This window comes from Camarhynchus parvulus, chromosome 14, assembly GCF_901933205.1.
Source record: "Camarhynchus parvulus chromosome 14, STF_HiC, whole genome shotgun sequence".
In the NCBI taxonomy this organism is placed as follows: Eukaryota; Metazoa; Chordata; class Aves; order Passeriformes; family Thraupidae; genus Camarhynchus; species Camarhynchus parvulus.
In genome coordinates, this window is record NC_044584.1 from 14,701,392 (window position 1) to 14,842,959 (window position 141,568).

General features: G+C 44.8%; 6 protein-coding genes across 9 annotated transcripts; 3 read left to right on the top strand and 3 right to left on the bottom strand.

The window, feature by feature from the left end:
- Nucleotides 1-8,619: 8,619 nt before the first annotated feature.
- On the top strand, nucleotides 8,620-46,100 carry CARHSP1 (calcium regulated heat stable protein 1). Of its 2 annotated transcripts, none has more exons than XM_030957954.1 (4): nucleotides 8,620-8,747; nucleotides 26,182-26,377; nucleotides 30,025-30,147; nucleotides 43,618-46,099. In XM_030957954.1, the coding sequence occupies exons 2-4, from the start codon at nucleotides 26,202-26,204 to the stop codon at nucleotides 43,778-43,780; spliced, it is 462 nt and encodes a 153-aa protein (XP_030813814.1). In that variant the 5' UTR covers nucleotides 8,620-8,747; nucleotides 26,182-26,201; the 3' UTR covers nucleotides 43,781-46,099. The 2 variants fall into 2 exon arrangements, with proteins under 2 accessions (XP_030813814.1, XP_030813815.1); XM_030957955.1 differs by lacking the exon at nucleotides 8,620-8,747 and adding an exon at nucleotides 8,778-8,901 and having other exon boundaries at nucleotides 43,618-46,100.
- Nucleotides 45,807-52,580, bottom strand: PMM2 (phosphomannomutase 2). The gene is made up of 8 exons (XM_030957953.1): nucleotides 52,492-52,580; nucleotides 52,185-52,296; nucleotides 51,129-51,205; nucleotides 50,460-50,551; nucleotides 49,704-49,803; nucleotides 49,166-49,241; nucleotides 47,955-48,070; nucleotides 45,807-46,930 (listed from the first exon to the last, which is right to left on the bottom strand). Exons 1-8 carry the CDS (start codon nucleotides 52,555-52,557, stop codon nucleotides 46,826-46,828), a joined length of 744 nt encoding a protein of 247 aa, XP_030813813.1. The 5' UTR covers nucleotides 52,558-52,580; the 3' UTR covers nucleotides 45,807-46,825.
- A 29-nt stretch (nucleotides 52,581-52,609) lies between these two features.
- On the top strand, nucleotides 52,610-54,861 carry TMEM186 (transmembrane protein 186). The gene is made up of 2 exons (XM_030957958.1): nucleotides 52,610-52,645; nucleotides 53,250-54,861. Exons 1-2 carry the CDS (start codon nucleotides 52,637-52,639, stop codon nucleotides 53,985-53,987), a joined length of 747 nt encoding a protein of 248 aa, XP_030813818.1. The 5' UTR covers nucleotides 52,610-52,636; the 3' UTR covers nucleotides 53,988-54,861.
- A 367-nt stretch (nucleotides 54,862-55,228) lies between these two features.
- On the bottom strand, nucleotides 55,229-96,666 carry ABAT (4-aminobutyrate aminotransferase). Of its 2 annotated transcripts, none has more exons than XM_030957957.1 (16): nucleotides 96,567-96,666; nucleotides 82,142-82,270; nucleotides 73,493-73,590; nucleotides 72,617-72,646; nucleotides 71,929-72,046; nucleotides 67,975-68,024; nucleotides 65,163-65,243; nucleotides 64,957-65,049; nucleotides 64,525-64,587; nucleotides 63,954-64,017; nucleotides 63,187-63,335; nucleotides 61,985-62,122; nucleotides 60,640-60,807; nucleotides 59,789-59,935; nucleotides 58,673-58,784; nucleotides 55,229-57,401 (listed from the first exon to the last, which is right to left on the bottom strand). In XM_030957957.1, exons 2-16 carry the CDS (start codon nucleotides 82,209-82,211, stop codon nucleotides 57,280-57,282), a joined length of 1,503 nt encoding a protein of 500 aa, XP_030813817.1. In that variant the 5' UTR covers nucleotides 82,212-82,270; nucleotides 96,567-96,666; the 3' UTR covers nucleotides 55,229-57,279. The 2 variants fall into 2 exon arrangements, with proteins under 2 accessions (XP_030813817.1, XP_030813816.1); XM_030957956.1 differs by lacking the exon at nucleotides 96,567-96,666 and adding an exon at nucleotides 89,733-90,362.
- A 12,230-nt stretch (nucleotides 96,667-108,896) lies between these two features.
- Nucleotides 108,897-118,024, bottom strand: METTL22 (methyltransferase like 22). The gene is made up of 10 exons (XM_030958192.1): nucleotides 117,813-118,024; nucleotides 115,068-115,418; nucleotides 114,648-114,688; nucleotides 114,418-114,562; nucleotides 113,902-113,973; nucleotides 113,753-113,806; nucleotides 113,141-113,221; nucleotides 112,405-112,507; nucleotides 111,463-111,631; nucleotides 108,897-109,785 (listed from the first exon to the last, which is right to left on the bottom strand). Exons 1-10 carry the CDS (start codon nucleotides 117,940-117,942, stop codon nucleotides 109,750-109,752), a joined length of 1,182 nt encoding a protein of 393 aa, XP_030814052.1. The 5' UTR covers nucleotides 117,943-118,024; the 3' UTR covers nucleotides 108,897-109,749.
- Nucleotides 118,025-125,310: 7,286 nt separating this feature from the next.
- Nucleotides 125,311-138,660, top strand: TMEM114 (transmembrane protein 114). Of its 2 annotated transcripts, XM_030958403.1 has the most exons (4): nucleotides 125,311-125,494; nucleotides 126,905-126,985; nucleotides 135,616-135,753; nucleotides 138,303-138,660. In XM_030958403.1, the coding sequence occupies exons 1-4, from the start codon at nucleotides 125,311-125,313 to the stop codon at nucleotides 138,533-138,535; spliced, it is 636 nt and encodes a 211-aa protein (XP_030814263.1). In that variant the 3' UTR covers nucleotides 138,536-138,660. The 2 variants fall into 2 exon arrangements, with proteins under 2 accessions (XP_030814263.1, XP_030814264.1); XM_030958404.1 differs by lacking the exon at nucleotides 135,616-135,753.
- The last annotated feature ends 2,908 nt before the right edge of the window (nucleotides 138,661-141,568 follow it).

The window sequence follows — 141,568 nt, forward strand, 5'->3', positions numbered from 1 at the left end:
TTTCTCCATGCTATGAGAACAGCCCTCAGTTGAAAGGAAGGAAAGGCTAAAACTAAAAGATGTTGTGAGCCCTCCTGGTTTCATCCTCCTTTTGCCTCTGTCCTTTCCCCACACTGAGGGCAGGAGGAGGGAGAACCCCACAAGACACCAAAGGCCCAATCTGCCTCCACAAGAGAAACCTGAACTGTGGAAGAAGGAATTTTCTTAAACACCTCTCTCCCAAAACAGGCAGAGGCAGGAAGCAGTGAAGGGGATGGCAAAAGACTGGGAGCAAGGTAGCTGACAATTTCCTGTTTGCTTTATCTGAAACAAAAGGGCTGGGAAGCATTTCCTCTTGTGATGGGAGCAGGGTCAGTGTGGGAAATGTGTGTGTGTAACATCTCCAGAGCCATGGGCAGCCCAGGCTGAGGATAACTCACCACCCTCTGTGCTGCAGAAGGTTCTGGAGGCTGCACAAACAAGGTCACAGGGACACAGAGGGATGGAGTGAGCACTGAGGGGTTTCCTGCACGAGCTGCAGTGCCCTTGTTCCAGATCCTTCCCCCAGAAGGGCTGCAGGGAGCCTCAATACTCATCCATCTAATGGACATGGTGCTGCCTGGAGATTTTAAATCTTATTTACTTGTTGACTTAATGCATTTACTCCCTCACTCCATCAAATTTGTACAGAGGATTTGACCTATCCTTGACTCCCTCCACACGCATACATTTTTATCTTTTTCTGGTATTTGAACTCCTGATGAAGATTCGAAATTAGATGAACAATTTCTATTCATTTTCTTAATTGTCAGTTTCTTTGTCAGGGTTTGGTCTTGCATTGCACACAGACTTGCAGAAAGTACATTGAACTCCTTGCATCAAGGGTTGTTTATGTTTGCCTGTACCTCACGTGAATGTTTCTGTCAATATAAAATACAGAGTGATACATCTCTACCCACTCTGTGCAGTTTCTGTGCATTCAGCTAGATGTTGATTTACAGCATTAAATGGTAGGTTGTTTTTTGGACCCCCTTTATATGTTTGGAGGGATTTCCTCTGAGGTGTAATGCAGCAGCAGTTTAAATGGAGAAGGGGGCAGCTCTGCAAGAGAATGAGTGAAAATATTCCCATATATTTTCCACCCCAATACACTAATGACTATTTTCTTACCACTCATCTGATATAGAGAAGTACTCTCTGAGAATGTTACAATCATATTTAAACATGTTTACCTTTATCAGCTCATCCTATCCATCAGTTTGTAAGATGCCATCAGTTGTGGCTGTCCTGGACTTCACCCAAAGGATTGTACAATTGTCATTATTGTGCAGCCCTTTGAAATAAAGCACAGCTACATTTTCTCCTAATCTCTATGCAAGTTGTGCAGTAGAGAAATATGAAGTCCCATAAAAAGAACCTGTGAATATTGTGGAAAGCATAAACAAACTTCTTTCTTAAGGACAAGCTGCAGGTAAAAAAACAACAGCCCTGGTGTTTATTGGGTGGCTTTAACCAGCCAGATCAATCCTGCTGCTCTGTAAGGAGAGGTTTTTATCCTTGCATACATCATTCCCCTTCTCCTGCCAACCAGAATTCTCACTAAATCTCTTTCAAACCAATTTTGATTTCTGTTATTTAGATATGAGTATCCATAATCTAAGCATCAAATGCAGGGTGTAAGACCCTGGGCCCAAAGGAAGGTTGTGCTAATGAACTCTCACAGCTCAGCTTCTGTGCATGGGGCTGTAAGAGAAGCCCCAGGGCAGGGGGCACTTTTCAGTTTGCTTGATTTGCTTCAGTTAGAGCAAAATAATTTCCTAGGAATCATTCTCTGCAATGCAATATGTCATAAACCTCAGCACTTCACTGAAGTTGTGGAGGGAGTGGGTTTTAGTCTGTTCTTCTGTCTGAGTTGATCTGAGTCTACATCTGGAATGTGAATCTCTTGGGGATCTGCGTGGTCTTCAGTCCTGAAGCTCTCAGTTGGTGCAGTTCTTTTTGCAAAGAATAGTCCAAGGTTCATTAATCCAGTGGTGAAGGGATTACAGGATCACCTACTGATGAGAGGAATCTTCTGGATGAAAAGAGTCCAGAACCCAAGCCCCCCTGAGATGATTTGTACATTTGGACCAACAGAGATCAGCTGAGAGACTCGAGCAGTCTACCCTTCCCTAGGAACTGCCCTTGCTGGAGGTTCCCACATTCATTGGGATGGGTCAGGACACTAAAAATGGGGAAAGCACCAATCCCCCTCCGGTTATTGTTCTGTAGAAAGGAATGGGGTAAATATTTTGGCTCTGGAAGGGAAGGAGGGTTGGGAACCCCAATCAGAGGAGGAGAAGCATATGGCTGAAAGTTCTTCAGTTCTTTTCAAAAGATGACTTCAGGCACCCTTTTCTGACTATTTGTCAGTTTTATTTCCTATATTCCATCAGCCCCATGTGTGCTCCATGGGATTCTAGAACAAATGATGTGCCCCACTGCCTGGCTGAACCCAGGCCATGTCTGTGCTCATGTGCACCCTCTGCACAGTTCCTCTGCATGTGAGGGCCTTACATCTGCCCACCACCTTCCAAGACAGAATTTTCCTTATTTCAACATTGTAAAAATTTCCACTTCATTTCATTCTAAGTAAAAAATGCCACCAACATGAAGGATATTCTGAAAAGGCTTTGTCAAAACCAATTTATCTCAAGGCAATCTGCCCTTTTATGGCTTCAGTGTGCCTCTAATGGAACAGGGCAGAGAGCTCTTCCTCCCCATCTCTTTTCCTGGCAAGTGTAGCCATTGGCTGCTTGGTGTGAGAAGCCTCTACAGATCTCCAGCACAGCCTGATTGCACTTTCTGAGACTCTACAGACTCGTATCTAAAAAAAGAATTGATTAGGACAATGAATGCTAAGACTGATCATTAAATATTTAAACCTGGTAGGCTTTCAAGAGGGCAGGCTTGCCAGCCTGTGAAAACACCCTTGTTTTGCCAGATCTAAGTAGCTGTTGTCAGTTTTCAGAAGGCTTGAGGTAATGTGTGCATGAGATTTAATATCCAGAGTCTTTTAAGGGAAAAAGAAGACAGAGACTGTGCCTTTAATTGTGTCTTGTAGATTGAAACAAGTAACCATACATTAAAAAATGTAGCTGGGAGAATGCATTTCTCCTTCCGTGGTGTGGGAGTGAAAATGCGGATGGGATCATTGCCCAAAATTAAACAAACACAAATATTCTAACCCATATATCACATTGATCACTAACACAGGAAATAGCATCTTGTTACATGGACTGTGACTGTGGGTTCTGCTCCAAACTTCTGGAAACAGAAACCACAGAATCTTCTGGATGCTGGGACATTGGAGCCTGGTACTGCTCTCTCCCTATCATATTATTTTCCATCTCTGTTTTCATTCACTTGAGAGTTCTAGCACCATGGGAATTTTTATCTAAGCCTTTTCTCAGGAAAAAAAATCCAGTTATTGATAGTTTTTTCTTGCTGTGTAAGTGCATTGCATTTTCAAGTGTTTTGGAAGAATATATTTGTCTAGTCCATTCCTATTGCTAATAAGAGTCAGCCTTTCACCAAAAGGGAGCAAAAGATATTTGTATCAGTTTAATCACAGCTATGACAGAATGTCTATTGATAATGAACAGAGCTCTTTGCAGGATACAGAGTTTAAGTACAGATGTGACCTCTGCGTGCAATTTGGGACGTAAACAGAATAGACAGACTAGGAAAAGAGGAGAACAGTGCATAATCTGAGGACGGACAGGTAGTGAGGGAAGAAGAAATGTGGAAATTGCCCTAGGTAAGTCTCCCCAGGCAGTTCCCATCTCTCAAGGCAGGTCACAACAACAACCCAACCCACAAGTGTGGGAGAGGATTGTTTGTAGGCTCTTTTTCACTACAAAGATTTTCCTGTATGTTCCTTTGGAGAAAGCATAGTTTTTTTCTTTTCTTTTCTTTTCTTTTCTTTTCTTTTCTTTTCTTTTCTTTTCTTTTCTTTTCTTTTCTTTTCTTTTCTTTTCTTTTCTTTTCTTTTCTTTTCTTTTCTTTTCTTTTCTTTTCTTTTCTTTTCTTTTCTTTTCTTTTCTTTTCTTTTCTTTTCTTTTCTTTTCTTTTCTTTTCTTTTCTTGGCATATCATCCTTACAAATTATGTGATCATTATCATCATTCTTCATCACTGTGAATTATGAATATGATCATCCAGTGTGTGGTGAAACAAACGTATTTAAATGACTGCAGATAACACAACATGATATATATGTGCAATTTTGTCAGAGTGGCTCAGCAGTCTGACTTGCTGCCATCTTTGGATCATGACAACTGTCAGAACTAGTTAAATATGAGTCAGTTTGATCTTTGCTTCAGTTCAAATTTGGAAATTTGTGTGAAGGCCAGAGCAATGTGTTTGTTGAGGAGCTGCTTTTATATTTTGCACTCCAAAAAGCAGCTGCCTGATTCAGTGCTGTGCACAGTGAGCACACTCAGAAGGTTCACCCCTCCTCAGTGCTTGTGGTTGCTTTGTGCCTTGCACTGCACTTGTGGATTAACCCCTTGGTAGCACTCTGTACTGGAAAGGAAACTGCAGCTGTGCTGCTGCATCTCTCTCCAAATGTTAATGCCTTTGCCCATCAGCTCCTGCCTGACCCTCAGCATGCAAAATGCAAATCCCAGGGTCTCAGTGAAGAATGGAATGGAAGCTGCTTGGCATCTGGTGCTGAGTTCCTGGCAAACAGGTCTGAGGGTGGCGCAGTGCTGAGCTGGCCAGGGCTGGCTGGAAGCACAGGAGAAGCTTTCAGGAGGGGCAGAGGCTGAGGGATGTCAGTCTGCACAGGGCAAGCAGGGTGGCCACCGAGGCAGCTGGTGATAACCGCTGAGACTGAGGGTAGAAGATGGCAGCTGAAGAGGAGGGGACAGGGGACAGTATTTTACTTGTATCCGGCAGTCAGTATTAACAAAATAAAAAGCATATGACAGAAACAGTTCTTCTTTAAGGCTGTATTTTTCTACTAGAATGGGTTTGGGTTATTTTAAGGAAGCCTTTTGCATGAGAAGTAAAACCACCAAAAAGGCAAGACGTGATCTTAAAACATCCCAATTTCCCTGCAGCTCACCTTGCTGAAAACCTCAGATTTTCTGTGCTTCTACTTCAGCACAATCCATAGGTGTTATTTTTCCTGAAGTAAAAAACTTATCCTTTTGACTGTGAAGACAAACGATCTGAAAAATCAGATTTGAGAGCTGAATATTAGGTGACTGTACCAGGACCAACAGAGAGACAGCCTGACTGACCTTAAAATCTCTGGTAGCTGTGTAGCCTCTGACTGATTTGAAGCATCAAAAGATTCCTCTCCTCATGATAAACATAATTCTTCTTTAGAAGGAGGGGAACCTGAAAAAAAAAAGATAGCAAAGAGAAAAAATTATCTGCAACGACTGGGTGGGTTGTGCCACCTGCCAACCTGCTCACTGATGACTTCTGCACTTGTTTCCTGATAAAGAACCTGGAACTGTTTTAGTGTAAGAAAAAGAAAAAGGAACATAAGAAGATATTCCTGCTCAAGGCAAGCTTGTGCCAGCTGTCAGTGTTTCACCAGCCAAATGAAATAACCAGCTGGCCAGATTAGGAATTAAGCAATACCTGTTTGATAGGGTTTTGCTACACCTTCCAGGATGACAAAATGGGAGGTGATTACAACCTGGAGCTGACCTACTCCTTGTCCATGACATTGAGTCCCAGGCTTGGCTGTGGGGCTCAGGAACTAATTTCTCACCCTATTATTAGGAGTGCTCTGGATTTGATAACTAAGTGTGGGGGCTAAATCCTCCCCTGAGGGAAAGGTGGAAAGATGTTTGTTAAATTCTTTTTGAGAAGGTTGTGTTAGTGCTACTCTCAGTACACTGTGTTATTGATGACTATATGGCAATTTGGTTCTTTGTTTTTATTATTTCACATCTCTGTAAACTATTTGCAAGGTTATTTGTTACCTTTTGTTAACGTGAATTGAATTTTAACCCTAACCACAGAGGATGATTTGTTTCTTTGTGAGCATTTTTTTCCCTGGGTCTTGCTGCTATGATTTATCTGAGAACAGCAAAGACATCCTCAGTTCCTACGCTTTGCAAACTGAACAGAGCTCATCTGAAGCATGATTCAGAATTACAGATGATTAAGATAGTGAGAGCACACAATAACTTGTCAGATGCCTGGTAATAAAGAATGGATCTGGTAAAATAGAATGAGTGTATCCCATTATGTAGTAAACAGCCTTAAGTGAAAGGCAGATCCCACTCCTGGGGCTGGCACAATGTGGGTTCCAGCCAGCACTGGGACTGGACATGAGAGCATGAGGTGCAATAGAGCAATCTGGAGTAAAGCATACTTAATATGCCACATATTCAAGGAGTTAAGGGTACTTTTCCTCCTATTATTCTCTATTACAATCTTATTGCTCTAATCTTTAAGAGCCTGTTCCTAATTTCCAGGCATAGTTCATTCATGTCCAGCCTACACTCTCTGTGCTTGTGCCAACCACAGCTCTTAGATTAAATAGTTCTGAAGCCCAACTGGAAATTAGGATTGCCTCTGTAATGTCTGGAGCAATCCTAGGCCAATTCATGCCTTTTCAATAGAGGTGGGCAATATTTGCCCTGTGTTGACAAGCAGCACCCATCTAATTATTTAAGAGTTGTTCAAGCCTCCTCATCCTTGCAGCAGCACAGGGACATGTATCACCCACCATTACTAATGAATCACATTACCTGATACATCTTCCCCCTACACACTAATTTCTTTGACTCAAATTGTGTAAGTAATTGCACTTTGAATGCTTTAAATGAATGAAAAGGGGTATAATGATGCTATGCTATCAAGAAATCCTTCTGTTTTTTTTTTTTCTTTTTTCCCTGTCAGGACTGCTGAGGGAAGTGCTCAGTCCCTGCAACAGCCCAGAGCTGTGTCTGAGTGAGCAGGGGATCATCCAGCAGGAAAGAGAGAAGCAGGTGAGTCCTGCAGCTCTGGACCTCCCCCTGCCCTCCTCCCAGCTGTGAGGTGCTCCTTGCTGGCCCAGCCCAGCAGCACTGGCTCTAGGGAACATTCCCAGCCCTGCCTGCATCCTGGGAAGGAGCTGCCCTGCTGCCGGCCCCCCCACACCAGGGACAGGAGGAGCAAGGTAGGCACGAGGGCTGGAAATCATTAACTGATGGTCAGTAATTGTGCTGAGAGAAAGCAGAAGGGCAGGGAGACAAGTTGGAGTTTGGGGCAAGCTGGAACCCCTCCTGTCTCCAGCAGTTGTTGAAAAAAGAGGCAGGCAAATTCCCATTTCCTAGCTGTGGTAGCTGGGGGTGCACTGCACTCACACCCACAGGAGGGTCGCTCAAATCCCTCGCTGTTGTTGGAAACCAGCCTGAGGCTGTGGGCATCCATTGCCATGGAACTCCCATGGGCTCTGTTTCTCTGTCTGGGAAGCAGAGGGAGAGAGGGAAGCAAGGGGGATGACTCAGGAGTGCTGAACCTTCGAGGAAAGCACAGCTGTAGTCCCAGATTGTGTGGCTGGGGGACTGCTCTGAACAGTGCTTGCTCATGCAGTGCATTCATTCTCCTCCACCTTGGAAAAAGCTGTTTTGGCACACAAAACAAGGGATAAAAGATTGCCAGGGATAAATATTTAATTGTAGCTTTAATTAATATTTTAAGCAAAAGGAGTCATCGGTCCTGTAACTGTACCTTAGAAAGAGGTGAGATCTTGTGTGGAACAGCAAGGGATGGAGAGGTAAAGTACTTTGGAAGACAACCATGTGGTTGACATAGGAAGCTGGTTGCTGCATATTGTGAGGCCTTTTCTAGATGCCCTGTCTCAGGTCAAACACTCTCTGTTATGGGTCTTCTGTTTATTTTTCCTCATTAAAAAACATGGCCTGCTAAGGTTTGCGTGCGGTAGTTTTATCACAAATTGCTTTGTGCTGTTTCTAGTGTGATTATGACCAGCTAAGAGTGTATACTTCTGTCTCCTGAGTCTCATCTTTGTAATGATACGAGGGCATGCTTTGTCTGGTATCTACAAGTGGAAAAGAACTAGAATGGATTCATTTTCTAAGCTCTCTTTGTAAAACCATCTTTTAAAATACCATGGGTTATTATCAGCTGGGGAAATAATGCACAAATGAAAGCATTGCTGAAACTGGATGCTGGATGAAGACAGCACACTTTGTCCCAAGGTCTCAGGGATTTTTGTGCTCCCATTAAAGTCTGTGACCATTAACTGGGAGACTGCTGTCACTGCTGCCCTGGGCTGTGCCATCAGCTGTCCTGCTGCAGGCCCTGTGTGACAGCTCTGCTCGTGCAGGAGATGCCAAGCACACCCAAATGATGACAGCACAGAGCACACCGTGTGCTGCCTCGGCACAGCGCACAGCACAGCCGCGTTCCTCGTCCCCACCGCACCACTCGGGAAGATTCACCAGGATTATCCATCTGGAACTCCGCTGATTCCATTCAGCCCTCTGCCCGTGCCATCCTTTCCTTCACACCGATTCCACTCGGCTGCTGTGTTTTACTGTCGTGCCGGCGTTCTGTGCCCGCAGCATCCCGGACAAGTTGCGGCGCTGTTGGCCGGGCCAGGTGTCCCCGGGCGGAGCGGGCGGAGCGGGGCGGAGCGGGGCTGGCCCGGCCCGGCCCTCCGCTCCCGGCACAGCGACCGGGCCAGCCCGACACAGCCCGGGCAGCGGGGCCGCCGCCAGCCCGTCCTGCCCAGCCCGGTCCGACCCGGCCCAGGTGAGCGGGGTCTGTCCCGGGGACAAGGACGGAGCATCCCTCGGGGGCTTGGGTGGCCGGGCCGGGGGGAGCGGGCTCGGGGAGCGCCCAGGAGGTGCCGGTGCCGCCTTCTTCTCCGCCGGGGCCGTGGATTGATTTCGCCTCAGAGATCAGGGCCAGTTTCCTTTGTTTTGGTTTGTTTGTTTGTTGCGTTTTTTAACACTTTCGTCTTCTTGTTGCGCTTTGGACCGGGGGGTGTGACATTGTTACTCGGAGGATGGCTCGTTTTAGAGACGACGAGCGAGACAAAGAGCGCTAAACCAGCGTTTGGAGCCTGGGGAGAGAAAGGAGCCAGCGCTGGCTGCTCAGAGGGGCACTGCAGAACTCGGAGCCTCGCTAAAGACTCTGTTGCTGTAGCGTGAACTGCCCGCTCTTACAGTCAGCACTTCTGCTCAGGAGAACGGGGAAAGCAAAAAAATCGGGAAGCAACCCTTTAATCGTGCTCCCTTGGCATGTTGGATGTGTGTGCGTGTCACTTCTTGCTCTTGCAGAGAAGCCTCCGAGGCTGATTTTTGGATCTGTGCCTCTGAATTTGGCTTCCAAGGAGGGGATTTGGAGCTCTTTTCTGATGCTGTTTTTGCTGGCCCTGTCGAGCTACGTCTGAGAAATGTTTGCAAGATCTTTTGTCGTGCTAGATTTGATTTCTTAGAGAGTCTCAGAAAACTTTCAGGCTGCTTTAATGTGACTCTCCTAGTCATAATTTTTGCAAGGTTGAAAGCGTTTTTTTTTTGACTGCTGTTCTTAACCTTTACTTTCTGACTATTATCTTATGTTTGGCAAACATAATTTCTTTCCTTCTGTTGATTATTAATAATGGACGATAGCAAGGCCTATTATGTAGCTGCAGAAGGCTTGGGCTTTCACAAATACATCTTAGTATCTCATTAAATCTAAAGAGGTTTAACTAACATACAGCAAAAAAGTTAAAAAAAGCCCCAACTCATATGAAGGCTTTGGGTGTTTACAGGAAAAAAAAGTTGTGTGTGCCAAAGAAACTGTAGGAAAGATGAGCCTGTTCTCTGACAATGGGTTTATTTTCACTTTCACGTGGGGGTGTAAAGGAGGGAAAACACATTTTTTCCAGGTGGCCCTTTGCAGGGGCAGAGCTGAGGCAGGAGCTTGTCCCACAGCCCCGTGTGTGCAGTGACACCCACATGTGAGGTGACCCAGGCTGTGGTGGTGCTGCTGCCCTGTCCCCCCTGTCCTGGGCACCTGCTGCTGGCTGCAGCCACCCTGCACTGCCCTGAGCTTCTGCCTCTGCTGTGCCCAGGGTTGTAGATATTTTGACCAGCACCATCCTCTCCTTTACTTAGTGCATGTAAGAACAGAAATGCTTACCTGAAACTAATTTGAAATTAACCAGATAAGGCCAGGTGATGCTGCCTTCTGTCTCTTACCACTGTGGTTTTCTGGGTAGTGCTGTCCTTAGGTTGAATCCAGGTTTTATATTCAGCTGTAGAATGAAACCCACCATGAACATGAAGGTATCTATTTCAGTAGATACAACAAACTGCCAGGCCCTGTTCATGCACCACACCAGATGTGGTTCCTGGGAGGAAATGTGATGTGTGGGGCTCTTTCCAGGTGATAGGACCAGCAGGCTGTGCCAAGGTTGTTCTTGGAGTCAAGCCTGACAGTGACAGAAGTAAATAAATCCTTCCTCTGCTTCCATTTCACCCTGAGTGGGCTGTGGGGTGCAGAAGGAGTTAGGGTCTCTTTTATTGTGGCTGAGGTGTCTTCAGGGTGAAAGCTGAAGTTGTTTATTGCATTTTTTGGTCTATTTTTGTCTCAAGTTTCTGTAAGGAACAGTTTTTGAATCACTGGGCATGGAGTAGAGTTGGCAGGGATTGATAGTAACTGCTTGAAACTTGGGAAAAGACTGATGGGGATCAGCATTAGCAAAATTTATTGGTATTGTAACTGTTCAAGTCTAGGTTGATAAATATTCTGGATGTTGGTGGTGGGAGTTGCTGGTTAATCTGCCCCTCATCTGGAAGGCAGAGACAAAGGAGAATTCAGCTTGCAGAGTGTAAACCCCATCAACATCAAGGGGAAGAATGAGTGGGGATCACATCCCATCCCTGGGGTGGCAGCTGCCATCTCCTGGGGCCAGTAGGCTGGGAACAGCATTGTGCACGGCACAGAGGTGGCAGTCTTTGAAGAGGAAAACAAAAAGGGAATGAATATTTGTTTTTCTTTCTGCACAACAGTTTTAAAAACTCAAATCCTGCTTTTTGCAACAGGTTGATGTGGAAAACCAAACAAAAACCTCAGCTGAAGTCCTGTAAAGAAAGGAGAGATGCAGAGAGGTGATTTGGGTTTGCATGATGCATCAGTCCCCAGCACTATCCAGATAAAATGAAAAACAGAAAGCGTTCATCTGACTAACTGCATTGCCTTTTCTCTCAGAGCAGGGCAGAGGCAATTGTTCTGCTTCCTCCTCTCGCTGTGTCTTTTCCTCGTTTCTGAGGCAACTCCCATGCGGGATCAGTGATCTTTATTTCCTCCCTCCAGCAGTGATTGCAGCTCCCGGGGCTGCCGGGGCTCCTGAGCGCGGCTGGAGCGGCCTCAGCTGGGCAGGGGGCTCCAGGGTCTGTCTGAGCCACCCTCAGCTGGGCAGGGGGCTCCAGGGCCTGTCCGAGCCACCCTCAGCTGGGCAGGGGGCTCCAGGGCCTGTCTGAGCCACCCTCAGCTGGGCAGGGGACTCAGGGCCTATCTGAGCCGCCCTCAGCAGGCCAGGGGGCTCCAGGGTCTGTCTGAGCCACCCTCAGCTGGGCAGGGGCTCCAGGGCCTGTCCGAGCCACCCTCAGCTGGGCAGGGGGCTCCAGGGCCTGTCTGAGCCACCCTCAGCAGCTCCCAGTGTCTCTCCGAGCCACCCTCAGCAGCCCCCAGGGTCTCTCTGAGCCACCCTCAGTAGCTCCCAGGGCCTGTCTGAGTCACCCTCAGCAGCTCCCAGGGTCTCTCCGAGACACCCTCAGTAGGCCAGGGGGCTCCAGGGTCTGTCTGAACCACCCTCAGCTGGGCAGGGGGCTCCCAGGGTCTATCTGAGCTGCCCTCAGCAGCTCCCAGGGTCTGTCCAAGCCGCCCTCAGCAGGCCAGGGGGCTCCAGGGTCTGTCTGAGCCACCCTCAGCAGCTCCCAGGGTCTGTCTGTGTGCTGCTCTCCTTGTCAGCCATGTGTGGCTGTGGCTGGCCTGCTGGAGCCCATGTTGGCCTGCAGAGCCCAGCGAGCGGGCGAGCTCTCCCCACAGCCTTCCCTTCCCGAGAATAAACAGATGCCTCCTGGCTTTTGTAAATAAGCAGAGCAGGATCACTTTCTGCCTAGATCTGTGTTTCCCCCCCTCCGCTAGTGGCTGAGAAAAAGACTAAGGTACAGAAGATGCAGAGATGGGATCCCCTCTGACAGGAGGTGACGCCTCGGAGCATCATCCCCGCCTCGGTGGCAGCCGGGAGAGGAACCAAACTGACGCTTTCTTTGTCTCTGCATTGTGCGGGAAGACACTTGGCTTTCGTTTCTGTCATTTTTGGGGCATGTGGAGCGCACTAAAGTGGTGTGTTTGCCCCCCTGAGGGAAGCTGTGCAATCCCATGTGAGTCAGATCCATCTGCCCAGGCTTGGCTGGAGTGCCCCGGGGTAGGTGGGGTGTGGGTGCTGCCCGGGAGCCTGAGCTGGCTCTAATGGACAGGCTTCAGCAGCTTGCAAACCCCTCCTGCCTCGCTGAATCAGCTTCATCCCCGTGGTTCCTCCGGTGCTACAATCCTACTGATGGATTCCAGGGCTTTGCTGGTTCTTTATTTGCCACTGGTTTGCACAGCAGCTTTTTTCCTTTGGGTCGATTTAAAATACAGATAGATAAATATATATATATAACAAAGTAGCCTATCCAATCTTTAAAAAATAACGATTGTCTTGGGTGTAATGCCACTCGCGTTGAGGTTCTTGCATTATTAATGCAATTTGGAAACTGAATAGACGTCTAAAGAAAATGAACATTAAATTTTTGACCCATGGTGCGAGTGTTAGGCTCTGCTCACCTTGAGTTGTGTATTTCTGCAGGGAGGAGCTGGTGATAGGGTCAAGGTCTCAACAGATGTTTAAATAAGGCTGTTTCAAGGACAGCAATTAAGAATTTGGCCTTTGGGTGCTTGCCCAGCTGTCTGGGCAATAATTGCTGGCCTGTGTACTTCTTGCCCAGCACTGGGATCTGGGAAGGTAAACCTGGACTTGAGCTGCAGCCTCCCAGTGATCAGACAGCAGAGGGGTGAAGGCACAAGGAGAACAAAACAACCTGCAGTTAAATCCCTGGAGGGTTGTGAACTGCAAGTGAGGGCTCTATTACCTCTCTCTGGAAAAAGCAAGCAGGCCTGTGTGCACCACGTGTTCCTTACCCCAATGGCTCCATGCCTGATCTGATCACAGAGCGCTTTGTGCGGGACCAAGGAAAACAGAGAACCTTGACCTGGTATTTCCTCTGGAATATTAAACCTTGCTGGTCCTGTGCCATGTCTCATGAGCAGCACATGACTGGGAAGTGACAGAGCACTAAGAGTTAAGGCTGGTCCCGAGGAGGGAACCAAAGTGTGTGCTGGTGTTATCCAGGTGGGAGCTTGTGTGCCAAAGTGCTGGGACTGCCTGGGAGCTGAAGCCAGGCTGGATGGGCACTGATGGGGCTGCAGCCAGGAGGTTCCAGAGGAGCATGGCCAGTGTGGGGAGAGCTCCCACAGCACGCTGGCAGAGCCTCTAGCAAAGGGTCTGTCCTGCTCAGCCACTTGTCACATCAACCATGGTCTACTTGTCCCATGGTGGAGGACAGGCTGCAGCTGCAATTGCAGATCTTGGTGACTAACAGCAAAACCAAAACATGAAATTGCTGAGAATTGGAGTGGGAACCTGTGCTTCCAAAGGACTGTTTATCAGTTGGCTGTTTGCAGGAGATTTGCAGCCCATTCAGCATCTGATGTTCGCCATGGCTTCCCAGAGCTGGTTTTGGGCAGGGTGGGAGGCATGGTGACTTCTCTGCCATGGGCTGTTCCTCCAGGCACAACTCTGTTTTCCAGGAGTGCTGCTTTTCCCAAGGTTTCAAATTCTTTGCCATTTGCTATTTAAGAAAATGACCAGACAAAGACTAGACTGTGTCCAGGAAATAAACATTTAATCTTGCCTGTCCAGTGGGGGAGGAATTTTCTTTTTATGTCAGTCCTGGTTTAATGTTTGGTTTGTTTACGTCGCACAGCCAGTCACGCTGATGGAGGCCCTCTGGCAAAATGGACTATATTGTTTTATGAGCTCCTGCCTTCTCAGTGCTTCTTGTCTGCTGCCTTTCCCTTCATGATATGACTTCAGAAGGCTGGTCAAAGGCATTTGCTTGTTTTCAGTTACATCAGTTATTTGATAAAAGTAAGTCTTGGTCGTGATTTCAACTTGTCAATTTCTTAAAAGGGTAAATGAAACTGCCAGAAAGCAACGTCAAAGAATTTCCTGTTTACAAAATTTACGCCTGTTGCTGGAGTGTAAATACACATTAAATCCATGATTTGGAGCTTCTCACCCTGCTCATCAAGGCACTGCCTTTCTGTGCAGTGGCAGGTCCAGAACAGGAGTTCTGCTGATCTCAGCTAAGAAAGGCAAAATTTACTCAACTGTGAAGATTGTGACTTTATATTCTCCAATATTTGAAGAAAATCTAGCAATGAGAATTATGAAACATGTGATGGCCTTTTCATGGAGCCTCTTTGTGATGGAGTAGTGTGTTCTTCATTTTACAGGTAGGGGAGACAGTAAATAGAGTGAATATCGATTTTCTGCTATACAGAAAGTGTGTTTGAATCTTACAGAGGTCTCAGTTTCCGAATAAACATGTTCTCTTTTTTTTTTCCTATGCAGAAAGGTGGTTTTTCCCTATCCTGGGAACTGTGTCAGTCCCAGAAATTATTCTCACCAATGTTTAGGACATCAGGAGTAGAAGGAGTATTTAATATACTTAAATATTTGTGCAGTTCCACTGTTTTCTGATAATTATTTTTTTACATTGATTTTTTCTTCCTGTACCAGCCTTAGACAAACATGGTCTCTGTCCCTGGGGGTGTGTGATCCACTGCAGTATCTTTTACCCATGGCAGCAGGGATTTCAGGACAGGAACTCACTGCTGGAACCCACTCCAGGCTGAATCTGGCAGAGCTGCTGCCCAGGCACTGCCAGCAGCATCTCAGCATCATGATGTCACCATGCTGCTGCCTGCACTGCCCATTTTTCACAAGCTCACCTTCCCTTCCATCCCTCAAGCTCTTCAGGTAGACAAACCTCACCTGAAAAACATCCCAGAGGAATAAAATTAGAGACAAAGGTAGTGCAGAGCTGTCTCAGCACTTAGCACAGCCCCATGGGGACAAAGTGGTTTTGCTGGACACTCACTAGACTGGTACAGCTGGGGTCTGGGATTTTAATCAAATTTGTTCTTGAACATTGCAGTGTGGCTGCATTGCCTGTTCCCTGGCATGGATCCTGAGGAGGAGCCCTCTCTGGTACCCCATGATGTGGAGCTGTGCAGTCTGGGCTCTCCTGGCCAGCAGGACCAGGGTGAACCCACGAGATGTGCATGCACTACCATGACATGGCTTGTTCTGGACCTGGGGCTTGTTCCTGAGGCAGGCAGACCCTGAGGATCCTTAGCTGTGTAACACTGGGTTTCACACAAAGCATCGCTCTAAGATAAAAATATGTAAGATAAAAATAACAAAGGCACTGTTAAATATATCCCTGTCTTTGTTTCTTTACTGATCTCACATCTCTCTTGGTAGTGGCTCTGGCCCAGTTTTGTAAGGTCATGTAGCTATTAGCATGCGGCTAAACAGGTAAATTGAATCAAAACAATCCTTCATAAAGGCATTCACTGCTGCTCCTGTGTGCAGTGTTTGCTCTGCTTGTGTGTCCCATTCCCCCTGTGATTGAAGTAGATGCAGTTTTTTGGGGTAGTGATTGCTCTAACAGAAAACTTTAGTACAATTTTCTATTAAACATGTGCTTCTATGTGGAGGTTTAGTTTTATACTTGAAGAATGTACATGCCTCAAGATTTGCTTGGTTTTTTTCAACTATAACACTTGATTTTTACCTTGCCTGAAAAGCTTGAGTTGCCCCTTTGTGATATTTGCTGGGTCCCCAGGATGAAGGAGGAATTGATGAATCTGACTCCATGTTCTTAGAAGGCTAGTTTATTATTTTATGATATTATACTAAAGAATGCTATATTAAAACTATACTGAAGAGTAGAGAAAGGATACAGACAGAAGGTTTAACAAGAATGATAATAAAAAAACTCATGACTGATTCCTCAGAGTCTGACAAACCTGATGGTGATTGGTCATTAAGTAAAAACAATTCACATGAAACCAATCAAACATGCACCTGTTGGTAAACAATCTCCAGCCACATTCCAAAGCAGCAAAACAGGGAGAAGCAAATGAGATAATATTGTTTTTTCTCTGAGGCATCTCATCTTCCCAGGAGAAGAAATTGTGGCGAAGGGATTTTTCAGAAGATGTGACAGTGACACTCCTTCTCTTGCTGTGGTCTGTGTTGGCTTTTAAGCACTAGCACAGCAGCCACAAACAACACAAAAACAGTGTCTGTGGTTCTGGACAGCTCTGTCCTACCCAGCACAGCACTGGAACTCACAGAGCAGTGAATAGTTTTGTTATGTGTAAGTAGGCACGAAATGCAGCCCCGCACACGTGCCCGTGCTGGCTCTGCGGTTTTGCAGCCACTGCAGCACAGTGTGACTCCTTCTGCCATTGCTGAGAGCACAGGCTGGATGTGCTGAGCCAGAAAGACTGGTTTGTGCACACAGGATAATCAGGGAGGCCAATCACACTCCCCACAGGCCCATTTCCCCATGTGTTGCCTGCTGGCTGGACTAGGGGTACTATAAGCATTTTTGAGACTTAAAAAGAATTTTTTCCCTACAACTCTAAAGTGCATCATCAGTGGCGTTTTCCAAGCTGCCATATGAGAGGATGTGATGGAGGGTGTGTAGCAGCCAGAGGATTTGGGGTGTTTATTGGGGTGGCTGGTGTCCCTGGAGCAGCTCTGGAGGCTGTGAGCTGTGGGGTGTGCTCTGGATGCATCACAGGTCTGACTGCACGTGTAGGGGCTGACTGTCAGCGCAGCAGATCACACAGAGCTCTGTGAACCAGCAGCTGGCAGTGGGGATAGGTGTGCTGCCAGGACTGAGCAGCTCTGTGAGCTAAAATGCAGCATTTTCTGTTCAGCCAAGGGGTTTGGTTTTCTATGTTAGCTTACATATTCTCTGTTCCACATGTCGTTTGGTTATGTAAGAAAACCCAGACCTGTGCAATGTGTATATTTATGTAATTCTTATCCTATAGACTTCAGTTAAACATATTAAGGCAGTTTCAGCTGAGAGTTAAGAGGTAACCATTAGTTTTACACTGTTGATGCAGCACTTGCCTCCTGCTGGAGCATGAGGACACTGAGAGGGGTCTCGGGGTCACAAGCACAAACTTGTGTACAGCATGGTGAGATATACTGGAAATTGTGTTGAGGGATGTAATGGAGGGAAGAAAAAACAGAAATGCTGTTGTTAAGTGGGCCTGTGATCTTTAAACATCCATCTATCTATCTATCTATCTGTCCGTCCGTCCATCTGTCCGTCCATCCATCTGTCCATCCATCTATCTATAAATTTTTCCATTAAACTTTAGGTCTGTCATCCCATCAGACGCAGAGCATTTTCTGTTTCTTAAAGTATTTCAGTCAATTTTGTATCTTTTGGCCATTACTTGATATTGATGTAGGTTCATCATTCTGTCTCCATCACAAATTTTTTGTTTAATTGATTTCTGAGTGATCTTTTTGAAACAGACCCAAGTTGTTAGCCTGGGATGCTTAAAAATATGCATAGAAATTGTCAGGCAGTGAGACTGGGATGTGGTCTGTGCATTGGGAGAACCAGAAATTAGAGCCTGGCCTGTCCAAAAGGGCATCTGGGGTCTCTGGGTGCCTCACAGAGCTGGTGTGAGGATCAAGCTGGTTTTGAGTGGTTTCTGACTCTGTACCCTGCCAACAGCATCTTGCTGCAATGCTGGCAGATGAAATACTCTCAGAGGATTTATTTTTTTCCTTGCCAATACACGTATGCCTCATAAATTTCCATGGTTATAGATCTCTGTAATGTGAACTGTTTTCCCCTATTGGAAATGTTGATTAGGGAGGAAACACAGTGAACTAATTGTTCTGAGTAACACTTGAGCCACATAAATATTTCAGGGGATTTCAGTAGCCTTAAAAGGCTCAAAGTTGCACATGAACAAACTTAACCACAATTGTGCCTGAAGTTTTGTGATGTCAGAGGAGGCTGAAAAGGGGAGAACTTTTCAAAAGTGCGTAGGGATTTACATATGTATAACTTCTTTGTAATAGTATGACACTGCATAACCCATTTGCCTTGTAGATGAGCTTTAAGATGCTTAAACACAAGACACATGAGAGATTTTCATGTTCTGGTATAAATATTTTCTGCCAATGTGGAATAAATCCTGGAATAAATTCACAGAGGATGCTCCAGCGTGGAAGCAATGGCGGAGGGAAATCTTCAGACTTGCAAAAACACTGAAGGCAGAGCTGGGTTCCAAAGCTGGAGAGCAACCACTGGAAGGGACAGAAAGTTCCCTTTTCAGCCATATATTGTGTTTTGTCTGGGAAACACATCAGCTCACTGTGACTGAGCATGGTAACAAGTTTAGGATGAGATATATGAAGTGTTGCCTCTGCCATCCCAGAGCCGAGTTCCCAGCCCTGGCTAATGGAGGAGTGATGAAGGCAGCAGGAACTTGGAGTGACCAGCACAATGGTTCTGTGCTGGGGACAATAAAACATTGAATAGATAATATCAGCTTTCTGGCCCAAACCAGGCAACTGGTTGACAAAGCTAAATCTTCAGAAATATTTAATACTAGTGGGGTTTATTGTCTAAGAAAGAGTCATGGCAGCCATTCAAGTGACAAAGTGGGGAGTGTTTTGTTTTAAAAAGGCACAAGGTTTTTCATTTGTGCTTGGAAACTTAAAGGGGAGTGGGGCAGGATCACCAGAAACAGCTTGTAACTATTCTTGCTCTCTATCCTCTTTATGTCACTTCTGCTAGAAAATTTAAAGTTTGGTTTATGAATAAGTCCATACAACCTTTCTTGTGTGCTCCTCTAAGCTAATGCTTTTCCCCATTTGTTTCTTTACATATTACTTTTCCCTTCCCTCTCCTTTTCTAGTTTGCTGTTGCTTTTGGTCTCACTGTCCTTTCTTAATTTCCCTGTAAAAAGGGCCTCTCCTCACAGTCCACTAAAAGGAGTGGAGGCCCTTTATCATAGACAGTTAAGCTGTGGGATTCCTTGCCACAGGATACTGCAGAGGTTAAAAGATTATATGAGCTCAGGAAGGACCTGAAAAATCTCCTAGGAGTTTATTAAATACCACTAGGCAACCTTTAGTTTGCCTTTTCTTTAAATGAGAATGCAGGAAAGGTGTTGAGAGTAAGCACCACCGTGCATTCACCTTGTATTTAACTCTGACCTGGGCAGCCTCACCTGGCTACCAGTGTTGGATCAAGTAAAGTCATCCTGATGTTCCCCGGCTTTACTGCAAGGGTCCTTTGGGATCTGCCTTCACACTTCCCTGTACCCTTATCACAGCTCTGTGGAGACTGGGGACACCAACACTGGTTCCTGGGGGTGAGCTCTTGTGTCCTTGGCTTCAGGGAAGGAGCACCTGGGCTGGAGCTGGGCTTTGGGAGTTGGTGTCTGTGCTTCTGCTCTGGGTTCTGGCACTGGGAGTGGCTGGCAGTGGCTTTGGGAGCAGCTGGGCACTGCTGTGACAGGGTGTCCCAGCCAGCAGTGGCTTTGGGAGCAGCTGGGCAGTGCAGTGACATGGTGTCCCAGCCAGCAGTGGCTTTGGGAGCAGCTGGGCACTGCTGTGACAGGGTGTCCCAGCCAGCAGTGGCTTTGGGAGCAGCTGGGCACTGCTGTGACAAGGTGTCCCAGCCAGCAGTGGCTTTGGGAGCAGCTGGGCAGTGCTGTGACAGGGTGTCCCTGCTGCCACAGGAACAGCCAGGGCTGGAGCCTGGCAGCTCACCCAGCAGGCAGCTGGCAGACCAAAAGCCAGGCAGGATGCTGGGCATCTCTCCCCAGGCTGGGGCTGGCTCAGTGCCCCTGGCTGTGCTGTGGGCACAGGGATGGGTGTGCCAGCCCATCCCACAGGGCACTGCCACCTGCCTGGTTGGTGACAGCCTGTGGTATCCTGCTCAGGTGAGAATCCCCCTTTTCCTGCTGTCATTTAAATACTTCATTACATTAGCCAATACTACAGGTGCATAGCAAATTAAGTCACTGGGCAACACTTGCACCTAATTGCCGCCATCATCATCTTCAACTACCATCTTCATCTTTGCCTGGAGAGCTCCCAGAGGAGGATGGAACCTGTCACTGCTTGTCCAGGCTCACCATGAGCTGGGGAAAGCTTACCACCTCCTGCAATCTGTTCTTTAAACAAAAGGAGCTAGAAAATGAGTTTTTATAAGCAAACTGAGGGCTTGGGGTTCTCCTGTGAGAGAGTGTGAGGGAAGGAGTGCTGTCTTTGGGACAGCTCCGTGCCATGTCCTGAGGAACTTGCCTTACCACTGTTCTGCTCCCACTGAAGTACCTTTTTACAAGGGGCAGGATGGACGCTGGTCCTTCCCATGTGATTGTGCACCCTCTGTCCCCACGGCAGCTGACAGTGCATCTGTTCCAGCCTCCTGTGCTCACTGACCAGTGGAGAACCCTGGCTAGCTCTGCTCAGCTTGGAGCAACAAGTTTGTGCATTATCAATACTGGATTTCCAGTGAGAGAGGACCCTGATTTTTTGTATTTTTGATAAAATGAGCCACAGGATATCACCATATATCCTTCAGTATAATACTAAACCAGTTGAAACGTGTACTTAATCGGACTAACCACTCAGTTCCTTCACCTAAACTTTTTTAGAGCTTTCATGAACAGCAGAAAACATGGGACTGCAGGAAGTCTTCATCTCTGTCAATGGGATGTGTAGGCTGCTGATGACTGAGTTCCTCCCCATTCCTCTTTGTGATCACTGCTGTGCAGGGTGGGTTTGTGCTGCCTGAGCAGCATTTCCTTCAGACACAGACACTACTCACTGCACGAGCAGAAGGGCACCCCCAGCATCTGGAGATGTGTTCAGTGTTCAGTGCTGAGATTGCTTGGAAATAGCTGCTACTGTTTGTAAACTAAACCCTGGTTTAATCCAAATTAATTTGTACACCCAAACAAGCTATAGGAATTTTCCTTGTTGTATTTTGCTTACCTTATAATTAGACTTTTACTGGACATGTCCTGGTCTCCATTAAGTGACAAATCACTCCAATGTGTGGGCACTCTGCAGCCTCCAAGCGCATCATGCTTAACCATAATCCTCTGTGACATGTCACATGCATGTTGCAACTCCTCTGAGTTTCAGTGCTAATTGAAATACCAGTATTAATTGTGGAAAGTTAGTCATGCAGGCTGAGCTGGAAGGGGAAGCTCTTGGAAGCTGTTTCGTAACTGTTTGTGTTTTGTAAGTACTTCACCCTGAGGTGCAGGGGCAGTGCTGGGATCCTTGTGTGCACGGGGTCCCAGTGCCACAAAGTGCTCTGGAAGGAGCCCCAGGGAGGAGCAGTGCTGTGGCTGGTGCTCAGGCACCTCAGAGAGGGACGTGGGAGCTGCTCTAGGACTGGGGACACCCTCAGTCCCTCACCTTTATCAGGACATGGAGCAGGGAGTCCTGGTGCCTTCAATCTCTCAGAGATGGGAGCAAGGGGCTGTGGATTTTCTTGCTGAGAAGAGGTTTTCTGGGTGTTAGCAGAAGAGCAGGTGGAGCTGAGGGGTTTATCCTTGGAGAAGGAAAGAAACGCAGCTGCACAGAATAAATGTGGAAACCAGGATGTTTAAAAGTGAAAATTTAAAAAAACATAAGCAGAGTTTCTGGTGTTGTTTCTAAATCCAGGAAAAGCCCAGAAAACAATTAGATTTTCAGATGTCTTTTAGACATATTTTTCAGATTCCTTTTAGAGACTGGAATGAAAGAGATCTTGCAGAACCTGCATCTGAAAGCAGCTGTTCTTGGGGAGCCTTGTTCTGTCTTTGAGAAAAACCCTCATTTTCCAGGCAAACGTAGCCAGTGCTGTCCTGTTCTTGGACCATTGTGGTACCATCTGAAAGCAGCTCCCCCAGGCAGGCCATTTCCAGACTAAGGAGGCCAGAAAGAGCATTTTGTGCATGCTGGAGCACTGAAGGATGCAGAGCAATGTTCCCTGGGGATGTTCACTGGAGGTGTTGCAGTCTGTGATGTGAAAAAGAAACCATTCGTAGATGGAGAGATTTCATGGAGCCTGCCACCCTGCCATATCCATTTGGACTATTTCCAGGCATTTACATGAATTAAAAGTGAGACAAGATTTCTGTGGTAGTGTTCTGCTGGTCAGAATGGATAACTTCCCCAAATCTGCTATTTTTAGGATATTCCTAGAGGTATGAGGCAGACTTTAAGAGAAATAGGATTTATAGATATATAGAGAAATTATGGTGACATTTATATACCCCCAATCTTATTACTTCAATCGCTTTTAAAAGTTATTTTTCATGGAGAATTTCAGAAATTTCTCCTGCATGTATTGTGCTCTTTGTAGCTCACTTGTTACAGGAGCTTTGTAGGTCGCTTGCTGCAGATGACATTTTGGGGTCTCTTTCTGTACACATTGGCCAATTTTTCTAAAAAAGGAATGTTAAAAAAATATTTTTGCTTTGAAATGTTAAATTAGTCTACTTTTGCCATGATGCTACTGTAATTAATTTTATTTATATTCCAGTTCGGTGCATTCCTAAACATAAATATTTAAAAAAAATCACATTGGAGAAAGATAAATGATGCATGTTGAAATATGGGGCGATTTCAGGGTAATGTGGCACGTGGCTGGAGTTTCCTAAAGAGCCTGAAAACATCACCACCCTACGTCATGTTGCATTCACTCTGTAAATCCCTGCAGGCACATGTTTTGCTGGCTCAAGCAGAAGAGAGCTGCTGGCTGTGCTGTCCCTGCTCCCTGGCCTGGCTGGGATCTCACTGCTGGCCTTTCTGCAGTGCTGCCACAGGGGGATGGGTGCTCCTGGCAGCTTGGGGTGCCTGCACTGCTGTTGGGCTTTGTGGGGTGATGTCCTTGCCACGGCCAAGGGGAGGGTGCTGACTGGGCTGGAGGAAAACCAGGGGGTTTCCCTGGTTTCCACCTGATGGATGTGGGTTAGGAGATGTAGGGGGCTTCTGAGAGCTGCAGGAAAGTTTGTTCAGCTAGTCACAGAGTCAAAAAGAGAGGGAGGAATTTGTGGGTGCTGAGGAAGGGCTGCCATCCAACTTCCAGGGGTGATCCTTGATTTACAGGGTGTCAGTTCAGAACCCAGGATAACATCTGGAAAACATCTCTGCAGACTGCTGGTAACTGCCTTAGGAAGGCAAAGCATTTGTGAGGAGGCGGCTGGGAGGGCTGGGGTGTGGGTTTTGTTTTGTTTTGAGTTTTTGCTGTCGGCTTCCTGTGTCAACACTGCCTGGCCTCCAGCTGTGCCTGCGAGTGGGGAGAGTGTCTCTGCTCCTGCAGGAGGGCTGCCAAGGGAAATGAGCCAATCCTGCATCAACAACGACAACAAGTGGCCACACCAGCACGAACTGCAACAGCCCTTGTCTTTGTAAAGGTCCAGATGAGCTGATCCTCTGCCATAGAGGTGGGAGCTGCTGCCATCCTGCTGTACGCACACGGGTCAGCTTGGTCGGTCAGGGTCCCATCCTTCTCACTGTGCCTGGTTTGTACAGCTGGCAGAGAAGCCCAGAGGCAGAGGGACGAGTCAGTGCACTCTCCTGTGCAGGGATGCACCATCCTGCCTGTAGAGCCTGAGCTGCAGCACGGGCTCTGCATCCCCCATGTCCCCACTGGTTGTGGTGGCGGTGAAGCCAAGTGTGGCTGCTGCTCTCTGCCTTCAGCTGTGTGGTTTTGGGTCAGGTCTCACCCAGCTCTGAGCACGATGCAGGGCTCCTGTAATAGAAGTGCTGAGAGTTGAGGCTATTCACCCACCTTTGCCGTGGGCAGAGAACAAAAAGGACATTTGTACAATGACACTGCACTGAATGTTTTACATCGCTGTTTTATTTTATGTGTGCGGAGCAGAGGGCACCAAAATAATACAAATGGGAACAATAACATATGGTAGCACACTTCTAACTCCATTTAGTCTTCTTTATTTGTAAATGTTTTTGTGGTTTGTCTGTGTTTTGAAGAAAGGAGGGAAAATTCTGCCTCTCTGGCCTTGTTTGAGGAAGGGGATGGGCAGCACTCTGTGGCTCTGTTGCAGTAGATGGGTGAATACTCTGCATTTTGCTTGTCACCTGACAAGCTGGTTTATATTTAGATGAGGAGAGAAAGCATGTGATTCTAAAAGCTTGTGCCAGCCCATGTGTGCTGAGTTATCAGAATCAGGTTTTAATTGTTTGCTCTTATTTTTCCTGTGACTTACTAGGGCTATGATCCTGCCCTCTCAAACACATTCCTTGAAAGCAAAGTGTCCAGAGAAGAGGGCTTTAGAAAATTGAGACTTCCCCCTGTACCAGCCAGCACAGCAGGTCTATTTTGAGGAGGAGGAAGTTTGGAAAATCCTGACCCTTTGGTGTTATCATCTTGGTCTCTGAGCTGAGCACTGTGCTGTGACACTGGGCAGGGCATTAGCTCATGGGTGACAGATACCATCCATATTTGAAATTCCATCCCGAAAGCTGGGGTTTTGTTCTCAGCTGAGTTGTTCTTGAGAACAGTGAGGAAAGCTCAAGCTGGTAGAGGAGGGAGTATGACTGACTATTCACTTCTATCTTCTGAGCACCCTGAGCAATTAAAGACAAAAGCCTTTGTTCCCTGGTGACTTCATTCTTAAGAAGCCTTTTTAATTTTAGTCTTTATTTTCAGGAAGAGATAATATGGATTTGTCATTGACAAGAAGGCTGCATCTCTCAAATGTCATGTCAAGGATCCACTCCATAATTCATGGGCTGGGGAGTGTGGGTGTCAAGAGGAGGGTGCATAATGGATATGAGAGATTTCAGTTCAATTAAACTGTTGGTCTTAAAGGCAGCTTTTCTTGCCTTTGTGATATTTTCTTGACTCAGATCGCCACATCTTTTTGCTAACTCATCCAGATAACCAGATATTTTTAGTCTTCTTAAGTCAGACTCTAGTGGGTTATTGGTTATTTTTGCAAATCATCTTCCCCTTTCGGTGTGGATGGGGACTTGCATAGTAATATCAGAGCAGTGTTGGTTATTTCCTCTTATTTCTGCCACTGCTGCTGTGAACCATGCATTTGTGTGTGTAGAAGTGCTGCTGCTTCTGATCCTGCTCCTTGCATGGATTCTGGGAGTTCTGCCTGTTGTGTGATGAGATGTATTGCTGTTGGTGCGCTGAGAAGGGCATCTTCTCCCTCCTGGGCTGTAGAACCTGAGCAAGAGCACACCTGAGCCTGCTGGGGGTCTGAATGAAGGTGTGGACTGTTGGCTTCCTAGCTGCTGGGAGATTGTAACAGGCTCAGACCTCCCAAAGGGGATTGCTGGGTCTGCCAGATCTCCCAGGCAGGAGGGATCAGCTCCCCAGGGCTGGCACAGACTCCCAGCTTTGCCTGTGCTTCTTCCCAGGCACAGTAAATCAGCTGTCTGGCTGGCTTAGTCTGAGGGGAATTAAGGAGCACTCCTCTGATTCTCTTCTCACAGTCAGGCTGGAGGTGTTATGAGCTGACAGAGCTGTGTTAATAAGTGAGCAGCAGCAGCAGCGAAGTTATCATGGTGATCACACAGCAAAACCAACCTGCAGCACTGGAGGTGCAGCTTTATCTCAGCATTTCTTCTTCAAGGGCTTCTTTCTTGTGATGTGTGTTTGTGTGCAGGTGTGTGCAACTCCTCTGTGCTGCCTGTGGTCAAAGCCCATCAGTGTGGGAGGTGTGTGGGGCACACCAAGACCAGGAGCTGGGGCTCAGCTGTGCCTCAGGAGCCTGTGAGTAAGGCAGGAGTGAGCAAACACGCTGGTTGTGGAGTAATCTGTTTGCAGAGGAGCTTCCTACTACAGCTGACAAAACTGTGACATTTCAAAAGAAATAAACTTTACAAAACACCAACTCACTGATACAGAGCAGAGCTGGCGGTGGAGCTGTGTCCGTGTGTACGTCTGCAGGAAGTGAGTCACGTTCTTACAAAATCAGCATCACAAATATCTTTGGCATTTATGACAATTCCCGTCTGGGGCTAAATCATATCTCTTCCTCTCTCCAGGCTCTGCTCAGGCCTCAGGAATGTCTTCGGAGCCCAGCTCCTCCTCCTCCTCGCAGCCGTGCCCCGGCTCTGCCGCGCCGCCCAGCTCGCTGCACCTGCCCGAGAGCCGGCGGCCGCGGGAGCGCTCGCCGTCCCCGCTGCGGGGCTACCTGATCCCCAGCCCGCTGCCCACCCGCCGCACCAGGACCTTCTCGGCGTGAGTACTGCCCCGCCGGGCACTGCGGGTGTCACAGCCCGCTCAGAGAGCACGAAAAATGCCTTTTCTCACCGTGGGTTTGTGGGACTTCTTAGAGAGCTGTAGAGAAACAATAACTTATTAGTGTAAACAACCTACAAGTAGTGTTTTCCTGCTCCGTTTTTCTGCTCTTCTCAAAAACTGTTTGTAAGGAAAATATTTTTATTAATTAACCAATCAAGTATTAATTAATTAACCAATCAATGTCAAACCTATCTACAAAATAAGAGAATTTTCGTAGCTATCCATAAAAGAATTGCAATATTCTTTTAACTATCTATAAAAGAACCAGCCAATGTCAAACCTATCTATAAAAGAAGAGAATTTTCATATCTGTCTATAAAAGAGAATTGCAATAATCTTTTAACTATGTATAAAAGAACCAAGCAATGTCAAACCTATCTATAAAAGAAGAGAATTTTCATATCTATCTATAAAAGAAGAGAATTGCAATATTCTTTTAACTATTTATAAAAGAAGAAAAATGTTTTTATTAATTAATCTATCAAGTAGAATATGTCAAACCTATCTATAAAAGGAGAGAAATTTCATATTAAAACTACTGTTCTGCAAACCAACTTTCTAATAAATTTGTATCATTTCTTACTCAACAGTAACAGGACATGGCCAGCAGCCCCTGCACGGGGCTGGAGGGGGCCTGGTGTCTGAAGATGCTTTGAGATGATCTTCTCCAAGAAGTACTAATGCCTTTGGGCTTTCAGTCCAAATGATTTTTAGTTTTTCAATGCTCTGTTTTAGAACAGAGTGTTCAAAGTCACTTGACTCTTTCAGACAAAAGTTTTACAGGGAGGGGAAAATACACCGAGAGCTCTCAAAACAGAGTTTGTTGTCTGAAGCTTTGCTTCACTTCAGACATTGGGTTGTGGCTTCCAGGACCAGTTTGTGTTGGTGCTTCCTTCTCAGATCCAGATTTTTTTTTGGCATGGTCTCCCTTCTAATTGCCCCTGAAGCACTGGACCAAACCTCGCTGGAATTGTTGGGTTTTTTACTCCTGACACCTGTGCTAATGTCATCAAGGTTACATTTTAGGGATGCTCCATCACTTTTCAGAGGAAAGTGTTTCCTTGTTTCCTTTTCTTATTCAGCTTTCATACCTTCATCTGAAGATTGCTCGAATAGACCTGTTAAAGAATATGGGTTATCAGGGTGTGACCCCTGATCTCTTTCTCTAAGGCTTTTTGTATGAGGTTTTCCATGAAACGAGGTAGTATTTGTTGCTTTTTGTAGTGATCTTTCAGCAGAGCTGGCTTTCCCTGAGCTTTCCTGGGGCCCTGTGGTGCTGTGCAGATTCCTGTGAGCCCTGTCCAGAGGGAACCCCTCCCCAGTGCAGCAGCAGCAGATGGTGTGGCCAGGTTTGGCCATTGCAAAGAATTCCCAGTGCCTGTCAGGGGCCTCCCAGTGAGGAGCTGACCTGAAGAAGGCAATGTGGGCTCCTTTGTTCATCTCAGAGCCTTTGAATCTGGGTACAATGTGAACCTTCTGCCACAGCCTTTTATTTCTGTGTGAGGAAGGTCTGGCAGTGCTGAATGAAAGCTGTGGCAGTAAGATCTCAGCCCCACAGTCAGCCTGTTTTGGGCCACTCACTCTGCTTTGTGTGCTTTTCCCCTTTTGCTCCTTGCGGTGTTACCCAGCTCTTTTCTTCCAGAGTTATCCATGAGGATTTAAATAATAAGTCACACTGATGCTTCATATTATTACTTCTGAATTCAAAATGAGGCAAAAAAAACCAAGAGAAGCAGAAGAAAAGTTTATATTTTATCAGTTCCAAAAGCTTTCAAATGCCCTGAGCTTCCTGATGGAAGTAGATTGCTAAAAGGAACATAATTGACTTAATAATTGGGGTTGCCCTTGAAAAGCAAGTCCAAGCTAGCTTGCTTCAGTGCTGTGTTAATAATGAACTCTTTGTAAATCTTCTCAGCTGTTAATCTTAGTTTGGTTCTTACAAAAAGAAAGAATTTGTTACTTGGCTTCCACAGTTCTTTAATCATTAATTAGTGTAGGAATCTTGCTGTATTTGTTTGCCCTGAAAACCAAAATAGCTCTGAATTTTTTGTGTGTGTGTCCTCTTTAAACAAGAGCTCTAGGTGAGCAGTTGTATAAAGAAATGAATGTGACAGGCAGTGGCTTATTATTCAGTGGGATTATTTAATTTTGGTTCACTGGGAGTGGGGGGCCTCATCCCCCACAGTGCCTTATCTCTTTGAAAGATGCAATTGAACTTTAATAGCTTGTTTAGGACAGTGAGTGCTTTTCTGTGTAACAAGCACTTGTGAGGTCAGGTGTGTTGACAGCTTTATAGAGCTGGAAATGAAGTGATTTAATGGAGACTTCTTTCTTTAGCACTTTCAACTACATTTCTTTATTGTTAGTTTGATTTAAGGAACAAAGCTGTTACCATTTTTTAAAAGCAATTTCGTTTAGACTTCAGTAAAATTTGAACATTTGAGAGAGTGGTGTCCAAGTTGCCATGATGCATGTAACCAAATGGCTGTGCTGTCATTGTGTTTGAAGAATTGCACCAAAATCCTCTTCTAACATGGAACCTACTGGATACTCCTGGCATGAAGAAGGTTCTGACCTAGCAGTGCTCACAGTAAACCCCATAATATGTCTAAACCAGTTGGTTTTCATTAATGGAAGTGTTTGAGTGAGTTTGGATCCCTGGAATTTGCACTCAGTGTATTTAATGCAGAAAAGGATTTAACCACACAGTTTTCAGGACAAGTCATTTTTTTTGATGGCATTATTGCAGATTGCAGGTTCTGCAAATGTGTCTCATTTAAAATACTGATCCCATGGCAGTGGAGGAGGAGCTCAGGCATGAGTCTGGCTGTTATACACTACAGCTGGGCTTCACACTTTCTGTGAAATCTCTGAAAGCACAGCACTTAGGTGGACACTGGTACTCCCAAACTCATCAAAGGTAGAAGATTCTTACATTTAGCAGAGATGATTTGTTTTGGTGTTTGATAACACTTGTGTGGAGCCACTTCTCTTTTTTAACTGATTGGGTACAAGTAGGTCCTGCTTCCTTGTGCTTGCTGCAGACAGTTCTCAACTTGGTATAAATAGTTGTGCTAGGGAAATGTCATGGCTCTTTGGTGTGATGAGGTTTTGTTTTTCTCAGATTCATACTTCACCCCTCTCTAGAACAAACACAAAGTGTGCTTGCTGTAGTGAATATACAGTGAATAGTGAATATTGCTAGCTGGCTAGCATGGAGGCAAAGGAGTTGCTGAGATAGTAATTCAGATAACATCTCTGGAAAGCAGGAAGCAAAGGCAGGATGGGTCTGGAAGTGGAAGATTCTTACATTTGGCATGGTGTCTGGAGCAAAACTTGGCCCCGTGATGAAGCAGTTGAATTCAAGATGGCAACTGATGCATTATAGTGCTAGCAAACATCATCTTCATCTGAGTGTCCCTTCCAAAGGCCCCGGGCAGTGCAGTGTGTGGCAGTGAGAGCCGAGTGCTGCTGCAGAGCTCACAGGGAGGGAGGGCTTGGCCACTGTGCCTTCTGCTCAGTGTGCCCTGGTGACAGTGGGAGCGTGCCCAGCCCTGAGCTGCTCTTTGTGCTTCCTCCTGCAGCACGGTGAGAGCCTCGGAGGGGCCCATCTACAAAGGGGTCTGCAAGTGCTTCTGCCGCTCCAAGGGCCACGGCTTCATCACCCCTGCGGACGGAGGGCCCGACATCTTCGTGCACATCTCAGAGTGAGTTCTGGCTCTGTGCCTCTAGCCCCACGCTCCTCTGCACAGAGAAAAGCAAGGCACAACTCTTCCCAAGAATATTCTTACCTCATTTGCTGTGCCTGTGTTTGTGCCAAAGTAGAATGCAATATGGAGATTGTTTACCCAGAGTGATGGTGTTTGTTTCCTTGGCCTGTCAGGGCCAGGTGTGTGTGTGTCAGGACAGTCACTGACAGTCACGAGATTCTGTGCAGTGTGTGCAGAGTTGAGTGCTTGGCAGATTCAGTTTAGATACAATGTAATATAGTATAGAACAATTTAGTATAATAAAGTAATTATTTAGCCTTCTGATAAGGTTGAGTCAGATGCATCATTTCTCTCTCCTCCTTGTCAGGGGTTCCCTGCAAATAAAATATGTGCCCAAGGGGGACTTTGCCTTCATTACCAACTGCTCTCGACATTTCAGACACAATCTGGTTTATAATCTGTCATCCTTACTCCAGCAAAGAGGGGTTATGCAGATGTTACTGGCAGAAATAGATTATGCAGTTCTTTTCCTGTTATTATTATAAATCGGTTGAGTTAAAAACTAGAAGATGATCCTTAAATCTCTTAGAATAAGCTATGAGTTTTGCTCAGACCCAGGAACTTGCATTCACCTGAAGCAAATATTTCATGCAGTGTCTAGTTTTAATGTAAAGATTTATAACACTGAAAATTCACTACTTTTACTTTGCACTGCTTGTACCATTATTAAACTAAAGGTTAATTGCCTTTACTGTTGAGAAAAGTCACACTTTATTACTTCCTTGAATTTATCTAGCTTAGGTTGTGAGCAATTTATAGTTGAAGCTTTCTCTGTTAAAGAGTTCATTAGTGCTTGAACCCTTTTTGTTCTGAACACACTGAGAACCACCCCCTCTGAATTTACCTTTTGATAAACTAAGCAGATAAAGCTTTTTAAGTCCCTTGCTGAGAATTTTTCTCCAGTCTAAGCCAGTCTTTGCAGCATGCTTAGAAAAGAGACTGAAGAATTTAAGCATAATGTTAAGACTATACACTGCACGCACACTTACAGTGTAAGGAGATAAAATCTCCTCCAGTTCTGCTCTGTTTCTCTTTCTGTACATCCCATAATCGCATTAGCCCTTTATCCCCAGCCTTTGCAGAGTTGCTTACCTGCTGTGACCTCAGCATCCTCTGCAGTGTCAAAGTTTGGTGCAGACCCAGCCTGGCATTCCCAGCCGTGGCTGAATTCCTGATTCCTGGATGTGAGGCTCCTGGCTTGGCTGCAGGGCAGCACATCCCCTGGGACAGCCCTGCCTGCCCAGCACATCCCCTGGGACAGCCCTGCCTGCCCAGCACATCCCCTGGGACAGCCCTGCCTGCCCAGGAATGCCCAGCACATCCCCTGGGACAGCCCTGCCTGCCCAGCACACCCCCTGGGACAGCCCTGCCTGCCCAGGAATGCCCAACACACCCCTGGGACAGCCCTGCCTGCCCAGGAATGCCCAGCACATCCCCTGGGACAGCCCTGCCTGCCCAGCACATCCCCTGGGACAGCCCTGCCTGCCCAGGAATGCCCAGCACACCCCCTGGGACAGCCCTGCCTGCCCAGCACACCCCCTGGGACAGCCCTGCCTGCCCAGGAATGCCCAGCACACCCCCTGGGACAGCCCTGCCTGCCCAGGAATGCCCAGCACATCCCCTGGGACAGCCCTGCCTGCCCAGCACATCCCCTGGGACAGCCCTGCCTGCCCAGGAATGCCCAGCACATCCCCTGGGACAGCCCTGCCTGCCCAGCACTCCCCAGCACACCCCACACACTGCCCTTGGTGTTTATGGCCTGGCTAATCTGCAAGGTTTAATGGGCAATTTTAATGTTTGTTCCTAGGCTGGGATGTTGACCAGTGCTGGGGCTGTTGGTCTCTGAGGGTGTGTGTGTTAAGACTGATGTTTATTCTCTTGTAACCTCTTCTAGATCTGCCACCAGTTTTATTTTACCTATTGCTCACAGTATTGACGCTGTATAATCCTTATTTGTTGTTCAGAGTGGTTATCCAGTGGTAAGTCAACAAAAGCCTCACCAAACCCACTCCCACTGCCCCAGCTGTCTTTCCTGGCTGTGTGTGCAGCACGTGTCCTTGGAGAAGGAGCACTTGGCTTTCCTCCAGGTTTCTGGAATGTTGCTGTGCCATGGGCATTGACAGCTCCAAGCCTTGGAGGGCTCATGGGTGCAGATAGGCTCAGTGATCTGACTTGTGTTCAACCCAAGGAAGTGACATGAAAAATCTCCTTTCTCTTTTGTCTAATGCAAATGCACTATTTCTCCTCATTTCCTGAATAACTTAAAAATAGCATTTCCTATGTCACAATTTAAAAAATTTAACTGTGAACATCTAGTCTGACCTATACAGTTACTGATCAGCAGGGGTTTAGTTACAACAGCCTTCTTGCAGAAACATGAATTTTCAGCCTTCTAATGAATTCCTTTTAAAGAACTGTCTATTTTCAGTCCTGTTTTTTTTTTCCTTGTACATTTTCTCTTCCAACTCGTTCAGTAAAATTTTCTTCAGTTATGTGAAATTATTCCTTTTAAAACCCCGGGGATGACTTTTTGATTGGGGTTGCTGTTTTGTTTGTACAAAATGTGAACTGCTCTTTCAGGTTCCTATCCTACTGCCCAACACATCTTTCTGTCTTGGACTTGATTGTGGGTGCACAAGGTGTTCCTGCCCTCAATTCCCCTCCACTCAGTAGCAACTCCAGAGATGTTTTTTTCTGTTTCCCTGTTTAAGACTCCCATATGTCTCCTATGCTGAGGTCCCAAGTGACATTACAAAAATAACTTTGTTTGCTGTGATTTTTGGTGCTCTGTGCTTGGCCCCTGTGACAGGAGTCCCCTCTGGTGGGCCGTGCTGTTGGTGTATTGATCCCATCTGCTCTCACACTGCTCTGACTGGGAGCCATCAATAAACTGCACTGGAGTAACCAGAGAGCTGTGCCCCCCTCCCCTGCCTGCCACCCACTCCCTCCCTCCTAAAGCACCACTAAATGAGCCAAAAGGTTGTAAAAGTTTATGGCCAGCCTCACTTGTGGAGGTGTTTTCAGTGTTTGTTTGGCTGGCACAGGAGGTTCTCTGCTCCTCCAGCCTTGCACCACCCTTGTGTGGGGAGGCTGGAGCAGGGCAGGGCTGAGAGGGGCACAGCTGCTCTGTGGCAGGGTGGGAGGCTCTGGGCCCTCAGACACAGCCCAGCCATGGGACCAGCCTGGCTCTCTCTGTTCTCAGCTGTGTCATTTCAGTCCATTTCACACCAGGAACAGGCTCCACATGCTGTGGTGTCCCTGCAGGACGAGGCTGCAGGGCACGTCCTGTGCCCCATCCACTCCTGTGGCATCTGTGCCTTTCTGGCAGAGGCTTTGCCCCACCATGGTTGGCAGTTCCAGTGCTGAGGGTCCTCTCCCTCCCTGGTGATCTCCTCCTGCCCCAAACAGGCTCTGAGCCCTTTGTGGGGTTTACCTGCCTTGGCTTTCACCATGGACCTCCGCTTCTCCTCCCATCTCACAGCAGGCAAACCATGCCCTTCTTCTGGCAGAAACTGTGTGTTCAAAGGCTCTTCTCCTTGCTCTTTCAGAAACATCTTAGTTCATATAGATTTTGTAGGACTGAAGTGTTTGTGGTTTTACAGCTTCTCTAGGTCAATTCTGCTCTCTTGAAGTCAACAGCATTTTCTATTATAGCAGGAATGGGCCACTGTTTGCAATGTTTCACATGTAGGTACTGTCTCAGAGCTTCAGTTCAAAAATAGCTGATGTTTCTGCCTCAACCTGTTAGTGAAAAGTGCTATTATTGAAGTGCTGAAGGTTTCAGCACATTGTGTTCTTTAATTACTCAGAGTATATTTGAGTTGCTGGAAACAGCTTTTAGTGCTGGAGGGTGATGGTGTCACTGTCTCAGTTCTGATGCAAGGCAACACTGGAAGGACAAATTAGTAATGCCTTTCATTTCAGTTTATTCACAGTGAATTTGACAGATTGCTCTTTATTAACTGGAATTGCTTTTTGTGGCAGCATTCTGTAATCAGGCCTGTGGCTCAGGGGACTCCAGTGACTCTGGTTTGCACAGAGTTTTCAGATCCTCCTCATGTTTATCAAGTGATTCTTTTCCATCTATTTATTCAGTTAAATCTGAATGTGAGAGAGGTGTTAGCCTGTACACTGTCTCAGTGTGATACAGGCATCTTCTCATGAAATGAAAGTGGATTGTTTCTCCCAAATTCCTCCCAAAAGCTGGGATTTCAGGAGCTTGGATAAAATGGTTATGCCAGTTTGGATTCACCAAGATAGACTGTTTCTCTGTGCTCATTACTAAGCTGTGATGATTAGTGAATGTTTTAAGCATAGGCACCAGCTGCCTGACATGCTGATTATCATGATTTTCAACATAAACTTTTAATTTGAGGAATTAAATTATTTTCTTCTCTAAGCTTTGAGGAGCTCTGAGGTTATACTTTAGTGAAAATGTCTTCCATAGGATGGGATGTCTGTTTCCTGTAAGTTTCTTTATTTTTTGTAAGATAATACAACACATGGGTTGGCAAGTTTCCTTTTTATAAGTGAGCATTAGCCCAGAAATAAAGTCAAATGTATGTGGCATTCAAAAGCTTCACTTGATGTCTGCAAAATTTTCTGTGTATCTGTTCAGGAATGTGGACATGTTTTATGAGTGGAAGTTGCACCAAAGCTGCTTTATTGAGTTGGACTTGTGAGATATGGGTAGAAACACGGGATCACAGAATTGTTAGGGTTGGAAGGAAGCTGTGGAGAATATCTAATCCAATGGCCCTGGCAAGGCAGGGTCAGCTAGAGCAGGTTACCCAGGAATGCATCCAGGTGGGTTTGGAATGTCCCCAGACAGGGAGAGTTCAGCCTCTCCCTGGGCAGATCCAGTCACCTTCGACATAAAGAATTTCTTCCTCATGATGAGGTGGAACTTGTGGTGTTTAGTTTATGGCCATTGCTCCTTGTCCTGTTGCTGGGCACCACTGGAAAGACTCTGGCAACTGCCTTTGAGATAATTCCATCTAATGAGATCCCCTCTCAGTCCTGTCTCCTCCAAACTGAACTGGCCCAGCTCCTGCAGTCTCTCCTCTCAGGGGATGCTGCAGACCCCTCACCATCTCTATGGCCTCTGCTGGGCCCTCTCTGGTGGCTCCTTGTCATTCTCCTGAGGGGCCCAGAGCTGGACACAGCCCTGAGCTGTGCCTCAGTGGGGCTGAGCAGAGGGCAGGGGACACAGCCCTGAGCTGTGCCTCAGTGGGGCTGAGCAGAGGGCAGGGGACACAGCCCTGAGCTGTGCCTCAGTGGGGCTGAGGGAGGGAAAGCTGTGTCAGTGGGGTGGCAGAGGGCAGGGGACACAGCCCTGCCCTGCTGGCCACGCTCCCCCAGGCTCCCCCTGGCCCTCCTGGCCCCCAGGGCACATCATGGTCAGCTTGCCACTCACCAGCACCCCCAGGTCCCTCTCTGCAGAGCTGCCATCCAGTGGGTCCGCCCAGCCTGTGCTGGGGCTTGGGGTTGTCCCTCCCCAGCTGCAGGACCTGCCCTGGCCTGTGCTGAACCTCAGCAGCTGCTCCCTGCCCGGTTCTGTCAGGGTCTGGCTGCATGGCAGCACAGGCTTTGGAAGGGGCTTTTTGTCTGCCTGGCTTTGATTCAGTGAGTGGCTCTGAAGGCTGCAGAGATGATTTGTTTTGGTGTTTGATAACACTTGTGTGGAGCCACTTCTCTTTTTTAACTGATTGGGTACAAGTGAGTCCTGCATCCTTGTGCTTGCTGCAGACAGCTCTCAACTTGGTATAAACAGTTGTGCTAGGGAAATGTCATGGCTCTTTGGTGTGATGAGGTTTTGTTTTTCTCAGATTCATACTTCACCCCTCTCTAGAACAAACACAAAGTGTGCTTGCTGTAGTGAATATAAACCCCTAGCTGGCTAGCATGGAGGCAGAGGAGTTGCTGAGATAGTAATTCAGATAACATCTCTGGAAAGCAGGAAGCAAAGGCAAATTCATTTGCCTGGAGTGAAATTTTTAAAAAGCCCATAATTACATTTTTAATAGCAACATGTACTGTCAGTGCTTCCATTTCCACCAGCCTGTCAGATGATCCGCTGTCACCAAACTGATGGTGGTGTTACAGCACCAGTGAGAGCTTTACCCTCCTGTGTGCCACCTCCTTGGCTCCTGTTCCCTCCCAGGAGTAGGCCAGCTCTCCCAGACACTCCCTGCTGTGGCTGTCAGCACACACGGTGTCTCTGGTGGTGTCCCTCTCCCTCTCTTGCTGTCCCACCTGTAGCTGTGGGATGTTCCCAGAGGGCAGACAGGACTCCCTGCAGTGCTGGCTGTTGATGTTTCAGGGGCTGCCTTGCACACAGGTTCACATCAGCTTCCCTTCCCACTGGGCTGCTGTGGGATGGGGGACATGGGGAGCCTGGGGGAGCAGATCAAGTGTTCTGCGTTAGAGCACTGCACCCGCTCTTCTGCTTCCAGAGCATTTGGGAGTGGGCACATGATGGAGATGGTTTGTGCTCCAGAATTTTGCATTTATCTGGGATTTGGCCTGAAGCCTGTGTACCTGCAAGGGCAAGGCAAGGAGGTGGCTCACCAGAGAGGAGTGATGGATGAATGACCACACTCTTGGTGTTTTAAAAGATTTTGTTTTGCAAAAGCAGCATATTTAATGAAAAGAAAAAAACATTCAGTGCTTGTGGGTTTTCTGCAGTTTGCCAGCACTTGGCTCTGAAGGGGAAAATGCTGCATTGCAGAGAGGCCTTCAGGCTGTCCTTCAGGCTGGGTTCCTGACCCGTGGGCAGGGATAGCTCTGGAGAACGGGTGCTGTGCTTCCCCCAGGGACACTGGCACACAGCACCCCAGGGACATCCTGAGCTTGCTGTGCTTCACTTCTCCATCGTGGTGTGATCTCAGGTTTGCCTCCAGTATCTGTAACTCAGCAGGGCTGAACACCTGAGGGCTCTGGCTGGGCTCCCAGGTGGGGATGGTCCCTTTCTGCTGGTGCATTCCAGCTGCTGGCTGTGCTGGAGATGTTCTGTCAGCTGCATCTTCCTGCAGGGAGAGCCCAGCTCTGTCCCTGCTGCACTGAGGAGCTGGCTCTGAGCTATTGCGTCCAAGGAGAGATCATCTTTTCATGGTCCTTCCTTTCCTCTGATTTCTTGCCAGATCACTGTTTGGTGCAAAGCATTAATGCCACATCTCCTGGCTTCTCTGTGGTGCTGTTCCTCTGCTGGAATGGAACAATATGGGTTGGAAATTAAAATTACCTGGTAATTCTAAATGATCTAGGGGCTAAATCTGAGCTGAGAGAACAAACTTCTCTGGCCTCTCTAGCTTTTCTGTGAACTACCAGCAAAACAGTTTTTGCTGACTGCAGCCAACTGCTCTGGGGGTGCTGGGAAGCCAAATCTCAGCTTTCTGATTGCCTTCAAAATCCTGGATGACTTCCATGCTTTGGACAGCACACATCCTTCCTGATGGACTCCCCTTCTGATGTTTGCTGCAGGGTGAAGTGTCTGAAACAGGTAAATTATCTGGGGCAGGAAGGAGAGGCAGCAGAATTCCAGATCTTTCTCAAGAGGGGTTTGGAAATGAATAGACCATGGATAATCTTTTTCCTAAGGGTTTTCCACCCCCCCAGCTGGCTCAGAAAACTCCCTTTGCAGTGGTGCATGCAGCAGAGTCAGGTTGCTGTGGTCATTATTGCAGTGAAGCCTCCCCAGAATCTGCCCCTCCATGATCCAAACTGTGTTGGGTGGGATTGTGGCAGGATCCAGGCTGGCTCTGTGCAGGAACAGGTATCTTTGTCTGTGACTGAGCCCACAGAGGCATCCCTGCAAAGCTCTCTCCTGTTCCTTCCTCACAGGGTGTCTGTGCTGCCTGGGCTTGAATTGGCTGCTGGAGGTAGATTTGGAGCCATAACTATCCCTGAATGGGGATTCAGACACCATGGCCAGTGGAGAGCTGGGCACCAGGATGTGCACCCACTGAACGGGGAGAGAACAGCAGCTCCTGGGAAGTTTCTCTGCAGCAGGTCAAGGACCAGGGGATCCTGGAGCAGGGACTTTGGATATTAACTGCTGGGATTCTTCAGTCTGAGCCTCTTTACACTTGTGTGTCCCAGTCCCTGGTGTGGCTGGTGGGGACAGGCAGCCCTGCAGCTCCCTGAGGCCACTGCTGGCTTTGTGCTGGCTGCTGGGGCCTTGGCTTGCACAGGGAGTGCATGGGAGGGCATTTGGGATTAGTAACTCACAGCGGTTCATTACTCTGTTGTATCTTGCTGTTAAAAACACCTCAGGTTTCTTGAGGCAAATGTCAAGGTGTTAAATGAACTTCAAGAAGCCCAGGAGGTAACAGAGCCCATGCAGGTGCTCCGTGGTGTCACCCATGGCAGGCTTGGTGACCAGCAAGGTCAGAATTCACTGAAACTCTTGTTCCAAAACGTTTCCACATGACTTTGGCTTTGTCTCAAGAGGTTTAACTAGAGTCCTGGAATATGAATAGCAGCTGTGGGGAGGAAGAACTAGAACATTCCTTATTTAGGTAATTTCCTAATAACCTCCCAGTTCCCTAAAAATAGTGCAAGATAAAATGCTCCACCATACCAGACTGGCTCTGAGCTGGGAAATGGGAGGTGCTGGATAATCTAAAACTCACTCTATTGTGTCTCTCTCTGACTCTAACATCAGGGAAGCATTTCCTATTTTTAGCTTGAATTTGAAGTTGTTGAAGTGTCTTAAGATTTCTGGCTCTGTAGATATTCATTATTTTGAATTGAAAGTGCACTCCAATACCTCAAATAGCAGTGGAAACCTCCACATTCCTTTAGATCAACATTTAATATATATGGAGGGTGAAAGTAAAAAATACAGATGTAAAATTATTTAATCAATATGCAACATCAAAAAAGTCCATGTTTAACTTCCTTTACCAAATTTTCCAGGTAACTTACATTGTTTACAGAATGTCTGTTGTAGGCTGAGTCTGTTCCAAGAACTCTGTTTACTCTCTCTGATCTTTTCCAGTTCATTTCCTGCCCAGTGCTGGAGCCTTGCTTCCTGCTGGAGGATCTTCCCCAGCTCTGGGCAGGGCTCTGCCTCCACTGCCACCTTGTCACCCTCTCAGGTGCCATCAGATTGTCCTTTCTGCCTGCCTCCACAAGTCTGGATGTGTTTTGTTTCTCCTTCCAAGCATCACACGTGGTGACAGCAGGGCTGGAGCGGGTCTGTGTCTGTCCCAGCAGCAGCTTTTGGTGGCAAACACTGCCCAGGGGACTCTGTTCACTCTCAGCTCTGTTCAGGCTGCAGACCTTTGTCCTCTTGCTTTTCCTGTGCCCTGGGGGCAACGAGCTAATGATCTCATGTTTGTTAGGCACCAAAAATAACTAGGGATCACAAACCTGTGGGAGAAAAAAGAATATCTGATCTGTGGGAGGAAAGTTTAAAGGCCAAAAGCAGAGAATGAAATTGGAGATGTTTGTGTGGCCACAGCCTTTATACACAGCTGTGCAAAGGACAGGCCTGGCCTTGGTGGGGCAGGGTCACCTCAGCAAGTGAGGAAAGACAGCAAAGTAGGGATCAGATGAAGCTGTTCTGGGGTTGAATGAGGTTTTATCACAAGCTCCAGTCACTTGTAGTGTCAGCTTGGATAAGCAGTGAAACCAAGAAAGGATCTGATGCTGTCAGCATAATGCTCAGCCCTGCAAGAAATGCTCTCAAGCAGAGAAAAGTGCCCCTGTCTGGGCTGGGTAATGCTCAGGGCTCTGCACATTCTGGGCATAATCTGATCCCCTCAGTAGAAGGAACACGAGTGTTTAACCTCATGATTCAGCATAAGAAATGTGGGTCAGCAAGTATTTTGGTTTTTTTTCTTTTTCCTTGGCAGACCAGGGGCTAACACAGGCAGTGCCCAAAGAGTCCCCTCCCAAGGCCTGAGGGACATGGTGGCTTCCAGTGACAGCTGAGTGTGTCCTGCAGGCTGGGCCTTTGCTTCTCCTCTCCCTGGCTGCACTGTGGGCTCTAGTAGCCGTGTTCTGTGTGTGTGTACTGATTCACTTGGTCTTACTTATTGGAAAAGCAGAATCACTTTGTTACCAGTGTACCTGCAACACACGTCTTACCAGAACCTGTCCAGGTACATAATCATATTTCCATTCAAATAAAACATACCCTAAAAAAACACAGCTCAAGCTGTACTTCTTCCTCACTTGATTTTGAATATTCAAGTGATTCCTCATTTACCTCCATTTTTCAGGACCTTAAAGCTTTTTTATATCGGTGCTTTGGGAGACTGTGAATACACTTTCCTTTTGCATTAACCATATTTACCTATTTTGCAGATTTCAAATGTTTATTTCACTAACCGTGGCGTATCCTGTTTTACAGGAGGTTCTAAAAAATATGTAAGGTTCCTGTTTGTTTAAAAAAAAAACGTTTCAGCCAGACCTGAGATCCCTTCCTGGGCAGGGCATCCGTTTGGGGAGTGGCTGTGCAGTGGTGACGAGTTCCTGCTCCCTCAGGGGCCTGGGGCTCTGCAGTGGTGGCTGGAGCACCGAGGGGAGATGCTGCCTCAGTTTTAGTGGTTTTAGCTTTATAGCAAGATTTTTTCTTTTTTTTTTTTTTTTTTTTTTGCCACAAAGGATCAAGGTTCCTTTGATCCTCCTCGAGATTCAAGAGGTTTAAGTAGGAAAGGTGATGTCATTTTTGTTATATACCATTTTTATTTTCACTTCTGGTTTGACTCTTTCAACTCTTTCCTGTGTCTTTTGTTGGGGCTTTTATGTCCCTCATCAGATCCCAGTACATCCTCGCTGCAAAACTGCTGTTTCAAGGTCAGGGTAACCTTCTGGGTCTTTGGCACTAGAACAGGTCAATTAGTTTCTGCTCCTGGAAGGACAGTAGGGGTTGGGTGTGCAATCCCTCCTCACCTGAAAGGACTAAACCTGTTGGAACTGGGGGAAATGGGGCATAGATGGAGGCAGTGACTGGAGAGGACAGCACAGCGAAGGTCAGATGTGAGAGCCTGTCCAGTGTGATACTGGGCCAGGCTGACAGGGTGGCCGGGAGACTCTGGAAGTAAATAAAGGTCAGCTGGATCAGCCTGTGTGGGTTGGAAAGGGCTGTCAGGTCTGATGAAGGAGGCTTTATCTTGATTTTTGCTGTAAATATTTCTTCTGCCTTCAATTTACTCCCATTTTCCCAGGCACTGCTAGGAAGGGTTGAGCTCAGGACATGCCCTCCTGGGTCTGGTTGCCACAGTCAGGGGCGGAAATAAAGTTTGAAGGACTTTATTCCCTCAAACATTTCAAACCCCAGGCCTTGGGAGTACCTTTAACTCCTCATAACAGGTTTTAGATTCATATTTAGATACAGGAGCATTTTCAATATCATGTTGATACAATCAGCTAGCAAACAATGACTTTTCTTTTGAATTTCCCATGGGAGAAGTCTTGATGTAGGGGTCATTTTCAGCTTCCCTTGTACATGCCTGGTTACCCTGTGCTGTCTGGGTTGGGCTGCTCTGGCTCACCACAGACTGAGCTGCACCTGCAGTGCAGGGCTCAGACAGGAGCCCTCAAAAGGGGAAGGGCTGGGAGAGGCAAAGCTGGAGAAGTTTTGCAGAGCTCTGAGGAGAAGCAAACTCTGATGTGAGGGTAGAACTCCCAGTAGGGGCCAGTGTATTTACCTCCTATCAGTCCTGCCAGCTTTTCCTGCAATAGAAAGTCCCTAAGATTAATGGGTCACAAAATGAGAGTGGATATAAAGGGCACTGCTAAAATCTGAGATCTCTGCTATTAACAAAACATGGGGTAAAATTCCTGGGTGGGGTGAGCATGATCCCAGTGTGCTCAGAGAAGGCAAATACCAAACCCAGTGGTGCACTACAAGCTCCTGACCTAGACCACTTTCTTTTCTTTCCTGGACCCAAATCTGGACTCCAGGGGTTAACAAACAAGTCACACCAATTAGGCATCCAGTAGAATTTGTTATTAGTGTTGATCTGTTCCCAAATACAGATACTGCTGAGAAACACTGAAAACCTTTACTGAGAAACGTCAGGGCAGGGGAAGCTGAGCATGTAGGTGTAGGTGCATTTAAAGAAAGGTGAAGTGGCATCTTCTGTACTGTCAGAGCCTCATGGCAAGGCAGGAGGGAGGAATCTCTGCCAGTGTTCAGTGGCACATGCTGGGAATTTTATTACAAAGCTCTGATCTCAAACACAGGGTGGAGGTGAGGAGGGCTGTTTGCAGCTCTCTGTGTCATCAGCACCTTGTTCTGAGAAGAAGGTGAAGCCCTTTGGGCATCTCCCAGTGATTCCAAACCCAGGCTCATGTGCAGTAGCAAATGCACAGTGCAGGTCTGGCAGCATGCCCTAGCATCACTCTGGGGGAGCTGAGGCCAGGAGGAGCCTCCTGGAAATGTCCCTGAGTGCTGGGTGGGTGTTTCTGCAGGCTCACACATCTGGATAGCAGAGCTCTCTTGTAGGGGGATAGAATATAAGAAAATAAAGATAGTGTAGAAAGTAATCTCACCCCTAAGGAGTTGCAGCTGGGCCAATTATCAAAGATTAGGAAGTGATTTAAACAGGCCACAGTTGTGAGCAATGAGAAGAAGAGTGCTAGAAAAGAGTGGGGTGGCTGGGTGAGAAGGGAACTGGGGTCAGTTGGCTGCTTTGTGAAGAAGAAAGAGTCAGTGCTCTGAGGAGCTGCCCACGAGAAGCACCAAGAAGGTATAGAACTTTTGTGATAAGGAGACAACAGTATGGAACCCCTGCAATAGGATGACAACACTCTCTTTTCTCACAGCAAGTAATTTTGAAATATTTGATACCATATCTTACTTGGGCTCCTTTGTTATTTTATACCACAAACTGTGTTATGGTGGAGTAATCTAGAGGGAAAATCTTGCCATTACATGGTACAGTTCTTTTTAAGAAAAAAATGAAACAAAACCCCAAACTGAAACTTCAAAAGCTTAAGTGAGAAGGGAGGAAAAACCAACCAAAAAGAGATCAATTTTCTTTAGTGTAAAAACCATATCCCTGAAGTAAGTGGCAGTCCTTGGCAGCCCTGCCCTCTAGTGCTGCTGCAAGTGAGGTGTTGGTGCACAGTTCTCAGTCCAAGCCTGGGCTCTCCTGAGTATTCGTTAAGGCAGATTGGAGTGGGGGTTTTTGTGGGTTTTTATGGGTTTTATTTTGTACTTCTTGTGATTGGTTGATTTTTTTAGGGTGATGGTGGTGTTTATAGTATTTTCATAGGATTTCACTGCGAGACAACCAAAATCAGCCTCAGACTTTGACAGATGACAGGCTCTATAAAATGCCTGAAGTACTTTGAGCATCTAAGCTAACAATTATGATAAAAGATTCAGTCAGCTGCAGAAGAGAACGAGTATTTCTGTGACTCCTGACTAACTGGAGCTTCCCTCCACAGCATTGAAGGCGAGTACGTTCCCGTGGCAGGCGACGAGGTCACCTACAAGATGTGCACCATCCCTCCCAAGAACGAGAAGCTGCAGGCAGTGGAGGTGGTGATCACCCACCTGGCCCCTGGCACCAAGCACGAGACGTGGTCAGGACACGTCATCAGCTCCTGAGGTGTCCCCTGGAGCGTGGCTGCTGCCAGGTGGGCTCTGCTCTGCAACTGGCTGCAGGACCTGGCTGAAGAATTCTGTGTGTGAGGAAATACTGCATTGTCAATAAAGCAGATGCAGGCCAAAATTACCATTTTTTACAGCTGGCCTGATTAAAAAAAAAAAAAGGCAATTCAAATGCTAATGAAAAAAAAAATCTAGCGTAATGTGTTTACAAGAAATGTATTTAAAGAGACCTAGTTTGTGTGCTTGGTGGAGGAGGGGAGCTTTGGGTTTTCTTTTGTCTTGTGAACTGATTCCAGCAAATGCCCAGGGGAAGGGGGGAGAGGTTTCAAGGAGAGCTCTTCTAGTGCAGGTGGTCCAGCCCAGCTGTGAACCCTGAGCTCCCTTGGGCTGCTTTTCAGGGCTGCAGTACCTTTATTGCTGATTTAGTGCCTGAATGCCCTGGCTGACAGACAGAGGTGTTCATTGCTGATTTGTTTTCCTCATGGAAGGAAGTTCACAAACAGAGCAGCTGCCACAGGGTGGAAAATCTCCATCAGGTGGTTGTGCTCCAGTGCCCATCAGGTGCACCCCTGCAAATGGTGTGGCTGCACAGGTGTGGAAATTGTGTTGTACTGGTAAAGCTGGGGTTGTTTGTGACTTTATTTAGGTGCCTTGATGGTTGATTAGCAACAGATTTTATAGGCCAGTATTAAAAAAAAAAATCCATCCCAAATTTAAATCTGCTCCAAGGTAAGTGGTAGAAAACCATAGAGTAGTGGATACTTTATAGCCTGTGAGGGTGTCTGAATTTTGACCAGGCTCAAGATTTGCCTTCCAGACTGCATGCAGCTGACTGGCATGGTGTGCCAGGGGCAGGCAGGACACCTGCACTGCTGCACAGCAGGTGTGTGCTGCCCACGTGTGTTAAACAAACACTGTGTGAGTTCTCAGCAGGCTCAGCTGTCTTGGTGAAGTAAATTCTGCATCTGTTTCCCTGGCAAACTCCCTTGGTAGGATGTGATAGGGCCACCCTTCCCCAGACTTTTGTGTAGTTGTAGTGCTACTAAATTGGTTTTGTTCCTATTTGCCTTCCACGTATTTTTTTTTTAATGAAGCATTTTTCTCTGTAATTTTCCTAACAGTGGATTTTTATTGACTTTGCAAATAAAAAGGTAAAAAAAAGGCAAACTCTTGTTAGTTGTATGAAACAGTGTAGCTTCAGTTGTGTATTTGGAGCTTCACCAAGAGGTGCTGGCTGTCAGGAGCTGTCCTGAGCCTTTCACAGCACCTGATCTGTTCCCAGCTGTGATGTGGGCTCAGGAACTGCTGTGCTGGCCTATTTTCCCTTAGCTGTGCCTGTGTTGCACCGTGGTGTAGTGGCGTTTGGTTTTGTTTTTTATGACCCATAAGCCTTGGTAGTGGTGAGTTTATCACTGTGCAGCTTGTTGGAATATCATCCCCTGCTTTCTTTACAATAAATGCAACCATTTCAGTGCTTCCATGTGTTTCCAGTCTGCTCCCTGGGTAGCTGGTGCTGAAGAGGATCAGCTTTAAAGAGGAAAATGCAGGTGCCTGCACAGGCACCCCTGTGTGGTGACTTCAGTTTCATTTAAGGAAATGTTTTCACAGCCACTGACTGCACTTACCAGAACAATTAGGGAATAACAAGGCCAGCACCTGTCAGTGGAGGCTCCCAGGCCAGAGCAGCCAGAAATGTTGTGTTTGGGGCTGAAAACAATCAAAGCAGCAGTTCTTAAACTGTTGTCCTTAAAGAGCATTCCTACACTAGGGATGGTCCTGGTCCCAAGTCAGCTCCCATTGAAACAGGAATTAGTTAGGGAAGAAATGTGCTGGGAGACCAAACAGTTTTGGTGCATGAGATGCACTGCACTCCCCCTCTGGCTTTGCAAGCCCTTTTGGGGATTTTAGGGTGGTACCAAGATTCTGTTCTCTGCTTTTTTACTGTGCAAGTATCCCATGAACCTAGAACTGAAAAAAATTCAAATTATTAATTTTTTGGTACAGACAGGCAGCATGCAACAGGTCTGCTTCAAGTATTTTATTTTCCATAATAACAAATCAAAACAGGATATTTTAATGATAAAATCAGATTTTATTCTCCTTTACTAAATCAAACCGTTTATACTCAAGATTACTTTCCTAATGGCAGATGAGAAAAGTAATATTAACAGTTACACAGAGTGTCAGGCATTGACTTGAATTTTAACAGAAACATAGTTGAGGTTATTTTTGTAGTATGAAAAATCTCACCTACCCTTAATGCCTTAAACAGGAATCTCAGAAAATTATCAGAAAGTGGCAGAAATGTATTCTGCTAATGTGCTGAAGTTATTTTAATTCATTTTTACAAATAATTTTTTAGATTTGGTCTGCACAGAGTGTAGGTAGCATGACCTGACTTGTGCCTTGGCACCACATCCATCCTGAGGAGGAAACTTTGGCACCAGCTGGTCCAGTATTCCCAGGGATGGCAGTCAGGGACTTCTGGTTCAGTGCCATCTTCCCATCCCCAGGAAGAAATAAAATTTCCCTTTTACTCATCTTCCAGTTTTAGACAAGAAACTGTCTTATAATTCATGTTAATTCATATAGCACAAGGTGAGTATTTAAAAAAATCAACTGCTTTTAAAAAGCTGTTTCAACATAAAAAACTAGGGACCTTGCAGGCCAATTTTAAGACCATGAATCAACTAGAGGCAGATTATGCCTCCCCTTTCCTCCCTTACCTGTAAACTTCCTTAACTAATTAATTACAATTATCTTAAAAACCAACCCAAAATATAACCCAACCCAAACCCCACAATCAAGCAAAAAGAAAACAATTTATGTGATTGGAAATTAAAAAGATGGTGCTAAATGAGCTCTGCTGTGTTCCCCCAGTCAGCAAGGGGTCTTCAAGTAAAACATTTCCCTTTAGTAATGGCTGACCTGCAAAGCACCTGCTAGTCATGACCAATTCCATAAAAACCATACAGAATGAAGACGATGTTTCAAGTTATTTTGCTGTTTTAACTGTCCTCAAAGTGTGAATTCTGAAGTCTTTTATTTAAAAAATAGCTCTTCACAGATTCTTCTTGTATCCTCTGGGGATGTGACACTGTGGCCTTCTGTTCTGGAGTCTGTGAAAATTTCATAGTCATTCCCTCCCTGGAAGCAGAAGATGATTTAATTTTATTTAACATAAAGCACAGTCACAAAAAGGGACACATGAAAGGAAACAGGGAAAAATGGACTTTTTCCAAGGGTCTGCAGTGATTAGGCTCAGTGAACAACAGCACCGCCCTGGATGAGCACAGATCCCCCAGATCCATCCATAGCTTCATTCCCAAGTTCCTGTTTGCCACACTGCTTCCACAGGTCAGCATCAGCTCTCAGTACTTCAACTCTCTGGAAATGCTGCACTGCCACTTAGAGGGTCTAAAATGAACTGTCTGTGAGCTCTGTGCCAGAGGGACAGGTGATTACTTTTGCAGCTGATGTCAGGGGAAAAAAACTTTAATTTCAAGCTTGTCTTTTTCTTATAAAACTTTATTTTTTAAAATTTATGAAGTCCTGTGTAATTTAAGAGTTTTGTAACTGTGAGTTCTTATCAAACCAAGCCTTTTCTTATAAAACTTAGCCTGACCCTGTCCTTTGGCCATATTCAGACAACTTTAATTTCAAGCAAGTCCTTGTGCTTGCCAGTGCCCTCACAAGCTCTTGTCAGGCCTCTGATCAGGTGTCTGATTTTTAAAAGCCTCTGAATTGCCCTGCAGAGCTCTGCTCCACGATGAGGGACAAGGGACTCTGCTCAGCTCCCCAGGGTCGGGACAGACAGAGTAGTGAGCAAAGGCACAGTGTTAAGTAAGACAGGAAATAAATATGTTTAATAAACACCAGCCAATAAAAATCAATCTGACCAAGCAGGACAATCAGTTTCACACAGTCATGTCACTTAGGTGTTTAACAGAATTACAGAAGTTCAATTTTAAAACAACCTCTGTTAAGGCAAGAACCCTGTGTTCAATTCAGGAAACAAGGGAAACTTCCCACCTGCAGCCAGGTAAACATGGACACGTTTATGCCCTGACTTCAGCTCTTGTCAGGATTAAGGTTATAAGGTTAGAACCTGCACTCCTTGAGGTTTAATTACAGCAGCTCTCAAATTAGTGTATCAAACTAATGTACTCACTGGCATGGTCTTGTCTCCAAAGAAATAAATAGTCTTGTATCCATCCTTGGCAACAATTCCTAAGCAGTACCTTTTATCCCAGCCATCTGGGAACACATCGATGCTGATCTGCCCTCCTAGGAGAGAGAGGAACCAAGACTTGTTACATTTTAACAATGTACTTCTGAAGGGAGAAGGGAAAAAAACCTAAACTGGGTAAGATTTTAGGCAGAGGGAGCTTTGCAGAAGACACAGAAATGTTGTGAGACTCTGGAGTTAAGTCCTGCAAGTACAGAAAGTGTTTTATAGGGTATCTGTTATTAGAGCTGTGATTCAGAGATTATTTATCTGTTCAACAAAGTCTGAGCATGTTCCCAAATACTCACTGCTATCCAAATGAAACTTTTAAAAGAATTACATTTAATCTCTTTACTTTTAGAAAGAAAGGACACATGAACACAGCCACTGATGTATGAACAGCCATAAAATAGTAGGCAAAAGACTTTCTAAGGCTTTCAGAGTAGGAAAGGGAAGAAATCAGCCCTTTCAGCAGCTGTTCCAATTCTGAGCCCTTGGCCTTCACCAATACCTAAGAGCATGATTCCCAGCTGAAGCAGGTGTCCAAAAGGTATTGACAACATAAAGGAGACAGTGAACTGCAGTTCACTTTTGCCTTAGTGCTTCAGCACTAATGCCAACCATACTTTGCAGTTCTGAAAAATAATAAAAGGCAGGAGTGTGGTAATAGATTAAGAGAGAGGATAAAAAAGAGAAATGCATACAAAATTAATTCCCCCTTATTATATATTTTTTTTCCTTAAGCTTGCACTTGCTTTTGGATTCTTTCCTTCCACACAATGTAGGTACAGCTGAAGAACCAAGGGCAACTGGAACAGCACTGAGGGAGTAGCTCTGATCAAAACAGTTTCACAGAAACAACTCTGACTAATCTGAAGCATCTAATATGCTCCAAAATGAGCAGAATCAGTCACACAACTGACTTTAAAGGACAATGAACTGATGACAAGAAATGAAGTTCTCTTTGTTGATGGATTTCAATTAAAATGTCCCAATAAAAGGCTGAGAGGAAAAAGAGGCTCAGTCTTGCCTGCAACCACCCCCAGAGAGACCTGTCACACAAATGAGATGGGATGTCACAGCCATAAGAGAGTATGACTTAAATGAAATTTAAATTAATTGATGTTTTAAATTACATTCTTTTAAAGTATTACCTATTGAAAATGTGAGGCCTTTGCCTGCAAATTCTCTTTGTAGATCAGCTACAAATTTCTCTCTTATATGCTCCTTCTGTTAAGGAAAAAAGAAAACAAAACCAAACAACAGTTACATGGTGTAACTGTGCTGATTTACCAAAGAAAAGATAACCCAAAACCACCTCTAAAAAAGAATGGTTTTATTGACTTGAACGGACTCAGGCTGGTTACACTATAGAGGATAACAAGAAAGCATGGTTTTACCTAGGACAGGGTTTTTTAGAAACCCCATGTACAGAAGCAGGATGTTCAGTACGCTGGATATTGGATTAAAAACATGAGCCAAACCCACCCTTCTGCAAGTAATCCTTGCTATTCCAACAAAAAGCCCATTGTCTATTGCCTGAGGTCTGAATGAGGAAATTAGTTAAACCACATGGAAAGGATTAAAATGAAAAAAAAAAATGCACAAACTATGAAAGTTTTTAAAAAATCATAACCTGGCCATAACTGCCTCCTCCAGGAGAGCTGGGTATTTTTCAAGGCTGTAACTCACTTTATCAAGTTCATAGAACTCAAGTCGTTCTTCCTGGCTGCAGTTTCTTCCAATGGGGGACACATTTAACATCCCATTTCTGAACTCAATGAAAGTGCCTCTGCAAGGGAATTGATCACAAGACAGAAAACACATGAGAAAACTGCTCAAAACACTAAATATCACAGTAAATTTCCGTTTAATTCTAAAGGCAGTGGGAGTCAGCTGTCTTGCTACATGCAGGTACCTCTGGCACCAGTAAGTCTTTAGGACTGAATATGGCAACCTCATCATCATCCTTACTCATGGCTTTTAAAAGCACCATTTGGTTTAACAAGTGTGACTGCAGCATCCCATCAATCCCAGAGCCTGACAGGCCAGGCTGTCAGTTTGGGGTGAAGCTGCAGAATTCCCAGCAATGTGGGCAGTGTCCTGCCCTGCCTCACTGGGCACATTTCAGTGTCTGCACAGCTGCACCTCACACAACACAGAGCTGCTCTGGCTGCACTTCTCATCTCTGAATTCTGAACATGGCAAGGGAACACTCCTACTTCAAATCTGAATCTCCTTCCCTCTGAAATCAAAGTGCTGATCAGAATTTCAATCCCTGTGCTCCAGCTGGGGACTTGTCTTTGTATGCATGGACAGAGCTCTGTTTCACACACACAGTGCTGCTCCCTAAATAGAAATTACTCATTTTTTTGCTGAGCACCCTGAGCTGAGCTTTATATCCCCCATGGAGAACACGGGCACACTGAGATGTCTGTGTGCACATACCTCTTCTTTGGCAGTTTGATCTTTGCAATGTAACTCAGGCAGTAGTTGATGACATCTTGAAGGATGTCCTCGCCCAGGTGGCCCTGAATGCTCTAACAAAACAAACACCATTCAACCAAGGGTCCAGAATTTGAGATTCTAAAGGCAAGTCACATGGAAAACACAGACATTGGGTAATCAGGCATGGTTAATACCATAGAGAAACAAACATGCCTTCAATCAGTAACATCAGCTGATGCTCACATGGTACTAACTAAAGGTTCTCTTTTTTCTTTTTGTTCACTTTATAACACCAAACTGTCCTTTAAAATGATTCCTAGTTGTACCTGCTTCAGAAGGAAACTGTGCCACAGAGAGCAGCCCCAAACAAAAAGCTGCATTTAATGTCTGCTATAGCCAAGCATGAAGAAATGGAGCTTGTTCCTGCAGTAAACTGGAACGACTGGTCAAGGCAGCAAATTCAGCCAGGATCTCTTTTAAATGTTTACTCTCCATTATTTATGTTAAACATTACATGCCAAATGAATGATCCATTAACAGAACTAACATATGAAAGCAGCAGCAACTTTGGTCTTTGAAAGGGTGATTACAAAGGACTACCCTGTACAAATAAATCAAAATCTTGTTTAAAAAAATTCATTTTCCCACTATTGGAAAGTTCACACTTACCTGCTTGCTCAGGAATTTCCCATCTTTGTATGCAACCAGGCCATTTTCTGAGAACACGTAGTCATATTTTTCAATCACTGCAAACAAGCAAAAAGACAGTAACTCATCATTTCCCCTCAATGCTTAATGCAGAATTGTCTTAAATGTTAAACAGCTTAAAATACAGGAAACATTAGCTCCTAACACATGAAAATTTCAGCAGCATAGCATCAAGCACAAGATTTAAGCTAGTGCCATTTCTCACTATGATTAACACACACCTCAAATCATGTGAAATCAGTTGTTTGACCTACATGTGGTTTTACTTAGAGGCATATAACTCTTTGCATTAAATGAAAAGGAATGACCAAACACCTGGTACATGGCCTGGCTTGAGAGCAAGTCAAATACTGCCCTTTTAGGTTTGTTTCCTCAGTGTCACTAATCTTCAGCAGATGTCTGGGAGCTGTGAGTCTCAGCACCACACAAGATGATATGGTTTACTGGAGAGCACTTGGAAGGCAAACAAACTCTGAGCTGTCTGGGCACTACAGGAGGCTGTCAGTGGCATCAATTAAGTAAAGACCATTAGGAATGAAGGAGTAAGGCAAGAATCCATAGTGAACCCCACAGTGAACAAAACCAGGTCCTCAGGGATGTGTTCGACAGCTGGGCAGCCCACACGTGTATGTCACATACAGGACTGCACTGTATGTGCACCGCAGTGTGACAAGTCCTGCCAAGGCTCTGCCACCAAGGCAGGATTTCACCATTAGCAACAACCTCTTAATTTGCTATCGAGATACCCGCACAGTGCAAACAGGCTGCGATTTCCTAATGCCGGGTGCAACACAGCACCCCGAGGAAGACAATTACAAGCAAGGGAAGAGGGGGATGGACGGGGCTCAACCTCCACGTGCCCTTGGCGGCTGCCCGGGCCCCGGAGCGCGGATTACCCCAGCGGGATCGCCCCAGTGGCATCGCCCCAGCGCGGATCGCCTCAGCGCGGATCGCCCCAGCGGGATCGCCTCAGTGGCATCGCCTCAGCGCGGATCGCCCCAGCGGGATCGCCCTTACCGTCCTCGCCCAGCTGCTCGCGGATCTTGGCCAGGTCCGAGCCGCCCACCACGCCCACCTTCACCTTCTGCCGCAGCCGCTGCACGAACGCCGCCATCTCCGCCGAGATTCTCTGGGGTCCAAAACAGAGCCGTCAGATTTGCCACAGGCCAGCGCCTCCATTCCGCAACAACCACCCGGCGCTGGTCCTTATGCAGCGTTAAATGAATTAAGTGTGCCCACGGAGCCCACGGCACACGGCACAGCCGGGCCCCGCGGTGCCATCCGCCCCGCTCCCCGCGGGCCCGCAGCCCCGTCCCGCACTCGCCTGGCGCGGTGCCGTGAGGGTGCCATCCACGTCGAACAGGCAGAGCGCTGAGGGCGGCGCCGCCATGGCTGCACCGCGGGGCCGCCCCTCCCGGCGGGCCGCGCGCGGGGCGGAGAGAGCGCAGCCGCGGAGGGGCAGCGGGGCCATGGCGGCGGTGAGGGCCGGGCGTGCCGGCACGGGCTGTTCCTCCTTGCTTTCCTTCTTCCCTTTCCCCGTCTTTCCTTTTTTCCATCCCTGTCTCCATCCCTGTCGCGGGCCTCTCGGTGGCGGGTCCTTGCACGGGTGTCCACGCGTGTTGCAGCGTGGCGGGGGGGGGGTGCAGCGCGGAACTTCCCTTGCTGCCTTTGCGCCTTCCCGGCGTCGGCTCCATCCTTCGGCCTGATCGCGCTGTCCTCCCCTTTGCCGTGCTTAGTCCACTTTTCTGTTTCCCTGAAACTGCTGTATAAGTGGTTGGTTAACGAGTCGGCGATTCCAGCAGCTTTGCTGGGATGTTGTCAGCCAGCGGGAGGCAGCGGGTGGGCCAGGGTCGGTCACTGAGCTCGCTGATACCAGCCGTGTTAGCACAGCTTTCCCTCTCGGTCTGCAGGGAGGGATGCCAGCACAAACACCAGGTTTTTTTATCAGAACGCTGGTTTAATGTTACAGTGACCCGGGGGTTGTGCTTTACTGTCTGTAGGAGCCCAAGGGACCAACTGTGAGCTCCCTGGTGGGTTTTAAAGAGGACTCAAACGATGACCTGTGGGAATCTTACCTTACAGGCTTGGCTCTGCGCAGTCAGGACTACAGCCTGCACAGCAGCACCTTTTGGGAGATCTCTACAGAAGGAGCTCTGGACAAGGCCATGGAAAAGGGAAGCTGCTGGCCTGCCCTGGATTGCTGGTTCATGGCAGTGTTTGCAGTCACAAACCCAGCGAGCTCACGGTGTCAGGAGTTATCTCAGGAGACCCCGAAAGCCGTCCGTGTGTCTGTCCCACTTGGCCCCTGCTGCTGTGGTCCAGCAGAAGGCTGTGGATGGGAGGACAGAAGAGTTCAAACTGGTCTACAGGTTCCCAGGGATAAAATACTGCAGGGTCCTGTCGAGACTGAAGCTGCTGCAGACTGCCACCTCCATGATCATGCTGCCTCCCATCTGCTACCTCTACCTGCAGGGCCAGGTGTCCCAGAATATCCTCCTCTACACAACTGGCATTGCTGTCTTTGCTGGGGCAATGTTGTATGGTATGAGCTACTTTTTCAGAAGAATTATTGGATTCATCTACTTAAGTGAAACTGGACAAACTGTCAGAGTGGCCCACTTGACATTTTGGGGAAGACGTAATGACATTTACTGCCCCATAGAGACAGTGGTGACTTTGGATGAAGTTGGAGATAGCAAGGACGAGCTCCTTCACCAGTTCAAGCGCTATAACAGTACAGATACTTTGTATTTTACAATTAAGTATGGCCAGATTGTAGATAGACAGAAATTTACTCAAATATTTGGAGAATCTGTGTGACACAGCAGCTCATTTCCAATGACTTTCCATGTTCCATGTCCATTGTGCTTATTCCATGGGGTTTAAGTAGTTCACCAAACTACACATCCCTGTCCTTTTCCTGGGCAAAGCCTGTTGTAAGTGCACCCAGTGTACAAAGTCACAGTGGTAAGGCACAGCCCACTGGATTAAAGGTTTTGCAGCTTGTGTATGGTGTGAGGAGTGTCTGTTCCATGTAGCATTCAGTAATGTCACAGCATTCCAAGCCTGAACTGTCCTTGGAATGTGCCATAGGAGGCCAAATTGGTCTCTTTGGTGGTTATGAAACATGAAAAATCTCTTGAAATGAAATGCAGGAACTGCCAGAGCACCCTCACTTCAAACTCAATGTTTCTTTTAGCTCATTTCAGGTTGGCTGGGAAGCCTCTGGAAATTAAAGCTGGTCTGGTACATCCATATGATGGGTACTGCTGAATGTCAGAGAGGGACATGCTCATGTATCAATGCAGCTGAGGGAACTGGGAAGGTGCGTGGGCTGTCCTGGCCTCAGGAGAGTCCTCCAGGATGGGAGTGGAGCTGGGCAAAAGAGACACTGGCAGCTCAGCTGTTAAGTTCAAGGCTGGGACAATATTTCAGGAACCTCTTACAGAAATTGCCATTCTTCATTGGAATGGGAAAAGCAGTGCCTGTCTCCATGAAGGATTGTGGTCTTGTTCCATGGTACTGGTATGATTCCTCCTTTTCCAAAACCTCGGTAGAAATGAGGTATTTAAACCCAAGAAAGAACCAAACATATCACCTATAACATGTAACATGTTTTTGAATTGTCAAAAGCTACACCCCTCTTCTAGTTCTAGCTTAATTTGAAACTGACAAATAAACTGACTCTCACCAATAATCTGGAGTGTTCTTTCCTTAGTTTTCCTCATGTGACGTGAAACCTCTGTTTCTTGGCGGATCAGCAAAGGATCAGCTAAGTAAAATTGCCATTTAAGTGCACAGGGTAACCCTGAATTACTATTTCTCATGTTTAACTTTTCCTAATGGGGTTCTGAGAGTTTAAATTGTGGCTGACACTGTGTAGCACAGCAATATCAGAAGAAATCCAAATGTTTCTTAGTGTAAACACCATGGCACCAAAATACAGTGGGCTGTACAGGTATACTGCATTTTTTGGAGATTTATCTTCATCAGAATTTACTTAATATGCACTAATGGTTCAGTTCAGGCACGTACTGGGTAAAAAATGAAAAAGCCTTGGAGAAGTTCAATTATAAATATTTTATTTAAGAATATTGATTACACATGATTGATGTCATTTGTTATGAATCTGTGTACAGTTACTAGTTACACCATGAAGTGTACTTAAGTATTTGTTTAAACATTTATTTGGCACTGTCTACAGTATGCTGTAAACAATATTAACTTTATATGCTTGAGCTGCAGTGCTTTCTATGGTATTCTCTAACGATTTCATCAACATGTTGTACACAATTATACAGTTACTGAGTGTCAGTAAAAATTATAAAAACACCTAGAGTAGTCATAATAAAAGTGAAGATGTGGTAAGACTTCAAATTACTGGACCTTTGCTTCTGTAAAAGTACAAGACTTGCTAGAGACATTCACTAAAACTACTGCACTGATATGTTGAACAAACTAATTCCCAAAATGCTGTCAAATCCAGTTCTTGGTTTGACTTTCCTTTGCTGATAATACGCTTACGAGGACAGCGATGACAATGAAGTTTTGTTGAACACCAATTTCTACCAGTCCTTCCCCCAGATTTCTACAACCTCTGTTCAAAAACCTGCTCAGGTTCTGCCCAGCTGGCACCAGAATTCTGCTTTCTGCAGAAGTTTACAGAAATCCCACTGGGTTTAAGCTGGCAGAAGTGACTGTGCTTGAGTTTCCCAATACCAGTACTTTAAAATGGGAAAACCATGATTAACACTTCTCAAAGCAGGTAAGGAACCTTTTCACATTTTGGTAGCTGTATTAAACATGTAAATCTTTTAACTTCTCTGTTTCTTATTATGCACTTAAAAATTGTGGTCAGGTCCTGAAAGGGCAACTGTAAAAGTCCATTGTGGTCCCTGTTTTTTGGTGCACAACAAAAAGTTAAAATTAGTAAACAAAATCCATATGCTCACCAAGAAAAAGAAAAAGAAAGGCACCAGAGCTAGTTCAAGTCAGCCTTCAGCAAACAGTAAAGAGACATCAAAAAATTCTCTGAAGAAAAACAAATTAATGAACTGTTGACACATTTTTTCATCCTGTGGCTTTCTAGAAGATCTCTGAAATATCGATGACTTAGAATATACTATTAGAACAAAAATAGAATTACTTTGCATTATAAATGTACAGTTAGGACTAGGCCTTCACTGTAGTGGCTCTGATACCAGATAATGGCATTTCTGCTTTAGTTTTACAAAATACCTCAAGTATTCGTGTAGAAGTTATAATAGATAAATTAATGGCTATTGTGTGTTCTGGGCAAATGGTAAAATAATCTGGAATCATTCTAGACTGCTGGCAGAAGTGGAAGAATGTGCTTTGCATGGTTCTCTAAGCTTTGTCAGATTACATACCTCAGGGTAGAGTTTTCTCTGTACAAGTCTGCTTGTAAGAGAAGTCAAAAGTTTTAAAACCCATCCCATGTGATGAGGACAAAAGGACAAGGGCTTCAGTGCCACTTGCAGTGCTGCAGGTGTGGCTGAGGGCACCAGTGCCTCTGAAGCAGTGAGTGCAGGCTGGGCAGAGCTGCCCTGATGCAGCTGGTGTGGCAGATGCCTGTACTCGAGGGAATAAAGCTGGAAATTATTCTGTAAAATACTGTGCTTGGCAGTGGTGGAAAGCAGAGCTTTCCTTGAACACTGATTTGATCCCAGCTGCCATTAGAGAAGGGCACTCTGTGTGGCAGGAGCGTGGCTTCCAGTGTTTGGCCACGCTTTGCTGCTTCTGGATGCAAATCTAACAGGGTCACCCGTGGAAACAGAGTGTTCCAGGTCCTGCTCAGACACTGCAGAGTCAGGGACATGGCTGTATAGGAGGACTCTGCAGTCAGCATGGCCCAGGCCAGAAGAGGGAGGTTCTGGGGATGCACAGTGAGGGACAGCTGCATGGACCTGCTGGTGACCAGTGCCAATGCTCTGCCTGGGGCGCGTGTGCATGGAGCGGCTTGCCTTGGGCAGGATCACAGACAGAACACAAACCTCAGTTTATGACTTTACACTTATCTTGTAAGTAGAGAAGACATGAATTAATGCAAACTAATTTCATAATCAGCTGTTCAGTGCAAGGGAACTGCATTTTACTTGAAGTTTGCTAAGATGTCACTGAAAATGTTCAGGAAGAGGTGCGCGTGGTGGTCCTTGAAGACCAGCGTGGGACGAAAACGGATGGATCTGTCTCCACAGCCTCCCAGGACAACACCTGAAATGAGAACACAATAGGTCCTCTAGTCATTTCCATCTTTGCCAAGTATCCAGAAAAATTCAGGTCTGTGAATGGGGATACCCTTTACTGTGGAGGGCCAACAGAAGCTCCCCAAATCCTGCTAGGCACACCATGATACAGCACATTGTGGTGTGAATGGCCTCAAGCTTCACAGCAGCTTAGAAGAACACTGTGGGTGCCTGGAGCTGTTCTATAAAACACTTGGGAGTATTGGGACTAATCCTGACAGCAGTGGAAAGAATCCATCCAGCACAGAGCTCAAACAGCATCTGAGGTTTCAGAGCTGCAGTACTCTCCTGGTCAAGTGTCCTGGTGCCACAAGACACAGGAGGTTTCTCTGCATTGGTTTTTAAATTAATTTGTTTTTAATGACAAGAAGTTAAAATGTCTCAGTGCCTTCAAAACTCTCCCTGCAGTGTTTTAAATGCACTTTTTAGCCCAAAACAAATTTTTAGAAATGTTTGAATGGGAAGCCATATTACTAAGCTGAGCTTACCCTGCCTCAAAGCAGAACCATGAAACAAACCACTTGCCTTCTCTCTCTGTTGTCTTACTTTCCAAGAAAAAAAAAATGTTGTCATTCTTTTACACTTTAAAAGTTTGGTTTCACCACAGTTTGGATGTACCCTGCCTGCTTCTTTCAAGAGGCAGGAGTAACAGCAAAAACAGCAGCAAACACAGGGCCCACACAGTTAAAGAGAATGTTAGGTGTGGATCCCAAGGTTCCCCTCTGGATACCTGGGCCTGTCTGCAGCTGTTAACAGTTCTGTGGGAAAAGAGGGATGTCACTGTAGATCTGTGCCCATTTTAGGCACTTATATTTAATAATTAGGTGTTCCTAGGTATAGGAATTATGTATTTATAAAACTCACTGTTCTCTCTGTGTTTTCCTGAGTGACAATGACTTTCATCTAACTTTCCTGTTTTTATAAGTAAGCCATGTCCATGGGCACCTAAAGCCACTGCAGAGGACTCTAAGCCTGATGTCACAAAATCTCATCCCCTACACAGATCTCTTCCAGTAACATAAGACCTGCAGAGGCTGGTAAATGTACACAGCATGCAACAGACTGCTCTGAGGGCTCTGACAACAAGTATTTCCAGAAAAGCCTAAATTCAACTTTGTCATTTCACTACTGTCCTCTGATACTGAAATACTCATGCAGGATATGAAAAGGAAAATGTGAAGCATTACCTTCACATGTGAATGTTACACGTGAAGCTCATCCACACACACAATTTCTTACCTTTGTTTCTGGCTATTGTAATTAACTTGTTTCTAGTTGCATCATTTGGAGTGTCAAACGAACAGAATGTTCCTCTTCCTCTCACTCTGCTGATGAGATGGGGGTAACGAGCCTGCAGAGGGAGGAGAGACAAGCACATGGCAGGTGCTGCAACAGAGGGAGGGCACCTGGTGGCAGGGCTGGCTCTGCCAGGTGGAAACCCTGCTGCCTCCTCGCTCTGCTGGAGTGGAGCACGGCTCACATGGTGCTCTGCTCAGCCTGCAGAGCCCCACACAAAGCAAGGAGGGAGAGTGAGTCTGACCCATGAGCTGGGTCAAGTAAAATGTTCTTTGGAATGAACATAACACACCTTATTTACATCTACAGTGGACTCCAGGAAAACCTGAGCAGAAACCATCTGCACTGGGGCTGGAAATGAGCTCACTCTTACCCTGCACTGAGACACTTGCCAGTAGTATCTGCATCACTTATTCTCAGTCACAGCCCTCATCTTTTGGAAGAGCAATCTCTTGGATAGGACGAGTTGTATTCTGGCCCTCCAAAGTATGAGATTATGGTGTTTTCTGTTCTCCTGTCTGCTATGTGTTAAAGGTGTGGAGAGAACAGGGACTGTGTTTGGGATTATTCTGTGCAAAATGCCTTTGGGAGGTGAACACCTGCAAGCCTATCTCTAAATGCCTGTCTGTGGAGCTCCACAGTAGAAGCTGTAAGGATTTTCCCTTAAACAAGGGAAGGAAAGATAGAATTTTCTTATTTCAACAGCCCAGCAGAATTGGAACAAAATATGAAAGGACCTTCCTTTGAAAAAACTTTAGGACAAGGAAATACCAGCTGCTTACATTACTTCTACCAAAGTAATTTAATTAGCTGCAGTACATACCTTCAGATATTTTGGGGATCACCCTTTATATTGGATTAAACTATACAAACCCAGCATTTTTAAGTCAGTAAAAGAGAGCTAACTTCAATTCCAAATGGGACACAGTTATTCAGGCCTGTGAATATTATGGTCTAGACCCCAGCTCTAGGTCCTCAACCCAAATGTTTAAACTGGATGAGGTCAGATCCCACTTCAGCACCAATTTCTCCTTATCCACAATCCTTCCAGATGTTTACCTGCAAATCCAGCAGCCCAGTCAGCAGTGCTTTCCCAGCGTGGGTTGCATTGTTCAGAAGGTCTTCTGTTTTAATAACCTTAATGACTTCAGCAAGCATAAGGTTCTTGGATGGATCTCCAAGCCAGGTGTTAAAAATCCGGTAGGGCTTGGGAAAGAGTGGGAAAAGAGTTGTGGAACATGTTAACAGGCAAATCACTATAAATTAAGAAAAGCAAGGCATCACACTGGCAGTGTAAACATGGTGTATGAAAAGGCATGCACTAATCTCATCAACCCCCCTTTTTTATGTTGTAAAGGAAAATCCCACTGCTGAGCTGAAACAGAGAGTGATCACTTCATGCTTCTCATTAGTGCACTCTGCCTTGCTACTCTGTCTCACTGGAACACAGCTACAGATGACAGGAAATCAGCATCATCTATACAGACTTTACATCAAGCTTTATGTTCTTCCCCTTAATTTGACTTTTCATTTATTACATCTAAAATGTCATTAGTGCAAAGAAGAAATTTTGTTGACAGAATCTGAAACGCTGACCATACAAGCTCTGAAATTCCCAAGTTGCCCTGCAGGAGAAGGTGTCAGTTTGTGGTTGGATTTTGTACTGAAGGTTTAGTCCATTAGGCTTAACCCAGTTCTCCCCTCCCCCCCACCAGCTTTATGACCTTGGTGACTGACAACAACTGGAATAAAAGTGAAGAGGTGGTGGTAACTGTTGTATGAGCAAACAGCAGCCCCATCCAGCTGAACCTGCACTGCTGGGGGAAACCTTGTCCCTTCCATGGATGTGACAGTCACTCCTCAGGGGCTCACCAACTAGCACAGAGTCCAAGTTTCATCAAAAATCTTACAGCATTTGGCCTGAACTCCTCTTTGTGGAAAAATCCTCCTGTCATCATCTTCTTACTGAATGTGACCACATCAGCTGGGTCATCCAGGCCCCAGTGCTCGTGTGCCCAGAATTTTCCTGTGCTGCCACATCCTGTCTGCACCTCGTCCACCAGGAAAGCACAGCCATGCTGCAGAGACACACGAGAGGAGCAGGGAGTGTGAGCCCCCCTTCCCAAACCAGGAACACCTCCCTTAGTGAGCACATCAATACAAGGAATCACAGGCTGCACCCCTCCTTCCTCTCCCTTCACTCCCCACCTCAACCCCTCCACCAATGCCACTCGTGTGTCAGATTTCTTAATTAAAAATTCAGCTTTTTCCAGGAAGGCACTAGAAACTTGTTTTCTACCCATACTCATCAAGTCCATGTTTTCATAATGTCTTAGGCATTTCTAGAGGATACCTGAAAACATCTGGGAGGAGCAGAGGTGGCATTGGTGGCATTTTCAAAGCCCTTGAGGGAAGCAGAGTGTCATTTCTAGGGGCTTTGTTTGTTGGAAATATGAAGTCTCTGTGCCCAGTCAGAGTTGGGCATTATGTGGCACAGAGGCAGTACCAGCAGCATGAGCTGGTCATTTCTGGGGGGCATGGAAAGCTGCCTTTTCAGACAATTCTGCTGAAAAAGCTACTGGTGAGCTGGCAATGTGGGGTTTTTATGTGAAGGACTATTTTGTCCAAACTTTGTGACAGGGACAGCAAGCTATATCATAATTCTGTATTTAAAAACAGTGGGTAAGTACTTTTGGCAGCATCTCTTCAGCACACAGATGTTTTCAGGGTGAAAAAAAGCATGGAGTATTACTGAGGGTCATAGCTTCTAAATAGGTTAAGTTTACATTCCAAATATCAAGACATCTGTCCTTTTCATTGTTTTATTGGAACATCAGCACTATGGCTGGTCTCAAGCTGAGTTTCAGGTTGGTTTTTTTTTTTTTGCAATTAAAACAATGTAATTAAAAATTTATACTTTTCACAACCTGTTTCTTCAGAAACTGAACCTCCTCAACCAACTAGCATGATCATTTAAAGAACACACCTGCAGAATTCATAGCTAATGAATCAGAGTAATTTCTCTCTCAGTTTAAAATTAGAAGATTATTTATTGGACTGAGGAAAGCATTAGTGTGAATCAAATGACAGAGAGCAGGGATTGCTGCTATGTGGTACATACCTCCCCTGACTGCTGCTAAGGAGGCCTGTGAGACCCTCCAAGAGCCTGGGGCAGGGCAAAGCCTCTGCAGACACCCACAATGTGTGGGTGCATGTTTTAGCTACCCCTGAGTGCCCAGAGAAATGTTGTATTACCTTTCTGGCAATATCTCTTAGCTTTCTGAAGAAGTCATCTGAAGCATGATTGTCCCCACCCTCTGACTGTATTGGTTCCACAATGATTCCAGCCACAATCTTCTTCTTTTTCCTGTACTTTACAATCAGGTCTTCCACCTGCAAATCAAACACTTGTGAATGTACATCCTCCTTCCAGAACATTAGTACATTTCCTCCCAGCTGGATTAAATCTCATCAGAACTTCAACTTTGCATGGACATTCCTGGCTATAAAGGTGGCACAAAGGATTAACAAGTGATTCCTCCAGCATTTACCACTGCCTTCTTGTTCTGAATGGTTTAAACCATGTCCTAATCACACTGTAACTAGCTGCACATTTATCTGCAGTGCTGTGAAAGCTCTAGCCAGGTTCAGCTGGCAGTGTGCTGAGCACCACTGCAGCTCACTGTGCCACTGCTGTCATTCCACCTAAGTGATATGGGATAGATTTTGTGTCAGAAACCAAAACTCTGCTCATGCATTAGAAAAGGCAATCTGGAAAATTCACTTTTTCCAGTCACCCACTTCAGATCTCTCTCACAGCCCTCAGGGCCACAGCCCCTGCAGGCTGTGCAAAGCAATGGTTTCCAAAGGGGGGCAGTAAGCCCAGCACAGACCTGCTAAGAAATGTTGGCTTTTTGGTTTGTTTGTTTGTTTGTTTGTAAAATAATGGCATCCAGCATTGCACTTCTCCCAGCAAAGCTACCCTGGGGCAGCCCAGGGAGGGCATGTGCTGTGCTCTCTGAAGTGAGGCAGGTCTGGCTAAGTGGACTCACAGGTCCACCCCTGAACAATCAGAGCTTTATGCCAGAAGCTGCCATGGAGAAGCTGGAAAGGCTGAAATACTCATAGAGGTGCTCTCTGCAGAGAGGGTTATCCACAGTTACCCACACTGTGCTCTCTCTCAGCCCAGGGCCCTTTGGCAAGAGCTGGCAGGTGAGTTCACTGTGATACAACCAAGTTCTGAGGGTGAAATTTCACTTTGGTGTCACTCTTGCAGCCCTGAATTCCCAGTGAGCTGGCAGGGAGAAAGGTCTGACTGTAAACAACAGTGAATGCTGCTCCAATCACAGGCTGTTCCAAACCCTGAAAACATTCTTTTAGTGAAAAGCACTAATCCTACCAACACTATTCATTATTTCAAATCAAAAAAAACAGAAAGCTGCCAGGGAATTTTTTACCTCCTCTAAACAACGGGCTTCTTCCTGTTGATTCTCTTTCACAAAGTCTTCCAGGGGATACTTTAGCCTTGGAAATGGAGCAATAGGCCAGTCCAGTGAGGGAATGTCCAGTTTGTGAATTGCTTTAGAGTGAGTTGTAGCTAAGCAACCTAAGCCCAGAGAGGGAAAAATTAAAATAATACCCATCTAGGATCAATACAAGAAAAAAGCCACCAAGAGATGAAATGGCCTGATTGTAGAATTCTCTTAACTGCTCTGTGTTTTTACTGTATTCTGAAATACTGGGTAATTGGATTTAGTCAGCCTTAAATGGATTGCTCTAGATCTTAAGCATCAGATTCCACAAGCACTGTATTCCAGAAGAGCAGGAGAACCTCTGTCAGTCTGAACAGGTTGCTCAGACAAGGTGGGTTTCACCCTTCCAAAGAAACAATGCTCATAGTTACAGCACCCTCAGGTAACCTGCTTAGAACAAGGACTGAGCTGATATAAACCAGTAAAAGTGAGTGACAGCATGTTTGTGCTGATTTTAGCCCAGGAGTTAGATTTTCATGAGTACAGACAAGAAACTGCACATTCAGAATGAAAATAAGAGCCTGTCTGAAAAGAACTTTTTAAAAACCACAAAATCAATTCCTACTGTCACTCAACCATTCCAGTGCTGGTGGGGCTTCCAAGGCAAACCTTAAATGAACTTCCAGCTTCTCCAGTGGTGCTGTGTGTGTAAAGACAAGCACAGTGAGCTGAGGGGGACAAGGGACACTTACCCAGGGTCCTGCCGTGGAAGCCGCCCATGAAGGAGAGCATGGCGTAGTCAGGGCAGCCAGGGGGCTGCAAGCAGAGCACACAGTGGGGTCAGCCAGGGAAAAACATCCCCCCCACTGCCCCCTGAGCCCCTCTTCCATCAGGCACCACCGATTGTTACAGCCTCCCCCCTTCAGCACACACACTGGTGACCCCAGCCCTGCCCCAGGTCCCAAACCCCGGGGTGAACATGGGTGAATCCTTGGTGTGGATGCTGTGGCACAGCTGAGCTCAGGCAAGGCTGAGCCTTCAGCACAGTTTCCCCTTTGGACACAAGTAGGAGCATAAGTTTATGGGGTGGCTGTGCCTGGGGGTGGCCTGGGTGCTCACAGAGGCTGGGGCTCCCCTGTGCTGCACCCCCATGCATTCCTGATGCCTCCCTGATCTTTGTTGGGAGTCTGTATTTCACCATTTCCTAAATGTACAAAGCCCAGATTCCACTTCACATGTAGCAAACCAAACTTTTCCTCCCAATCTTCCCTTCCAAGCCCAAACCAGTGGTACATTGTAGGTGTGGTAAAGAACAAATGCTACCTGGTTAATCATGCAGGATTCCAGTTCTTCTTTTGTGACATTATTATGGCCCCTCTCCTTGTTCTGCAAAAAACCCAAACAATGCAACATTAGTGTTCCTGTAGTTGTAACCAAGGCATTTATGGCTGAACCACAAACCAGGAATGCTGGTATTCAAGACTGAATTCAAGCCTGACTATGGCTTTCACATGCTAACTACAATCAAAAATTTATTTATTTCCTTTACTTCATAACTTCTAAAGTTGTGTCACTATAAAGTAAAAGCTTAGACAAAGAGGTTTTAATAAAGATTTTACACTAGATTGAACATAAACAACATCATGAGCAAGACAACCTCCAAGCCTCACTTTGTTTTGCAATAACAATTCTGATTATGAGTAAGTACTCATTTCTACATCTAAACCTACAAAAATACCTTAATGTTTTACTTACTCTGTACCACATGAATATTGCTTTAAAGGCATTTTCATTAGAGCAGGATCCACAAGACATGGTCATCACCTGTGACAAACCCTTAGGAGCCACCTGTCAGCAAAGACAGAAAATTACTCTTGAAATACTGAGCACAAGAATAGTGCAAAATGATAATAACAGTGGAGATAATAACAGTGATCAATCCACATGTATCTCAAACTTACTGATAGCAAAGACTCCTCCAGTTTTTCTGTAAAGTTCTCTGGAGGTAAAATCCCTAGGGCAGGTCTGTTGATAAAAGTGCTCTAAAAAGACAAAGGAAGAGGAATTGTTAGGTCTTACTATCACATGGAAAATACATTGATATCAAAGCAGTTCCAATTTACTCTAATCATAAATACCAGGCAGAAATCTGTATCATGGCACAAGTAGTTTTAAGCTAGGGATTACTATTCCTGCCTTAGCATATGTTTTTCTGTCCAATCCTTACTATATTCTTGCAGGACACCTTAGGAAAGATGCATGCTAACTCACACTGACATTTCCTCTTCAATATTGACATTTTAGCTGCTCAATCTCCATTCTCCTTATACACAGGAAATATGCTTTAAAATCTTTATGACTTGCTTTCAGTTTGAGTACCTAAATTCAGTTAGGATAGCAGCATTTTCATCCTTACTGAGCTTAAGACAAACCACTTTGGAACCCTGGCAAGGTGGAGCCAGGCTCCAGGCTCTCCGGTGGAAGATGAGAAGCTGTGGGCATGAATCAGAGCCTGAGAAGTACTGATTTGGGTATAGGGAAAAGGTTTTGCAGGTTTTGCAGTGAAGCAGTGAAACAGGCTGCTCTTTTGGAGGTCTTCAAGGTCCCAGATAAAACCTTGAGCACCCTGGTCCCATCTCACAGCCACCCATCTTGGAGCAGGAGGTTGAACAAGACACCACCTGAGGTCCCTTCCAACGTCAGTGGTGCTGTGAACTGGCCACATCAGGATTTCTACCTTTGGGAAAGGTAATTTTGGTGTCAGGGAACAGCAGCCTGCAGCCCACACAGGGGTTTCTAAGGAGCAGCTCTGGAAAAAGCCCCTCAGCCTCCTCAGTCCACTAATGGAGATGAATGTCACATTTATGCAATTAATTTAAATTGTGTCATGGATTAAAATTGATTCATTGCTGCTCTTGGTCTTTGTGGGTAATCTTATTTGATTCATACCATGCTACTCTTTATTTTAAATTAAATTTTCTCAGAGAAGGACAAGCTCAATAAATTTGCCAACTGCCAAGCAGCTTTATTTGCCCTTATCTTTTGTTTGTTGTTTTTCTTGTTGAACAACTAATGACTGAAATTAAAGTTAAGCCTCAATGGGTCTCCAGAGGGGACACATAGTCTCCCCACAAACACTCATATTTTCAGTGCAGCTCAAGTTTGCACATTTATCAGCATCTTTCAGTCCTCCTCCTCAGCACAAATATTCATTCCAAGGGGTGTAAGTGGTCACACTGCACCTGCAAGGATATTTCATCAGGATTCCTGGGGAAAACCAAGTATCACACAAGACAGAACACTGGATGTGCTTGGACTTTGTAAATTGTTTATGTGTTTTACTTCCAAAACACTGTTTCAACAGACTCAAGCTTAAAAGAAAACCTAAGCAAGGATGTTAATGACAGGCTAACACAAAGCTTTTGTTTAGTAGCTATGAGAAATCGTACTTGACTTTTTATCTCAGTTCAGAAGTAAATTTTCATATCAAGTAGAAAAGAGAAGAGCCCAAATTTGTTGTGAATTTGATTATGGGTTGTCACAGTCAATTGACAACATTTGCCATTAAGCAGAAAAGAGTATTTTTCTTTTGTAGTTAATGAGATACCCAGAACTGAGAAAAATAGCACATTGACATCAAGCTGCTGTGGGCTCAAATAAACAGATGCACATTCTGTGTTTATAGCTGGCTGTAGAGAGGGCACGTGGAGCATTACAGACAAATCACATGAAAACTCCCTCCAGGAAAACACCAACCCCTTTGCTAACACTAAGGGAAGTTGTGCCACTTGTGTGGAGGAGTTTGGAGGAGTTCCTTCAGTGCCACCTGCCCTTCACCAGGGGAAATCAGCAACTGCCACCAGCAAATGGGCTTTTTGATTTTTTAATTGGTTTGGGGGTTTTTGTTTGTTCGTTTTTTAAATCTGGCTTTGCCTACTGCTGCAATATAGTGAAGATATTATTCTCAGAAATCACCTTTATGAGTTAATAAAGATGATTAAGTTAATAAAGCAGTTAATAAAGTTAATAAAGAGTTAATAATATTCATAAATATTAGACCTTCCAAAATATCGAGATCTGCCTTTGATAACTTCACCATTTCTAGTCCTAGGGTTTTTTGTTTGTTTGTTTGGGTTTTTGTTTTGTTTTTGGAGTTTTTTTAAATTTGTTTTTTATTGGTTTGGTTTTGGTTTTTTTTTTTTTTTAACTTGAGGTATTTTAGTCCTGGGAAAGGCAGAATTTCTCACCTGAAGACATGAGTACTCCATAAAGGAAATCAGCTCAGGGAATTCAAATATCTGCATTTCTTTGCCCTGCTGGAGTGCACTTAGGAGATGAGAATCAGACACTATCCCCGACTTCAAAAAAACCCCTAAACTTCCCACAGCATTCCAGATGTAGGGCACCATGTCCAAGATATTATATTCTCTCTCAAGGTTTTGGGCTTGCTTTCAGGCTCAAATGAATCTTCAGAAAACATTATTAAAATGGTTAATTTGAGACAGTAAGTTTGAACTAGGATTTAAATGTCACTGCAAATATATCAAGTGCTTGCATCACCCAAATGTTTACATGTTGTAAAACTTCCCAGAGGTTTTGGTGTTTCTTAAACACCACAGAGCTCTTTTCATCTAGTGAGAAGTAAAGCAAGCAGATCCCATCATACATTAAGTGCAATCATTAGCATTCACTATCAGTCTAAGGAAAAAAGAGAAAGCCCACAACAAGGAGAGAGAGAACTCCTTCACGTCCTTCATGTTCTAATTCACTTACCAGGTTCTGGGGCTGCTGTAAAAGCTTTATCAGAGAGGGATGGCTGTAACCTAATTAAAAAGAACAAAGAAAGAAAGCAGTTCTTTTTATCTGGTTTCAATGAAGTAATGCAAAGCATAATCTAGAGAATAACCATAACTTCATGCTTGACTGTTTATGTGTAACTTGTATATTTTTAACTACTAATAATGGGACTTCTTTTGAAGTAGGACAAACCTCTGGGCTCTTTGTCCCTCAGCAGCCTGTCTGGGTGCAGGGCAAAGCACAGCACTGCTGTTGGGAGCTGTGGCACACTCATTTCCTTACTGTGACAAAATTTTACTTGGAAAAAGAGGCAAGAGTTTATCCTTCTTACTAAGAAACTAAGATAGCTGCAGTTTGAACACAATGAAGGTGCTTAATTTATACCCATTGATAGTCTAAAGGATAACTTGCTTGCTTACAGGCAAAACCAATTTATCTGCTGTTAAGAAAAATAATCTTTGAAGGAGGCCAGAAATTTCATTTTAAGCCTGATCTCTAATGTATGAAATACCAACACCAGAGATTAACATTATCTTTTAAATTTCCTTGTACAAACAGTTGGAAACCTCATCTTCCCTACTGCTCAAGAAGTCAGACAATGGTAATTTTGTTACAAAAGCTTATTGTGCTTCTGAATCCCCATTCCAGTGGAATGACAACAGCCCTGATTATCCCGTTTGAGCAATGGAGCATTAGGAGACTGTGTTAACAAAACAATTATAAATTCAGTTTTGAATATATTAGCTGAAAACAAAAGAATATCCATATTGTTTTAGCAGCATGTCATGCTGATAAATCTGTTAAAATTATTATGAAGATAATAATACTGTCTATTTGGGACACAGAACAACTAAATCTGCATGGCATCAGCTGTCATGGGAAGAGGGAATGACACATTGAGAGCTGTGTCCTTGGGAACTGCACCTGGGGCTGCCACTGAGAGCCCCTTTGAGAGCAAATCAAGTGTTTTAGAAATCTCCAAAGCACAGCTCCTATTGCTCAGGAAGCTCAAGGATCAGCTCTGGTGTTGCCTGTAAGAACTGTTGCTGGTGTTCCCATAAGTGGATGACTTTATATCAGAGATACCATTCTCTACATACCACAAACCTCTGATTTACCCCTGATTTACCCTTTTGCACCCACACTGAACCTCTCTCCCATTCTCTTCACTTCAGGCCAAGGGTCTGGTGTTCTCCTAGCACTCCCTCATCCTTGTGCCTCCTGAGAGGGGCCCCAGGGAAGGAGGAGAGGACCCTGCAAGCCCAGCTGCTGTGACAGGGGCTGTGTGACAGGAGCTGAGCTGCCTTGTGGGCTCACAGGCAGCAACTAACACCAGGAAGAAGTAAATGCTTGAATAACCGTTCTATAACTGTGGTGGACAAGTCAAAGAGCTCCAGGCTGGCATGGCAGACAGGCACTAACTCCTTGCAGTGCCATGAGCAGCACAGGGGTTTGCAGTGTTACAAATCTGCTCCCAGAGCTGGCTCTGAGGAAGGGCACCTGCTCCATCTCTCTTGCTGGGTGTCTGGATCAGTGTGACAGGAACGTACATGTCCTCCAGGCTCATGAATGTGCCTGTCTGCAAAAGGAAAAACAACTAGAGCTGCTAAAATAATGAGATGGAGAAAGCCCAAAGAATCCTTTGAACTGAGCAGCAGGCCGCTGTCAGTAATATCAAACTACACCTCTCTGCATCTCCCCAAACAAAACAGACCTTCCCAGCACTGAAAAACACATTGTTTCATTTGCTATTCCAGGATGTTTGCTGGCAAACAAAGGATGTCAATAACATCCTTCTTGCATTTGGCTCCATGGGGTTTCTAACTCTATTAGCCAGAATAGATGCAGGATGAAAGGACAGCTGTGCTACAACTGCCCATAAAGTGCGGTAAAAAACTATTTCAACTTTTGTTTTTCAGCAAGAGACAGCCTAGAGCATCTTAGCCTAGAGGTTTTTATACTTTATTTCTTATCTCTCCACACAGGCACTTATTACTTCTCAACCTCTGCTGATAAATATATTCTAGTGTAACAGATCATTATTAAATCTTGGGGAGTCCTGACAGACTCATGAAAGGTTTTATTGGATTTACTTGCAGAGAGATAAGCACAGATGACTAACAAGCACCTTGTGATCTTGTTTTGCTCTCCCAATCCAGGCCCTACCTCTGCCACCAAGAGGGACATTATTAGTAACCTGGGCAGCTTCAGATAATCTTGTCATTCAGTACAACTGAAGCATATAAATTAATGTTGTGTGTTAGGCTGAGGTCAGCCCCTAAGTATGAAATTTCCATTTACTCTTTTGTTGCTGCACTCCCAGAGCCATTATCTGAGAAGGTGCAAGAAGCACTGCACTGTAGCTCCTTTGGGACTGAGGAATGTGTTCCCTAGGATAAAACCCAGCTTGTCCTTGGGAGGGCATTGCCACATGAGAAGGAGGAACTACATGGCTTAGGAGGTCAGTCACAGCACTGGAGTCTTGTCCTATTCACCAGTTTCAACCAACCAGAGAAATTAAACTGCAGAGCCCCTGCCCATTTCTGCCCATTAGGAAAATATCTCCTCCTTAATATTTCAATATTTTATACACAAAACTGCATTAAAAGAGGTGTGCTTGCACCACCCAGCACCAGAAGGTCAGAAAGCCTCAGTGCACCGTCTGTACAATTTCATGCTTTTGGAGTATGCACTGACTCTCATACTGTGGAGTGTGCATTTGACTACACGACTGAGATTTGTTTCTCCAAATCAATTTCTTGTGTGAAGAATGGGAAGCCATGTAAATGCATCTCCTTCACTAGAAACCTAAAATCCAAGCTCACTGGCACCCAAGCATTGTGCTCCTGTGTCTCACCCCTGTTTCCTCATGAGCAGAGGCCAAATTATCCCAGTGCAGCCTGAAAGATACAAAGCACTGAGAACTTGTGTTAGGGCAAGCAAGCTGCAGACATTGCAGGGTTCTGGAATGATTTCACTGACTGACTGCTACAGGACAGCAACAACTTTGGCTGCAAAGAAGGCTGGGGTAAGTGAACACCCACAGCAGACACAAGGTCTTAGATGCCAGAAGTTTGGTAACAACCTGAACATCATCAAATTCTGTTTCCCAGGAAAGGAGGCCTGTAGGGATGATTTTGAGTCATCACAGTTTCTATACATAGCACAAGATCTACCTTTTAAATTACCCCAGCACTTCTGCAGAAATGTATTTTTAAGCAGCTGAGAGGAACCATGGATGAGGAGCAAACAAACTGGACTGAAGTGAACTCCTACTGAAACCTGCATGCCTTGCAGTTGGGGCTCACATTTCTGCCTTGTTTCTTGCTTGCAAGGCTTCACAAAGCAATCAGCTGACTCTGCCAGGCACTTGCCAGGCCCTGTGCCTGCTCCCCCAAACAAATGAGCTGCCACCTTTGCTTTCAGTCAGCACCACAGCTCAGGGCTGGGCTTGTTTCATCCTGCTGCAGTCCACATGGCTCACTCCATTTTTTTTTCCCCACTTATTTTGAGATAGAAATGTTAACTAAAACATATAATTTCACGTTAAAATGTCCACATTATGCTTAATAATGTTTAAAACAATAACATATTGCTACAGAATCACAAAGTCACAGATCCAAGCCAACAAAGACAACCTGAACTTACTCATTCAAATTGAGATTAATACTAGAGCTTCTTCCTGGCACCACTATGCACTTTGAGAGAGCTTTAGGTATAGAATTTATAGTTCCTCCAGCTACCCAAACCCACCACTACATTACACAGCAGTGAGCTGTCCCTGATCACAACAAGGTGTTCATTATATCACTTCTGTTTTTCAAAATTAATCAACCAATTTCTCTGGTAGTGCTTGAGATAAGAAAATTACAGGACAAAACAAAACAGGTTGAGGACAAAACAAAACATTTTGGAACAACTGCCTCCTACCTATTGGGATGGAAGAAATCTGAGAGTAGAGATCCAACATACGATTGCCATCTACATCTACGAGGTAATTCCCTCGGCTCTCTTCATAATTGCAAAAGAAGTGCACAGCTTCTGCATTCTGCAGGAAAAAAACCAATTAGTGCTTTCAAAAGTGGTAGTACGTAGGAAGGTGCAACTAATGGTTATACTGCCAAATCTGATAAAAATATCTAATGCTAGGATAAAAAGGCACATAGTATCCACGGCATGGGAATAACTGTACAGCTATTTTTATAATGACTGTTAAAATGGCAACAGAAATGAAGCACAGACATGGAGAAATTGCTCATCTTAGGAAGGCAATATGTACTTAGGCTGACATACTTTTAAACTTCAGCCATAATATACCTTGCTTTCATTGGCCACTCTGTAACAACTCTGAAGTTTTTCTGTAGACACACATAGTTTAAAACACATATGTTGAAAGAAAAATCCCTGATGCTAGCAAAATGATCCTGCAGTATTCAAAATATACTACAAAAGATTTTATTCAAATGCATGTATAAACCACACATAATGTAGTCAGTGTGGAAACCTGGAATGTGCTTCACCTTTCTTTGTGACAAAAACATACAAACCAGGATTTTAAAACAAGTTCTCAAATCAAAGTGTTAACACCCCCCAAAACACAGAAAACGTGACAAATTACCTGAATGCCATTCAGTTTCTTCATTAGTTCCTGCACAAAAACAAATGTCACAGTCTCAGGTGTGTAATTAGCAAATACTGATGGAGAATGTTTATTTCTTTTTTATGATCCCATAAGTCTTATGCAAACTTTGTAGTCCTGTGTGCTTACCAGGCAACTCTACCTGCCACAGGAACTTTCATGGTGCATCTTGCAAATATTACAGTCAAAACTATGACCTGTGGCATGCAGAGCTAAACGGGCTGCAAACACAGTTTAACTGTAAATCTCCAAAAAGGGAAAGCTGCCTCTTCTATATTGACCAACTGAACTGAGAAAACAAGAGAGAAATCAGAAAATAAGAGAAGCCAGAGTCACACAGAAGGGATACTGGTACATTGGTTCTAGAAAGACAACTCCTTTTTATTAAAAACTACAAAAAAACTCACAAAAACCAAAACCCACCACATGCACAAATGCTTTACAAATGTTTTACTCTGCCAGAGTAAAACAACATCCAGCAAATACAAACTCTTGCTTCATTTCAAAACCAAAGCATTATTTCACATAATGAAAAGCTTTTATTTCAGCAGGAGCACAAGTGACCAAGCCTGATCAGATGTTTTATTAAAATGATGCTCTTTTGCTTTAAATTATTCTATGGGAATTATTATTATTATATGGGAACTTGGCAGTTGAGATTCAAATCTGCCTCTCAGAGGGGCATTTTATTCATGAACAGGAGGCTGTTCATTCTCAGCCTCCTGATAAAAGTGGGTGTAGACTTATGGAATTATATTTATTCATACCAGATTTAAGGTTTGAAATGAATCTGTTTCCTAGCAAGTTAGACACAGCTAAAGATAAAAAAACCAAGTTACTATACTGGAAACTTACTCTAGATCGTGGTCCAGGAACTTCTGTCTTCATCAGAGGTCCATCATAATCAAAATCCACATCAATTTTAGCTGCAGCTTGACTGATATACCTGTGTCCTGTAAGAAATAATGAAAAGCTGAGTACAGATCATATTTTCTGTGCTCTCCTTTTAGAAGATACATCCATACCTTGCCTGACTGAAAACACTTGACAGATGAGACCAATTACATTGAGCTGTCTGAAGTGAATTATGTATCTCATCTTTGACCAGTCTTAAAATAAAACCAATACCAGTGAGGTGGCTTAAAAAAACCAACAAACCAAAAAACCCCAAGGGAAATCACAAGGCAACCCTAGAGAAACAGAGGCAAAGCACAGGAGGATTGAGAGCACATCTCTTTCCATCTCTTTTGCTGAGTTTGTCCATTATGCCCTGTGCAAGCTTTTGCCATGAATTCCCCACTCCTACACAGAGATGGTGAACTACCAGTAATAACCAAAAAGCCTGATGGAGTCCACAGGAAAATCCAGTATGATGCTTTTCATTAGGCCAAAGAACACTCTTTGGGAAAGATTTGTCTCAGAAAGGTGAATGGCCTTGTCTCACATAAACCAGCATCCTGCAGTGCAGCTCTGAAATCTGAGGCCCAGTCAGTGCCAGTTTTCCTTCTGATCTTGCTGGCTTTTATCCACACGTGTAGGGAATCATAATAAACTTGACATCTTAATGAAAACACAAGGCAAAAATATCCTGTGCTCTACCAATAACAGCCTCTGCTTCCCTTTCTGAAATAATTGTTTTAAAACACAGAGTTTAGGCAAACTTCATATGACAGAGACAGTTCTGGTAAGCATGTATTCCAAATATGTACATATTCCATTAAGGAGATTATGGGATAATATGGGGATTGTACATTTGCAAAAAAAAAAGGAAATACAGATACCAAAGCTCTACCAAGGCGACCAGCAGAGACTATGAGCTTGCTCTGATTACATATTGAACTAAAGCAACATTCTTGGCAATTACATTTTTGTCATGGAGCATCTGCAAGCCTCTATCCAGCATGCTATGAACAACAAACTGATCTTAATACTCTTAACTTGGGGGAATCACACTCAGACCTGAAAGAAGAGGATATAACTTTTAAAATATCTGTGGCAGGCATTTTTAAGCCGGTGCAATCTGAATGGCCCAAAATGAAGGTCCTTAGCTCTCCTTGTCACCAGCTGCAGCTCAGATCCAGGCTCAGCATGGCAAGTCAGGTAACAGCAGCTCCTGCCCAGGGCACTTGGAGCAGCAAGGTCTGAAGGTACCACTCACCACATCCTGCTGTGCCAGGGCCACGCTGCCAGGTGTTAAACCAATAAACTGCAGCCCAGTTTGGCAGAGATCCAGAAAGGGAGATGCCTGGGCAGCCAGGCCAGCAGTCAAACACATGGAAATCCCTGGGGTGCAGCACTGCCACCAGAAACCCTGGCAGCACCACTTCCATCCATACCCACCTCTCACTGCCAGAGCTCTGTTCCAGCAATGTGCTGAAAATGTTTTGTGTTTGGAAGTAACAGTTGTTAAATAAACCAAATATTTATCAAGGAAAACAGAAGGTATCCTGTGATACTGCTCAGCAGTGCTCTGAGCACAGCCATTCAGCTGAAATTTCCAACAGTGACTCGAGACATTTGCCTCAGCTTGTGTCAGCCCAAGCTGGGATGTCTCAAGCAAGCCTGATTTCAAGAAACTATTTGGAAAATCACCGCCCTTTGAAAGCATCTTTGAGTACTTAAAGTCACTGCTCATCTTGGGAAAACTTAGTCTGCAAAGATGATTATTCTCCCCAGCTTTAATTCAGATGCGTCAGTGCCTCTCTGCAAAGCTATTAATAGGTTTTGTTACAGCAACACCATTTTTGTGTCATTCTGTTTAACATTCATGTAAATTGGAGACTGCATGGCAACTGCTCCACTGAGGGGGGAAAAAGCTACTGCATATAAAAGATCAAAGGTGACCCTATTGGCACAGCCAGGGGACAGTGGGGGCACACCCAGGCTGTGCCAGCCACAGCACGGACACACAAGGAGCTCTCCTGGCTAAGGGCACCTGAACAGCACAGACACAACCTCTCTTACTGCCATATGGCCCAAGACTTCTGCAGCCCAATGCTCCCTTGGTGCGTGTCCAAAGCCTTGTGGTGAAAAAGGCAAAGAAGCCCAGCAGATTGGAGTAGCTGAGCACTACTTCAGCAGTTTTCTGAGCACAGGGTATGGCCCCAGCCCTGCTCCCTTTCACAGCCCATTGCCTCACTTCCAGCCTCACCATTCCCTTGCTCTGCAGGCCAAACAGGAGCTCAGGCCACTCTCCAGAGGCACAGAGGAGGTCAGAGCCCTGCCTGGGCACTCATGGCTTTCTGGCACCCCTCTCTCCACACCCCCTGCAATGCTTTGTTCTGCAGGCCCTGGAGAACAGCAGGACACAGTTCTGCCTCCTGCCCCCCAGTGCCTGTGGCCCTGCTCGCAGCACAGCTCTGGGATGTGGCTGCTCTCCTCTAAAGGCTTTCCAGGCACTTGGACAGGGTGATGGATGGCTGCATCAATACCTGCTTTGTTTAGCCTGGAGGAGGATTTCAGGCCATGCTCTGTCTCCCTTGCTTCCCCCCAGCCCCAGCATCAGCACCACAGTCTCCTAATGGTGCAAGAAAATGCAAATAAATCAGGTCACTCACTGTAGTGCTTCATCCCCTGGGAAACTGCAGCAGGCTCTGCTCCGCTGGCATTCCTATCATGAAGGTACTCAATGAGCTTTGCAACTCAGCCCGAATTTTTACTGTTTGACTTTTTAATATCAACTTACTCTGCAACAGAAACCCTGAAGATACAAGACACAATGTAATTCAGGCTACTCCAACTGGATATTTGGGAGTTTTAGACATTTGCAGGCCAGGACTGGGTTTTTGCCTCCCAAAAAGACAGCAGAGATGGGACAGGTAAAAACTGAGATTGTCACTATGACCATGCAAGGTATTTTCAAGAACTGAGAATCCCTGGTAGGATTCTCATCCTTCAGTGAACTAACAGCATTAACTTTGTAATAAAAGGTAATCCCTTGATTTTCTGTTGACATCTGAATAAACTGCCTTAGAAAAAGGGGATTTTGTGTTATATTATCTTAAGAACAGGAGCAATGACATAACCTCAGCTCTCATGTTACAAGTGTGTAGAGCTAATGGGCTGTGACCAAGTGTCCTTCTCTAAAGAAACATTACCAAAGCTCTTAAATTACATTTATCTGACATGACCAAGAACAGCACCCTTTTTTCTCTGGTAAACAAAGCTGCCTCATTTTTATCATGGCAAAAGTCCAAACACAAGCATAGGTTAATGAACCTCATTCAGAGAGCACATAGGCTGAACAATTTGCACAGAATTTTCTACCCATCCCATTTAAAGAAGGTGGGCATAATAAGTTAAATTCTACTTTTCTTGCAGACGTCTCCAAGTTCTCATCACACATCATCTTTCTGAACACTTGAATAACATCAGCAAATTATCACATCCTTCCTTTTCATCCAACAGGATGTCATCACTTGCTAGCAGGCAGAAAAGCTCATTTCCCAACTCTGCTTCCCCACGCTGCCCCCCTTGCTCTCCAGGGGTCCCAGTCAGCAATTTTAACAAAGTACCACATTGCTATAGCAACATAATTAATATAAGTGCACCCTGCTAATTTGGGGATGCTGGGAGTCACAAAGAGCACCAACCACTGCTGGCAGGTCTGTGCTGATCTCTGATAACAGAGCTGCAATCAAGGCAGGGCTAGAAAGAGCTTGAGCCTCTCATGTGTTTGACCAAAAATAACACTCCCATTAACACAGCTCCTGAGGGTACAACTGGATATTAGCTGGGAGAAACTCCAGTGGAGGCACTGAAAAGACATGGGTGTAATGAAGAGAAGGAACAATTCCAAGGAGAAGGCAAAGAATAGGAATGAAAGCCCATGCTGGCATAAGCAGAGCTCTCAGACACAAGTGTCTTGCTGTGAAGGGCTGTAAGGGGAAGCTCTGCAGTGCCCAGGGGGGCACATGCCCTGTGCCACACCACTGCTGCCCTGTGCACTGCAGACAGGCAACCTCCCTTAGACTCCCCCTCCAGAGTGTGGATCAAACCATCTTCCAGACAGAATTTTTAGAGCATGGAGGCCCTGACAGCCAAAAGTAGGAGGACTGTGATTTCCTCTGAGTCCTCTTTATGTGTTACAAGTAGAATCTGTTACTAACAGATCTTGAAAGGGAATGGCAAAAGGCCAGGCTAGCTAGAGATGTTTGGGAAATGAACATCACTATTGCATAACATTGTGAAAACTGAGATTGCTATTTACAGAGTGCTTATGCTGCAAGATCAGAAGCTCTTCCACATGAGATTGTCTGTGTTTCAGCACTCCCACATACATACTTTGGATTCCCCAAAGATGAAGAAAAAACTAGTATCACACAAGCCATAAAGAAGTAGAAACTCCTGGAAGAAAGAACAAGAGAAGTTCCCCTTCACCATCCCAGCACAATCCCAAACCAGCTCCTCAGGAGAGTTACAGAAGCATCCAACCACTGCTCTTGTAGTTCTTGTGATCAGAACCAGTTGTAATATCCTCTCTCTTCCAACAGTTCAGCAGCTACAGAGCTCACCAGGGCACCTCTGGAGGTGAACAACCAAGCACAAGGAACAGCCAGGTGGGAAAACAGCCAGCACTGCTACAGCCACCCTTTGTGGTACAGAGAACTGGAATTTCACATTCACTCAAGGAACTGAGAACAGCAGTCCCAGATTGGACTCTGCCTTGTACCAGAGCCTGCTTACAACAACAGGTTTTAAGTGGTTGTTTTTATATAGCTCAGCTTTTTGTGGAAGTGTTTGATCAGACAGAAAAGTAAAGGTTCTCAGTCCAGCAGGAGAGGTTGCACTCCAGTTTCCAGGGCTCCAGTTGAAGCTTACCTCAGGCTGACCTCTACAACCCCAAGAAGGGGGTTGTTCTCTGCTTCTGCCACACATCCCTCACACAAATCCAGGCTGTTCTCTCTGATTTCCTTAGGGAGGCTCTTAACGTACAAACCAAATAAAAAAAAGTAAAATGTCTTAGCAAGGATCAATACTGGAGACAAAAGTGTGACTGAGAATAAATCATTCTCATGGCTTTCCAGCCTCTTCGTGGTAACTGTGATGGGAACAAGTCAATAACTAGTATGAACATCTCTCAGACTTTACTGCAGTGCACCCAGGTGCTAAACATTATTATCCTCTCCAGAGAGACAGGAAACAGGCTGAGTTAGGCGAGGTACAGCCTCAGCAAGTGCTAGTGCACTGCACTGGAAGGGCACAGACTCTGGCAGAGAAAAACTGGACCTACAAGGAGAGACTCAAACAGAATTCAGCAGAGAGAAAAGTGTGAGGTCTTGGGGGAGACAATAGTTATGAAACATGTAAAAGGCTGCTGCAAAGAAAAAATAAACATTCCAGCCTCCAGGTCCTCTGATGGCAGGACAAATAGCATGTATTTCATTTTTTTTCTGTTGTGAAACTTAGGCTAAATATTAGAAAAAAAGTTTTAAAGGTAAGGTTGGTCCAACAATAAACAAATTGCCTGGGGAGGCTGCAGAAGCTGCAGAACAGATCAGCACCCTAGAAGGGCATGGGCATGCACTAATGCAAACTGATGCTACCTTCAGGCAGCAGCCTGACCTTCTGCCATGCTTTCAGTGAGGGATTCAAAGACAAATTCAAGCCCTTTGGGTAATCAGCAGGAAAGTGAACTACATCTCTGGAGTGCCAGCCTGTCCTCATAGCTATGGTAGTGCCCTACCAGCCAGCAACCAAGTGCCTCCAAAGCATGGAGCCAGAACAGCTTTGCTGCTGCAGTGCCCAGCTGGTAAAACCAGAGCTGGCACAAAGGGAATGAACACTGACATGCACACTACCAGCTGTGATCAACCTGCAGCACACCAGGCTGACAGGAGCGACAGAACTCAACGCAGGTAAGATGAAACACCAAGATACACCCTCACTTCTCCATCAGCTGCCTCTCCTGGCCTTGCCTGGCTGATTCCCACAGAGATTACAATGCAGAGGCTTTGTAAAAGGAAGATTAGGTTAGTTATTCACTCTATTGTGATTCTGCCACCCTTCACATTCTAGTGAACCTTATCTTTGAGGGCAAACTATCAAGCAGATCAAACAGAGAAGGAAAACAAAAGCATACCTGATTAAGGGCTTATTTTCAAGAAGGGCATGATACTTACAGGCTTCACATTTTTGGGTAAAATTTAAACTGGGTATTGCTTATCATTTATTACATATTATCATGTGCTTTGCTTAGCTTTTGCATTTTGATCAACTTAAATTATTTCCATTTCCCATTTCTAGTTTGCTTGCCAGGGTTTAACATTGTGCGAGTAAGGAGAACAGTGTGCAGTGGTTAAGTAACAAAGATTTTCCAACTAGAGAAACAGTCAAGGATGAAAAAAATCCTTTGTGTAAATAAATTTATTGTAGATTCAAGATGAACAGGAGGATTTGCTTAATGCACACATACAACTGAAAAATGACAGCCTACAGACACAAAGACCTACCAAGAGGCAATCTATTCCCTCCTCTCCACCTCCACCCCCCCTTGGCAACACTGTCATTTCATTATCCACAAAAAAAAAAAAAAAAAGAAAAGTACCAGCCCAAATGGCGCTGCAGGATTTCTGTGGGAGTAATGCACAGTCTCTTTTTTAGCCTGTACAGCTCTGAACTCGAGTGCTCAAAAATACCTTGGAGGAGAGCACTCTGGAGCAGAGAGCTCCTGGATGCCACCCTGAGCACTTCCCTAAAAGCCCAGCAGCACTGCAACCTGAGCTGGGGCTCAGGGAAATGGCCTGGAGCTCCAGCTTTGGCTACAGCCACCAGAGCCTCCTGCCTGTTCTGTGAGGCTGCAGGGGCACAGGACACAGCTCCTCCTGTGAGGGGCTCTCCTCTTGCTCCATCATTCCTGATCTCTGCTCACTCACACCCAAAGGCCACAGGTCCCTTCCACAGCCTGCAGCCAAGGCTCTCTATTATTTGCTTCAGTATTTTAGCAGCCTTGGAAGTTTCCTGGAAGCAAGGATGGATTAATGGAGCCCAGAGCTGCCTTCCTTTCTTATGGGGATCTACACTCCCCCACTGATGGTGAGAGAGGAAGAGGAGTTTGGGCACCTGCCCTCCAGTGCCCATCGGCACCTCTGTGCTTGGGAAGCAGCAGGAATTGTACAAGACACTGGGAGGGACAGGGAGCATTAAGTGATGCTGAGGTGACAGATTAGCTCAAAGGACTGCCAGCTAACAAGGCCTGCTTGCTGCAAGCACTTTCCACTGCCCACCATGGACCCAATGCTCCCTGCTCCTGCCCAGGGTGGATAATCAGTGAGTCATTCCCAGGAACAGACACACATCCTGCACTGAAGCACTGACCTAATATCTTCTAATAGTTATAAGACTCAACTTGGTGCTCTTTAGTCAAAGGTCAGTTGCTCCCTGAAGTGTATTATTTAAAAGGAAATCAATGATGTTGAAGTTTCTGAGCAAATGGAAGGGTGTGCTTGGTTTATCCTGGCAGTGGCAGAAGGAGCACAGTGGCATTGCAGAAGGAGGGTGGAAGGACAGGAGAAACACTGAGATTTACTCAGTCACAAAAAAAGCCATTCAGCCACACTGTACTCAGTGTAACAGTACATGGAATGGATGTTCTTAAGACTCCACACTGCTTTGTCCAACACAGCCAACAGGAATTTAGTTTTTTCTATCTATTTCAGAGAGACTGCAGGTTTAATATACACATACACATGCTAAATTTCAAGCCAGGGCTAAGCCAAAACTTGCCACTCACTTAGGAGAGAGTAGTTTGAGCTGTGTGGCAGGTTTTTATTTCACACTAGAGCTCACTCAAGGCAGAAACACACAACTCCAGTGAGGGTCACATCTTCATGCCAGTCACACAAAACCTCTTCACAAGGGAAGATGGGCAAGGTTGTGCTACACAGCACAAAGAGAAAACCCAGCTCAATTTAATGGATGATTATCTTGTCTCTGCACCATGCAGTGCCAGAGAGTAAAAGCAGAGTTCCAAGGGCTGAAGAGCTTTACTTCAGTTAGCATATTTACAGGGCAAATTATTAACTTGATACATTCTTGTTTGAAGAATTAAAAAAAAAATCAGATATACTTTGGACTACAATTGTGGCCCACTTTAGACTACAACTGCATCATTATCTAAGACACAGAACATCGTATTCCTCAAGTTTTGAAAGACTCGATACCACAGGCTAAACCCCAACAATGCTCAAATTGGAATTCTGTCCACCAGAGTAAAGTTAACACCAAGTACAAAGCAAAAATGCAAGGAAACACCAAATATAAAGCAGGAAAATACAAGGAAACACTTATCAAGTACAAAGAAGGAAAATACAAGGAAACACTTACCAAATACCAGGAGTAAAAAGAAGGAAAATGCAAGGAAACACTTACCAAATACCAGGAGTACAAAGCAGGAAAATGCAAGAAAACACTTACCAAATACCAGGAGTACAAAGAAGGAAAATGCAAGAAAACACTTACCAAATACCAGGAGTAAAAAGAAGGAAAATGCAAGAAAACACTTACCAAATACCAGGAGTCTGGAGTTTTGCTGCAGGCAACAGGTAAGCTGCCGACTAAGCAACATTGATGCCATTTTATCTTTTCTTTACTGAAAAAGACTCAATCTTGAGAGATTTCTTTCTGGTTGATGTTCTGGGAAAATAAAAAAAAAAAAAAAAGAAAATCAAATACTTATTCATGTCCCTATAGATGCAGCCACTATTACTGGGCTTTTCAACTCCCCCTTTCATTAATTTCCATCCAAAGGCACCGAGAGCATGGTTTGATGGATTAATGGTGATGCTCAGAGCAGTCTCAGGATTGAGCCTCACATCTGATTCTTGGCTTGGTCTTGCCAAGGTAAATTACTTCTAGGCTAAAGCTGTATGTCCCAGCTTCAGCAGGGCCAGGGGGTAAAGGTCTGTACCTATTTGCCCTTGCTCTTCCTCTCTACTTTCTCTGTATGTATAGTCTATATTGAACTTTAAAAAAAAATGTTTCCAGTCAGTCTCTCAAGCCAAAGCTGTTGTTTTTGATTTGATCCAAGTTTATGGGAAAAATCTCATCTAATACAAAAGAGAGGAAGACAAGCATTATGAAATAAAAGAAAGTAAGTCCCCTGAAAAAACAGCCTTTTAGCCATTAATTGCAACTCTGTGAAGAGAGAATGTGAGAGCTGAGATTGTCCAGCCTGAAGGCTCAGGTTCCATCCCATCAATGTGTAATAAATACTTGATGGGAGGGAATAAAGAAGAAGCCAGGGCTTCTCAGAGGTGTCCAGTGATGGGATAAGAGGCAATGGGCACAAACTAAAATACTCTGAGTTCCACCTAAACAAAGGAAAACTCCCAGCAGGTTTCCCAGAGAGGGCATGGAATCACCATGCCTGGGGATATCCACAACCCAAATGGTCCAGAGCAAACTGCTTTAGGTGTCACTGCTGGGCAAAGGGCTGGACCAGACCCCTCAGCTCCCTCCCAATCTCAGCCATTCTGTGGTTCTACCTCAGCTGGTTACATATAAATTACCTCGGAAAGCCAAGTGGCATGAAAGATGACATGCCTCCCTTTTCACTATGGATCACCTGTGCAGAAAGCTGAGCTGGAAGTCAGGAATAGATAAAACAGGTCATTGAATTATTATCCAGGACACAGGTTAAATTCAAACTTCACACTTATCAGCATGGTCCCTGTGTTCTGTGTAGGACACTGGAGCCCTTTGCCTGGCATTTGCACCTTGCTGGATGCAGACCATGGAGCAGCAGTGGACCGAGGCATGCAGTCCAAGTGACAAAATGTCACTATTATCCATAAACCTGGAAAAAATTCTATTTAACAAATACACTCAGAGTAGAGCTGGTCTTCCAGCAGAAAGAGATCACAGTTCACAGTTTCCATCAGTCCTATGCCATCAATAAAACATGCCAGCAGATGTTCATGACCACATGCAGGGAAGTAGCTGAGCTATTGCTACCATGACAGCAAGTATCTTGTACTCAGAACTAAAATATCAGAAATTTAGCTTCTGTATTGTCTTTATGTGAAACACTATTTGTTCTCCTTCACATGTGGGCTTTTTCAAAAAGCCGACATGTGAAGGAGAACAAATAGTACGTATAAAAAGAAAATAAAAGATTTCTTGCCTACAGAGAGTTATGAATTCACAGACCTATTAAGAGTCAGGAACAAAACCAATACCCTGTGCCTCCCCAGACAATTGACACAGCACTTGGTTTCACTTAGTTCAAATTAAAATTCAAGGTAGTTTGCAATGTGCCAAGATGAGCAAACACTTGCACAACACTTGTGCACACACTGGGAAAGCAAGATTACCTTCCTAAGGCTCTGGGTCACAACTGCAGAGTGAACTAGTTAATTTTGTTTTCAGTAAAGAGGAACTTCACTTATAAGACAAGATTAGTTTAATTAATTCATAATATTTTCTTCCTCAGCTTCTTTCTTTACTTGTGCTAACTTTTGCACGATCAATGTGTGAAGAAATATCCCAACACCATGGATTTCTTATCTCATGACCACCCTCTAACAAAAACCAAATGCCAGTCTAAGTCAGTAAGAAAATGCCCAGCACCTCGATTGATGTCCTCTGCTCAGAGTTGTTTATCTGCTCTATACTACTCCAATCTTCAATTCCCTCCATAAGTTTGCTCTGCAAAGTGTTACTTTTTTAGAGTCTTTAGGAAGCTGTTAAAAGGTGAGCACTGGAACTCACAAAAGGACACTGCAAACATACTTAACAACCCACCAAGGTTCACTGCTTATTCTCATACCCTTCAGCGATCTCCCATGGGGGTTTTGCTGCCCAACCTTCCTTCTCCACAAGGATGAGATGCCTCTTCACCTACAAACCAAACACACCTTCCACAGCTCTACCAGGTTTCCCTTCTTCCTTCCCTAGGTGAACCACACCTATGTCTGCTTCCAGAATGTTATTTATTTCTAATTATATTTACTGTTTATCTCAAGTCCTTTAATAGTTAAACTACAGTATCCATTAGAAGCTGAAAAATATAATTGGGAATGATATTGGCTTTCTGAACTACTCATTAAAAAAAAAAAAAGCTACAGCATGAGGCTTAAAAATAAAGTAGCTTAGCCCTAATTTTCCTTGACAGTTCTTACATAAAAAGTTTTACCATTTTCTAGTCCAGAGTCAGAATAAATCACATAACATCACATGTGACTATAACTAAACCCAGCGTCTTTTCCATCTCCATTATGCACACAGGCTCTCACAGGAGATCAGCTGATGTGATTGGGATCTTAGTCTAAGCACACATTATTTGGTTATCACAATAACTAACTGAATTTTGCCTCCACAACCCATCTCCTGATCGATTCCCAGTGGCCCAGCCTGATCCAGCACTGCAAGCAGCAGCAGCAGAGTTTGCAACCCAGCAGAATCAGCTCCTGCACGTGTCACAGCCGCAGTGATGGCACGCTCCATCACCCTGCTGCTCCACAGCCACTGCAGCCACACAAATCCCCAAATCCAGGCAAAACACTGCCACCAATTTCAGATATCTGACAGGAAAGGGGATGGGAAGGACCATCAGAATATAAAGATGTGACACACTTCCAGAAAAAGATTCCTAAGTCTTCCTTAAACATTTTTCCTCTACTGGCAGCTGTCTAAGCTGGGGCAGGCCATCGGTGCAGATGACTCCACAGAACTGCTATTGTGAAATGAATCTCTTAATTTTCCAAATACATTTGCATAATTTTGTCTGCAACTCTGCATTATATAAACTGTGTTTGCCACTGCATGTGTTTAAGTCACAGCCACATTCTTCTAGTAAGAAAAATTACTTTCATTTCCAAAGAGAAAGCTCAGTCCGGTTTATCACACACATGAAACATAAGGATATGTGGATTTTTTTAAATGCATGCTGTGAAATTAGATGTACTTTTTTTAAACAGCAGCTGCTCAATTTCTGTACCAAGAGATTATTTCTGACAGATAAAACTAGTTACTAGAGAGAACAGCAGTCATTCAGTAGCAGCAGCCTACTGGGGAACACAGAAAGAAGTATTGTTTCCATGAGTGAACGACCTTGTGTTTCCTGGGGGGGAAACCCTGGAAAAAGTTTTAGAAAGAGAGGGCTTGATCCTGATACAAGAGAGAAAATAGACAAACTAGGAGTCTGTGCAGCAATCTTGCTCCCTTGCAGAGAAGCTAATGCAGCATGACATCGAGTGCCAGGCTGCAGCTCTCACAACCTGCCCTGGCAAACATCCTCTGGGGAGGTGCACAGGTAAAGGCAGAACTGAGACCCAGCAGGATGGGAGGAGAAGTCAGCTCTGCACATTTGCATCTCTTTCTTGCAACTCTGCCAAAGACACAGAAATCTGTTTGAAATTCATGGGGGCACATTCATCTGTCCCTCAGCTGCTCCAAACCCATTTAACCAGGAACAATTAAGTGGTTTAGAAACAGCAGCACAAGCTGCATTGGGCAATTACTTCACAAGGCTTCCAGAAAGTGGATTTGGGAGCAGGGAGGATCCTAAAGGCAAATTCATTCCTTTTTTTACTGTTTTCCTTTGCTTGACTCTTCTAGGCTGCACAGCAAGGGTACAGTCATGCTAAGTGCTAATTGTGACACTTCAAGCATCTCTTAGTCCCTCCCATTTGCTTGGATCCACCTGGATGTGAACCCAGCAGTAGGCTCACACACTGTGAGCTGCACAGGGGCTGCTGGGGGGCGCAGAGGCTGCAGAGCCCTCTCAGAGCTCAGGACAGCACCAGCACTGTGCCCCAATGCCAGCCCTCCCTTCCCACTGCCAGCCTGCCCTGGCACCCCCAGGTGAGCTGGCACAGACAGGCTGCAAGGAGGGTATAAAGACCCTCCAAGGGTCTTCATTTCACAGCTCAGCATGCTTTGACACTGCTCTTTCTGCCTTTTAACAGCAGAAGGAACTGCAAATTGAGGAACCAAGTCAGCTGTGACTAAAAAGGACAATGCTGAAAAGTCAGGCAGGACCCAGGTCCATCCTGGACTTGTTAACGGGATGCAAATCTCCTGGTTTGCAGTGTTCATGAACAAGCATCTTTGTTGACATAGGTGATTTAGCTCAGGTATTTTACTTCTGTGAACAGCCCAAGGAGATCCCAGAGTCTGGAACAGCCCCACAATTACACAAAGAAATATAAGTAGGAGTAAGGCAGAAGACAGTCAAGGCTGTCACCTGTTAAACATAATCAAGTCCTTCCTTAGTCTGCATTTGAGGAAGAATCAGGTAATGCAACGTCATCATGCATAAAAAGATCCAAAGAACACAGCACTTGCTGTTTGAAAATGGCACAGCCCCACCCTGCTTTGGGGAGTCCACAACCAGCAGATCAAAGCAGGAAACAGCTGAAGGAGTTCATCAGTTACTGACAGAGCACAGGGTGATGTCAGAAATCCTGACTTGCTGCTTTAGCCACTTAAATGTAGTAAACAATGTAAATAAAGAGGCCTGGCAGCATGCTGATGTATTTAACTGCAGTTCACTTGGTCCCAGGAGCAGAGTTAAGATTTCAGTATTGATTATGCATTTATCAAAGCCTGAGTACACACAATGAAATACAACAGGTCCTTTTACTTCTGCTGGGGTTTTATCCCAAAGTATAGCTCTGAAACAAATTTGGATTAGCTTACAGCAGCATTTGCAGGAGAAGTCTGTAAGAGTAACACCAAGAATTTAGAAATTCAGTCAGAGCTAGGTCAAAGTAATCTCAAATGGAATAGAATAGAATTGAAAAGTCCTGTTAAGAGGAGTTGCAAGAAAATTCACATCTGGTGTTCATAAAAGGAGGGCATTAGATTTTTTCATTAAATATCTATACAAACCCAGCACAAAACAGAACTGGAACCCTCAACTCCAAGAGGAACAGTACAGAGGCAGCATCCTCATGAGAGGGCACAGCAAAGAAAAAGGAGCTGCTCATCCCCCACATTTGTCATCCAAAGGCAACAGCCTCGTACTCCAAAAGTGAAGGTGTTTACAAGCACCCCACAACATGGAGCTCACACAGCAGGGTCAGGGCAGAGATGGACACCCTGAAAGAGGTGGGATGGGTCTGCAGGACCCAGCCAAAAAGAGCACTTTGAAGCTCAACACTTACGTGGCCCAATTTCATGGGCAGCAGCCAAAAAAGAGCCAAGTGTGGCTGTCCCCGAGGCCTGGGAGCCTGTCCCTGCAGAGCTCACCTAGGCAATTCCCACCAGGAGCACCAGTAACAGATCTGCCCATGGAAACATGTATCCAGCACATGGATTTTGCCAAAAACCACTTCACAAGCTGACAGGCTGTTTATGCCTCTAATAATCATAATGGCTTTGTGTAGAACAGGATGCAATTGAAAACTCCATGATTGTACTTAAGTTGTCAAGGACACAGTTGTCATAGTTACAAGTAAAGCTCAAGTGCTGGTTATTCAGGGTTGCCTATTTATTTATCAACACCAACAGCGTTGGACAGTCCCATGAGGCCTCAGAAGAACAGAAATGGAGAGACTGGTTTTGTCCTTCAAGTCTTGACAAAAGAGCTAATATTGCACAGAAAAGCATAATAAACTGTTTTTTTGCACAGCTCTCTTCTCTCCCTCCACATGCAGCTGGCATTCAAGTCAGTCTACTGTGAGCACTGCAGCAAAAGCACAAACCAAGCTGCACTGCACAGGATGAAAACCTCTCACCTACAGCTTGGAAGTACTGTGCAGGATCCATCAGGACATGACAATCCCCACCTGCTTCATGGCACCTGCACTCAGGTCAGGGCTGAACCAGCAGCCAAGCCAGAACAGGTTCAGCCCTTCCATCAAGTTGTAAAACTCATTTGGAGTCTGAAGTCTCACAACACTCATGTGTCCAGATTCTCCTCTCAGGTGTCCTCTAAGCAGGGCTTGGTGGCTGGATAGGAATAAATTATTTTCTTTCTTTGTAAAATAAAATCTTTCTGCCCTTGTCTCAGTTTACCCTCTCTCCAAAAAATATTGGGCCAAGGAAACTCTCCTGGTCCCCAAACCAATGAACAGGAACAGGCAGGAACGTTGTGATTATGGCACACTAGGATCCAGGTGACCCACTAAACTTCTGAGCAGCTCATTTCTGATCCAAGAACTATTGGCACAGCTAAGGTAGGATGAGACATGTCTATACCTTCCCTGTGAAAGTACATTGTCTCAGGAAAACAAAAAATGGAATTGAAAAGGCATCTGCTAGAACTGGGGTGAGTTCCAGATGCAAAATCAACAGTACCTACACAAATGGTATTATGGTACATAATGCTGCTAAAAACCAAGTACAACAAAACTTACATTAGCTAAAAAAATTCCAATTTCTTTTAGGAATTTCTTTGCAGTTCCCCCTGAAAAAACCTGCACATTGATATTTCAGTGAACTTTACCAGTAAGGTACATATAAAAACATCTCTTCAAGCCTATATTACACATCCCTTCAAGCATATTTTAAATCCATTATTTTAAATGCAGATGGCAACAACATATCCAAACCATGCCTGTTCATTTCCCAGACCAAAACAGCCCAGCTCACAACGGATTAAACAAATTATGGCACAGCCGTGCTTTTCAGTTTAGTTGCTCCACAAGCATTTTGTAGTTTTGAAAAAATTAAAGTATTGCAAAATACCCTCAAGTGGTATTTCCAAGGAAATTCAGTTACATTCCTTGTAAGATTTTACTCCTAGCATCTTACTGCTGCCTCCTCAGAGATCAGAAAAATAGATAAATAGCACCAAATAAAAGCACAATTTATTTTCCTGTGCCATAAGGCATAAAATAGCTCACTTGGAGCCAGCCTGCACCAAACCAAGGGAAACATCTCAAGCCGGGGCGAGAGCTGTGGTTTCTCAAGGTGACCCCCATTCCAGCTGAGGACACGAACAGCAGAGCCATGCAGGAGATTTCCTGTACAAAGGGTCCAGAAAGCAAACCAGGAGCAGCTATCCCTGCATATCCACGGCAGGGACACCATAACAGCACACACACACCTGCCCAGACCCAATCCCCGCGTTCCCCCCGGGCACAGAGGGTGCAGCAGGGCACACTCCGTGCCCACCCCACGCCCGCGGGCACACGGCAAAGGCACTTACAGGGCTCGGATCCAAACTCCAGCTCTCCCGTTGGAAGTGCTGCTCCCAAGCTGCCCACAGCCAGCTCCTGGGTTGGAAGTGCTGCTCCCTGCTTCACTGCCTGCTTGCCTTCAGCGCAGGCTGCTGCTGGTTGTGCTGGTGAGGAATGCCATTGCTGCCGGCTCCTTCCAGCGCAGCGGGGACAGGCATCACCCGGAGGAAGCCCTGTGCCACAGCCCCACAGCTCAGCTCGAGGGATGCCCCACTTAATGAGGGTTAATGGAACCAGCTCCTGGCAGCTACAGCCTGTGCTCAGCCAAAGCCAGCGGAGAGGAACACACGACTCGTCTCAAACCTGAGGGAGTCTGGCTCTGGAATGTGGGTGCCCGAGTCCATCCGAAGACCTCCTCGGCAGCTTTCTGAAAACAAATTCCGAGAGGCAGAGCCAGACCGCGTTAAGGTTTGAAATGGCTCCTTAGTTTCCAACAATTGTGGAAGTTGAAGAACAGGTTTTGTCCCCAAATCCCTTATTTTGACTCTGGTTTGCAAATCTCCTGAGGGTGACACCCAGGCACACGAGTGTCACAAAATAACCTTGGTTTGGTTCATTCCCTCCAGGTGGTGCGCAGGCAGCACGGCAGGCAGCAGCATCCCAGCAGCACCTCCCGCTGCACACTGCTCCTGACGGGAATGGCGGGATGTGGATACCCAGAGAACATCAGCAGCCTCCCTGCAGACACAGGGATGCAGGGGAAAGCAGCACAGGGTGCCATGGCCGAGGCTGGGCTACCATGGCCAGGTTGCCATGGTGCCGGGGGGCAAGGGGGAAGATGTGCCAGAACGCAGAGAGGCTGAGCCGCTTCAGATTTAAATCCCTGTGACAGCATTTCGGCTGAGCCACTGCACGGTTGCTGTGGCAACAGACAAGTGAAAAATCACAGAGGAAATCTGTAATTATTACAAGCGAGGTGGTGACTTACCCACTTCAGTAATCAGAGCATTAAACCGGCTCGAGGAGAGGAGGGGGAGCTCGTGCCCCCCAACAGGCAGGGCTGCAGTGCAGCAGGGAGCCAGGCATGAGACCTGAGCTCCTGCTTTAGGCTCTGCAGCCATCCCCCATCCAGCTGTGGGATGCAAGCCTTGGGCAGGATGCTTCCTCAGCACAGGGCTGTGACTGAGGTGCTGCACCCAGTCTGCAAGGGGGGAGCTGAGGGAGCAGCCAGAGCGAGCCCCAGACTTGTGCTGCTGGTTCAGCACGAGCAGAGCTGGGTGCAAGGAAGGGCCTGAGGCAGCAGAGGCAAGGACAGATATCAGCAGCAAGGGACAAAGATGGAAGATGCAATGCTTACAGGAGGCAGATAAGGCCCTGGAAACTGCATTACTCCAGTTTGTGCTGCTCCTGCAGCATCACCTTCCCTGTCCCCTTCTCTCAGAGCAGCCACAGCAGCAGCATTGGCTGGGTGGGGTGGGTGGTGTGATGGTCACTGTGCTAACACAGGGGCAGTGAGGGACAAAGTCAGTGATGGTCACAGTGCTAACACAGGGGCAGTGAGGGACAAAGTCAGTGATGGTCACAGTGCTAACACAGGGGCAGTGAGGGACAAAGCCAGTGATGGTCACAGTGCTAACACAGGAGCAGTGAGGGACAAAGCCAGTGATGGTCACAGTGCTAACACAGGAGCAGTGAGGGACAAAGCCACGCAGGCAGAGCAGACACACTCTGCAGTGTCTCAGTTGTAACACACTAGCTGGCCCAGGCCATTTACAGACCAACACCAGCATCCACACAACCCATTTACACCCATTATGGGGGAGTACAAGTTTTAAAGTCACCATGTTGCTTTCCAGAGCTTTTTTACACAAAATGGACAAATGATCAGCATCCAGACAAAGTGCCAATCAAAATGCCACTAACACCAACAAGGAAGAGAATCCAGCGTGGTTAATCCTGTTCTGGTTCCCTTCTCCTTTGCTGGAGACTGTAGCCTGGGATCTCATGTGAGTACTGCGAGCAGCTGCCAAGAAAGGAGCCATGACTGCAGTTATTTGTAAGACAGATCCCATAACAAGCAGTTGATTTGCTCCAAAGCAAAAACTGAACCTCACCCCTCACCTTCTTCATAATCTAAAACCTGTTATTAATTACATACACAGACTGTAAACAGCACATTTAAACTGGCCTGTACTGGTTACCAGTCATTAGAACAAACTGGTGGCTCTAAACTGAACCTGTTAGCCAGATAATCTAGCACAGAAAGTGCCACAATCCTGTTGAGACAGATGGTTAATGCAGGTACACATCACAAAGCAGAGGGGCAAGGAATGGGAAAAGCTACAGGTGCTTAGACTCACCATATATAAAACACTGAATTGAAGAGCAATTCATTGTGTCAGTGATTTATTACTGGTAATAATCAGGACTACAGCTCCTGAGGAAGACTGAGGTTCTTGTGCCTCTGCTGAGTGTTTCCTTGGATGATGTGAGGCTAAACTCATTAACCAAAATGATGCTGGATGAGAAGAACTTGGTGCTGCAAAGTGCTAACAAGTTATATGGCAACATCATGTAGAGACTCCAGTCAGCACTGAGCCCCTCCATGCTGAGTCATGTTGTGTCCAACTGCTTGGAAACCCATCCTGCAGAGAGACAACAGCTCCCTTGCGGACTTTTAGTTGTAGTGGATTTCTTTTGCTTTAACCCTTGCATCAAATGGCTTAGCACCAACCTGCCACTTCCTGAGTAAAGCCTGAATTCTTGTTGTTCTGTATGGCTGCTTTCATCCCTCCATACCCACAAGTACCTGCCTGGCAGGCTGCATGCACAAAGAGGATGACAGTGACTATTTCAGTCCCGTTGCAGGGCAAAAAACTTGATTTGACACAACTATAACTATTAAAAATGTATTTAAGATGTATTAAAAATGTGCAGTTCATAAAAGTGGGAGCTGTAACCAAAACCCCATGGATTTGCATTTGATTTAATCAAGATAATATTGGCAAAGAATCTGTTTAAAGTCTGTTATTGGAAAGGATGTAGCCAACCACCTGCACTAAGTTCATGTTCTGCTCTGATTTGCACTTGTCAAAGGAAGATTCACTCAGTACACAATCCTTCACTGCTAGAAAGTCATCTCCAGCTTCAGCAGAACCAACTGTTAGTATATTTCTCTGTATCAATGCTACAAACATCCATCTGAAATACACAGTGATGATACAAAACAAAACAGGGATCAGATTCTGGCTAGGCTGGTCCACAACACCAAGTAAAAGCACATGGTTAGTATCAAAGATATTTTGTTTTGATGGAAAATATTGGAATGTTTACTATGTTACCAGCACATTTCACTGCAAATTATGTCAAATTCCTCCAGAAGCAGCTCCACAGCCCTCCTTAACCCCTGCCTCACACCCTAGAAAGTGTCTGCTACACTTTGTGAAGAAAAACAAAGCATTTCAAACAATGCAGCAACAGTACTTGAGGAGAATTCAGCTCTCAGAAATAGCAGCTCCAGGCTAGAGACAAGATGTCAAAATCCTAAATGTCATACACATCTGCAAGAAATGGGAACAAAACACATCAGTATCACAATGCAGAGAGCAAAGCATGCAGGATACTCAGCACCAAGTCTTAGTTCTCCTTCAAAAAACAGAGGTGCACAAGATCAACAGCAGGGTCTCAGGACCCCAAACCTGCATGAAGAGGGAAAGCAATGCCTCTCTTAAGGGCTTGCTTTGTTTGGAGAAGGAATAGAGCACAAGCTGGAGTGTCAGATCAACTTTTAGGTACTGTGAGCAGTAATCACTAGATTCACCTTAAAATATATTCCAAGGTATTTCAGTACAGTTGGAAGGAAACAAAGTAAGACTCTATAAATGGTGACCCCAAGTTAATTACAAAAATCCGAGCAAACAATTTGCAGACAGTAGGATAAGGATCTTATTTGGCCAAAGAGTATTACTATGAAGGGCAAATCAAAATAAAAAGGACAACTGGGATTGCTTAGCTTTCTGAGAAAGCCAGCAAACTGCAGCTTTCCAGCCTGTGGCTGGCCAGAAGGCTGCTCCCTACCCTAGCACATCCAGTAACTTTACACTCCGTGCACAGAGGCAGCTTTTCTTTTGTGAAAGAAGTTAAAAGGCTCATGAACAGAGTGGAATTCAGCACAATCAATACCACTAACTGCAGGGATTTCATTTGGTGGGCAGATGTTGAGCTTGAAAAAGTCAGAGGTTGTACATGTGCAGGGCACACCTGACCTGCCCCTGCACCACTCACTAATCAGTAACTGCTCTGACCCAGGCACAGGGGGATCAGCCCCTCTGTTCTTCAGGTGTCAGCTGCTTTAATTCCCATTAAACCTGAGAACTTCACATTCAGAAGGAAAGGGATATAGGAATTAAACACAATTACTATGAAAATTCTACTCTTAAGAAGTCCTATTATTTCCTATTTATTCAGGAAATAGGTAAAAAGGAACAGCAGTCAGGGAGTTTTCAAAACAGTTCAGGAAACACAGATATGTACACAGTGTTAAAAAGACTCTGTTACTAAATTCCCTAGTATGTTTAGAACATTATTTTTGGGCTCCAGATGGAGAAAGAAGCTAGTGCCAATCTGATTCAGCAAGATACATGTTTCTCTAGTGGTCCCTTTTACTTGTCTGGGTCCATTCACAAAACTAGAGTTGGGAAGGAGCCAAAGAACTCTGCTGAATTAAAGGCAAGGTAGAAAAACTGGGAACTGGAAGACTCCCGTGATCAAAAGCTGAAAGTTACCCACTAGGGGAAAATCTACAAGGCTGTTGCATGAACTGTGCTTATTTACTCCTTATATATTGCCTGTTTAACCAAACTAATGAATCTGCTGCACTATCACACAGGTACTAAATATCTGGATAGGAATTTGAGGAGATAAATTGGAGCTTACTAAGTGTGCTAATGGCTCAACTCACTGGTGAAAGCTCATCAAGGTACATCTCTACTGCACCCTCAACTCTCATGGTAACACTGACACCCACAAGAAACTGGGCTCAACTCATCAGTCTGGCACATCCAAGTGGACATTTTATGCACCACATTTAGGTAGTTAAAAAGTGTTGACCAGTTCTGGGAAAACTTCTATAAAGATTTGGACAAATCTTTATAGGAGTTCTAATACAAGTTAAGCAAGTAGAGTTTACTTGCTGGGGTAAGAGAAGAGGGACCCAGAATCAAGAAACTGATTAAGGATGCCTTGTATAACTATGATGTTGAGAGGCTGCACAAACAGTGGGAAAATCCAGGATAACAAATCAGGATGAGTACAATCAGTATGGAATAATGAGCTAGTAGTTAGGTTGAACAGCTTGTTTATTTATTTAACAAAAACTTTTTGTGGGAGATGTTTATCTTCCTAAGGGTAGCTTAAAAAATAAGGGCATCATTAGCATAATGGGACAGGGAGGTTCCCTTCAGAGTGCTGCCCTCACTGGTACTTAACCTCTCTCAAGAGGGCACTGTCACAGAAGCTCAGGAAAAGAACAGTAAATTTCCCTTCTCCTTCATAAAATCAGGGTTTCACCAAATGGATGCAACTGCAGGATTTCTCAGTAATCAGGTAATTCTTCACAGAAGATACATCACATGCTTTGTTAGTGTCAGTATCATGTTAAGCTGCCTCTTTTCCCCCTCTGCTGTTAACCAGTGACAATAAATCAACGATATTCAGAGGCTGCAGTTTCACAAGAGATGAGAGGAATGCGCCTGCAAGCCCACTAATCTTGCTCCACCAGGCAGAGCAGAGGATCAGTTATGCAAGGCTGCATGTGGATTTTGACCAGATATAACAAACAGTTCCTTTCTCTTCTCTTTCCCATTTGGAACAACAAAAGAGAAGCTGTGAGCCACTTCCTAACATTTGTCACATCACTCTGGAAACTCATTTTCTCTGCATATTTTCTGGGAAAAAAAAGATACTTTATGTGAGTGTTGCATCCCAAAATGATACAACCAGCCTTGGGTTTGCAGGGTAGTAGCACCTTCTGAGCTTCTTTTCTGAAGAGCCCCACTTTGAGCTAGCTTTCCTGCTCCCATCATTCAGCCTCCCATCCACACCAGAGAGATTCCTAATTCGAGGAAGCAAAATCACCGAACCCTTCTGGTGTCCAGTGGAGTCACAAGTTCAGCTCAGAGCAAACCAGTGAAAGGAAACAACCAGGCAGTGTGAGGAACAAGAAGTCCACCCTGAGGAGCCACCACAGCTGACTCCCTGTTGAAACATCACCTACCCATGGCACCCATGGCTGTAGTCTGTCCTACCCTTATGATTGAACCAAATCCTACTACACCAAAATCTACAGAGAAGCAAAACAACAAACTCTAAACTGATACACAATCAGGTAATGGTCCAATTTTTGTGAATAAATGAACAGCAGGAATCCTACAGCCTGCATCAGAAACAAGAGGTGTTTTCCAATCACCCTTTTGGCCAAAGGAAAAAAAAATACTGATGAGAAATTAGGCAAGCAGTTTTCTGTTACTGCTCAAAGGAAATGGCATTTGAATTTCATTATTATAAGAAGAAAAGCACAAGATTTATCAGTGATACTTACTGCAATGCACAGATTGTTGCTGCAATCAGTAAAGTCCTTCCCAGTCAAAGGCCCTAGAACATGAACCCAGCCCCTTGCACTGCTTGTCATTGTCTCCACTTGCCTCTGCTCCCTGCCTTTGTAACACAAACCAGCTCTCTGTGCTTTGCTTCAGCTGCTGGTCACAACAGCCAAGGCAGAAGCATCTCATTCCAGCAGCCCCTTCCAACACCCAGTGCCCAAACCACAGAACAAACAAAGATCTGCTCCCCTGTAGATCCATTACCTGGTAAAACCACCCTGCAAACAAGGAATGTGGAGTTCATCCGAGCCCAGCTCATCCTCTGCTTTCCTACCTCCACCAGCACACTCTGATTGTGTAATCCTATTTCTCTCTCCAGGAAGCTGCATTGCAGCAATAGCTGTGGAGCAAAAAACAGGGCTTGCTTTATACTGGAGCTGAGAGGGGAGAACATGATAGGGAATGGCAGCTCAGTCCATGCAGGCAAATCCCATCCCTCAGACCCACAGCTCAGTCCATACAGGTAAATCCCATCCCTCACAACTCAGTCCATGCAGGTAAATCCCATCCCTCACACCCACAGCATGGCCCATGCAGGTAAATCCCATCCCTCACACCCACAGCTCAGTCCATACAGGTAAATCCCATCCCTCACAGCTCAGTCCATACAGGTAAATCCCATCCCTCACACCCACAGCATGGCCCATACAGGTAAATCCCATCCCTCACACCCACAGCATGGCCCATACAGGTAAATCCCATCCCTCACACCTGCCACAGGAGTGTCAGTGTGCTCAGCTTTGCCTGAAGAGATGCAGCTGTTAAGGATGCAGAAGTCATGGCTTTTAGCCTGGCCACAGCTCCCTGTGGTAGGATTACCCTCTGGCCTGTTGCCATAAAGGATCTTATGCCTGAAATCTTTCCAGAGCATTTTGGTTTGGTTTCTAACAGCTTTTTTACCTGTCATGTTCTCTAATTCCCACTGAGGCAATCATTTATATAATCAGATATATACAGTGATAACTGTTAATAATGCTTCAGTACAAACTTACTACCTCCATCTTGCTCCCAATGTCCTAATTGTTTTTTTGTGAACATCGCAACATCAATATGAGGCAAGAACCTTGTAAAAAAATGTGTAATTCCTGACAGATATGGAAAGAGATTAAACAGAGAAGAACAAGATGGCTGGTTCCTATTATTTGAGAAGGAACCTGACAGACAAACAGAAAATATCACTGCTATTAGGTTACACCAAGTTTATTTAAAATACCTAATTTTCATTGTATTTATGTTACTTATGCACATTTCTGTAGAATTGCCAGACCAATTAAAACATGTGAGTTGATTTCAGTTGTGTTTGTTGTCAAGTGATGCTGCCAAGAACCTCCGCATTTCATCCTTCACTAAAAGAGGAAGCCAAAATTGGACTGCTGTGGTGATATTCAAAGTCTTTAATCAAAATTGAGCTTGATGAGTTACAAATACAAATGAGGGATATTATTCTTTCCTTTCCCTGCAAACTGATTTTCATTTCCTGTTTTCCTCAATGGCTTCTGAAGCCTGTGCTCCTGCACTACCTCATTCAGAAAGGAAAAGGCCTGGAAGGGCAGGAGGTGCTATCTCCTGTGGAAAAAAATCTGTAAGGTTGTTCATTTGCTGGGAGGAAAGAGGAAGAGGAAGGGGTGATTTATATTGAGAGTACAGCCAACAAAGCCACCATGAAATCAGCCAGCACTGGGTTAGAAATTTCTATGAGGAACTTGCTGCCCTGTGCTTTGCCCAGTGCAAGGCTTACTGATGGAACCTGGATGCTTTAAAATTGAGCCAAACATCAAAAATAGGACACCACAAAAACATCATCACTAATTTATGTGTCTTCCCAACACCCACTGTTCTGTTCTGTGAGAAACCAGTGATGAAACCAAGGTTACAAGGGGAGGAGGAAAATAAAAGCCCTGAATAAAACCCAATATCCCAACAAACAACTAGAAAGAAAACCTCGTGCTGGCAATCCACACTCTTGGGTAACATTTTTCCATGATTCCTGTAAACATTCCACCCACAGGTAGGCTGTGTAGTCCAGGCTGAGCTGTTCACTGACACCATGGGCAGGGCAACACCTCTCCCACTGCTTCCCTCAGTTCACCCCATCCTCCTGCCAGCTTCCCTCTGCACACAGCAGCTCCTTCCCCCAGCAGGACAGTGGATGTTCGGCCATGCCTCCTGCAGAGCTAGAATGGTCCTCTAGGCAGAAGCATCTGTTTTTAGAGCTGACAGGTAGGGCTAAAAGCTCTTAAAACACCATAAACACAAGGGCTGGAAAGTGTGGGAAGAGCAGTGGAAATGGAGAGCACATCACCCTGACACTGTGGGCAGGCTGGGAGGCTCCAGGAGAGGAAACGTGGTGCTCCTGATGTGCAGATGGCAGAAGAGATGAAAGGAAATGCATGAGAGAAGCTCAGATCCCAACTCCAGGATCACCCACGCTCCCAAACACAGCCCATACAGCTGGGACAGCGACGTGGTCTGTGGGGAACAGAGAGCACACTGACACAGGAACATGAACCCAAAGCTCCCCACTGACCCAGCAAAGGCACCCTAAGGGAGCAGCACAGAATACAAATGCACCAGAAGGCAAAGGAGGCATGTGCAGGCTTCTCCCACAACAGCAGCCCCCTCCCGAGGCAAAGGGACAGATTTCTGCCTGGGAGGACATCTCAGGGATGCACTCCCACAACAGTCTGGGTTCCACCAGCTGCCCACACCTTGGAAAAGGCACATTGTCACAACCCAAGCAGGCCAGGATTAAATTGGATCAGTGTATTCTAGCAGGTGCCAGGTCAGGATTGCCCAATTTCTCTGTTATCCAGCCAATTTTCAAGGTACTTGAACTCTCCAGGTTTCAAAACTTCAGGCATTTTGAGGCCATTGCTAAAAAATTCCTAAGTAAAACAAAATTATATATAGGCAGAACAGCTGCAAAGCAATGTATTTTCATTTGTAAAATTAAAATTGAACTTTGTTTGGAGAGAGCAATGGAAATTCCTGCTGGAATAAGGAATATTTTTAAGTGTTTGAGATAAGAGAAAGCTGGAGATAGGTTTAGAAGTTTTCTCTACTCTCAGAATCACAGCTACACAGCTAGACCAGTAAGTTTGGCACTTCATCCTGTCACCTGGAGTGTATTTGAGACATACTGACTTTTTACATGAATTGTTTAGCAAGCTGCAGAACATCCCCCAGGAACACCAGCAGAACTAGATGTTAGTGTTTAAACTGCCAGGTTTCCCAAGAGTCACAAGAAGGTAAACACTCCCTGCCACTGCCAAGTTGCATTTCAGGAAAATCACAAAATGTAAATGGGAAAGTCACCAGGTCTGAAGCTTTATTGCTTTTCAAGTGCCTTGCACCTTGCCACAGAAATTCTACTGCCAGAGTCCCAAGCTGGAGTTAGATACAACACAAGCACTCTCTACACAAATTCTTTATCTCCTGCAAAAAACCTGAGAGGTCCACTGAAATAATGGCAGAAGACATTAGAAAGGGGAATTAAGTGTGAAAAACTAAGTTCACATTTCTTCAAGCAGACAGCATTCACTGACTAAAGGCAGCACTTTTACCTGAGTGACTCTAGTGCTTTCTCACATCAAACAGGACAGCACAGCTTTATCATTTTATAAAAGTTGAGTGCATCACTAGGGCAGACCTGTGTCCTGGACACTGCAGGTGCCCAACCCTAACCCTTCACAAAGGCACTTCATGAGATCAGCTCCCTGCTGGTGCCATAAAATCATTCCAGCCCTTGCTAGGACATGCATCCATTTCCACAACAGAACTTATGGCTGTAGAAGCTGTCACACACAAAATTCAAAAGACTCCAAATGCACAAACAAGGAAAAGGAAACTAAACTCCATGCTGCAAAAAGTGGGATTACTTTTCAACAAGAAAATCATACCTTCCAAAAATATTCTCCCTGCTGCAAGCAGATGCATCTCTACTGGGCAGCAAGAGAGACAAGCTGCTTCTTCCATACAGCCAAGAGCTACAACACATAAGCAAGGTTCCTACCTCATTCTTCTGCTGAATTTCTAGTACTGGCTAAATGTGGAAAATGAAGAGTCAAATAATTTGTGAAAGAAAAGACAAACAATCCAATACAAGGATACACTACAGAACCTTACTCCCACAGATCAGAAAGCCACAGAAATAGTCTACAACAATATTCACTGTTTTAGACACTTTGCTTGCTTTGGAAAACCCCCAGAATACTGTTATTTTTGCACAAACACCATATGGCTATGAAAATATCACTTTCTCTGTTTTCCTGGACCATAGCTGTCATTTCAGGCAACAGGACCATGATCACAACATTCAGAAAACTAAGAGGGGACAGAGGTGGTTTTCAAGCTACAGAACAGTGGCTGGAAGAATTATCTACTTTTAGTTGGTAGCAGCTCTGACCCCTAAGGCAACCTCTTCTATACATAAAGAAGAGAAATTTGAAAGCAGATCCATCTGTAAAAAGAATAGGGTGTTTTCAGCCTCTGGAAAGATAAATCTGTTATTACATAACTTTTAAAGCACATCCATCCTCCACAGGCAATGGGGCCCACAGTGATAATTATCTGTGTGGTGGATTCCTGGTCTTTAAGCTTCACTGCTCCTGATGTGTCATTTTTGCATTACTTACCTGCACTTTCACAGCTCCCTACACACCAGCACCAGCTGTTTTCCTTCTGATGGAACCCAGCTCTTTCATGTTACTTATTCTTTCAAATGGGATAAGACACCTCACTGTTTGATTCAGACTTATCACTATGCCTGGAAAACTCTTCAGAACTTAAAAAGTACTGCAAAAGAAGAACGAGCACTACTGGAAAAGCCTGCTTGAACAAAAGTGGTGCACACAGATGGACAAGGTGCAACATACAAGGAGGAACAAAAACGTATTTGCAAACAATAATGAGAAAGATCTTATGTGAAATCTGAGAATTACTCAAGATCTATTCTCCTCCCTGCTCCCTCTGACAAAGGCAAAGCCAAAAGCAAAGGAGATTCATCCAAGTTTAGAGTCCCCACTTGATTTAAAGTTTCTGGTATTCAGCCAATCCAGCAAGATTTAAAGATCCAACCCAGTTGTATGTTTACAATAGATACAGCAGTGAGTGCCACCCTGTTCATACAGCACCTACACACACTGCCACTCAACAGCCCTCTCTCCTGAGACACTTCCACAAGCTGTTTGGTTTTCATGTGGGTAAGAAAGGAAGGGAATTTAATTTGTAATTGAAGCACACAAAAATTTAGCAGTGTTCCTGGGATGGGCTCTCAATCCTAGAATCCAAGAAACAGAGCTTGTAAACCAAGAACCAGATCCAATTGGCCTTAGAGCAGCTGTGAACTGTAATCCTGTGAACCCTAATAATTCCTGAAATTATGAGGCTAAGCAGCAGCACAGGTACATCGTGACATGATCTGAGCTGTTTTAATTGAGGCCCAACCCTCAGAACACAAACCCAGAGGAAGACTCTGCACTCCCAGGGCAGGAGTGGTGCCTGTGCAGCTGCACCTGCCCGCACAGGCAGCTACAGCTGGGCTGCTGCCCAGCGTGCCCGGGGGCAAGGAAGGCACTGGATAGATTGCTCTCTAACTTGGCTGTTAAACAGCACACCACACACACAGGGCAACGGGAACACCTGGACACCCCCAAGCTCCTGGTTTGACCCCCAAGAGCTGGTTTGAATGAACACAGACATGGCAGGCAAGAATCTGAATTCCTCCCTGCTTCTGAAAAAATCGGGATCAGGATGTTCTCCTTTCCCAATGACAGCACAGCTGCCAGCAGGACACCTACTGATTTGCTTGGTGTTTATTTGCATGCTGTGCTTGCTTACTGCCTCTGGGTATAAATATCCAATTTTATCCACTTATTTGACTTTACTTTGTGTTTGGATGCACAAGACATCTCACTGTACAGTATGCCTCCGAGCCTGTCATCCCTCAGAGGACTAAAGGTCTAATGAAAGACTAATAAAACAGTTTTATCACATTTTCCCCCACGTAATTTGCAAGAGGTCAGCTTGTCTGATAGCACCACACACGTACTGACTCAGGTCCCCATTTATCTGCAGATCTCTGAATCACTGTCCTCTGCACTCGGGGTGTCCAGGAGCAGCCACACACACACTGCAGACACAGAAGACCTGAACACTGATTCCCAGTCCACAAGGCTACCCAGCATGTAATAACAACATTACAATATACAATAACAGCTTTCCCATCTATACAGCCAGACCAGTGATGTTTGAGGAGTGCTTTAAACACTACAGATGAGAAACACTACGAAATCCAGGTGTTACCCTTCTTTGCATATGCTGAGCTACAGTATGGTGAGCTGTGAGCCTGCATTTGAATCACTGACCTCCAAGTCTGCATTTGTAACTCCAGCCAGAGAAGACAAACTGCCCCCAGACAGAATTTGCCCAATACCGACACTACAGAAAAGACAATTACAACAAAAAACCAGTGCAACAAGCACTGCAAAATTGCTAATTCAATTTATAACACAATAACCAGATTATAACAGGATTCGATAGGTAATTTCCTTACTGCAGAGCTTCCAGAAGGTAACCCTACTGTTACCCTCCTTTTATACCAGCTGGCTTTCAACCTTTACCAAATTCCTTATTTCAAACTGTAAGACCAAAGACCCTTTTAAGAGCCCATACCCATCAACAGTGCCTTTGAACTGTAGGGCAAAATCCAGTAAGCCTGAACATTCATTACTGATTACAAAATTACTTGGAAACCTCCCACAGTAGTTCAGTTTCTTTGTATATCATTTCCTTCTCTGTTTATTTCATAAACTGAGATGGAGAACCACAGAGACAAAAGCCAAGGCGGGCAGGGGCAAAGCTCTGGCTGAAGAACCCCACACCACTTTACGGGCCATAAGGGAAGTGATGCTAAGGATGTATCAAACCAAAGCGTGAGCTTTGGCTCATGCTTGGGTTTTGCATCGCCAGCACCAGCTGGAAAACAGATAACTGAAAAGCTCGGCTGAACCCCAGCAAAGTGCAGCACCAGGCCTCCACCAACACCATTACTCAGCTGCCTGCAGCACCTCAGCCAGGGCGCCCTCCTCGCAAAGGCACTGCCATTCTCCCCACGGTACCCGGCTGCGTTCTTTGGTGCCCTCCGGTTCGCTTTTCCCTTTCCCCGCCGCAGCTCCGTGCCGGGCCCCCCCGCCCGCCGCGGGTGCCGCTGCCGGGGCGCGGAGCATCCCACACCCGCCTCCCGGCGCGGCCGAACGCGCGGGGAACCACGAACCCTCCTGCGGCCGGCGGCCCCGGGCCCACGGGGAGGGCGCCGGGCCCCGCCGGGCTCCATCCCACACTCGGGTCCGGCGGGGCAGGGCACGGCTCCCGAGCGGGCAGCACGGCACCGGCCCCAAGACCCCCCGCCCGCCAGGGGATGCCCTGCGATCCCGGCCCGGGGCCGCCCCGCTCCCGCAGGGCGCGCCGCGCACGGGAGCCGGCGGAAGGGCAGCGGGGGAGCGGCGGGGGACGCGCGGCTGCCCCGGCAACGCGGGCACCGCCGCCCGCGGGGATGGAGACGGGGCCCCGCGGGAAGTCCCGCTGCGGGCGGGAGCGGCGGGCGGCGAAGGCAGCGGCCCGTCCGCGGCCCCGCGGGGCTCGGGCGCTCACCGGGAGGGCGGTGCGGGCTGCGCGGGCGGTGCGGGCTGTGCGGGCTGTGCGGGTCCTGCGGCGGCCGCGCCGGGCTGCGCTGGGTGCGCTGCGCTGGGCCGGCCGCGTCCTGCCGGCCCCCGCCGCGCCCCGCCCGCCCCGCGCGCCGCAGCCAATCAGCGCCGCCGCCCGCGGCCCCGCGCCCGCCGCGGCCAATGGGAGAGCGCGGCCGGGGCTCGCCCCCGCCGGAGGGGCGGGCCGGCCAGACCCTCAGGGATGGCGGGGCCGGGGCGGCGGGGCTCGGAGCGGCCGCGTCCCTCGGCCGGGGCTGCTCGTCCTCCTTCTGCCTGCCCCCCGCCCCCTGCTCCGGGAGCCACGGCGACAAGGGCAGCGGAGCCTGGTTCCTCCATCCATCGCGCACCCGCGAGAAGCGCAGCAGTGTCTTTGCTGACGGCGATGGGAATCCGTGCCTGCACTGTTACAGCTCCACAAAGACCCACTGTCCTTTCCTTATTGCCTCGTGTTTACCTGCTGCCACTTGGGACCTACTTAATTTTGAAAAGGCAGCAATTGAGAAAGTCTTTTGGTCTTCTAACTCTGATTAGAAATTCAAATTAAACCTAGTGTTATGTCAAACCCCGAATTTAAAACTCAAATCTTCACCAGCATTTAAGCCTAACCTAGACAAAACTCGTTTTTGTTGTGGACAGTAGTGGACTGAAGCAGCTCAAATCCCATACTGAGCCGTTCTGCTCAGCTGCTGCTTGGTTCTGCTACAGCAATGTGGTATTTGCAGATGCAATGCTGCCCTTGAAGCTCCAGCTCCAGTAATAAATATTATTATGTACCTCATCCTCAACAGAACTTATGGCAAACATGTTGAACCCTACCTGGACTGTCATCTTACAGAATTCATGTCTCCTTCACAGCCTTGGTTTTCTTCAAAGCCTAAAACCTGGCTACAAAAGGCCAATAAGAGAAATGTCACCTCTGTCCCTCTCCTGTGAGCAGCACACGGGCACCCTCTCCCCATCCAGGTGAGTTCTCAGAGCTGGGACTCATAAGGGATGCACTCAGGAAAGTGAAAGAGAAGCACTCCTAAGGGATGCACACAAGAGAGGGGAGCTGCCAGACCCTGCCCAGCCCTCAAGGACCTCTGTGGAGGCTCCAGGGAGTATCCTGGAGCAGCTATCGTGGCAGAGCAGCTGAAGGCCACCAGAGAGATGGAGAGGACACAAGCAAGGCAGGAACGCTGCAGGCTCTGAGAGGCCAGAGCTGTTATTTTGTGCTGTAACACCATCAATTTGCAGATGCTGTTACAGGATCCTTCTGTCCCTGCACACACCACTGGAGGCTAGGCCATCTACGCCTCCTCATTTCCACTTTCCCTGCCCAGAACCCTCATGTCTGTCAGTCTATTCCAGTAAGAAAGATTTAATGGCCCAAAACCACAAGAGAGGCGGCAGTTGAGCCATTCAGATGGCAGTCAGCTATTTGTATCATAAAGGACAAGGAAGCACTAGAACAGATTACAGGATCTCTGTGATGAGAGCCTTTGATAACACTTAGCAAGATTCTCAGATGAATATGATTCTGCTTTGAGAGGAATACAGAACAGATAATTTCAGATAATTTCAGATAATTTCTTGGTGCCCCTTCTGATCATCCTACAATGTAAACCTGCTACTGATATCCCATAGAACAAGAACAGAGCAGTAAACTTTACTTTTTTCATGCTATCTTCTGTCCAACTCCCTGTCAACTTTCTTGCCTAATTTATTATATGTATTTTTACTTAACTTCGAGGCAGAAATTATGTTACTTTTAATTATTATTAACATCTTACTTATCTTACTTACTCTGATGAGTATCCCCTTTGAATATTTGCTCAGAAAGCTTAGAGAATACACTCAGCTTGCTCACAAGCTAGGGATGTTCCTTTGTATCTCTTCTTGCTCATACCAGTGGGGCTGGCCTGGGCAATATGTAAATAAACACACATACACAATATATATATATGCAATAAACATACACATATATGTAGATATTTTGTTACTGCCTTTAGGTGCTGGGATTAAAGAAATTCCATGTGCCATCTGCTGGGGGAAACTTTCTCTGAAGCGATGTGCTGTACTGACACAGCTGACTGCACTGCTGGCAGCATGAGGAGGCAGTTATTTCTCAAGAGGAAGCTTTATTCTGTTAATGCATCAGCTTCCAGCACAGACGCAAAGGACACACAGGAGGTCAGGGTCAAGATGAGTCTGTAAAAGAACACAAACCTCTCGACCTATGTCACAGCCTGGCAGCAAGAAGGAGCTCATTTTCAAATCCTACCTCACTTGAACCTCCAAAGTGTTCAGCTTACAAATGCCATGATCACACTCGGGAGGTGAACTGCATTTTAAAGACAAGTTATTTAGCTATTCACTAAATGAATAATTCTCAATTTACTTGCAGATTGAAAAATCTCTGCAAGTTTATGAGACAGGCAGCTTTCCTTGCCATGCCATAACAAGCAGACAGGAATGCAGCACCCACTTTTCAGAAGCAGTCTTCAGTTTCCTGTACCCAACACTCAGCACCAGTAACTGTCTTTAAAACCACCAGCGGCACTTGGCTGTCACACTCGTGGCAGTCCGAGTGGGTAATGTGGTTTCAGGCACAGGACTGAGGAAAATCAGCTTTGCTAACCCACCCTGCACTGCCACACTGGGAGCACAGTTACACATAACTCCAAAGTGGACCCAGATATCCATTGCCATCAAAATATCTGCTCTTTCTTTATACCCCCAGCAACAGATCCCCACTGATGGCCCTGACTGGATCACAGGAGTCAGCTGGATTAGGTCTCATTGATCCAATGGAAAACTACACTTACACTTAGGTTTCGTGGGAATCAAAAACATCAGAATCCAGATTGCAAAATTGCTATAACAAACATTATGAAAGGGGAAAATATACAACTAGAACATAAAATCAGCTCAGTAAGTAGAAATCTCAGACAAAATTATTTCTCCAAGTTTTAAGGTGTTGTCTACCAGAATGAAAAAACAAAGCAAACAAAACAAAACCCAGAAATGCAACTGCCAGGGACATAGCCCTTAATTATCTGGTAAAAAGGGAAAAGGACTGGAACTAGTGGTGGATGTAGAAGTCCACAAACAGTTAATGAACAGACAATCTATGATAGTTACCTGCTATAAAACTTTGAGATCCAATTTAAGTCGTCATCTTCTAAGGAATGAGAAGTCACTACCACACACACACACACAAAGTACATCCACTTTTTCCTAGAATATTTCCTGAAAACCCCAAACTGCTGGAGGCAAAGCTGCTGCCAAAAAGTAGGCAATTAAACACCACCTTCACTTCAGGATTATTTCCACTGTAGCTTCATCTGCAAGCCTAGGTGAGAAGTGCAGAACCACGCATGCCACCTAAACTGTTACTCCAAAATACAACATTGTCAAACTAGAAAGGAACAGGGTGTTGAACAAACTGTAAAATGTTTTGACTCAAAGTGTTGTACAGCAGATGGAGCTACAAGGATGGCCTACAAATAGCCACCTACACTTGAGAACAGCCAACAATGATAAATATACAGAATCTATCCCATCAAGGGAGCATCTTCAACTTTTTCTACTACAAAATGACACACGACAAGACATTCACAACAAAGCAACTCTCCAAGTTGCACATCAACAAAGATTTAAAAGAAATAAATGCAATTAGTTTGCAAAGCTTATCTGGGTGTCCCATAAATTCTTCTCCTGACCAATATCTATAATTGTGTCACCTTTGCTTCTCTTAAGAAAGATAAAAGCAGGAGAGGGGTGGGGACTGAGAAAAGGCATTTGTTGTTTCACCAAATGGCAGTGACAAAAGTAAAAATAATTTGTTTCAAACCAGATTCCTCCTGGAAGATCATATGTCTATCCATTACCATACTTCCCAAGAAGATTTTTCTCAAGAAGACACTACTCCCTTTGAGGGCTCCACAGGCTCCCCTTCACTTCCTCTATGTTCCTCTCTCCAGAAAATGATCCATCTGGATGACTGCTGGATTTTCTAACCAGATCCAGAAATGCTCACAACTGCCTGATGACTTTTTCTAGCAAAAGTCAGTTTTCCAAATGAAAACTTAATCTGCCCAGCTGAGTAGAAATACTCATAGGTTTTAAATGAAGTGCTTACTTTCTCTTCCTTCACAAAAATGAAGGACTTGCAGGTGAATTTCTGTTGGTAATTCCAAAGACTTTGAGAAATCCTGTGTGAGAAAAACCACAGGATTCCCTAACTGCTCACACTATTTCACATCAGCCATTTACATTCTTGTACAGCCTTCCAAAAATCACTACTGAAATAAGCAGCTACATTCAAAAATAGTTGAATCTACCAAAGTTAGTAACATTACATAACAAACCAACAAACATTAGTTTGGGAATCTTTGGATCAAAATACAAGTTTTTCCATCTTTGATGTTCAAATGAGGGTTCTGAGAGAGAATTTTTGTATTAATCTAGGCAGATACATGCTAACATAATGTAATTTTTACTTTGTACTCACAGGGAATGGCCATCATCATCTAATAACATTTCATCCCATTAAAGAACACAAAAAATAGGTCTTCATAAGCAGGTTATGAAATAACTGACCTATACCAAATGTAAAACAGGCTTTCAAGAAGTGCATCAGATGCTTCTAAGGAACATCTTGCACACTCCCACAGGTCCCAGGCTGGAACAGCTCCATCACTGACACTTTCCTGATGCTGAGGAATGCAGTGGGCACAAGGATTCCCATGGCAGTGTACATATGGTAAAGTGATATAAAAACAACAGTGCACATAACATTTATAAAAGTGCAAGCAGATTTTTGGATTCATTAATAGCACAGGAGAGATTTAATAAATATGTTTTATTTTAATCCAGAAGAAAGATATTGGAGGCCCAGTTTTGTTTGGGCAAGACATTCATGGCAACTTCCCTACCCCCAGCCTCACATGCTGAGAATAGAATTCCAAATATTTCAAGAGCTGTAACATCTCCCTTTATGTGGTACCTTCTCATCCTCAACCTGCCCAGGACAGAATAGATTGAAATTCCTGCAGAACAATATAGGGTTGACTTCCTCTACTCCAAAACCTCTGTGGAGTATTTTTAGAGACCCAAACAAAATGCATCTTATGTCCTTTCAAGTCAGACAGTGGCCCTAAACTAGAGTGATTTATATAGGACAAACTGAGAATTAAGGGCCAATTTCATAAACAAATTTCTTAAAGTTCATTCATGACAAAAGAGTCTTGTTGAGAACATTGTTTCACAAGTGTCCATAAATACAAATAATGTGTATTTGTATTTGGAACTGGGATAAGACTAAGAACAGTGTCCATGTTGTGTAAACTGAAAAGGGAAATGCACAACATCTGCAAATCAGCCACATGGAAAAGGTTAAATACTTCTTTGCCAAACTCTGAAAGTGAAGTCATCAACCCAAAGAGCAAGTCACCATGTCACTGCCGCTGACTGGCATCCAGCAGGTACTTGGAAACACCAGAGAGATCACGTCCAACTGCACAAGTCCAAGAAACGAAGTGCCAAAACCAAAAAAGTAAAGCAAAGCTGCATTGCAATACTTTCTGAGAACACAATTCCACCAGGAAGATACTTTTCTTGAGATGAAAATCCTTATCTTAACAGAACACCAAAATAGCCCTTCTCCTTAGGTAAAGATCTTCTCTTTCCTCATGGGCCTGTCACGTTAGGTGTTCAGCCATGATCTTCCACAATTCCTGTAGGAGCAGAAAAAACACATGCAGGTATTTTCTCACATCAGTAGGTTGCAATTATGAAAAAATTCCACATGCTCACTGTAAGACAAGTTTTAAGACATACCCTATACCTCCATCTATAGATGGATACCAAATCCATGTCTGTAATTTCCTGGAAAAATTACCAAATTATCTTTGAAACACAGCACTATAGCTAATTGCTTCATTCTTGTACCATGATTAAAAAAAATAATGTGTGTTTAGTATAAAGTAGTTTGCTTTAAAATAGCTTGAAATTAGCCCAGTTGTCAGAGCGTGGTGCTAATAATGCCAAGGTTGTGGACTGGATCCCTGTATGAGGCCATTCATTTAAGAGTTGGATTCAATTGTCCTTGTGGATGACAGAATGTTCTGTGATTCTGTGATTCACTGATCTGCATGATCTTGATTGATAATCCTGCTAATCCTAAGTATTTTGACTGATAATCCTGCTCTTTTTCTTAGCCTGCGTTGACAAATGGTTTCAATAATGCTGGTAAAAAAACAGTTGAAGAAATAATTTACTGAGGAATCAAAGTCTCACAAATGCATGACTTATATAAACACAAACCCCTTCTCAATCCTACAGACAACAAGGATGAAAAATCCTTAATCACTTCATTTCTTTAGAATATATTAATATATGCTTTGTCTGCTCCACAGAGGATAATTAAGCAGACTGTCACATACTCTTCACCATGACATCTCTGAATTGTGGCAATAGACTTGATAAATGATAAATAAAAACATAAGCATTTTAAAAATGCAGAGATTTCAAAGGTCAGCAGCCTTCCTCAAAGCAGCGAGGGAATGAGTTCACACACTTACCTATAAACCAGGTTACTTTTGTATAATTTAAAAACTTTTAAACAAGTTTTACACACATTTTATGCCTGAAGGTATCAGCATTAAGTAAAAAAAGTCAATCTCATGAAGTAACTGTGGCTCCTGTCACCTCACCATGCATACACACAGTATGTTCACTACAACAACATAATTTCTTGGTACCAGATTTGCAATCCAGTGCAAGATTTGCATCTCTTCTAAAAAGATTCATTAGATTGGATTGTTCTAGAAGTCTGTTAGCTGTTAACCTGCATAATAATCCTAAGAGCAGATAATTTGGAAAAAAATGGAAAAAGAGAACCATAAGTGCTTGAGAGGTAATTAGATAACAAGAAATATTATATCTGACATGTTTCCCAATAACAGAAGTTTACAGCTAATTGACTTCTTCATAGATATTAGAACATTATGTCCTGAACTCTGAACTGGGAAAGGAATTACTGAAAGTGTGAAATGAAAGCTCTCCTACAAGAAAATAAATGAGAAGAGATATTGGTCCCATTTTCCAGTTCAGTCACAAAAAATGGCATTTTACAAAGTAAAGGTCTCTTTCCTTTGAGGAACTGAGTGCAATCTCAGCCACCCTACTGCTGGTGATAGGAAATCAATTCTGTCCCAGCCAAAACCAGGACATGTCAATCTAGTACAGATTATGTAAGCACAAACAAGGATCCTTTTAAATCAAAAAAACTAAGTGGAAATAAAAGATAATGTTTATTCTTCTGTTCCTCCTTCATGTTCCATAAACAGCTGATAACTAATTTGAGATGATTAGCCTGATGCATTACATTCATTTTCATGAATGCCACTTACCAACTGCTCAATCCGTTCATAAACAAGGAACTGGCAGAAATCAGGCTTAATGTGCTCCACTGTATATTTCATTTTTCCATCTTGGAGGTTCTCCAGATCATTTAGAGTATTTCTAAAGTGACTGTAGGCTTCACATGTAATATCCATATGTCTTAAAGTGAAGTTCAGCCTGGCAAAAGAGTATTTCATTTAGAACATCTCTCCTATATTGGCATCTTAAATAGGTGTGTAACTTCCCTCAGCTAATGAAAAAAAACGAATCTTCTCAGCATAATTAACTCCCTTCAGCAGCCAAAAAAATGTACACTCCCCATTCCTGAAAAGCAGAAGAGATGTTATGTCAGTATCAGCACACAATAACTCTTGGATGAACTTTTCCATTGATTTTAGGGCACTTTGCCACAACAGAATCATTGGCTTGGCTTCCTGGACAAACACCTGGCAGCAAACCACAGGAGGAGTTATTACTTGCATATCTCTAGAGATCTAAGCAAAGCCTATTTGTGTATCAGCTTATGAATGGACTCCAACACACAATTACTTTAAAATGTTCATTGATTCCTTGAAAGCAAACAAGAGAAACTGTTCTAGAGTTGCTCAAACTAAGAAATAAATACCCTAATTCTAAACCATTTGATTCCATTCTGTGACCTCAAAAATACACAGCAAATGTAATCAGGCATTATATCAATCTAGCCACCTATTTATCCTTATTTGCACAGACAGCATCTCAGGTGAGGCAAAGGTAGGACAACAAAAGGCAAACTCCTGTTAAACTCACATTCTGAGCTGATAAAAATTAAGCATGTAGGAAAAAAGAGCTTATCCTGAGCATATACTGCAGCCTGTGATCATCTGATACAATGAAAATCAGAAGCCAACCTTTAATTAAAACATACAAAGTTTTAGTGCTTTTTATATTAAGTTCTTGGTAATACTCACCTCTTTTCCAGTGCTAAGTAAACTGTGCAAGAATTTCTCAAGTTGTGTGTGATTCTATACAGAGTTCTGAACAAGGCATCAGTCAGGTCATCATCATAGAACACTGTAAAAAAACAAGATTAAGAGCATATGTATAATTAAGGATATAATTAATTAAGTGTCCATTATGAAACAGCAGGCCTTAGTTTGATTACTCAAATCAAAGAAGTCACTCTTTTATCTAAGTGCAAAGTACATTTCTAATGGCAACAACTGACCCTGTAAGAGTATTCACTGCTGCTATTTATGGCTTTCTTTAAGCTTTCCCTCATGAGAATGGGAATCATTTATCAGACAATTTACAAGATTTGACAAGAATTCTCTCAGCCTGGAAATAATCTTACTACAAAGCTAAAAAACCCAGGATATTAGAGAGTAGAGAGCCTCTTTCCTTACAAAAACCCACACCAGGCTATAATTAATTTACCATTATAACCAGATCTCCTTTGAAAGCAGGACACACCAAAGAAAAGGAAGAGCTACAGCTTGCAACATCTGTTCTCATAATTGCCAATTCAGAATGTAAATATAAGTGTTTAGAAAAGAAAAATACAGGCAGGAACACTTAAGGCAGAACTTTGGCAAATTAGGTAAGGATCTGATCTATTCGATTTTAAAAGCAAACTAGGTACATTTAAATTATTACTTATAATGCTTGAATGTTTGATTTAAAAGCTTCCTGTTTATATTTTCCTACCATCAGCTGCCATTATCACAGAACAGTGATCAAGCAGATCAGCAATCTCTTCTTCAGACCAGCTATAAGGAGTTTCAGGATCTGGAAGAAAGAATATGGCTTTGGTGCTTAAATGTCTCAAATGACTGGAGAAAAGGAACTTCTTGGCTCCTGTGGGCAGCTGCTGCTTCATAAACAGAGCACACCTCTCCAGGGAAATCAAAACCTTCCCTGTTCATTTTCTGAAGTTCCCCCAGTCCTCTGCTTCCTCTGTGTTATGTCGAACCCTCCCAAGGCTGACTGGCAAGCAAAAGTTTTCTTTCACTTCAGAATTCACAATCCTGTAGCAAGATCACAGCTTTAAACACCTTAGAGAAAGCACACCTTTAAACAAAACCCCAGATATACCCTTTTATAAGTTTTGATTAATCTTCCTATTTTATCATGCTTTAAAAAAATTATTCTTCATTAAAAGAATCTTTACTTGAAAGTCTAATAAATTTAAAACCTTTTCAACTGCCAGTATCAAATATTGTCATTAATCAGAACTTTCTTTGAGGCCCAAGAGAGGCTTTTGAATATGAAACACCAAACACTAAGCCCAATCTAAAAGGAGCCATTAGAAGTACCTACCAGTGCAGAATTCATCTTTCAGCCAATCCAGGTCTTTCACTTTAACTTCCCCTCCTGGGGGTGAAGAAAGATCACATCAGTCACAAATGGCCTTTCACACAGCACCTGGGCTAAAGTAGAGAGCCACAGTCTGACCATACAGCACCTACCTCCTGGCTCCATCAGGTGCTTGTTTAATGCAACATTTTGCTCACACATGGCCAGGAGATCTTCACCAACATCTGGAAAAGAGGTGATAATTATATTAAAAACAAGAATATTTTGCATGGGCCATGTATGCCTCTCAGACTAATACTCAAAGTTTCTCTCAAGCCCATGAGATTAAGGAAAATTCAGAGCAACTCTGTCCACTGATGACTGCTCCCCTAGTATCCTTCTTCATTTTGTCCTTCAGTTCTAAGCTGAAAGCCTTGAAGAAAGAAGTTATATTCCTACCCTACCTATTTTAATCTGGACACACTATCATGAGTTCACTGCAACATATCTTGCTTTTAAACTCTTGAACTTTCTCAGCCCCTTGAGTTATTTTTCAGTATATAACACAAATTGATATACACTAATAAAAATGATTAACTATAACTGAACAGATGAGTCTGAAAATACCAGGATGAAAGCACTGCTTTGGCAAGTTTCATGAAAATATTTAACTGAAACAACTGCCTTACCTGTGCAATAAACTCTCTTGGCAACTGTTCCCATGATAATGCTGGTAATTCCAGTGCCACCTCCAAGCTCCAGCACAGAGCAACCCCTGAACGTGTCCCTTTGAAAGAGAATGTAATCAGCCAGAAGGAAGGCAGCACGCCAGACCTGGGGACAAGGGAAGCATTTAAAACTGAACCAGCTCTGAAGCACATTCCATGAAAATCAAGATACTACAAGGCAGAACACGTACTTGTTTACCAACGTCCTCCAAGGGGGTTGCCATAGTGTGTTCTGTGCAAATGAGAGAGAACAGAAAAGAATTACCTCAAAATTGTTTTGTTCAAATCAAGTTCCACAGTGCAAGTTTGAAACTAAAGTTACGCTTCCCTTTCAAATGTAGAACTAAACCCTCCTTATTCTATACAATAATGCTGGATAATGCCAAACACCCACTCTAATTAAGGAGCACTGAGTTCTCCGTGGTATACAACTGCCCAAACCCCTTCCAGAGAAAAAATGCAAATTCTTATTTGCAATATCACAGTATTGTGTTCATTAATTTCTTTCACTTAACAAACTGCTGTTCCATCTCCAAAGAAAACCTATTTTTCTTTTGTTTTACTGAAACATATCTGCCACATTTCTCCCTGACTGAAAACTTATTATTTACCTATTTTAACAACATCACTGCAAGTGCACTCCTGCTCTTCATCTTCAAAAGCATCTTCCTTCCCTTTCATCAGAATCACAGGGCACACTATATCCCTCAAAAGTTCCTCTGCTTGCAAATTGGAGGCACTTCTAGGCCTTCTGACCACTTCCAAGTCTCCATCATCATCTAGCAGAGCTTCTACTCCTTTGCTATTTAGTTCTCCTTCTTCTTTCACGTTACTTCTGTCCTTGTCACACAGCTCATCTCCACTTCTGCACTGCTGTTCTCTTCCTGTGGTAATTTCTCTCACGTGTTTCCCAGATGCCAAGTCTTCTGTGCTCCAAAGCAGTTTGAAATATGACAGGAACACTGTAAGAACACAGTGTGGGGGGAAAGGTTAAACACCAGATGAGCCAGAACCTTCCACATGCATGAGATTCTGGCATGCATTACATGTATTAAAAATCTATAGGGTAAATCATGATACAGGTAACTTGAAATACAGTTTTATTTGCTATGAAGAAATACTTCTGTTATTAAGTTCTGTCAGCACAAATTAACAAAGCACTTTCACAGTCCATTGGCTGACTCAGCATTTGCACAGCCATAATGGGCATGTTCATCTGATTTAGTAATATTTAACTATTGGCAGAAACTCACTAATATTTATTTTAACTATTAGTCTGATTTAGTAATATTTAGTAATTTAGTAATATTTATTTTAACTATTGGCAGAGGAGATGCGTTCTCAGAGGAGATTCTCCAAAAGTTCTGCTCACAGAAGTTCAGACTAAGTTGAAAGCAGAATTAATACAAGTTACAATTAATGTATTTTGGTTAAGATTCCTATCTTGTAAGAAAGAAGCACGTTCTAGTAAAATGCAAGTTGAATTTTTGTTTGTTGCTTTGAAAGTCTTTAGGAATTCAAGCAACTCCAAGCCTTGAAATTGGCTCAGTATATAAGAACAGAAATAACTGCACAGGAGGCAAAGCTGACACTTCTGTAATTTTTTTTAAAGTGTTCATACTGATTATTCAAAGAGATTAAATGACTGAAGCTATTCTTAATGACCAATTAATTAAAAATCTTTTACAACAATCACTCAGTGACATAGCTTCTATTAAAATTTTAAGTTATTAAAACATGGAACTTGCAATTTTAATTAAAGGAATTTGTACTGCCTGAATACCACACATAAGGAAGAACAGACATTCCATAGTCCTTCCATCTAGGTTCATTCCCAACAAAAGGGAAGAGATAAAGCGCTTACCACCACTCCTTTCAACAATTTCACAATTTATGGAGTTCTATTCCAGTTTCTTTAGTATGCAAGATGTTCCAAGATGGTCTACTGAAATCTGGCAGAGGCTCCTCTCTAGTGAGACCATTTTTAGCTAGATCGAGTAAAATCTTCAATGCCTGTCCTAGCATGAGAAATTTTTAAAGTGTCCACTGTTTGCATGATGACCAAATGAAACTAATTGGAATAGAGGATGCATCAGCGAATGAAATGCTCTGTTCTCCAAGTCCATTCTGATCCTTTGCATTTCCACAGCATTCAAATGGTGGAAAGTCAAACTGACTCAAAGGGGAAGAGACTAAATCCCTAAAAACTTCCCCAAAACACAGCACAGTGATCCTGGTAGATTGTTATGGCACAAAAGGCTGTCATACTACAATGCAATTCTTGTCTCAAAAACCAGAGGAATGTCCCAGACAGAGTTCCCTGAAGTAGGCAGAACACACTGTCACTTCCTTCTGCTGAAAGGCTCTTTGCACCAAGCACAATCACAGCTAACACACATCAAACAGCATGAAGACCCACCACATCATTAATTACCTGGATTTTGACCTGAAAAGGGTCAAAATTATTATTCATTTCCTTGTCAGGCCTACTTTGATAATTTTTCACATTGTCACACACCAGAGCAGCTGCAGAAGTTACTCTTTTGATGTCACAACTGGGTTTGAAAAAACAATTAACACTTCTGTCACAGCAGGACTTATGTACTGAACATTTTGCCAGCAGCTTCAGGGTCAGATCCCTTGACAACTTTATAGCAACCTACAAGCTGGCAATCAGCCAGGGACATTTGCCAACTCATTTCCTCTATAGCCTTGACTCTTCAAATTCTATGTCAGTTTAAGCCATTGCAATGTTAAGTTTTCTTGTTGACATTTTTTTTGAAGCAAACACCCCCCTCCCCCCAAAAAATCAACCCCACCAACAAAAAAAAAAAAAAAAAAAAAAAAAAAAAACCCCACCACATAGCCCAAAGAAAGCTGTTATGCTCCCCTGGAATAGATGGTAAATCATCACATAAACATTTAATTAAACTTGACAAAATAATTATTGATCGTTTATATTTTAAAATTAAGTTACACTATTTAAAATCCCTGGGTTCTCATCTTTTGTTTGTATATAACAAACATCACAACCTTATTTTAAATCATGACTCCCAAAGTGCTATACTGACAATATTGCTCAATGAACCATTAAATTAAACCTACAAGTGAGTACATTTGGTTACTTTTTCTCAAAAAGTAATGTTAAGTTTAATTTTTAAGACAAGCTGTCTACAAGTTTTCATTTCTGGAGTTAATTTCATGAGGATAACACAGCTAGCCTTCTTTCTAAAGACTGAGTAGGAGGTGATTCTGCTTATAGCTGGAAGAAAATATGTAACTATTAATATCAACCACTTAGAGGAGGATTGAGCCTTCCAAAGATCTGAGTGCAGCTAAAATACAGCATCCATTACCTGGCTGTCCAACTGCATTCAGTCGTACCATGAGGTGCCTTTTGCTTGGGCAGTGCAAGTGGACATCAGATAGCACAGTGTCACTTCTGAACGTGGGGTTATCCATCTCCTTCTCTGCTAAATCTGCCATGGGGTGCTGGTGAGAGGAACATCTGCAGTGCTCAAACAGCCCTTATGCAGTGCTGCCACAAAGGGATTCCACTCTCTTCCATTTACAGCAACAGTTTTGCTCACCAAGGAAAACTCAGGACATCGTTTCTGAGAAGGTGGGATTGTACAAGCTCCACCACACTCCGAGACAAGTTCCTCATCAGGATATTCAACCTAAAACCAAACACACACAGCTTTCAGTGGCAGCCTGACACTGCCTGAACATTGCTCCAGCAGTATTTCAAATTATAAAGATCGGATGACACTGTTCAATAAAGTAGCAATGCTCCAAGGCTCTCTTTTACAGAATCCTCTAAAATATAACTGTTAGTAGGTCAGTGGCAGCCACTGTGTGTTTTAGGAAGAGCTGCTAATTTGCTTGTGTTACAAACAACCTCCCAAAAAAAACCAAACGTTACCATGACTGCACAGAATTACAATGCCTAATCAAGGTTTTCAAAGGGAATAAGACCCCTTCCTGCGCTGGCATTACCATCTTGAATGATTACACTAAATTTGCTATTACCCAGTTGTGCTTGAACAAGATCACTGAATGGTTCAGGTTGGAAGGGACCACAATGGCTCATCTGGTCCCACCTCCCTGCTCAGGCAGGGCCATTCTGGAGCACAGGATCGTCTCCAGATGGTTCTGGAGTATCTCCAGTGAGGGACACTCCACACTCTCTGTGGGCAATCTGTCCCAGTGCTCGGTCCCTGCACAGGGAAGTTCTTTCTCACGTTCAGGGGGAGCTGCCTGTCCTGCCCTTTGCTCCTGCCCCATGGCCGGGCCCCAGGGAGCAGAGCCCGGTCCCTGCTCTGAGCCCTCCCTTTGATATTTATACACATTAAGAAGGCCCCCTTCAGTCATCTCTCCTCAACTTCAGCCTTTCCTCCTAAGAGGGATGCTCCAGACCCGTGATAACTTAGTACCTCCCTGCCGGACCACCATACCTATCCACATATACAACACTCCCGGCTTCAGAAGCGTCTCTGTATCTGTGGCTGCGCGCTTGTGTTAACTCTGCCAGCTCCAAGCCTGCCCTGACCCGGCGGGAGCAGTGCCCGGCACCGGGAGACGTGCGCGGGGCTCCGCTCCTGCTGCGGCACCGCCGGCGCCTCCGCGGGGCTCAGCGCGCCGGGCGGGGCTCCGCGGGCACGGGCAGCGCGGGCGGGACCCGCCGGTCCCGGGCCCCCACGGTGTGACCCCCCTGTCCCGGGTCCTCATGGTGTGACCCGCCTGTCCTCATGGTGGGACCCCCCTGTCCCGGGTCCTCATGGTGTGACCCGCCTGTCCTCACGGTGGGACCCGCCTGGCCCCACGGTGTGGCCCGCCGGTCCCGGGTCCCCACGGTGGGACCCACCTGTCCCGCTTCTCCTCGGCAGGACCCGCGTCCCCCGATAGGATCCGCGTCTTCCCGGCCGGACCGGCCCGTCCCCCTTCGCCCCGCTCAGGTCCCGCGTCCCCCCGGCGGCTGTCCCGCCTTCCCCCGCTCGGATCCCACCTCTCCCCGCTCGGGTCCCACCTCTCCCCCTTTCCCCTCGCTCGGGTCCCACCTCTCCCGCTTTCCCCTCTCAGATCCCACCTCTCCCCGCTCGGGTCCCACCTCTCCCCCTTTCCCTCCGCTCAGCTCCCACCTCTCCGCGCTCCCCGCTCGAGTTCCGCCTCTCCCTCTTCTCCCCGCTCAGATCCCACCTCCCCCGCTTTTCCCCGCTTACATCCCACCTCTCCCGCTTTCCCCCTCTCAGATCCCGCTTCTCCCGCTTTCCCCGCTCGGGTCCCGCCTCTCCCCGTTCCCCCCGCTCAGCTCCCACCTCTCCGCGCTCCCCGCTCGGGTCCCGCCTCTCCGCCGCTCCGCTCGCTGCCGCTGTCGCTCCTTCCGGCTCCTTCCGCTGACGCCGCTGCCCGGCGGCCCCCGCGGGTGCTGCGGGGTGCCCGCTGTGCTCGGGGCTCGCCGGTGTTGGAGAATTACCCGGCACTAAACCCCGCTCAAAGCCCGCCGGGGGAGGCGCAGGTCAGGCTTGCGCTGAAGCATCCGCAGGACTTGCTCGGAGATTCAACACGCGTTTCCTACTCGCGTTCTTAATTATTAATTGTTTCTAGCACCACTTGCCCTGTCTCGGTTCGTTTGTAATGCCGTGCAAAATGTACAAACGGCTTGAAAACAAAGTGGGAAAACCTCTTCGGAGGCAAAAAGGCGTTTCTTCCTTAGTCCGGATAATGTCAGTATTCAAGTACCACTGTAAGATTACCTGGAGCAACGGCTGTTCACTTGTTTAGGGAATTGGGGGTTTAGTTGCTTAATTCTGAAGAGTTTTTAATTACGTATAAACCAGGTGAAATAAACAAGACTGAGTTAATCATTGAGTGGAAACATCATAACCAGAGTTTTTGGGAGGCTTTAACAACATGAGTTTGCCTAGGAGTTAGACCAGCAGATTTTAGTATCTACATTTGGGACCATGGTGTCTTAGGCAGTCATTTCCCAGCTGAGCTCCTCTGCAGTGAGAGCTGGCAGCTGGTCTGGCCCTGAGCTGTGTGATCAGTCAGGATGCAGTGATGTGTGGGCACAGGGCACCTCAGCAGCTGGACGTGCTGACCTGCCCTCTGTGCAAAACCACAGACAGAGGTGTGCTCCTAACTCCCATCTGCGTTTAGTTCACCTCCTCGGCAAGTGTGCAGGGACTGCTGAAGTTGTTTTATCTTTCAGCAGGAGGATCTTGCTCAAAAGTGGGCATTTACATATTAATTACTTGTCATATGATGCTAATGTCAATTGCTAAAGATGATCCTTGTATTTTTCTTGAGTAGCAGGAAGTATTAGTCAATGATTAAAAAAACTTGGAATGTAATTTATATTCTTTATCTATTTCTAGATGTCTCTTTCTCATCATCTGCCTTCCTCAACAAAGGCTAATAATTATTAAAATAATTATTAAAAGAATGAAATAGTCTTTCCCAGTTTTACAGTCAAGAGTTTTGAGTGGCACTGAAATGGAAAACACAGAAGCCATTCACATATCTTATTGCAGTTTCTGTGGGAAATTTGATTGGATGAATATCTGACAAAAATGCTTTGGGGATTTGTCCTCCTTTTATCTGTCTCCAGTGAAAGAGCAGAACATTATTTTACTTCCCGTGGCGATACACTGCCACATAAATTATTACTGCAGTGTCTCTCTCTGCTGGCATGTTCTCACTGCTATGGAGTACTAAGCAGGCAAAGCAGATTTTATTTGTCACACAATCTCACCAGTCTGCAGCAAGAGGTACTTAGTGGTACACAGGCTTAGTATAATTAGAGGAGTAGCTAAAAAGCTGCATTACATGGGAACTTTTAAACATAAAGGTACATTACGTGAGAAATGGAGCTGCTGCAATTGCTTTTCTAAGAAATTCTGATACCTCATTTCACATATGCATAATATTTGGGCAAAGCAGGAATATCTCGTGGCTGCAGAAGATCTGTGGCTACAGATGTTATAATGTTATAATGTGGGTGATAATGAAAATTGTTTAGGGAGCTGCAGTTTCTGTACCACACACAAGAGGGCTTCGGCAGCCAATTCCCCAGATGTACCTCTTTTTTAAGGATGCACTTAAGCTGCATTTCCTGTCTTCCTCACAGCCATGTGGCCTAGGAATTTGTTTAAATTTACCTCACGTGCCAGACAACTTTGCCGAGGTTTAATTGCTTGTTTGAAATGATGAATTGGGCCAGTTTCATCCATTGATCAAGTACCAAGAAGTTGGCTGTGCTGCTTCCTTCAAGTATGTCCCTCCTGCAGTCCCCTTTGAATTCAGTGTCATGTGCTGACACTCCATGGGGTTTTTTGGCAGATCAGGTAATATTAAGTAAGAGTCAGGACACTGTGTCTTGCAGTCTCTCAGAGATAAATTGTGACTGGTCAGTCTTTTTAAAAATTCATTGCACGTTCTGACTCTTCAAAACTGGATGTGTACAAGTGCATGATGAAAATATTAAATCTGAGAAGGAATAGCCAAACCTCAGATCAACCAGCAATAGTTACTAATTTCCAAGGGCTTTCCAATCTGAAAATTGTAATAGTGTATATTGTCTAACAGCTTTTCTCTTTTGAGCCACAGGGGAAGTAGTTGTGGTACGTTTAAAAGAACAATAAACTCCAGAATCCCATTAGCTTTACTGGAAGGCTGAATGGTAATACCGCATTTGAATTTAATTCTTCATTCAACAAAAACAACAACAACAACAACAAAAACAGGAGAAAAAATGTGATATTTCCTGGAAAAGGATTGTGAATGAAATTAGGTGTGTTAATTGTGCTTGCTGCCATGGCAGCAATTAATTATAGTCTTTGGCACACTTGCACTTACTGGCTTTCCTACAGTCAGGTGGGTAAACACTGTGGGAATCTCTCCCTTCTTCAGATTACAAACAATCTACTTCTAGTAAATACAGACAGGGCAGAGGATATGGAATAAAGAAACACTGGGGAAAGTTGAGGAATTCAGTGGGGTTCTGCTGCACCTGAACAGCACAGGTTCAGAACAGTTGAGAAGGAACTGCCCTAGAGATGAATTCTACCCAGGCAAAGTCCTGGGAAGTAAAGCTGGTGATTCCCAGACACAATGCCCTCTGAATCCTCCAGCACCCAGGCAACCTTGCAAGCAGAGCAGAGAGGGTAAAAGTTACTTACACAAGCTTTGCCATGCTCAGGCTGGAAGAGACTGATATTTTTGCTGCATCACACAAATAATTGACTGCAACTTTGAGAGTATATTCTTAATTACCTTTGTTATTCTGAGCAGCAGATTGACTTTGGCAGATGCAACCAACACCTTGTCTATGCAAAGCAGTGTTCCTTCTCCATAAAGCTAAGCCTAGATTAAAAATGTAAATCTTTAATGCTAAATATCCTTATTTAACATTCAAACACTGCAGGAAATTGAAACTGAGTTTCTAAAGAAACTAATTTGCACTACTGGCTTTTTCCTTTCATTATAAACATTTCCCAATGAATACATGAAATTTTTTTGTTAAATAAGTTTTTGGTTTTCTGACTTTACAGGAATTATTTGTTCCCTAGCATGGGAATGAATGCCTAAAAAAATGATGGTGATGTGGAAATGAAACCTTTATGTTGATTTGCTCTTGATATAAATGTTTGCCATCAGTCTGGTCAAAAAAAGACCTGGGGTTAGTAGGCTCTAACTTAGGTTTACTGTAAAGTTAGTCTAGACAGAGTCTACAAAGACCTCCACACATCTTGATGGCTAAAATAGATTATTTAATAATGTTTCTAAAAATGAGCACATGCACAAACTTTGTGGGCACCAAGATTAGAACAAAACCTCTCCAAGACACAGAGTGTCACTGATAAGCATCTCATACATGATTAACGGCTTGTACCCAACTGGATTAAATGTTCCTCCAGTTCTATACCCTTTGCTTTCCCTTGGATTTAACTGGGAGATGACAGCGGCAGATGATTGCAGGGGAGTGATGATTCGGGTGTATGAGTGCCTCTGGTTCAGATTTATGAGATGAGAACTGATAAAACCTCTAAGACATGGTGTTTGTGGGGCTAATTTAAACTTTCAAGTAACCCTGCAAATGCAGTTGGAAAAAAAGACACAGGCTTGGGATCCCAGTTAAGGCTGGTGCCCCAAGGCCTGCTCATTCTGTCTCACTGCATTAGTTAGTCTAACAAAACATTTCACTTTGCTTCATTAACTTTGTATCACCCAAACATTGCAATTACAAGGAGGTAGCAGCTGCCTGGCTTGTGGAACTACAGAGGCATTTTCACAGATTACAGATACAACTTGGAGATGTGAAAAATAGATGGCAAGAGCTCAGAATGATGCTGTGGCTGCTTAACAGTGTATTCCTAAATATAGAGACTATTATATTCCCTGCCATATACACCTTCCAGTAGTTTTGCAGAGCAAAATGTGGTGTGTAGTGTTGATGATTACTGTGTTTACTTAAACACTCTTTGTCAAGGAAAATGTTCCTTTTAACTGATCCTGCTGCTGAAGCCCTACTGGCTCACGATAGCTTGTTGCCATGGATGGGTAATGATGTCACACATTCTGCCCAGTGTCCATGCCAGAAAATAAATGAGAATGACTTTTTTAATTACTCAGAGTTACTTAGCAATTCCCTGGAAGGCCTGCAGTGAATTACAAGGAAAAAAACAAGATGCCCCATTGACCCTACCTGCACAGTATCTTTATGCCAGTGAAGAGACACAGTAAAACACCAGAGTAAGTCCTCTGTGGGTTTGAAAACAAAGTTCTAGTACTGAAATACAGTTTGTTACTCAACAGATTTCAGCGGGCTGAAGATGAGCAGGAGGCTGGGTGAAGTGTGGCTTTAGGGCTCACCCATGAACACCTCAGTAACTATAGTTTCTGGAGAGGGAGCTTGTGTCCTTCCCTCCATCGGTGACATTCTAACAGGAAAATGATCCCGAGCAGGGTGCAGACATCACTACACCAGCTAGTAAATGCCACACCACTGCCTTGTCTCAGACCCCCTTTCAAATTAGATTAGAACTGGCCTTTTGAGGTCGGCAGCTGGAAGGCACAGAACAAGAGGAAATCTCTTGTAAATATACCCAGAAAAGTTGCCAGAAAGCAGGAACACAAACTGTATTTCTGCTCCCCAAACCTCTGCTCTGCTTCCTCCTCCCCTCACAGACAGGGAGGGGAATTTGCTGTTTGGAATGCAGGACCTTTCTCCCCTCCGAGGTGAGCCCATCCCGAGGCTGCCGGAGCGATGGGGATCCCCATGCCCGTGGTTTTGACACTCTGTCCCTTTCCGTGAGCAGCGCTGGCTGCCCGATCGCTCGCTCCGCACTCGCCTGCGAGGCTCGCCCGGGGCCGGGGGGCGGCGGGGTCTCTGTGGGTCGGGCCGGGCCGGCGGCGGCCGCGGGGTGCCCGGTCTGCCCGCGGGGTGCCCGTTCCGCCTGCACTGTGCCCGTTCCGCCTGCAGTGTGCCCGTTCCTTATGCGGGGTGCCCGGTCCGCCTGCAGTGTGCCCGTTACGTATGCGGGTTGCCCATTCCGCCCGCGGGGTGCCCAGCCCGCCCGAGGGGCGCCCAGCCCGCCCGAGGGGTGCCCAGCCCGCCCGAGGGGTGCCCCGTCCATCCGCGGGGCGCCCGTTCCGCCGGCGAGGTTCCGCCTGCAGTGTGCCCGTTCCGCCCGCGGGGTGCCCGTTCCCCGCGCGGTGCCCGGTCCCGGTACATATAATCAATATAATACTACTATAATACTCCGCGGGGATCGGAGCAGCCGGGGCGGGGCTCGGGGCGCGCTACCTGCGCGGCCGCGGGGCCGGGCGGGGCGCGGCGGCGGCGGCACCATGAGGGTTAACTTGGGCGCGCTCTCCCTCTTCGTGGCCCTGGTGGGACTTTCGAGCTTCATCTTCCTCGTGGTGGCCATCGCCACCGACTTCTGGTACATCATCGATGCCTCCAAGCTGGAGGCGTCCCAGAACGGCACGGACGCGCTCAGCTCGCACTCGGGGCTCTGGCGGACCTGCCGCGGTGAGTGCGCGGGCGGCGGGACCGGGGCAGCGCAGCGCTCCGCATGCGGGCTTGGCGTGCGGGGATGCGGGGTCTGTCCCCCTGCGGGTTCTGTGTGCGGGGATGCGGGGTCTGTCCCCCTGCGGGCTCGGCGTGCGGGGATGAGGGATCCGTCCGGCTGCGGACTCGGCGTGCGGAGATGCGGGGTCCGTCCGGCTGAGGATCAGGATGCGGGGATGCGGGAGTCCAGCTGCGGATCAGGCTGCGGGGAGGCAGCTGCGGGAGTCTCGGTTCGGGGTCCATCTGCGGGGGTCCGGCTGTGGGGATGCGGGATGGGGATGCGGGATGGGGATGAGGGATGGGGATGCGGGATGGGGATGCGGGATGGGGATGAGGGTTGAGGATGCGGGGATGCGGGGATGCAGGGATGGGGATGCGGGGATGCGGGGATGCAGGGATGCAGGATGGGGATGCGGGATGAGGATGAGGGATGAGGATGAGGGATGGGGATGAGGGATGGGGATGCAGGGATGCAGGATGGGGATGCGGGATGGGGATGGGGATGCGGGATGTGGGACGAAGGATGAGGATGCGGCGTCCGTCCGGCTGCGGGGTCCGGCCCCGGGGCAGTGCCCGCTGCCCGCGGAGCTCCGACTCTACCTGGTTCAAGGACAGGCGCTCCCTGGCCGTGCCCCGGACCCGTGGGCAGTGCCTTGTCAGTACCTCCCGTGTCACTTGCCCAAGGAGACATGGGGAGAGCGAATTTTCTGCTACTGTAACCTGATTTTACATTAACTTTTAATTCAAGATAATCTAATAAACGTTAACCATTTAGAAGGAAGGAGATGTCTTTTCATTTGGCCCAGGAAATTAAGGGGCGAAAGTTCTGGGTTAAAGCCATTAAAATTATAAATAATAACACAACAAATAAAAATATAAACACTATATAGTTTATTTACATAAACAATACAATTATTTTAAATATAAGTATTATTATGTATCATCCTATAGAATTATTATAATCCTATAGGTCAATATATAGGATTTTCCCCATGTCATTAATTTATTTGCTAAGCATTTAACTTTTGGCTTTGATTGCACTCTAAAAAGCCAAGAGTAAGTAATGTTTGCCGTAGGCAAGAAAGGATGCTTGCAGAGGAGCAGGGAGAAGGAGCGGGTTGCAGGAATTCTCTCTTTGCTGTGCACTGAGCCCCGCTGCAATGAGCAGATGTTTCCCTGTTGACTCCAGTGGTCAGGCCCCATGGGAGCAGCTGATGCTGCATGCTAAAAATCCTCTAATTTCCTTCCCTACCTAGGAGTGGCTGGTTTAGAAGCAGTAGTATTATAATGATTATATGTACATGCAAAAAACCAAATATATATATATAGCAAACTGATATAATAGTGTAATTTCCCCCCTTTTTCTACTAGTGAGGAGTGAATGTTACCCTTTGATAAACCCCTTCTGGCACGAGAATGCGAACATCACCGAGTCACACAGACAGCTTTTGTGTGAGTAGCTTTTATATTATTTTCTATTTCTATCCATCCTTCCCTCCCTCCCTGGCCACTTACAAGGACTCATTTCTGATTCAGAGGGGGAATTCACTGAGAAAGTGCTTTGACTCTGCTTCTGTACAATATCTGTCACTGTCTGTGGTCTTTAAGTGTGTTTACTGTTGAAATACCCATCTATTTGGTGACAAGTTCAGCTAATTTCTTCCACAGGAGCTAAACCTCTGACTGGAGTGGCACAGGAAGGTACATAATTGCTAAAAATAAAAGGCAAAAGTGTTCACAATCACCTCAAAGGAGTCTGATCACTGAAAATGCTTAAGAACACATTTAAACTAATCTTTAACACAGCTACTTTTCTAGCGTTTCAGTGGGATTCCTGGCACTGATGAAAGACTTAAGTATGGGAGAATTTAAGAAAATAAATCAATGGCCAAAAGCAGTGTTCAAAGTCTTTGAAGAACATCGTGTTCAAAAACATTAGGCTTCTAATATATTTTCCTCTTTTTCTTTAGATTCATTTGCCAATGCCAGAATGTTTTCAAAAAGTCCAAACTGAACATTTTCAAACACTTACAGGCATCTCCTAGAAGATGATTTACCATCTTTGCCTCCTATATTTGGCACAGTCCTTTCCTCACACACCCTTGTGTATGGGCTTGCTATTTACAACTTTTTTATTTACTCACTTCTTCTCCCTGACCCTGTAGAACACATGCATTTGTCCTGTTTCTTAAAATGGAACTCTTGTCATCAAAATCAGCCATTCCCTGGGTTCCAGAGGAGCTTAAAGGGTTTTTAAATTTTAAAATTTCTTGGAGCAGCATCTGGTGGTGCAGCTGCAGGTGCAGCACACAGAGGAGGTGCTGGGGCTGTGTCACAGCTGTCCTGGGAAGGTCCAGTAGGACTCAGAGCCCAGTGAGCTCCTGAAGCAGCCAAACAAACACAGCAGCAGGTCCAGGACTGACAGCCCAGCATTTAAACACAGCAGCAGGCTCAGGACTGACAGCCCAGCATGTCTCTCTGTGCTTTCAAATAGGAAGGGCCAATTTTTTAATCTTCCATGCTGAAAGCAGAGGGCTGTAGCTGCTCAATTATTCTGAAATCAGTGGAGGTGATTGCTGGGTCACTTGAGCCTTTCAGGGGTCAGCATTAACTGAGCCTCCCTGATCATGTTTTAAGTGTCAGCACCTCCACTGGCATGTTGGTCCAACATTTCAGGATGAAGCTATTTGCTTTTCAAAAGCTGTGTGCATATTTGCAAAAGGTTATTTTTCTCAGGTGAGAGATTGCAGCTCTTCAGTTAAATAGCAAAACAAACCCAAAAAGCAATGCTCTTTTGGTTATACAAATGATGTTGGCTTGGAAACAAAGGATGGCTCTTTGTGAGTCATGAAGTGTAAGAAAATAGTGGATATGAATAAAAATTGTATTAATAATGATGTTTACAGACTCTTTGGGGCCTTGGAGATTTTTTTTCTCTCTCTTTCACATCAAGTACTATTTTTATGCTCCTGGAAAAACACTTCTGGACTGCAAAGACACTTGCATATTTTATTATAAACAGGCACAGTCTGCCTAAAAGTGATGAGAGAAGAAATCAAAGATACTTCAATTGAAAGAATCTGCTAGGTTTGACTGGAATGCCCTACTGAGTTAACTTTTGGATTTTTTTTTTCTCAGCTTCAATGCAGTTTCAGTGTGGTGAGGCTACAGATCCTCAGCAGTAGCAGCTGAACATAGAAAGTACCATGTCAGTACTTCTTTCTCCTAGGAAATACAGATGTTTCTATGTGACATCTAGATTCATCAGGGCCTGAGATAGTACCTTCTACATCAGCTTTACTCTTCTCTCTTAAATGTTTCTGACTGTGGCCACTGAATCATATTTAGGCAGATCATGGCAAACCATCTTCATCTACAACACATTTTGACAAGAATTTTAGAAGGAAATTCTGTGATCATGGATTGCAGTGTAGTTACAGCAGTTTCTTCATCAGCTCCAATATGTGGCAAACAAGCTAATTGCACAGCTTTAGTTGGTTACTTCACAAAAAGGACATTTTTCTCTCTGTGTGCCTGTGAAGGTGTCTGTGAGGCACAGTGACATGGGATTAATTCATTCCATCTAGCTGTACACTCATATTTCTCACTGTTTGATTGGCACTGAATCTCATCAGCTCTGGCAACACCAAACCTGTTTCTTTCTGATTATTCCTAAAAAGACTTTAAAGGACTGTCTCCTAAAGTAGGCACTTAAGTCACACACTGGTCACATCCCTCATTCTCCAGAGTCTGAATGCACTTCCTGGCATGTCTGAGCTAGACACAAGTGCAAGGAGAAAGTCTGTATGTGAGTGCAAAGGGCTGGGCCTAAGTGGAAACAGAAGTGCTGGCCACTGCCAGAAGACAAACCCTTCATTAGAGAATGAAAAGCCTCCATGGTCCCTTCCTCCACATTTCCAATATCTCCTCCATTCATCCCAGCAGATTCCTTTTAGGCTTATTATGTACTTCAAATTGAGCTCCTGGCAAATTAAAATAATTGGGTGCACGAGTTAAAACCCTGTGCTAGCAGCAATATTTCCCAGGCAATCAACCTAGGGCTTGCTGAGCCTGGGACTGTGGTGTATTTTGACGTCACAGGAGTGCCCTTGAGCTGCTCCTCTAATGGATTGGACATAAACACTCTCTGCTCTTCATTAGCCTTCCCTTTCTTCTCTTATCACCTCCCTCTTCATTAGCCTTCCCTTTCTTCTCTTACCACTCCCCCCAGCTGAGCATGCAGTGCATACACTCCCTCCCCTCAAACCCACAATGGATAAATATTTCCCTATTACACATTACACCATGACCTGGTTATTTGTTTAAAACATCAGCCACTATCTAAAGAAAAATACCACTTGACTGCCTACCACTAACTTTTCTGAAAGTTCTGCATTAATAAAATTCTTTTTCACTGGAGATGTACACTTTCCTCTGGCCCAAACAGGAACAAAATGAAATGATCACTTTTTGTAATTTAGACAGTTATTAGAGTGCCTGGGTGACTACTAGGATTAAAGATAGCCCTCTGAAAATTCCCCTTAGAATTTAAATTTGTCAGCAAAGACACCTCTGTTATTTTGCTTTGCCACTTGTTCTCCTGTGCCAGCCATGGCAGACAAGCAGCAAGAGCAACATTTTTCATGGTGAGCTGAATCTATCTCTCTCTAAATGACAAAATAAGGATGTCACTGACTTCAAAGGCAGCTGCATTGAGTTCTGAGCAGCTTTGCCGTTTTCCAGTAGCGGAAATGTAATATCCAAAATCAGATCTAGATGTTGAGGATCACACACAGAATAGAAGGAATGGCGCTGCTTAATCAGCTGAAACCTTTTCCCCAAGAGTTTGAGCTTTCTAAAAGAATTTCTTAAAAGAAAAGAAAAACCCAAACAAGAAACCTCAAGTTGTTACACTGGTGAAAAGTTGCTCTTAGACATTTTTTTCATATAAATATTTTCCACTTACCAAAGTCTATGTTGTTAATAATAAATAAATGCCAGTAGAGATTTAGCTGAAGGCAGCACCAGTGTAATCCTTGCAAAATGAAAAATATTGTAAATATTTCTATTCAAAACGAGACAATCTCTCTTGAATCTCAGCTTTGCACTTGAGCTGCTGCAGGGTCCCACCAGCACTGCAGAGCTGGGGCTGGAGTTATAAAAAATAATGTGAGAGGAACAGCTGTTCTTTCTTAATGTCTGTGTGACACACAAACCATCTGCATGAGGCACCTACAAGGTAAGATTAAGCCTCTGGCAATCCTGATCTTTTGTCAGAGATTTGAACAACATGGCCAGTGATTGATTTCCTTTTACAGGTCCATTTTTAGTGCTCTCCTCTATTCCTGACCCATCCAGAATTGAGTATTTAATGGATGTGGTTTCCACTCATATTGTTTTTCCTGTTCTAAAATCAAGACAGGAGCGTGCAGCTGCCTATGCACAACTGCTTAAAGTATTCTCCCCAGAGTATTTTTATTTTTTCTTTTTTAGACACGAATGTAACTGGAACCATGAGGCTGCACTCAGGTTTGTGCTTCCTGCAGGGAAATTATCTTTGCTGCAGAGGCAGCTCTGATACCTCAGTTGTTTTAATTTAACAGCTGCCTTGGTTTCTTCCTCAACAAAATGGGTTTAATAGTAGAGATAAACTTGTCTGGATTTCCTCACAGCATGTGGACCCTGTAACAGTCATGCACCAGCTGCTTTCACACTTTACCCTGCTCCATATTTACTGAGTTGCAGTTTATAATGTTGGAAAGAACGCTCTTTTCTTTGGCCACTGTGACTTTTTTTTCCTGACAGATTTACAGTTCTTTGCAAATTTTCTTTTGGTTTTAAGCTACCAGAAGGAAACAGCTGGGGCTGGAGCAAGAGCCATTTCAGAGGCCAAGTGAAATGAGACCCAGATGATGCACACAGAAATTCTGGCTTAATTGGTCTGGTAGGTGTGTACCTGTTTCTGAGCAACAGTGCACAGTTCCTTCAGAGAGGGGCCAGAGGACATCTGCTTCAGTACTTACTGCAGATAATAACAGTAAATATATACAGAAATCTGAGATAGCTTCAGCAGCACTGCAGCTGAGGCCTAGCAGGTGATAAGTTCTGATGAATATTCTCATTTTCAGATTCATTGGTACCCCAGCAGCAGAATGTGAGCCATGGTGCATTGCTCACATCCATCATTCTACCCATTCCTGCTACTGCAGCTTTTATCAGTGCCACCTGCTCTAGCTCTAGCAGTATTTTATTTCTGCTGCCTGCAATTGGTCTTCCCATTCTGCTCAGAGGTTTTTTGAGAAAAGCAGGAAGCCAAAACATGTAACACACAGACCAGAGCCTGGCTAATCATCCTGGAGACCCTTAACTCTGTGAGCAATCCTCCTCCATCACATTTTCTCAATGAACAGGAGGGAATTCAGCCTTCCTGCCCCTGTGGCCCAAGCCAAGAAGAATCACATTTAGCCACAGACAAGTTCTTTCAGTTGATCATTGGTTTCCTAATTTGTTTCCTTGCTTTTTTCCTAGCAAGCAGGTCAGGCTTTCTCTGTGCACTTTTTCTTCCTGGCTTTGCCAAGTCCTACTGGAGCAGCCCCATTGTTTTTAGCAACTGCCATGAGTCTGTTTCAGCTGGAGGCTTTTGTCTTTCTAACTGGCTCTTTAGTTACTGCTGGGTAACACAAACAGGCCCTTAATTAAGCTCTTCTGAGCCACTGCCATTTGGAGTATTTCTGATGAGGTGATATTACAGATTTCTAGGCACTATTTGCTATTATAAGCTGTGCAAACAAATCCAAAGTTAGTTGGAAGCAATTAAGCTGCAGGATGTTAACAGGAGATGATTAACAAAACTTCTGGGCTTGCACTTGGTTACGTCTGACCCTCTCAGTGTTTCTATTTCATTCCACAGATTTCTCTCACAAACAACTCTTCAACAACTGTGTTGGGTGGTAATTTAGAGATGCCTGCCAAATTCTCAGTTCTGGACACATACTGCAGATGTCATTCTTACAGATATTTGGCCAGAGCTCTGGTAAAAGAGCCTTGGCTAGCTAATGTAAAACTCCAGTAACCACGATTAAGCAATTTGATTCTTTTTTGCTTCAAAAAAAGAGAGTGTTTTTTAAAAGTTCATGAGTTTGTTTCAGTATTTCCAAGATGAAATCATTGGATCTTTCATGTTGTACTAACAGGGGGCTCAGGTGTTGAGAAATAGATGTGGGAAACTGAATTCTGTTTTACAAGAAAGTGCACATGCCTCTTCTTGTGCAAAATGCTTAGAGTGTTTTTTTTTTTTCCCAATACTAGAGCAATTTCATCCATATGAAGACAGTTATATGTTTAATACATAATGCATAAATGTGTATTTCAACAGAAACTAAAAAGCACTAAAATGACTGCAAAATGAATGTTCTTTCACAGATGATTATTGAAGACAGAAACACAGTAAAGATATTTTAAGTAATTTTCTTCTATAAACTAATTCTGTTCCTCTAATCAAAGAATATAATGGCATAATATCATATGCCAGATGGCATGAATTCAGATTCCTGAGTGGTTTCCATGGCAGCATTTTAGAATAAGTTTCCCAGGCAGTTTCAGATTTCATAGTACAAATGAGTATTCAATATTGAACTAGAACACTGGAGATTATAAAAGTACTATTTAACCAAATAGAATTCACTAAATATTTGATTTTTAAAAAGCTGCTAGTTATTAATGAGAAATGTGATCCCAGATGTGGGTAGGAAAAGTATGGCTCTGTCACAGTGAGGTTTGTGGGTTTCAGCTGAGCTATCCATAAACCCTATATTTTCACTGAAGAGGGCAAAAAAATCAGAGTTATTCTGATATTGCAACTGTCAAGATGATTAATGTAATCTAGGAAACTCCCAAGGGTGCTCTGGTATGGTTTTCTTTCCCTTTCCTTTACAAAGTTCCATTCAGAGTGTGTTTTGCTCACCCACATGTCCTGGCTCAGGTTGCAGTAGCTGAAATCACAGCACGACAAGAAAAGCCAAAGAAATGGCAAGTTAGAGCTGCTGTCCTGAGGTGGAGTTTGTTAGGAGTGACTTGGACTGGTGAGGGAAACCACAAGGCAGAGAGCCAGCCATGAGCTTGGCTATGTTTGTTCTCTCTCAGCAAGGCCAGCTCTGAGGACAGGGTTGCACCATTCTTACACTCATACTTTTCAAATGTTAATTGCATCCTGAAAATGCTTTTTCACCTTTTACTGCAAGACCAAAGTTAAGATGACACATGGATTTCAGAATGGTGGGGAATAATCAAAAATTACACCAAATAACCCTCAGCAAGCTCAGATGTGGCTGAAGAGCACACTCCTGTTGCTGCTGCCTCTCTGGAATATGAGAACTGGTTTGGGTGCCCAATCTCTGCTCTGTCACCCTGTGTCTCATCACATCCCCAACCACCTCTAACCACAAAAACTCCTGAGCTAAGTTCCATGGCTATTTCTCATCTTGGAGTTCAGCTAAGACTTGCAGGCAGTTTTGACATTCTGCTTTGTTCCCAGTGAGCTGAAGATTGATCTGGCTGTTAGCAGTGAGAATTGCTTCAGGTCTGTGTTTGTTGGCCAGGAGCAGCAGCCATGGCCAGTTTTGCTGAAGGAGGGCTCAGGGAGTGTCCTCAGCTTCAGAAGCAAAGAGGGGAAGTGCTGTCTTCACTGCAGAATGTTGAATTCATGATTTCTGAGCATCAGCTGGTCCTGATGTCAGCATATGTGGCACTGAATATGAGAATATAATGCCAGAAGCAGAAAAAAACCCCAAAATTGTCACCTCCCAAAACTTTGTCATTTGCCACATTTTTTTTTTTTTGTTAGCATGTTCTGTGCTACACAAAACAACGTCTGGAAACCACATTCTACTCAAGTACAAACATCAACAGTGTCTGCCTTGATGCCATGCCTTCCTAACCTTCCAGGCTTCTGGAACTGAACAGAGACATGCACACAGTTGTGTCTGATCTTTGTAAAGCTGCTGTAGGGGATGAGCTGGATCCTTAGCCAGTGGCAGATGCAGCAGCTCTAATTCCATGGGCACTTACAGTGACTTGAAAAAATTGATCATTTGATCACACACCAACTGTGAGCTCTTAAGTGATTCCTTTTCCTAAGCTAATGGTGTATTGTTCCTCTGTGAAATTAAATGAGACAATGAAGCCTAGACCTCTTCAGAATATGGATTTTACATCTTCTTTTCTCAGATACTCTGCACTTTACTCTGGAATGAAACAAATTTATAATGGAATTACTTTTTTTTTGTTATTATTCTAAAATAAGGCTGGGTTGAATGTTGTGGATAGATTACATCAGAGGGAACAATGACACAATAATGGTTTATGATGGAAAAAACCAGGGTGATATGAAAAAATACATAGCAACCCTCTGTTTACACAGCTATTAAAATGTTATAGGGATCAAGAAAGACTAATGTAAAACATTTAACATGGGAGGAAGCAAGCAGGATAGGTTAATGCACTTAGTGAAGCTGCTGCAGAAAACTGACAGACAGAATCAGAGCTGGATGGGAAAATTTCCCTCTAGTTGATGGTCAGCTGCAACAAAGGAAAAGGTCAACAATTTGCTACATCAGTGCAGCAGAGGACACGTGACAGGAGAGAAACCTTTAATCAAAGCTTGGCTGGATCTCACCTCCCAAACAGAACAGTGTTTTTCATATAACAGGGCTGCTTTTCATTAGGGTTGCCAGTGCCTACCTGGGATGCATCACCTGATCTCCAGCTGGCTCAAGAGCTGAGGGCAGTTTGATTGCTCATGTGTATCTGTATAGACATATCCTCTGTATCTGTGGTCTCTGTTGGAAACACAGGCTGTGACCCTGTGAGGGCTTGTTCTGCCTGTCACCTTTTCCTCCACACCATATGTTTGCCCTGCTGATTTACACTGAAAACCCAAGGGCTTGTCCAATTCAATTTCTTGTTTGTGCAGCACAGAATGAGGCTTTGATCCTGATCAGGGGCTCTGCACTTAATGATTATCAGTACACCCACTGACACCATAATCAAATATTATGATATTAACATTCTTCATTTTCCTTCAGACATGCATGGAACATTTGTCATCCTGATGCCCCTCAGCCTGATACTGATGATTTTTGGAGGAATGACTGGATTCATCAGTATTCTTGCCAGGGCCTACCTGCTGCTCCTAATGACGGGACTGCTTTTCCTTTTTGGAGGTACTAAATCCATCTCCTGGCCTAACTCTTTTAGATAACAAGAGCTTGTATCTGGGAAACATCACTTTGTTTCCCAGGGAATGAAAGCAAGAATTTGCTTTCAGAATAATGCTGGTGCTCATTCCCCTGGTGTTTGCTGGGGTCCTGGCTCTGGAATGGAGCTACAGAGGAAAGGCAAATATCCCTCCTTGGGGAGTGAGTCACCCTTTGAACAGTCTGTGTGTGCTGTGCCCATTAACACTAAAGATTCAGTAACTTCTCAGCATGGGGCACAAATCCTTTACAGGCAGGCTAGTGGGGTGGTGGAAAAGTGACTGTGGAATTACTAAGTCTTCGGGTTGCACAGATTTCGGAGCTGTTAAGAAAACTGATGTTTTAAAAATGTATTTGCATTGAGTTCCTGAAAAGGGACTTTCTAGGCATTCCTGGCTTAGCTTCACTGCTAGTTTTGATCTAGAGTGGTGTCCCCAAACTGTGGGTCACAAAAGGAAACCCCCAGAAGTTATTTTAGTTGGAGTGTGTCATTTCAATTTGAAGCTACTAAAATGCTTTTACAATTATTTTTATTTTTTTTTCTTTGCTGCTGTATCCAAACGAACTATAAATTAAAAAACCTAAAAACATTTTGTCAAAGCAGGAAAACTGTGTTTAAATCTGCATCTTCTGTTCCAAGCAGATTTTCAGTGCTGTTTCACAATGTAACTTAAACCAGAAATTTTTCCCAACAGAAAAGGGGATCCTCAGAATTGGCTCTCATCAACTGCTCATACAGTCCTATTTTTAAGAAGAAAATGCTAAGAGATTGATGGAAGCAAATGCTTCTGTCTCAAAGCCTTGACTGAGCTTTTTAGTCTGAAATGCTCTAACACAGACCAGCCATGCCCCATTATGATTGTCTCCTAAAAAGAAGAGCAAGTTCTAATTTCAGAGCAGCAAAAAGCTGTATTCACTGAAAAGGCTGGTGGAAAACTGCTCCAGATATTCAGTGAAAGATGAAAGGCTGTCAAGTGCCAAGCATGATTATCCCACTGGGGAGTGGAGCAGGGGCCTTTCTGAGCTGTTTGGGGCTGCAAAGAGGGAAAGGAGAAACAGAGGCAGTGCCAGGAGAGGGGTGCCTGAGGAGGAGGTTCTGCTGCAGTGTCCCAGGAGAACATGAACAGACTCTGGGTGGCCTTTGGCTGGGACCAGCCCCCCATCCTGCTCTGGCTGGATGCCCACAACAGTTTTGTAGGACACTCAAATTCACAAAGTTGAGTGTTAGGTAGTTCTGTCTCAGCAGAAAGAGATATTTGGAGATGCCATTCCAAAAATGTGGGATTTTTAAACCCTCAGAACTGATATGTTCCACACGTCAGGACATCCTATAGGTTCCCCCTTTTTTTTTTTATTTTTTTTCCCCAAGGGAATTTGCACAGATTTCAGTGCACCTTGTTGAAAATGTCAACAAATCAGTCTTTTCCATTTCTGCTGACAAAAGGTATGAAGCAATTTTTACCCCCTCCTTGCAGAGGACTAGAATAAGGTACAGGAATCAGATCATGGTTAAAATCAGGAATATGAGTATGAATTTGGACTGATGGATAACCCAACACTCTTCTGTCTTGGCTTGCCTCTAATCAAACATATATTTCTGGCAAAAAGGCAGCTCATCATCACTTGCTGTAATTTAACAGAAAGCCATACCAAAATTTTCTCTCTCAGAATCAAATCCACTATTTTGTCCTGAAAGTGTTTCAGTATTTACTTTCCCTGGGCTGCAGTCCTTTTATCCAGGGCCTTGTTACTGCATCTTCTCTGCTGCTGATCCAGTAAAGGGTGATTTCCATCAGCACCTGTCCTTTGACTGACAGGGATGCCAGGCTCAGGATGCAGTGTGTACCTGTTCCAGATGTGCCAGTCCCTACATCTGCCACCTTTTGAACAGTCTTTTCAGTCTGAAAACATCTGGCTCCTTGTTTGAGTGCCCTTATTAATTTGTTTTTATTCTGTCCCAAAGATATTGGCTCAGGTATTTGGCAGTGATGGGTAGTCATGGCAGCACAACACTTGGTGGGAGGTGATAGTGAAAACCGACAAATTTACATTAAACACTCAAAACTGACAATAGTCAGGGAACAGCCTCCATTCAGTGACTTGAAATACACAATTCTGAGTCTCTGTGGGCTTTCTTGCATACAGAAACAACTGTCCATGGTCCTCAGCAGTGAGGAATCAGGCAACATTACAATCCAGTTCTGAAAACAGAGCTGCACATGCATTAGATATGTGTAAAATACACGTTTATTGAGGGAGGCTTGCTGCCAGATGTTGTGGTTCAATCTTTAGCAGTGAGAACACATATTTCTCAGTGGACACAAATAACCCTGCCTTTACTTCCCTCTCACCCTCATTGCCCAAGAAACCAACCTCAGCTAGATTTCAAAGATAATCTGTAAATCTGGTCTGGCTAGAATAGGAAGGAGTGGCAAAGAGGCCCTAGGACATATCCAATTGATTGTTTTTAATTTCCTCAGTGGCTGCTATGTAGCTGAAGATGTTTCTCTTTTCAGCTCTCGTTACCCTGACAGGGATCGGTGTCTATATTGCATATTCAGCTGCTGCCTTCCAAGAAGCTGTTTGCCTGCTGAGGAGCAAGGATCTCCTGGTGGAAATCGACATCAGGTTTGGCTGGTCCCTGGCACTGGTCTGGATCTCCTTTGTGGCAGAAGTGCTCACCGGGGCCGTGTTCCTGCTGGCAGCAAGAGTGGTGGGTCTGAAACGGCAGCGGGAGCAGGCTCTGTGAGCAACAGGTGCCCTTTGCAACCACAGAGCCCTGCAGAGCCTGGTAACTCAGATTACTTGGTCCATCTGGTCACCAGGGGCAATAAGAGTGCAAGGCTGAGGATCTTGTCAGCTGCTGTGAGCCTTTTTCCTCACGGGTGGCTGTAAAACAGAGACTCTTCTAAATCAGTAAAACATTCCAGGTGTTGTCAATTAGGAAACCCTTGTGTCCTTAGAAGAGCGTGCATTGCAGTGTTTGTATTTCCAGAATAATTTCAGCTGGCAGCTCATCAGACATCTCCATTCACTGCTTAGAACAAGGCAGATCTCTTGCTTTCTTTTCTCTTTTCTGCTGTCTCAGCAAAGTGACCTTGCAGGCCGGATTTTGGTTTCTCCTGAGAGCTCTTAGAAGGACGTGGACCTGTTGGAGTGAGTGCAGAGGAGGCCATGGAGATTCTCAGAGGACTCAGCCCCTCTGCTCTGGGGATGGACTGAGAGAGCTGGGGCTGTTCAGCCTGGAGAAGAAAAGGCTCTGGGGAGACCTTAAAGCCCCTGCCAGCACCTAAAGGGGCTCCAGGAGAGCTGGAGAGGGACTTTGGGCAGGGGCCTGGTGGTTGGAACTGATACTTCACCTCCTTTCCAGCCCAAACCATTCCAGGATCCTGCAAGCCAGCAGATGGTAGTGCCTGTGATGCTGACATTCTGCAGAGCAATGCAGTGGTGAGTGCACTGCAAGAGAAAGGTACAGCTGTTTTCCAGATGTTCTAAGTGCTGGGGACAGCCCCAGTCTCTCAACGATCAGCCTACATACTTCTCTCCTTCAGCTTATTACTAGCAGCTTTTTCAGCTCTGCAATGCAGGAGATGTATCTGATGTATTTTCCAGTTTTTACTTTGCAGTTTTGATGATGTTCCTTTTTTTCATGAAGTTTGTGCACGTGCTTTGTGCTAGAATGTTTATCTTGTGCTGAAACTGCTGAGTAAGCTGAACATGCAGGACACATGAATTTCATTTTGGGTGCCAAGCAATCCAGTTTTTCCTCTTCAGTGCCCACTGAAGTTACTGAAGGAATTTCCCCCTGACTGCTGTGCTGAATAGAGGCTTGAATGTGATAACAGCTCCACTACATTTCTGTTAGATCATGCATTTCTGGAGGCCCTCAGCACTCTGCAGCTCAGGACTGTGACTCAGGAGCTGTGTCAGGCACCCTCTGTCACTTGTACATTCTCCAGCAGCACAAAGGGCATCATTCACCTACCTCTGTTAAACCCCAGAACAATTTTATCAGTGTGTCCTGTGTTAAAAGATTGCACATTCACTCTGACCAAGCTCAGCTCTAATCTTAGTCCCAAAGTACCAATTCTTTAATGAAAAAATAGTGGCAGGGAGCTCCTGAGAGCTGACAGACCTTGGAGATAGAAGGGAGCATTTTAATGCCATGTTGTGAATGGAGAACTGAGCCAGGAAACTTGTCCAAGGTCACATGAAACCAGAGTTTCTGAATCCTGGGCCAAGACCTTACTTGTCAGCTCTTGCTTGTTATCAGCATTAAATAAGGCTCAAAATCCTCAATAGACTGAGCAGTAGAAATCCTGTGACTAACTAGTACAATTTTGTAATTCTTAGCTGCTCCCACATTGGTTTCAGGTATTTTCCATGTTGCCTTACATTGGGACCATGTAATTGAGTCATTGCACAAGTTAAAGCATACCAAATCAGCTCCATAAGAAGTGTAAGAAAAAAAAAATCCTTTGTAGTAAAAATTCCATGTGCTTAAGTGAATTATGTAAAATGTAATTCTCTGTTTTGGTGCTGGTGAAACTATTTATAATGCAATTTGTATGATGTTACTCAGACATTACTGCAAGCTGTAACAGTAAAATATCATCTGAGTTATTTTTTGAATATTTATTACAGATGTTATTTTAAAGTGGTTTTGAGTGTTGTAAAATTAAATAAAATGACATCTCAGAGTGGGAATTATTTGCTGAGACATGAAAGAACTAAGATATTTATTTTTCTTTACCTTTTTCTGCAGATTTATTCTACTGTTTTTATAATGTTTTTGAAGTTCCTCTGTCAGATGTGGTAGGTATTTAAAAGACATTTACACAGCTACAATATAAAATACTCAAGTGATCAAATCTAATTAGCAAGCCAATGAATCTCTTATTGAATTAGAGCAATTCTCATTTCCATAGCTCTCCTAAATTTCTCATTCTGGCTTCCTGCAATATCTGGCACAATGCTAATAAAGAGTATCTTCTGCTCCTGAACGTTTGCAAACCCCTGATTTTCTCTGAAATTCCTTCTGAACACAAAGAACAAAAGATGGTTTGGAATAGTCAAATTAGCATTGAACATTTTGAAAAATTATACTGGGAAGAGGAAACATTCTAGAAAGGACTTTATGTAATTTGAAAGAAATGACCTTATCAGCTTCTTCCTCTTACTGAAATTAATGTTTATTTAATCCTTTGCTGTGTTTTCCCCAAAATACTTTACTGAGATGAGCACAGAGACTGCTCCCATTGCTCTGTGGTGAATTGCAAACTCATTGGTAATTTGCCACATCAAAAGTGAAGAAAAGCAGATGTGCAGAGCAGAGCAGCACTGTCGGAGAGCCCACTGCTCCTGCCCTGCACCAGGCACTCCTTTCACTTCTTGAGGGGAGGACAGAAGAATCCTTGAATGTGAAAATCGTGGAAATATACAGGATGTTCAGAGGCCACGCTGGTGAATGACACCACAAGCATTCAGTGTGTGTCTGTGCTGTCCCCACAGAGCATCTCTGTGTCCCCACCTCTCATGGCCATGGGGACAGCACTGCTCTGGGCACAGCTGCAGCCAAAGGAGCCCCAGGGATTTGTTATCCACAGCCAATAGTTCCTGTGGGGATGGCAGGTGCCTGTCACAGTCACTCCATCACACCCTCCTCAGCTGGACAGGGGACACAAAATCTGCTGAGTTTGGGACAAGAAAAGGGCAGGGAGAGGTCACTTGCCAATTACTGTCATGGGTAAAACAGACTCAGCTTGAGGAAATTAGTTTAATT

What these genes read in the sequence shown, in the direction of transcription:
- CARHSP1 (XM_030957954.1), top strand. Translation starts at nt 26,202, where the DNA reads ATGTCTTCGGAGCCCAGCTCCTCCTCCTCCTCGCAGCCGTGCCCCGGC. An exon ending in CGCACCAGGACCTTCTCGGC is followed by an intron (nt 26,378 to 30,024) that starts GTGAGTACTGCC and finishes TTCCTCCTGCAG; the next exon opens with CACGGTGAGAGCCTCGGAGG. An exon ending in ATCTTCGTGCACATCTCAGA is followed by an intron (nt 30,148 to 43,617) that starts GTGAGTTCTGGC and finishes TTCCCTCCACAG; the next exon opens with CATTGAAGGCGAGTACGTTC.
- ABAT (XM_030957957.1), bottom strand. Translation starts at nt 82,211, where the DNA reads ATGGCATCAATGTTGCTTAGTCGGCAGCTTACCTGTTGCCTGCAGCAA. An exon ending in CAATATTCATGTGGTACAGA is followed by an intron (nt 64,588 to 64,956) that starts GTAAGTAAAACA and finishes GGTTTTTTGCAG; the next exon opens with AACAAGGAGAGGGGCCATAA. An exon ending in TACAATAGCCAGAAACAAAG is followed by an intron (nt 57,402 to 58,672) that starts GTAAGAAATTGT and finishes TTCTCATTTCAG; the next exon opens with GTGTTGTCCTGGGAGGCTGT.
- TMEM114 (XM_030958403.1), top strand. Translation starts at nt 125,311, where the DNA reads ATGAGGGTTAACTTGGGCGCGCTCTCCCTCTTCGTGGCCCTGGTGGGA. An exon ending in GTCACACAGACAGCTTTTGT is followed by an intron (nt 126,986 to 135,615) that starts GTGAGTAGCTTT and finishes ATTTTCCTTCAG; the next exon opens with ACATGCATGGAACATTTGTC. An exon ending in ACTGCTTTTCCTTTTTGGAG is followed by an intron (nt 135,754 to 138,302) that starts GTACTAAATCCA and finishes TTCTCTTTTCAG; the next exon opens with CTCTCGTTACCCTGACAGGG.
- METTL22 (XM_030958192.1), bottom strand. Translation starts at nt 117,942, where the DNA reads ATGGCAGATTTAGCAGAGAAGGAGATGGATAACCCCACGTTCAGAAGT. An exon ending in CAAGAGAGTTTATTGCACAG is followed by an intron (nt 113,974 to 114,417) that starts GTAAGGCAGTTG and finishes CCTCTTTTCCAG; the next exon opens with ATGTTGGTGAAGATCTCCTG. An exon ending in TGTGATAATGGCAGCTGATG is followed by an intron (nt 112,508 to 113,140) that starts GTAGGAAAATAT and finishes GTTTTTTTACAG; the next exon opens with TGTTCTATGATGATGACCTG.
- PMM2 (XM_030957953.1), bottom strand. Translation starts at nt 52,557, where the DNA reads ATGGCGGCGCCGCCCTCAGCGCTCTGCCTGTTCGACGTGGATGGCACC. An exon ending in AGTTCTATGAACTTGATAAA is followed by an intron (nt 49,242 to 49,703) that starts GTGAGTTACAGC and finishes TTTCCTTAACAG; the next exon opens with AAGGAGCATATAAGAGAGAA. An exon ending in TTGGAGACAAGACCATGCCA is followed by an intron (nt 46,931 to 47,954) that starts GTGAGTACATTA and finishes TTCTGCTTCCAG; the next exon opens with GGAGGGAATGACTATGAAAT.